At 31.4% G+C, this 144,179-nt stretch overlaps 8 protein-coding genes and 1 non-coding gene across 16 annotated transcripts; 6 read left to right on the plus strand and 3 right to left on the minus strand.

Annotated features, from left to right (window-relative positions):
• Positions 1 to 11,622: 11,622 nt before the first annotated feature.
• Positions 11,623 to 14,991, plus strand: LOC120082200 (IAA-amino acid hydrolase ILR1-like 4). The gene is made up of 5 exons (XM_039037472.1): positions 11,623 to 12,255; positions 12,993 to 13,118; positions 13,252 to 13,566; positions 13,710 to 13,838; positions 13,917 to 14,991. Exons 1-5 carry the CDS (start codon positions 11,878 to 11,880, stop codon positions 14,307 to 14,309), a joined length of 1,341 nt encoding a protein of 446 aa, XP_038893400.1. The 5' UTR covers positions 11,623 to 11,877; the 3' UTR covers positions 14,310 to 14,991.
• Positions 14,992 to 15,345: 354 nt separating this feature from the next.
• Positions 15,346 to 15,418, plus strand: TRNAR-ACG. The gene has a single exon. It is a non-coding gene; the product is annotated as a tRNA-Arg (tRNA).
• A 1,884-nt stretch (positions 15,419 to 17,302) lies between these two features.
• LOC120081533 (DEAD-box ATP-dependent RNA helicase 22) lies at positions 17,303 to 22,293 on the minus strand. Its single transcript, XM_039036496.1, has 8 exons — positions 21,823 to 22,293; positions 21,092 to 21,379; positions 20,869 to 20,982; positions 20,313 to 20,782; positions 18,532 to 18,856; positions 18,067 to 18,219; positions 17,754 to 17,805; positions 17,303 to 17,625 (listed from the first exon to the last, which is right to left on the minus strand). The coding sequence occupies exons 1-8, from the start codon at positions 22,147 to 22,149 to the stop codon at positions 17,597 to 17,599; spliced, it is 1,758 nt and encodes a 585-aa protein (XP_038892424.1). The 5' UTR covers positions 22,150 to 22,293; the 3' UTR covers positions 17,303 to 17,596.
• Positions 22,294 to 22,457: 164 nt separating this feature from the next.
• Positions 22,458 to 27,032, plus strand: LOC120081534 (DNA polymerase lambda). Of its 3 annotated transcripts, none has more exons than XM_039036498.1 (14): positions 22,458 to 22,634; positions 22,725 to 22,862; positions 23,101 to 23,394; positions 23,579 to 23,657; positions 23,742 to 23,872; positions 24,322 to 24,384; positions 24,881 to 25,060; positions 25,153 to 25,206; positions 25,366 to 25,454; positions 25,856 to 25,946; positions 26,044 to 26,124; positions 26,433 to 26,500; positions 26,599 to 26,683; positions 26,771 to 27,032. In XM_039036498.1, the coding sequence occupies exons 1-14, from the start codon at positions 22,524 to 22,526 to the stop codon at positions 26,867 to 26,869; spliced, it is 1,563 nt and encodes a 520-aa protein (XP_038892426.1). In that variant the 5' UTR covers positions 22,458 to 22,523; the 3' UTR covers positions 26,870 to 27,032. The 3 variants fall into 3 exon arrangements, with proteins under 3 accessions (XP_038892426.1, XP_038892427.1, XP_038892425.1); XM_039036499.1 differs by having other exon boundaries at positions 22,460 to 22,634; positions 23,098 to 23,394; positions 25,159 to 25,206; positions 26,771 to 27,031; XM_039036497.1 differs by having other exon boundaries at positions 22,464 to 22,634; positions 23,098 to 23,394; positions 26,771 to 27,030.
• A 25,818-nt stretch (positions 27,033 to 52,850) lies between these two features.
• LOC120081470 (probable xyloglucan endotransglucosylase/hydrolase protein 33) lies at positions 52,851 to 54,701 on the plus strand. 2 transcript variants are annotated; one of them, XM_039036358.1, is made up of 4 exons: positions 52,858 to 53,508; positions 53,593 to 53,693; positions 53,776 to 53,984; positions 54,099 to 54,701. In XM_039036358.1, the coding sequence occupies exons 1-4, from the start codon at positions 53,274 to 53,276 to the stop codon at positions 54,484 to 54,486; spliced, it is 933 nt and encodes a 310-aa protein (XP_038892286.1). In that variant the 5' UTR covers positions 52,858 to 53,273; the 3' UTR covers positions 54,487 to 54,701. The 2 variants fall into 2 exon arrangements, with proteins under 2 accessions (XP_038892285.1, XP_038892286.1); XM_039036357.1 differs by having other exon boundaries at positions 52,851 to 53,693.
• Positions 54,702 to 55,557: 856 nt separating this feature from the next.
• On the minus strand, positions 55,558 to 59,563 carry LOC120081469 (U4/U6 small nuclear ribonucleoprotein Prp31 homolog). 2 transcript variants are annotated; one of them, XM_039036355.1, is made up of 9 exons: positions 59,347 to 59,563; positions 59,167 to 59,241; positions 58,894 to 58,956; positions 58,642 to 58,779; positions 56,995 to 57,887; positions 56,820 to 56,890; positions 56,167 to 56,269; positions 55,966 to 56,041; positions 55,558 to 55,811 (listed from the first exon to the last, which is right to left on the minus strand). In XM_039036355.1, exons 2-9 carry the CDS (start codon positions 59,167 to 59,169, stop codon positions 55,704 to 55,706), a joined length of 1,455 nt encoding a protein of 484 aa, XP_038892283.1. In that variant the 5' UTR covers positions 59,170 to 59,241; positions 59,347 to 59,563; the 3' UTR covers positions 55,558 to 55,703. The 2 variants fall into 2 exon arrangements, with proteins under 2 accessions (XP_038892283.1, XP_038892284.1); XM_039036356.1 differs by having other exon boundaries at positions 58,642 to 58,796.
• Positions 59,564 to 88,631: 29,068 nt separating this feature from the next.
• Positions 88,632 to 91,718, plus strand: LOC120081952 (spermidine synthase). The gene is made up of 9 exons (XM_039037140.1): positions 88,632 to 88,870; positions 89,045 to 89,121; positions 89,225 to 89,347; positions 89,947 to 90,051; positions 90,200 to 90,272; positions 90,367 to 90,438; positions 90,526 to 90,721; positions 91,114 to 91,240; positions 91,348 to 91,718. Exons 1-9 carry the CDS (start codon positions 88,726 to 88,728, stop codon positions 91,405 to 91,407), a joined length of 978 nt encoding a protein of 325 aa, XP_038893068.1. The 5' UTR covers positions 88,632 to 88,725; the 3' UTR covers positions 91,408 to 91,718.
• Positions 91,719 to 94,988: 3,270 nt separating this feature from the next.
• On the minus strand, positions 94,989 to 100,113 carry LOC120081629 (serine/arginine-rich splicing factor RSZ21). Of its 2 annotated transcripts, XR_005482913.1 has the most exons (7): positions 99,953 to 100,113; positions 99,487 to 99,600; positions 98,225 to 98,313; positions 96,710 to 96,941; positions 96,457 to 96,582; positions 95,804 to 96,047; positions 94,989 to 95,660 (listed from the first exon to the last, which is right to left on the minus strand). XR_005482913.1 is itself a non-coding variant. In XM_039036665.1 (6 exons), the coding sequence occupies exons 2-6, from the start codon at positions 99,573 to 99,575 to the stop codon at positions 96,041 to 96,043; spliced, it is 543 nt and encodes a 180-aa protein (XP_038892593.1). In that variant the 5' UTR covers positions 99,576 to 99,600; positions 99,953 to 100,113; the 3' UTR covers positions 95,030 to 96,040. The 2 variants fall into 2 exon arrangements, 1 of the variants encoding a protein (XP_038892593.1); XM_039036665.1 differs by having other exon boundaries at positions 95,030 to 96,047.
• Positions 100,114 to 131,519: 31,406 nt separating this feature from the next.
• On the plus strand, positions 131,520 to 137,687 carry LOC120081942 (potassium transporter 6-like). 3 transcript variants are annotated; one of them, XM_039037128.1, is made up of 9 exons: positions 131,520 to 131,904; positions 132,376 to 132,619; positions 132,735 to 133,227; positions 133,333 to 133,386; positions 134,563 to 134,823; positions 134,920 to 134,972; positions 135,891 to 136,014; positions 136,110 to 136,364; positions 136,463 to 137,535. In XM_039037128.1, the coding sequence occupies exons 2-9, from the start codon at positions 132,581 to 132,583 to the stop codon at positions 137,533 to 137,535; spliced, it is 2,352 nt and encodes a 783-aa protein (XP_038893056.1). In that variant the 5' UTR covers positions 131,520 to 131,904; positions 132,376 to 132,580. The 3 variants fall into 3 exon arrangements, with proteins under 3 accessions (XP_038893056.1, XP_038893058.1, XP_038893057.1); XM_039037130.1 differs by having other exon boundaries at positions 131,520 to 132,619; positions 132,739 to 133,227; positions 136,463 to 137,687; XM_039037129.1 differs by having other exon boundaries at positions 131,524 to 132,619; positions 136,463 to 137,687.
• Positions 137,688 to 144,179: the final 6,492 nt, after the last annotated feature.

Genomic DNA, 144,179 nt, shown 5'->3' on the forward strand with positions numbered 1-144,179 from the left:
TCTACATGAATGACCGGGATCATATCATTTATAGAACTTTACAATAATTGTAACATCTACAAAACGGGCCGTATTCATAATGACACCAAGATAAGGTACCCAACTTTATCCATATACTACAGACCATTTAGATTATCACTTAAATATGATCCACCTATATGTCTCTACATACACGTTTAAGCTATAGAAGATAACCTTGGATGTTAGTTTATTGGTTTTGTGGGTTAATGCTATTAAATGTCAAATAAAATACCTCAGATTTGATCAAATAAATAAATTGTTTGTACAATACAATTATAAACTATAGAACCCATGAGATTTAGGGCATCAACCCTAACAATCTCTACATACATGTTTAAGCTTTAGAAGATAATCTTGGATGTTTGTTTATTAGTTTTGTGGGTTAATCCAATAAAATACCTCGGATTTTATTTAATAAACAAACTGTTTGTACAATACGATTACAAACTACATGACCCACTAGATTTAGGGCATCAACCTCAACACGAGTATAGAAAAGCGTTGGTTAAATATGATTTGTTCTGTCTCCTTTAATATATCCTTCTTTGATTTGGGATATGCATGTTGTGTTGCCTTTGTATAATATTGTTATAAGATTTTTATTAGAAGACAAACCACATGTTTCACGAATGTGCTGAGTCATTGATCCTATCCATACACATTCTCGACTAGCTTCATGAATTGCAAGAATTTTGACATGATTTGAGGAAGTGGCTATTTGATTTGTTTCACTGACCACCACGATACAATAGTTCCTCAACATGTGAATAGATAACCTGTTTGAGATCTAGTTTTGTGTGGATCAGATAAATATCCAGAATCTGCATAGCCAACTGTATCAAAATTTGATTTATTTGAATAAAACAAACCCATATCAATCGTTCTTCGGAGATAACGGGGTATATGCTTAATTCCGTTCCAATGTCTTTTTGTTGGAGAAGAATTATATCTTGCTAATAAATTTACTGAAAATGCAATATCTGGTCTTGTATTATTAGTAAGATACATAAGTGCCAAATTGCACTAAGATATGGTACTTTAAGACCAAGAAGTTTTTCTTTATCATCCTGAGGTCAAAATATATCTTTCTTCACATCTAGTGAATGAACTTCCATTGGAATGTTCAATGGATGTTCTTTGTCTATATAAAATATCTTCAAAACTTTTCCTGTATAAGTTGACTGATGAACAAATATTTCATCTGCTAAATGTTCAATTTGTAAACACAGACAAAATTTTGTTTTTCCAAGATCTTTCATCTCAAATTCTTTCTTAAGATATTTTATTACCTTTGAAAGCCGAGTTCCAATTATATTTAAATCATCAACATATAAATAGTTATAATAGCAAATCCTGATTTTGATTTCTTTATAAAAACACATGGACATATTGGATTGTTTTGATATCCTTCTTTCAACAAATATCTATTCAGGCAATTGTACCACATTCATCCTGATTGTTTCAATCCATATAGCGATCTCTGTAACTTTATTGAGTACAATTCCTGGGAATTTGATTTATATGTTTCAAGTACCTTAAATTCTTATGGGATTCTCATATAAATATCATTATCAAGAAATCTATAAAAATAAGCGGTGACTACATCCATAAGATGCATGTTTAGATTTTCATACATAGTTAGACCAATTAAATATCTTAATGTAATTGCATCACCACCGGAGAATACGTCTCCTCATAATCAATACCAGACTTTGTGAAAAACCTTGCGCAACGTCTTGCTTTATATCTTGTGACCTCATATTTTCATTTCTTTTTCTCATAAATACCGATTTGTATCCCACAGATTTGACACCTTCTGGTGTTCAGATTATTGGTCTAAAAATCTAACTTTTTGAAAGTGAGTTTAATTCTGCCTCGATTTCTTCTTTCCACTAAAACCGATCTTTTCTATATATGTCAACGTTTTTCAACAGATTTTGGTTCAAGATCCTCATTTTCGAATATAATATGAAACGCAACATTATACACAAAAATATTGTCAATAACTACATGAGTTTGGTTTTATCTTTTTCCTGTTATGACATAGTTTATTAAAATCTCATTATCTTTAGGTATTTCACCTTCCTCACTAGTTATGTCAATGATTTTTTTTATGGGTATTTACATCCTCAACCAAGTCTCTTTTACTATTAATTATTTTTCTTTTTTGAGGATTTCTATCTTTGGAATCCACTAACAACTTGTTGTGTTGGGATATCAATTTTCGATGGAACATTTGTAGCTGATATATGTGATGTAGTCACTTTCTTAGCATTTATAAATGCATATGGTAACTGATTTGCTATATTTGTAAATGAATTATTTTTTTATCTTCTCTAAATGAGACAATAACGATGCATTCCATGTAATTTCTTTTTCCAACTTCTTAATTCCTCCCCCTATTGTAGGAAAATTTGTCTCATTAAAATAATGATCAACAAATCGTGCATTAAATACGTCACTCGTCGGGGATTCAAGATATTCAATAATTGATGGGGAATCATATCCAATATATATTTCTAACATCCTTTAAGAACCCATCTTAAGTATGTAATGGTGGAGCAATTGAAACATATACTGCATATCCAAAAATTCTCAAATGAGAAATATTTTGCTCATGGCCATAAACTAATTGTAATGGTGAGTACTTATAATAAGATACTGGCCTAATGCGTACAAGTGATGCTGCATGCAAAATAACATGCCCCCATACAGATGTCGGAAGCTTAGCACTCATAAGTAATGGCCTAGCAATTAACTGCAAATGTTTTATGAATGATTCTACTAAACTATTTTGTGTATGAACATGAGCTACAGGATGTTCAACACTTATCCCAATTGACATACAATAATTATAAAAAACTTGGGATGTAAATTCACTAGCATCATCAAGACGAATGGTTTTAATTATATAATTAGAAAATTGTGCTCTCAACTTAATTATTTGAGCAAGAGTAAATGCAAGATTTCGACTTGATAATAAGCACACATGTGACCATCTGTTGGACGCGATTATTAATATCATAAAATATCTAAATTGTCTACTTGGTGGGTTTGTAGGTCCACATATATCACCATGAATTCATTCTAAAGATGTAGATGATTCAATTCTCACTTTGACTAGTGATGGTTTAATTATTAATTTGCCTTGTAAGCAAATATCACATGATAATTCATTAGACTGAAGAATCTTCTGGCTCTTCAGTGGATGTCCATTTGAATTCTCAATAATTTTCTCATCATTATAGATCCTAGATGACCTAATATGTCATGCCAAATTGTGAATATATCTGAATTCATAAACTTCAGGTTCGTTGTTGTATAGTTTCAATTACTCGTATATGAGTATAATATAATCTAGAAGATAAAGCAGACAACTCTTTCGATATACGTTTTTCATATGAGACAATAGATATGATATGAAGATACTCCATATTATTCTTTCTATCAGTCTCAATATGAAAATCATTACAACGTATATTTTTAAAACTAAGTAGATTTCTCTTTGATTTGTAAATTTTGTTCCACTACGCAAAATAATATTTTCATTTTCAAATCCTTCAATTAGGTTTGCAGAACCTGATATTGTATTGACTTTTGATTCCAGCATTGTTAGTTTGGAAAAATATTTTCTACTTATAATTATTGTATGTGATTGCATTGTCTTCTAGATATAAATCTTCTTTACTCATTTTTTAGTCACCTAACATATGAAAATGATCCAGGTTTCTTCATTAAGAGAAAATAATTATAATAAGAAAAACAACATTTGAAATATACAAAAGTTAATATCTACTAAGAGAAGAAAAAAAACATGGAAATGAATAAAAAAAACAACATTAAATCTAGATAATCTCAAAGTCAAAGGAAACACTTGATGTTTCATCAATTCTTCCGGTTTTCTCTTCAGGAGATTCAAAGAAGTCTGCCACATCCAAATTTGTCATGCAGGATGAGTTAAATATGTCATTATCTTGGTATGCAAAATTTGCTTGCACATTTTTTTTCCTTCAGCGATGCTTGATAGAGATCCACTAAGTGTTTTGACGTACGATATGTATGTGATCAATGCCCAGTCATTCCGCATCGGAAGCATTTATTTTTAAAACTTTTTGAACTCTTATCTTGTGGATTTTTTTTCTTTGTGATCATTAGTTTTTGTGATTCTTTTGAAATTTGAATGATTAGAATGACCACCACAAAAATAATAATGATTTCTTCCTCTGTCACGGTCACGGTCACGGCCTTGACCACGATTATTTTTAAAATTCACAACATTCACTTCAGGGAGTGTTGTTGTTCCAGTTGGTCGAGATTCATGATTTTTCATCCACAATTATTAAAATTTACAACATTCACTTCAGAGAATGTTGTTGCTCTAGTTGGCCGAGTTTCTTATTCTTTTCTAATCAATAACTCGTTATGTCATTAAAACGGATGCATTGAAGTATAAAAATGCTTGGGTTGTCCAGTGGTTATGGTATCTGCCTACTACTCAAATATGAATAAAATTATTTTTTTCTGTAAAAAAATTAAAATCACAACTCTACACGATTGTTTTCTTTGGGTAGAGGACACAACATCAATGGAAGAATAAGTTTTTAATCAAAATACAAATAGTTTATAATTAATGTGATTTTCTTATCAGTTTAAGAATATTTAAAAAAATATTTTAATTAAAGTGTGAGATGGGAAATCAAACCTTTAACCTCAAAATCGATAGTATAAGCACTATGTCAATTAAACTACGCTCTTGTTAGGTCATTTTCCCAAATTTTATCTCCTTTATATACAATTACTCACATACTATAGTGTCTGTTGATTTTTGTGGTTGAAGTGCTGCATTCACAAATTAGCAATTTGTCTTATCCTGAAAGATTAATACCTTGAACACCATAGAGGAAACAAAATTGTTTTATGAAATCAATGTGAATTTGTTAGGTTAAAATTAATTGATTTCATATTTTCTTTATTCTCATATAATACGTTCTTACAAAAGTGATATTATTTTCTTATATTTTGTTGATATGTTTATTTTATTTGTGATTAATAAGTGCCTTTAAAATATTGATATTGTTTTGTCAATATGATTTTTTTTAAAAAAAAAAAAACAGGATATAGTTTTATAATTATATATATTAGATGAAAAGTAATTGTAAGTATAATTTGAACTTATTTTTACAAGAATATAAAACAATGAAAGTCATCAAAAGTTTTTTTTTTTTAATTTTGTAGAAATAGAAGAAAGACACAATATCAAACATATATTTATATTTTTGTTTTTCAGTTTTTTAAAAAAATAAAAAATAATTATCAGAAATATATATATATATATATATATATATTTTAAACAAAAAACCAAAAACTATAACCATATATTAACGAAAAAAAAAAAACTAATTATCAAACGGAGCTCCAATAATTATAAGTGGGGCTAAGTTTTGAACAAATAAAAGATTCAAAATCAACAATTGAGTAACATGAATGTCAAAACCAAAATATATGTGAACTCTAGTTAATGTCACTATTCCTTAAAAAGTTAATCTATTTTGTGCCATATATATGTTTTATAAAATTCATTGAACACGTGACATATCTTTTTATATAATTCCATGAATAAATGTTTATGAGTAGATAAAAATTGCCACGCATACTCATATTTAAAAGGGAATTATTGTAAAACTAATTTAAATTTAAGTGTAAGTGGATGAAAATTAAAGCTAAAAAATAACAATTGACAATTGTCAAGTTTATATGTTATAATTTGGAATTTTCCCCCATTTAATTTAATTGTTGTTTTATACCTTGTACTAAATAGTACATTACATAGTCTAATCCACTTGGTCAGTATTTAAATTTAAGAATGTAACTAACATTTAACCTACTAGATTAATTTAATCCAATAGCCAAATTCTCTCATTTATTTAAAAATGAAAAAGAAGAAAGAAATTTCAAAAGCATGACCGATAATTTTCACCACTTTTTGGAAGGGGGGGAAAAATTAAGAAAAGCCTTTCACCACCTTTCAAATGTGGGTGCGGGGTGGGAATAATTATATATATTTTTTTTATCAAATTTTCTTTATTGATTTGAAAAATCTCAATTTCATCATTCTACTTTTTGTTATTAATAAACTTATTTATAAGTGCCAAGACATGTAATTCAGTAATTAAGACAACTACTATGATCTTTAATTTTCATACAAGAAATAGAATGAATATTTAAACCATTTTCCATCATAAACACTTTTCATTACTCAAAGCTAAAATTAAGCATAAATTAAGTGAATTAAATTAGTTTACTTAAAAAAGAAAAGTCTGAAACCCTCCTTTTTAGGTTTCAAGAATGGTAAAAAGTATCAAATATCATTGGTCATTTTTAACCATTGATAACAAAATAGCCATGATTAATAAATGGTGAATAAACATCCAAATCAATGACAACCACAACTTTATGTCAAGAGGGGCACAAATACACGTTTAGAATTTTAATCCATAAATTTCTAGATCCATGTCTTTATACAATGTTTAACTAGGTCACTGAATTATAAATTTTTGTGTTTAATAAAACTCGGAAATATCAATTTCATTTAAGTCTCTTACATTTTAAAAAATATTGAAGATTAAATGTCATATTAGGCATTAAATTTAATCCTTTATATATATATATAATATGAGATTTTGAAATTGAATCTATGATTTTGAAGTTGATAGTATATACTCAATGTCAGTTGAATTATGCTATTTTTTGAAACATTAATTTAGCCTTGTGCTTTACAAGTATGATTGGACATATTTTTATGGCTAAGGTTAGATTGACGATCCTCAAACCATCACTTTTGATTCTAATCCAAAAATCATATAAATATATTATTAGAATTTTTTTATATATATATTTAATGAAAAACAGTAAATCCATAGACGTCACCGTTTGAAGAAGAAAAGATCTACCCAAGAAAATAATAAAATGTTCACTGATGAAGACTAAAATTAAATTCCAAAAAAGGAAAAAAAAAAACATGTGGTCCGAATAGGTTGATGAGGCCTATTGGGCTTTTGAGTAGTGGGCCAGGGCCTGCAATTTGTGGGCCTCTTCACTAATTCGTAGGTTTCACGTGCCTACCCAAAACCTACGTATCGAAAACAAAAATGACCACGTAAAGTCAATGCCAAAAGAACCGACCAATTCTTTTCTCGTCCAATCAAATTCCGTATTCTCGCATCAAAATATCAATTCCAATATCCACCGTAGGTCCAAAAAATATTCTCTCACTATTTAGAACATTTCGACATGTGACAATTATTACGATCCAAATATACCTACGATGAAAAACACAATTTTTCGTTGTTTTTACCGTGCATTTTTTATAATCTATAAAAATAGAGTTGTTGTTACTTTTTAATTAGAATAATTATGAAAATTTAGTAAAAAAAATGTATTAATCTGAAAAGAAAATTATACAAAAAAGACCATCCTTATGTTTAGCATAGATAACATTAATCATCATGAAATATTACAATTCTAACATTAAAAAATGCAGGAATTGGATTAAAAAAAATCACAACTTGTCCTTATGCTAAAACATGTAATCGCATAAGAAGTCGGACAAATACAACCGTGCGATGAAAATAGAATAATGTGTTGAAAAGAAGTAAGTGGCAAGAAGATGACAAAGGCATAGGTGGTGATATGTCTAGTCAAAGCGTAAGTTTGAAATTAATTTGAAAGAGATGCGACAGAACCAATGAACTAATGACTTGAGAAAAAACGACGGAGCAAGATATGAAATTAAATGAAAAGTGAGTCAGGCAATCATTGGAGAGAGTACCGAGGAACGATCAATTAAAGCTATAAATAACGATAGTCTCACACACTAAGGGCTCTCTTCTTTTGGCTATTGGGAGAAATTCTTGAGCTTTCTAGTAAGTTATAAGAAGAGGAAACAAGGGAGAAATCCGTCTTTCATTCTCTAGCACAAGTGCAGTGAGCTAATCACGACAGCCAAAAGAAGCAGGAAACTGTGATCGGCGGCTTGACACCTTCATTTCTCCGATTGAATTTCTTTAATCCATTTTTATATTCTCTTTCAAATTTATATTAAGACATTGACACAATGTTTGTATTTTATTCTTAATATAAATCATAAGCTTTATCATCACTTATTCATCCATGTGCTTCCTTTTCCCCACAATGAATAAGTCTTTAATGGGTTAGGAAGTATAAATCAACATTCTAACGAGCTTTAATTTGCATAAGTAGAAGTTCATCTTGTTTAATGTGTACATAATTCTATTGCCTGAATCCACATGATCAATCTGTTCAAGTAGAAATAACTAACTATGTGCGAGAGTAAGTGGTTGTGAAAATCATTAAACAATCAAAGTAGTGGTTTTAAAAATAAAAACACTCATTTGTTTATTTAACTTAAACATGCATCTTAGAAATAAACTTAAACATTGAGAAGTGGTGACTTTACTTTGTTAAGTTAAAAACATGAATTGATCCTTATGCATAAACTCGAGCAAATGATGATGAACCTTCTCAATCCCTACATTGATCCATCAATTGTTCGTTAATTAAGACAAGCTTGCTAGACTTGTGTTGCATGTCCATCATTAACGCATATCCACTTCTATGATCAACGCATACCCATTTGCATCTTCAATGTATCTCAATCTAATCATCACTTTCTCCACTTAACCTTGTCTTTCCTTTCATTTGTCCATAGAAAGTCTTCCATTTTAATTAGTTTAAGCATTCAACGGAAAATTGATTAATCTTTTAGTGGAAAAATCATTAGGTGACCAACAATAATAAGTTGCCATAAAAGTCCCTGTATTCGGCCCTGATACTCATTAGGATACTCTAATCAAGTTTATACTTAGATTTGATTAGGAAAAACTTGTTTTTAATATAAGATTATCTGAACATGAATAGAAATAAAATAATCATTCTCAAAATCGAACAACAATTTACTAATAGATGAATGTGGTTTCTTTTTTGACATTTTGAACATAGTTTAGTGGATAAAAACATTAATTAGTTGTCATCGGTCTTTTATTTCAAAAGACCAGCATTTACAATTGAGAGAGTAACTTAAATTATAAGTAAAAGGCATTCTTCCACATGTTTTATGAGATTTTATTTTTATGTAGCACCACAAGTGAGGAGAAAATATCTAGATGCTAATTTACAAAGGAATATTAAAGTTCAACGTAGAAGAAAAATGAATAAAATAGATAAATAAATATGCCTTACCTTAAAAAGAGGCTCTGTGGTCTCCATAAAAAGCTGCATTTTCTGATGGCCACATGTTTTTCGTTTTAAATTGTGTTTTCTTCTGTCGATTTGGGAATATTTTAATTTACTTTTGAAATTCACTTAGTTTTCTTCTTAATTGGGTTAAAAATGTGAAAAAAAAATCTCACATTCGGAAAAAAAAAAAAGGTTCGTATATAAGTGAACCACAATATCTCAATTATTAAGAAACATTTTAGGTGAAATAAAAAAATATTAAAATTTTTATATTGATTAGAAAATGGGAATATTATCAATATATAATTGAGGAATAATATCTATATTAATACGAACATTTATGCCCAAGATAGACAAATAATCAACTGCCCTCGTTACCTAATTTATTTAGGTAAAGGTATATGGATTCGGATTTTTTGCCCTTAAAAAAATGAAAATTGCTCTAAGAATTAGAAAAATATCAATTTAAATCTTGAACTAATAATTGTATCATTTTAAACTATAAATTTTCGTAAATGTATCAATTTACATCCTCCACTTCATTATATTTGAATAAACATCATACATAACTTATAATTTTATCAATTAAACCCCTAAATTTTCATAGGTGAATTAATTTAGCATTTTTTTTGAAAAATTGTCCATTTTATTAATTTGACATTTAAAAAAGTCTACATACATGTAAGAACTGAATGCATTAACGATTTGTAAATATATAATTGAATGCATTAATGGTTTTTAAGTGTATTCTTAATAAATGATCTAAATTGATTCTCTTATGATAATTTAGAAATTTAATTGAAAAAATTATATGTTTCACACAATATTTTTCAAACTAAGGTCATGTTTAATCAGTCAATCGTAAGATGAAAAGTGAGCCCATTTAAATACGTTTCCAGATGACTAATAAACAATATTATGTGAATTATGAATAATAAAAAAAATCCATTATGATTGTAACAATTTGATTGTAGAGTAATAAACATGACCTAAATATGTAGGAAGCTATTAATTGATATACTTACAAAAGTTTAGAGTTTAAATTGATATAACCCTAAAATTTAGAGGTGCAAATTGAAAATTTTTCTAAATTTTACTTCTACCTTTGATTTTCTTTAAGAGATATTTTTAAATATAAAAAAATAAACTAAAATATTTACAAAATATAGCAAAAATTTTAGAACTATCAATGATAGACGTTGATTAGAGTCTATCATTGATAGTTATGAAATTTTATTATATCTTGTAAATATTTTCAATAGTTTTACTATTTGAAATAATGTTATCTACCAATGTTTTCAAAATCAATGTTAAATTTTGATTTTTTAAATTTACTAATAATTATAATATTTTTCTTTAAGGAAAACTAAAACTAAAACTAGAACTACATTAAAAAAGTGGTGTAAAAACAAGAAAAGCTAAATAGTTATTAAACTAGCGAATTTATTCGCTAGAATTATTCAACTATATAAATTGTTTTGAACTTAAATATAGCTTAGTTAAACAATACAAAATATTTATTATTGGTTAAAATACTATTTTCAAACTTTTAGTTTTAGTCATTGTGTTTTTAATAAATTTCAAATTCAGTTATTAATGCTCATTTATTGTTGACTTTCTAATTTTTTATCTATTAGCATTTCCAATATAATCTTGAATATATATTTACATATTATATTTTTTTCACGAAAAAAAATATTATTATTATTATTTATCCAATTTTGATTAAAAAATTTTTCGAGGAATTAAATTTAAAATTTATTGAAAATACATAAGTAAAATTAGACATTTAAAGGATTAAAATTGAACAAACTTATTGATGGAGAAATTAAAATAATATTGTAACCCTTATTACCCCTTTTATGGGTAATTGTAATGAGCTAATAATTAAGACTACATTTATATCGATTAAAAAGTAATTAATGTAAAAAATTGGTCTTACTTGATTACTTTTGTTGTTGTTTAACTGCTTTCCCTAATTATAATGAGATATGAGATCTGTCTTGAAATTTGCAATCAAATCGGGTAATCTCATTGAAGAATAAAAGATGTTTAATGTAATTGTGGTTGAAAATGATGTAAGATCCACTATTTTTATTGTTATGATTACAAATATTGTTATCATAATAGTATGAAAATTATTAATATGTCTTATTATTGATTAATTTTACCGATTATGATTGTCATTAGAGGCAAATTGTAATAGTAATAATAACAATAATAATAAAATGTGATAGATTAAACGCGATTAAGTTTGGAATAATGTTGCGGTGTATATTTCTCGGGTCTCTTTATTCAGAGAAGAAGCCAAGATTTAGGGGGTTTTGACATGGGGATCATCTCTTTCTAGATAGAGGAGTAGCGTTCTAGCGGTCTAGCGGTCTTCCCTTCTTATTTGAGTGATTTTCTTGGATTGTATCTCATGATGTAATTTCATTTATTTTGTTTGTTTTGTCTATTCCTTAAAGGAAAAAATAATAATATAATTTGAATCGAATCCGCCGAAGACACAAATGAGCACGAGGAGAAATTGTTCACCAATTGTGTACAAATAGAAGATTTGTTTCGGTTTACTGTAACGTCTTCCTCTTCCTCACCCATATGGAGTTTCTGTACATAATTATCACTTCCATTTTTCTGCCTTTAACCTTCTCTCTGAACTTTGAAGCTACTCTTCATGTAACCACCCCGATTTCCCTTCAAACCAATCATGATTCTTCACTCAGACACCAAATTCTGGACTTCGCCAATCATCCCACCACTGTAAATTGGATGAAGACCATAAGGAGAAAAATCCACGAGAACCCAGAACTTGCTTTTGAAGAATTTGAAACCAGTAGGCTTATTAGACATGAGCTTGACAATCTCCGCGTTTCTTATCGATGGCCGGTCGCCGGTACCGGCGTAGTGGCTTTTGTCGGTTCTGGTTCTCCTCCCTTTGTCGCTCTAAGAGCTGATATGGATGCTTTGCCTATTGAGGTTAGATTTTGGATAATTTCATATTTCTCATTCTTCTTCCATTAAATGCCATCCTCTGCTCGATGAAATGACCCAATGAACTTGATTGACAATTTTTCATCTCCATTATTGAATCCGGCTTATTAAAACTGGATTGTGAATTCACCCCTGGAAGACTATTTCATTCCTGATAAATTCAAAATCAAAGTCTAGAAAAGAACTAAATATGTCTAAAACATGACAGAGTTGTTAATTTAACAAACAGTTTATGGATCATCTGGCAGTGCGAAGAAAACAGCCAAGCTTTTTTTTCAAGGTTAAAATGCAAATTTGGTTCGATGGTTTAGAGAAAGATAGAATTTAGTCCTTATAGTTTGATTATACCTCATAAATAGTTTCTATGATTTGATAAAATTCTCATAAATAGTTATACGGTTTTATCAAACTACAAGGACTAAATTCTAATTATAAATTATAGAGACCAAGTTTGCAATTTAACCTTCTTTTAATTAGACAAGGATGGTGTCTGATGTACTAGAGTCTGTACAATAAGTAAGGACCAGCCATCGAGATTATAGATTATTTATTTAATTTAAAAAAAAATATATCTTTCTCATTTTACTGTGGAACTGGGCCATATATTGATGTACAATGTAATGCACCAAGAGAAAGAAGTTGTGAGGTTTTCATATATAAGCTGGGTGGAAATCTAAAATCAAGACAGTTTTGTTTTTAATTCTAACTTGATTTTGATATAGGAATTGGTGGAATGGGAGCATAAGAGCAAAGTTAAAGGGAAAATGCATGCTTGTAGTCACGATGCTCATGTTGCGATGCTCCTTGGCGCTGCTAAGATTCTGAATCAACTGCGACAGAAATTACAGGTTCTCAAAGTACATTGCAAGTACTCCCCATTTCCAATAACTTTCTGATTATTTTGTCCACAAAAGAAAATGATTATGACTCAATTGTGTATCCCTTTTCTTGTATTAATATGTACATTTCCCTTCCATGCAGGGCACTGTTGTTCTTATATTTCAGCCAGCGGAGGAGAGAGGAAGAGGAGCAAAAGACATGATAAAAGAAGGCGTCCTTGATGGTGTAGAAGCTATATTTGCGCTGCACCTTGTGCATAAATATCCAGTGGGGGTTGTCGCTTCACGCGCCGGTGAGTTTCTTGCAGGGTGTGGAAGCTTCAAAGTAAAGATAAAGGGGAAAGGGGGTCATGCAGCAATTCCACAGGATTCAATTGACCCTATTCTGGCAGCTTCAGCAGCAATTATTAGTTTGCAAAGCATAGTCTCAAGAGAGATAGACCCTTTAGATTCTCAGGTACTTTGTTTCAGATGAACATAATGAAAAAGTCTCAAATGGATTCAATTCAATTCAGCGTTTTGTAGCTCTCTGGCCTGATCTGATCATACAAACAAGTCCATCCGTTTCTTTTCATCTTAAACAAGAGTTGAAAGTTGCAGGTGGTTTCTGTGGCCATGGTTCAAGCAGGAACTGCACTCAATGTCATCCCGGACTCGGCGACAATTGCCGGTACCTTCAGAGCTTTCAGTAAGAAGAGCTTCAATGCTCTCAGAGATAGGATAGAAGAGGTAGTACGGGGTCTTCTACAGGACAGATGCATTGTCACTGCACTTTGTGACTGAACTTTTGTTCGTTTCTTGTGGCAGGTCATAAACGGGCAGGCAGCGGTGCATCGGTGCACGGCGGAGATTGATTTCCTAGGCAAAGAACACCCAACAATTCCTCCGACTATAAATGATGAAAAAATTTATGAACATGTTCGACGTGTCTCTATGGAAATTGTAGGAAAAGAAAAAATAGAAGAATCTCCAAGCTTAATGGGAAGTGAAGATTTTGCTTTCTTTTCTGACAAAGTGCCGGGATCTTTCTTATTTCTAGGCACATATAATGAGAGGATTGGAGCTATACATCCTCCACACAGCCCTCACTATAAAATTGATGAAAATGTGCTTCCTATTGGCGCAGCAATTCATGCAGCATTTGCATATTCTTATCTCTTGAATTCATCATCAACATCCCATTCTTTTTTCGACCACTGAATAATTCTCGGTGCATTATATAACTCAGTTTTTTTCCTCCTATTCTACAAACTTGAATGGGGAAGTTTCTTTAGCTCTAGTCCTATTGAAACTTCTCATTCAAGATTCAGTGGAGTTTAGTACAGTACGATTGGTTCTTACTTATCACTAGAGAGTTTTGCTTTCGGTTTCTTTTAGTTAATATCATTCCCATAAGTCGTTTGGATTGTGGAAGATTTTTATACATATATCACAAGGAAAACCAACAAAAGCCTGATTAAAAATCAGGTGAAGAGGAGAAGGATAGCAATATTTCGTGGAGATGAAACAACACCAAGTAGACAACAGATAAAAGAGAGAGCTTGGAATACATAACATCTCAGATTCTCTCAGTGACAATGAACATGGCAATCAGGATAAACAGAAGATCAATCGGCAACGATGGAACTGGTAAAGCTGTTGTTCGAGCTAGGGGATGTCGGTTTGGATGGTGTTTCATTTACAAATTTAACTTTCATATGTTAAATTTGTAATCTTTTTTTTTCATCTGAATGAGTTATGTTAGATTTTGGTCAAGTGATAACTCAATTGAACTAAAATGAAAAATGTTTCAATTTTGTATTTATTTGATTTAGAAAGTTGCTAAGTTGTTATTTTGTTTTTTCATTTGGATTATCTTATTCCAATTTAAAGATTTCTCTCATTTCTTTTCTTTTTTAATTTGATTTTAGCTGTTAGATCCGAATAGATTGAGGTTATGCTACTGGAATTAATCGTTGTATCATATTAAGACGATCACTATAATATGCTTGTAACCCATGTACAGTGAATAATTATCTTTAGGACAATGTCTATCAAAAGTATATCTCGATTACTTATTGACATTTCCACAAGATCTTGAAGTTCTCTTTTGGTTATTTTCGTTTACAAGCCTCATTATATAATTTGATTTATTTTTGCTTTTGAATATTATTATTGTATATAATGTGTGTACTATAATCAATTAACGTATAATCAGTAAGAGTTTAGTTATATTATTGGGAAATATTAGCATAACGACTCCATGGCCCAATGGATAAGGCGCTGGTCTACGGAACCAGAGATTCTGGGTTCGATCCCCAGTGGAGTCGTATTCTTTTTTCTCTTCCAAAGTATTTACACAATAATTCTTTCTGAATTCTTTGTCTGGAAGTTTGTTTTTAATTTCATTAATAAATTGAGTTGGTGAGATGATTAAAACTTCTGATTTTATGTATGAATACTATGTCAGAGTTACGTTTGATGTTAGTAAAATTTTTATTTTATTTTATTTTTATTTGGTATTAAATTTCTATAGATTTGTAAATTAAAAAAAAAACATTTTAAAATGTTTATTATCAATTTTTTATTTAACTTTTTTGTTTTTATAGTTTTTTCAGAAAACACTTATCAACATTAATATTATTGATATTTTCATTGCTATTTCTTTACATTTGAGACATCTATATTAAATATTGGTTGTTGCACTTTCTTTTACTTTTCTTTTTCATCTTGAAAAATAGTGCCCACAACTTTAGTAGGTTGTATGAAGCCCTAATACCTGGGAATGTGATGGATCATTCCCAATTAAATACAAAATGAATAAAGAAATAAATAAAAATAAACAATGAAATTATTTTATTCATAAACTTATCTAGCTGTGACAATTTTACTTTAGACTTTTTAATTTCATCAATGTAGACTCTAGACTTATATAAGTGCAACAATCACCATCCAATATTACTTGAAAAAATTTCTATAAATTTTCTAATTTCAATAATATCAAAGATATTTTTATTGACATTTATGTAGAATTTATATACGACATTTTCGTAGATAGTGACATTTTAAATGTTGGCTGCATATTTTTTTTCTTTTTCTTCTTAGAAAATGATGTCATAGCATTCACTAGTTGCATGGAGCCCACTATATAAAGTGGATCATTTATTTTAGAAGGATAATTTCCAATTGAGTACAAAATGAATAAATAAAACAAGGTATTTAATTAAAAAACTTGTCGAGTTGTATGGTATCAATTTTAATTCTAAAATCTAAACTTTTAATTTCATCTAATTAAACTTATATAAGTGTAGCAAGTTTAACCATCATTTTATTTTCATTAATTCATCTACTAATTTTAACCAAAAGTCATTATGAAAGTTTCTATAAACTTTCCACTTTTAATAATAACAAGAATATTTGAATAGACATTAATGCAAAATTGAAATCTCGAAATTTTCATCAATATCCATGTGTTTAAATTTGGGTTGTTGGGCTTTCTTTTTCTTTTAATTTTAATCTTAGAAAATGGTGCCCGCAAGTTTTGTAGGCAGCCCAGTGATTGAAATGGATCATTTCCAATAAAATACAAAAGGAACGAACGAATAAATAAAAATAAAAAAATTATTCCATTCACAAACTTCCAATTTCTATTCACCGTTCAACTTTTGTTAATTCATCAACTAATTTCAACAAAAAAGCAATGCAAAAGTTTCTATAAGTTCTCTCTACTTCTAATAATATTAAGTAAAATTAAAAGTTTTGGATGAAAATTAAATGCAACTTGACGAATTCAAGGGTAAAAATTGATTTTGTTTTCTCTAAAGAAAAGGTGACACTTTTACTTTTTTAGAAAATATCTATTTTTATATATGAACATATCTTAATTAATTAAAATATTATATCATTCAGGATAGAAGGTCAAATACCCAGATAAGCTCTTTTCAAATGTACCTAATTAATAGTACATAAATCTAAATTTCTTCCAAATTAAATTCCAAAAATACCCTGAACATTACCCTTTGTTTAAAAAATACTAGCATTTTTTCAGAAGTTTCACAATAATATTATCCTTAACTTTCCATAAATGTTTCAAAACTACCAATACAGTTAAAATCTCAATCAAAGTTGAGACATGAAAAAAAAGTGACATTGACCTAAACCTTGAACGATGTGACGTTTCAAGTCAATTTGTATTGTAGATCACCGCACACATGTATTTTGAACCTTTTTCTTTTCCTCCAAAAGGAGAAGCTAAGATTTAACCATGAAGTTCTACGGTCAGTGTCATTTCTCATCTAACAATTAATAGGAAATATTGATGTCACATTCTAAATCTATAAATAATTGAAGTCTTCTTCTTCTTGTTTTCCTGTTCTTCAATTGTACATTGGATGAACTAAAGATTTGATAAGCATTTCATGAAATATTTCTTTGATCAAGTGTGAAGCAATAGGAAATGTTCATTGTTTTCATCATTCTTCATCTATACAAAAAGAATTATCTTTTGTTCATGCCATAACGCTCTCTTTTGAAGAACCTGCAAAAATATGATGCATATATCAGTCTCAATAATCACTTTCTGGGAATTTATTGTCTTATAGTTTCAACCTTGTTCTTTCAACTATCATATTTTTCGGCTTTCAGCAAGTTAGAAATCAAATGTACCTTGTTTCTTAAGCTTGTTTCGGAAGCTTCGTTTCCTGCTGAATGCTGCCTCCTGCACCGGGAAAGAAAGCAAAAAAAGTTAAAATTCAACCACTGAAGAAAGATCGAGGAATTGATCCAATAAAGTGGTAGCTGCAGATGGGAGTGGTTAGCAAGTGAAGTTAATTCTAAACTGATTGGGAAGACTACATGATGTTAAGTGCTCTGGCTATATTGGCAAAGGTAAGTCGAATTGTAGCTCGATTCGAGCTGTTCAGAGGTAGAGGAAAGAGGGATTATCAAAGGGCGAGTTAGTAGTTGGTCTGACAATTACCACAGGTTGAGACAAGTTTTCTGCACGTCGAACTGCTGAAACGAGATCACAGTTAGCTTTAGTGTACAGGCTAGTGACAAGTCCATATTGACCAGCTCTACCAGTTCTACCAATCCTATGGAGAAAATCTACAGCAGAAGTAGCAAAGTCTGCCTGAAAAGGAGAAAAAACAGATATTCATCAGTCAACCTCCATATTAAAAAGTAAGGCCATTGGAATGAACATACAAAATGCTAATAGAATTATAAAAAGTGAATAAATCTTGGATATAATAATGCCCAAGATAATTTAAACAATGATGCAAACAATCATGAAGTAGTTTGTTATTTCATATGATGCAAAGACGCATGAACTACTCAATAATTATGATATTTTATGAACTCTTTGATTCATTCTAGAATCCTAAATATTGGATCGTCATATGATAGAGCCATCTGCTGAATACATTTATTAGATGAGAAGCACCTGAATAACATGGGATACGTTTGGAATATCCACTCCTCTGGCAGCAGCATCAGTGCAAACAAAAACACCACCTTTCTCTCGGAAATCAGCTAAAATCTTTGACCGCTCCTCTAAACTGCGGTCTTTGTGGTACCGAAAGCATTCTTTACCTGCCCCCTGCAATATATTGGCCACTGCTTCAACAGTTTCAACTGTGTTTGCAAACACCATGGTTCGGACGGCACTGCCATCAGAATTCCTCAGTTGAGATTTAGATTGATTCACAGCCTTGATGAGTTCATCCACCTGGTTATCAAGGGTCACTTCAACCCACCTCTGCTCCAATCTAAAGTAGAACACAGAGTGCAATTATTTAACTTAAAATGCAGCCAATCGCAAAAATGGCAAAAAGGAAGCTCAGAGTGAAGATTGCAAAAGGACACGAACAATTGCCCTTTTACTAAGGACATATTGTGAAACTTAAGGAAACAAAATTAGTAACTGATGTTGGTGTACAGAAGTCAAAGTGAATAGTGTTAGCAGAACCAAGGTAGTTACTAAAAACCAAATTTCCAGTACAGAGGTGTAAATTTGCAGAAACCCATATAATATCTACTGACCAATAAACAATGTTCCATTGTAGAGATAAGGTTAAATTTGCAGAAACTTGAAGAACCAATTGATGTTCCTTTCTTTTCATGAAAGAAAGTGATAATATCCAGTTTATTTATGTAAGAGAATGGTACAATCCAAGGGAGATCGGGGATTCCCTACCTCCACTTACCTCACTCAAAGGAATTTTTTTTTGAGGGGTCGTCACAATGTGACTAGTAGTTTTTGCACCATTTGATGTATGAGACAAACTATAAAAGTGTCTTGAATTTATATCAAGTAATTTAAGATTTTCAAATACACACTAGAGGGTTGTCATGAGACAATCACATTGAGCAAAGTACACAAGAATACGGTCAACATAATCCCCTCACGTACTATATCTTACCCAATATAGAAAAGCCACATACCAAACTAATCTTCCATGGGACCCACAATTAAAAGAAAAATAAACCCACATATAAACTCAGATAAAAAGTAACTAAGCAACATGCATATTCTCCACTTTCTTACGGTAACCCTTAACCTTTAACATGCAACTCAAAAACCTTTAACATGCAACTCAAAGCATTACAAGCTACCCCAATGTTCAAGAGTTCTGATCTCTCCCCCTACTAATGATTATCTTTATTCTCTATGCTATACACCACTTGCTAGCTAACTCATCCTCTCAGCTTGTTCGCTTATACATGTCTACGCTTATACCTCTAGTCTTCTATCTTCAAATAGATTTATTCTTAGTCTTTGTCAATCCTATTCCAACCCTTTCCTGCAAACTCACTTTATCCGCTAGCTCATCTTGCCTCCTTCCATGAGTATGAGAAGTGCACTGGAGGTTTAGCCTTATAATTATCAACATCCAACCCTAAGAAATGTCCTAAATACCTTGACCAATTACACACCAGAAAATTCTAATCTACCAAACATAAAACCACAAGAGAATTTTGGATCACGAAAACTGCCAGCTATAGACTGAAAACAGAAATGTATAGAAGCTCATAGAATGAAAATAATTTAAGTGGCCATTAGTTCCATAAACTGTTTTGAAACTTTTATAGGAAAAGTGGAACTTTAATTATTTGAGAAGAAGGGTCTGCTGGAGCACAAGAAATTTCAATCCACATAGTTATGTCCCTTTGAAAGAGTCTCCTGTGAATTTCACATTTGATTACGACCAACTTGGGCAATACCTGGGATTGTGGCAGTGTAGGTATTTCCCACTAACCCAACTAGCATCTGGGTACATTTTCCGCAGCACCGCACCAGCAGTCTTTTTCCCATTCACAGGAAGAGTTGCAGCAACAAAAATGTATTGTTTACTACGCTTATAACTTTTTCGTACTCTTCTCCAGTCATTAATTCTCCCAGACACACATTCAGTTTCCTCCTGTATGTTGTTAGAATCAACTTCGGTACAACTTTCTTCCCCATCCTCCTCCCCTTCCCCTTCCCCTTCCCCTTCAGGGATGGTTTCAGTTTGTAAGTCATTCTCATCCTGTACAATAAGCTGGGATAATGGGCCAGCTTCTAATTCCATGAGCCCCTCTGGAGATTCTCTTGAGCGAGACAGTAGCTTTTCTTCAAACCGGAGCAAGTTTATAAGACGGATGACCTTATTCTGGAAACTGCCAACAAGAAGCATATCGGCTTCATCAAAAACCTGCAGTAGTTTTAAATAGAACAGCTAAAATAAAACATTACATCATGTAAATTAAATTATTTTAACAAAGAGTGGGAGAAAAATACCACATGCTTCACAGCACGAAGAAACTCTGAACGCCGAATCCTATTTGGTTCAATATAATTAAGTAAAGCTGCTGGAGTTGATACAACAATATCCGGCTTGTGAATTGGCCAACCCTGCAGTTAGAGTTCTTAGTCAAAGTAGTATGATGCACATTCCATCATGTAAATAAATTAAGTTCAGCAAGAATTACAGTAATATATTATCTTGGACAACATTTTTTACCTGTCTTCCACAGACAGCTGTAACTCTGAGAAGTGATTTTCCATGTTCATCGCAAAGGGAATTGGCCATTTGAACCACTTGTTCACACAGCATTACATTTGGACAAAGAACAAGAGAAAGCTTATTAAATGAAGCCAAGTCTTGGTCGCCATCGGTCAACTTGTCCTCACCATGTTCACTGCATATCTTATTAATTAGAGGCACTAGGTAACCATGTGTTTTACCGCTACCAGTTTCAGCTGCAATGACCACATCGTTTCCTGACATTATAGAGGGAACGCAAGCAGCCTTAAACGCAAACAAGAATGCATCAGAAGTGATAAAAAGGTAGGGAACAACAAAGGCATCAACCAAGAAAAATTAAAAAAGGGCTGCAGAAGGCTTCTATTTACACATTATCAAGATCACCAAAAGCAGAATATGTAACCAAGATATTACATCTTACATTCATTTAAGAGACTAAGTCATGACTAAATCATTTTCTTCTACATTTCATTGATTTCCTATGCTTCTTTCTATGTTTTCAGCAAAACCAAAAAATCACAAGTGAAGGGTGAACAAGAGGGAGAACGGATTCAATCCTATAGAAACAAATTAAATTCTTACACAAATAAACATTGTTTCACTCCCTTACTATCTTTAAGCACCAAAATATAGTCACTACAGCGAACCCACTAAGCGAAAAGTTCTGATAAAATTCTAATGTTCTTGACAAGAAGATATCCGGGTACCTGAATCAAAGATGGTCTCTGCATTCCGGCACTAACGAGAGCTCGAGAAACATTATCAGAGACACCAAGTGACGTCCAAGAAACACCTTCTGCCGCATAAAAAGTATCCTTTCCAATTCCATCAGCAGCAGTTGATGCAGCAGAAGCAGCAACAGTTCCAACAGCCCTTGATTGCCTAGAGCATGGTTGTCTCAAACAAACCAACCCAATTCGGATAGAACATGAATTGGGGACCAATAGGTTATAATTTTTTAATGAGAAAAGCAACTTAGACGATAACGCTAATCTCTCTAAATGGAGCACAGAAGCAGAGCGATACAGAAGCATTGGCTCTGTAATCGGATTGAGCCTTGAAAAATGCTAACTTTCTGCTGTCTGTATTGAGTTACTGTTATCCCTATCTTCTTTATTCTGTGAAAAGCTAAAAGAAAGAAACCTTTGTTCTTTGGGTTTTAGGGTTTTAAGGAAAAATCCTTCTACAGCAATGATATTAAGCAGAAGGGTTCAACTCAATCTGATCAAACGGTCCACTGAATATGTAAGTGGACCCCATTTAGGACACTTGTCAAATTGATTGACGAATCAGCATCAAACTCTTGAACACGTGTCTTATCAAAGGTCAATCATAGTCCAAATACATATTTCGATTTTATTATACATGATACACAAAACCAGTCTCGTCTCGTGCAGAAGAAGCTTTAATGGCGCCAAAACGAAGGAAAAGCGAAAATCTTTCTGGGGATCCACATGGAATGTTTGAGGGGATGATTGTCTTCTTAGTGGAAAAGGGGGTGCAAGCCCGCCGGTTGCAGGTTTGACATTTCATTATCTTTCTCTGCAACTTCGTATTTCAATGAAGTAATTTAAAGATCATAATTTGGGTATTGGTTTTGTGGTTGAAGATATGGAAACAGAAGTTGGTTCAAATGGGTGCTAGTATTGAGGAGCGTTTATCGAAGATGGTCAGCCATATATTTGCTGCGAGCTCGGATGCTCTTCTGCAGAAAGTGAACGGTGCGCGTTTGGCGCGCTTTAAAGGAGTGAGTCCTGTTTTTTTTTTTTTTTTGGCTGAAGCATTCATTTATCCTAATTACACATGTATATTTTTATGTGGGTTCTGACAGTGATGAACTTTAGAGCGATCGTTTGAAAATGGTGATTGAAGTTTGAAGTGGGTTTTTTTTTTTTTTTTTTGAAATGCATATAAGCAAATCTTGCATTCCTTTCTGGGGGTTTGAAAATTTATGAATTGGGCTGATTTCTGCACATTTTTAGAAGGTTCTTTCGTACCAGTGGCTGGAAGACAGCTTAAGTTCAGGGGAGAAGGCGTCGGAGGATTTGTACACTGTAAAAGTGAGATTAGATGAAGATGTAAGAGATAAGCCCCAACTGTTTATTTCCAAAAAACTAAAATTGTCCCCCAACAATTCGGAAGCAGTAAGTTCTGAAAATGGTGGAGATTCAGATGCTTCAACTTTGGTAACAAAGACTGCCACAGGTCTTGAGGACTCCAAATTGAGCATTGATCAGACGGTAACTAGTCCAAGGACTTCTGATTCTAAAAATAGCAATGTAAGTTTCTTTGATCGCCAATTCAAAGCTTGATGTTGAAATTTGTTTGTCCTGTTTTAGTTGTGAATTTGGTCATCAGTTTATAAATTAGGAATGTTTCATTGTGCACTTGTGGCTTGACCATGGAATTTCTTAAAAAGTAACTTTCAGATTCAGTTGTTCTAATAAGGTGAAAGTTTTGCAGACATCTCTGTCATACAGTCCACCAGATATGAATAAGAACATAACTGAGATTTTTGGAAAACTTATCAACATATACAGAGGTGAGAACAACATCCTTCAATCTACTTGATTGTTCCTGTTTCCACACTGCAATTTCTGATGGCTTGTCTTCTTTATATTTCAAGCATTGGGTGATGAACGAAGGTCGTTTAGCTATTACAAGGCGATTCCAGTCATTGAGAAGCTACCTTTTAAAATTGAGAGCAGTGATCGGGTTAAACACCTGCCAGCCATAGGAAAGTCATTCCAGGATCATGTGAGTGATATGACTGTAGTTTACTCCAGTTCGCTTTTTATTTCTCTCTTGAGGCATTGCATTATGTTGAATATTGCTTTTATCCACTCCAGTTCGCTCTTTATTTCGGGTGGAATATGGTAATCTTTGTACGTATATAGTATATCGCCTCATGGGTTACCTGCAATCAATTTGCTTGTTCGTAATATCATTCCCATCAAACCACTTGTCAGGAGTTAGGACTGGCCTTTTTTTGCTAGGTTAATTGCAAAAACTCAGATACTTCAACCACTGCAGGACTTGTACGAAATCCATCTCGGCATGGGAGGATAGGACGTGTCCTTGGGTGAATAATATGGTTCTAAATGCTTTGCAAATTGTATATGAATTATAATGTTGGTACAAAAAACCGTGTACACTAAAATCTTCTATCTGAATGGATTGATTACAGAAGATTATTGTGCTTGCAGATTCAAGAGATAGTGTCAACTGGAAAGCTATCAAAATTGGAGCACTTTGAGGCAGACGAAAAGGTGTTTGCAGGTTTTTAAGAAAACCTCAGATCTTCCACTCTGATAAATATATATATTTTTATATTCATATACATGCTTGTTCTTCTAGGTTTCAATGATTGTGTAAGGCCCTTAGTATAGAAATAGTAGGACTTTTAGGAGAATATTGGTATTGGTATTAGTAAGAGTATAAGAGTAATTAGATAGGAAGTTAGTTCGTGAATATGGCTATAAATAAAAGGAGTGGGAGTGGTAGGAGGGTGTGAAGAATTTGGTGGGAATTTCCATTTGGGAATTTGGGAGAGACTAGCCCTCTCGAAAGGCTAGGGTTTATCTTATTAGTTTGTGAGTTTATAGCATATTTCAATACATTTTCCTATATTTCTATAATTGAATTGTCCTTTAGTTTTTCTATATCTTTTAGTACCGTTCTTGTTAGGAGGGTTCCTAACAGATTGATGCATGTATTTCCCTTTCTCCTTGTTTACATGTTATACTGTATTTTTAACCATTGTAGGTTCGGACAATCTCACTGTTTGGGGAAGTATGGGGTATTGGCCCAGCCACAGCTTTGCGATTGTATGAGAAAGGATACAGAACACTTGATGACTTGAAAAAGGAGGAATCGTTAACCCATGCACAGAAATTAGGGTTGAAATATTTTGATGATATTAAACAAAGAATACCCCGCAACGAGGTCGGCTGCTTTACTCTTGGGGATTTTGCAACAGTAACTGACCTTTTCAGTAAAAGTGTTCTTTGATTTCTGAAATCCATCTGATTTGATAGGTTCAGGACATGGAGAGCCTTCTAAAGAAGGCTGGGGAAGATGTTTTACCAGGGGTGAGAACTGAAACACCTTACTATCTGTATCTAAAAATATGGTTATTAGCTGTTATCGTCTTGGTGATTGTACTTTCACGTGTAAATGCTATTATAATCCATAACCTCGATGGTGCATCAGTTCTCATACTGACCTTTTTTTTCTCTTTTTCGCTTTAGGTTGATATTCTGTGTGGAGGATCATTTCGGCGAGGGAAGTCATCCTGTGGAGATATGGACATTGTAATCACACATCCTGATGGGAAAAGGTTTCAGAGATTGCCCCTTGCTTTATTCACTTTTAAATTACTGCTCTTAAATCTTCTCTGAGTTGAATGTCCTGCCTATGATTATGAAATGGAAAGGTAAAGCAGGTCAAATGAGTGCATGTCCTGGACTTGGAGCATCCAAGTTTGGATAAAGTAAATTGAATGGTATAAGCATGGTTTAAGGAGTTTATTTTCCGTTGCACCGTAACAAACTCGATTGCATATGAACTTGTATCACGAGCACAATTATGCCATTCCAGTTGAAAGCTTTGTGCTATTTTCTGTATCAATATAATGCTACTATCAGATTGAACCACTGTCCTGCAATTTGATTGTACATTTCTGATTTGATCCATTTTCTTTATAGTTCTTTGAGAGTGTTATTTTCTCTGTGATCTCAGCCATAGAGGTTTTCTACCAAAATACATAAAGCATTTAAAAGACATGAAGTTTTTAAGGGAGGATCTGATATTCAGCACGCACAGTGAGGAGGTCAAATTACGATTCCGCACTGTTTAAACTGTTCCAAGATGCCATGATATGCTTTCCTCAATCCCTTTGTTTATTTTCACTGTGGAACCATGAACAGGGAACTGACTCTGGTGTTGACACGTATTTCGGCCTTTGCACGTATCCTGGAAGAGAATTGCGGCACCGAATAGATCTCAAGGCATAAGTCCTCATATTTCTAATCTGTTCTTCTTTGGCCACTTCTTATTTAGAATAGAATATAAAGTTTTGTTACAAAAGTAGAGCTAACAGAACCTTATTCATGTTCAGCTAAGAACTAAAGTGGATAGTAAAAGAAACTCATGCCTGCTAATGAAATTTATCTGTTAGTTATGTTCATTCTTATTCTTTGGTGTTTAGGGTGGTTCCTTCATTCGAATGGTACCAACAATGACTTGGATATTTCGTGATATCATGATTTCTTAGACATTAGTTTATCTTATCCTCTTATATATAAAACCATTGTAGGTGTATCCAAGAGACATATATGCATTTGGATTGATAGCGTGGACTGGGAACGACGTACTAAACAGGAGGTATGCTCGTCTGTAGCTTAATCTATCTGTGTATTTCAAATAGATTTTGACTTTGATTTGGTTATGTGAATGATAAGTAATTGAGATTATGTTTACAGACTGAGATTACTAGCAGAATCAAAAGGATTTAGGCTGGATGATACTGGACTTTATCCATCTACCCAAGGATCTGGTGGTAAAAGGGTAATTGACTTTAAACTTGGTTAAGAAGGAACATGGCCTTCAAATACAGGCCTGTCCCTAACTCCTTCCTTGGTGGTTATGCTGCAGGGTGCTAGAGGAACCGCGACTTTGAAGTTTGATACTGAAAAAGAAATTTTCGAGTTCCTTGGATTTCCATGGCTGGAACCTCATGAAAGGAATCTATGATTCATGATTGTAAATATAAGTTATTATTTCTTTTTTTCTTTTTGTTCTTTCAATGTACATTGGAAAAGGATTAAAACCAGTGAACTCTTAAAAATAGTTTCTTTTTTAGGTACTCTTGAAAATGTTTGTTCATAATATTAAAATAATAATAGGTTATCTTAAAGTTCATGTGATACAGTTCACTCATTTTTCAACTTATGCCCCTTAGAATTTAAGGAAACACTTTTTTTTTTACTACGTACCAATTTTAATCTTTTAACAAATTGTACTTCAGAATAGTGGTTATAATTTTAACTTTCCAAAAGTTTTCATTTTAAAAATAGGTAAGCAAAAAAAAATCTCATGCATTTACTACCATTTTAAAATGACATTAAAATTTTTTTGGAGATGGTAGATGTGACCACATGCAAGTAGGGTATTCTATACAAAAAGTTTGTATAAGATCGGATTATGAGATAATTCATCTCGTTATATAACGCGGTTGATACTTGAGATTTACATCTTACCTAAACGATCATAGGTGACATGATTTTAATATTGAGTGTTTTGAGAACTCTTGCATTTGAGAGCGGTCTTTTGATTAGTATGAGTGAGAGTGGCCAAATTGTCAACTCAACAAGCTTACCTTTTTGGGATTTGTCTGATTGGGAGCTGGGAACTCAGTTACACAAGAAGAAATTCACTCCTTCCCCCAAAGCACGGGTGATTCTGGGTCTTGAACATAGTAGCCACAACTTCTCTTTGGAAGGGAGGATTCAGTTATAGTAGGACTATGACTTATGTTCATTACCTACTATGACTTATGTTCATTAGAGGAATTAGTGGTACGATGTAACTACAGGGGCAAAATGGTAGATTGGTTCACCTGTACTTATGAGCAATCTTTGAAGAGTTATCGTACTGTTGATTGGTTGATATTGATACAAAATATATATGTCGTAAGAAGAGTGCAACTGTCGGTCTTTAGTGGAGTGCTCGACAGTTAACAAATGGTGGATCCCGTGACTAAAGGGGGCCTTCTTCGCCTTCCACCTAAGCTACGCATGAAAGACCCAAAGCCAGTTATTCACGTACTGTTGGAGCTTCAAGCTACAAGTCCATAAGGTCCCCTTGGTAGCTCAATGGATTCAAGTTGAGAATAAGTTCTTGGGGTTGATTTAAAATGTTCAAATTGACAAGAGGAAATACGATTATATATGGTATAATCGGTGTGATGTATGAAATACATCAAGTGGAGGATTATGGTTTATATGTTTCATGACATGAAATATTAAAACTATAGGTTATAAATATAATATGGTAAGTTGGTTATCATATATATTTATAATAATATTAATTATTTGATAATTATATTTTTTTTCCTCTAATAACCAATTAAGTAGGAGGTTATTGGTGGTTTTATGGTAACCGTGAGATAAAAGAAAAATTGTTTTCCTAAATTTAAAGTTGCTACTTTCGAAAAGAAACTCACGGAAAGCTATCAAGTGAAATGTTTTCACTAAACGATAGCTCATAGAGAGACTAAACAATCGTCGAGTGTTGTTATACGATAGTTCACTTAGTTGGTGTAGCTAAACGATCGCAGGGCATTGTCTATACGATACGCTGCATCTTCTACACGATTGAGCATTCGTTATATGATAGACTGTGTCATTTCCCACTTGCTCAATCGTCTACACGATTGGTGTTCCTCCAATCTCTTCCTCTAACCAAGTTTATACATAGCTCAAAACTCTTGGATTCTCACACCGAGAATACCAAGGTAACCATTATGGTGGTGTCCTCACTCAACTCGATTGAGTTTGAGGTTTTGAAGGTCGTTCGTTGAGTTTGTGATCTTTGAGATCGTTGGGTTCGTGTTCGTTGTTGATCGTGCTATGTTGCGATCATTGTGTTCGAGCATTCGTGTATTGTTGTCTTGGACGCTTGGAGTGCGATCGAGGGAGTTTGGAGAATGATTCTGCAAAGGTATGTATAATTTATCCCTTGATTATCTTGTAAACATGCTATAATTTCTAGTTGTTGCATGATCTGTTAGTTTTTGTTTTGTACTATAATTATGTATATTCAATTTCGAATAGAATTTGGAACAATCATTCTGCTGCTCATAGAAATCCTAATGTAGGATTTCCTTCACACAATACTTGTAAACCTCTACAAAGCGGGTTGTATCTATAGTGTCACCAGGATAATGTATCCCTCCTTTAATCTTTATACTACAAACCTTTTTAGGTTATCACTTAAGGCATGATCCACTTGTATATCTCATATACATGCTTAAGTTTACATACCTTGGATATGCGTAAATGCAAAATAAAATAACTCTTATTTTATTCATAACAATGTGTAAATTGTTTACAAACTACGAGACTCTGGGAGAATTAGGACACCAATCCCAACAATCTCCCACTTGTCCTGATGCCTCGGGAGATTAATGTACAATACATAAAAAATACAAGTACAATATATAATAAATTAGGGCATATTCTATACCTTAGTATCATCTCCCACTTGCCCTAGACAAGATACCGCATGTCCCGTAGACCCAGACTCTCCAGATGACCCTCGAACACTTTAGCCGTGAGAGTCTTTGTAAACGGATTAGCAACGTTATGCTCCGACACGATCTTCGTGACAATCACATCACCGTGATGCACAATCTCCCTGATTAAATGATATTTCCGTTTGATATGCTTGCCTCTACGATGACTCCGAGGTTTTTTCGAATTTGCCACAGCCCCGCTATCATCACAATAGAGAGTGATCAGCAAAGATATATTTGGAACAACTTCCAAATCTGTAAGGAATTTCTTCATCCAAACAGCCTCCTTAGTTGCTTCACAAGCGGCTACGTATTCGACTTCCATAGTGGAGTCCGCAATGCATCCTTACTTGATGCTTCACCAAACTACAGCCTCTCCATTCAGAGTAAACACTGACCCTGATGTCGATTTACGAGAATCTCTATCAGTTTGAAAGTCAGAGTCTGCGTATCCTATAAGGATCAAATTCTTATCTCCATACACGAGCATGTAGTCCCTCATTCTTCGAAGATATTTGAGGATCGTTTTGACCGCCGTCTAGTGATCTAATCTTGGATTGGACTGATAACGACTGATAATCCCTACTGCATAGTAAATGTCAGGTCTGGTACATAACATTGCATACATTAAGCTTCCAACAGCTGAAGCATAGGGAATCCATCTCATCTCCTGAACTTCTTGAGATGTCTTAGGACACTGATCCTTAGACGATACGATTTTATGTCTGAAGGTTAATAAACTCCTATTGGAATCCTGCATTCTGTACCTGATCAAGATTTGATCGATGTACGATGCCTGAGACAAGGCTAACCTTTTGTTCTTATGATCCCAAATGATTTGGATCCCTAGAATATATTGTGCCTCACCCAAATCTTTCATTTGGAACTAGGCGGCTAGCCACTTCTTAATATCAGTCAGAAAGCCTATATCATTCCCAAGGAGTAGGATATCATCCACATACAGTACCAGAAAAGCTATTGAGCTGTTGATAATCTTTTTGTAAACATAAGGCTCATCAACGTTCTAATCAAAGCCAAACGCTTTGACCGCACTGTCAAATCTAATGTTCCATGATCTAGACACTTGTTTCAGCCCATAAATGGACCTTTTAACCTTGCAAACTCTTTGGTGTTGATCTGGAACAATGAACCTCTTTAATTGAGTCATGTAGATGGTCTCCTTAAGATTACCATTAAGAAAGGCAATCTTGACGTCCATTTTCCATATCTCATAATCATAAAATGTGGCTATGGACAGGAGTATCCTGATAGACTTTATCATGACAACAGGTCAGAAAGTTTCCTCATAGTCCACTCCCTCGACCTGAGTATAACATTTTGCCACGAGTCTAGCCTTAAAGGTTTGCACCTTTCCATCTACACCTCGATATCGGTTATAGATCCACTTATACCCTATAGCTTTTACCCCATCAGGCTGATCCACAAGTTCCCAGACGTTATTGAAGTACATAGACTCCATTTCCTGGTTCATGGCCTTAATCCACTCATCTTTTTCAACATCCTCCATTGCTTGCTTATAAGAAATCCTCGACCCCATCATCAGAAATGATGTACTGGGCTTCAATTAAATCCATGTAGCATTTCAGTGGGTTCACAACCCTCCTACTACGTCGATGCAGTCTCAACTCTTGAGATGGTTGGCTAGATGAACTGGCCTCAACAACCCTTGTTGATCTGTCAGTCTGTTCAACAACTCTTGTTGAACCTTCAGTAGTCTCACTAGAAGTCTCACGTAAAACTAGTTTACTTCGTGGTTTATGATCCCTGATGTGGTATTCTTCCAAGAAGATAGCATTTGTAAAAATAAACATTTTGTTCTCACTTAGATCATAGAAGTATCCACCTCTCGTTTCCTTGGGGTAGCCTACAAAGAGACAAACTTTCGAACACGGTTCCAACTTCTTCGGGTTAGTCACAAGCACGTGGGTCAAACACCCCCAAATCTAAAGTGGCGTAAACAACCTTTACATGGCCTCTCCACAACTCAAAAAGTGTTTCAGAAAAACTTTTCGAAAGAACATTGTTCAAAATGTAACATGTAGTATCCACAACAAATCCCCAAAATAAGTTTGGAAGATGAGCATAACTCATCATAGACCGAACCATGTCCAACTGGGTTCTGTTTCTCATTTCTGATACACCATTCTGCTGAGGGGTACTTGGGGCTGAGAGTTAGGACGAATTCCATGTTCTTAATATAGTTATGGAATTGAAGGTCCATATATTCTCCATCACGATCAGATTGTAGTGTTTTGATCTTCTTACCTAACAAGTTTTCAACTTCAGCTTTATACTCCTTGAACTTGTCAAGGGCTTCAGACTTACGAAAGAAGGGGATTCCAGAAAAGAAAAGACAGAGATAGCGAGGGGATTCCAGTCCACTCCTGCCATAGTTCCTCCCTTGAGGACACCATTGCCGGTGCTTTCTGCATATATTACTCGAAAAGACTGATTTTCTTTGACTGTGTGACTTTTGTTTTGTTTTAGTTGCCCAACTCTCTTGCAGACCCTTGCTTCGTACCTGTCTTCCATATACTATTCTATCCAATCAAGCACTGGCTTAATTACCGAATTCCGCCTAACATAACAGTATGACTGGTTGAGGCTCTTGTGCTGAGATTGACTTTGTGTTAAGGTTTGTTTTCAGGGTCCTGAAGGAATAAAAAAGGCGCTAAACTGCTTTTCATAGTCCCCATTGGATTGGTTAATTATGGGTGTCCCATCAGGTTTTCGAGAAAGATAATGAACCGGCTTTACTAGATATCGTACCTGCGCGAACAGCCACAAATCTCTCTCCTCATGTCGTCAACCGAATCTATTCGCCCCATCATTGTCGATCAAATTTGCTTGACCCATCGTGTCGATCGAATCTGCTCGCACCATTACCGTCAATTCACCACATGCCATCTGTATCGTCGATTCACAACATGCCATCCGTACCGTCAATTCGTCCCATGCCATTCATGTCGTATCATGTCGCATGGTCAATTCACCCAAAGCCGGTCATCTTTCTGAAGGAACTGTGAAGTTCCACAGCAAAATTGGGGATCGTCCCAAATTCTATTTTCACGGAATAATAAATTATAGTACATAAAATTATGCATTAATGAACAATTTTACAGCATGCAAAAGGAGAAGTAAAAGAGATTAGGGTTAGGGTTTCAAAAAACTTACCCATATAGATACCAAAACCTTCACGAACTCCTCTGTCCAAAAGGATCAAGAACAGTAAAACCAAGGGGCACCACCACAAGAATTACCTTTGTATTTTCTTGGGATGAGAATTTCTCAAGAGTGTGTGGGTTCTGATTTCTTTTGGGAAGAGGGAAGAAAAAATTTTAGAGCAGAAGAAGAAAATTCTTTCTGTGTGATCCCTGGAGAAAAAGGCAGAAAGCTACTTTGCTAAAAGGCAAGAGAGAAGAAGAAGCGTAACTTCCTCTCACATTACAATACACGTTTTATTGAGAGAAAAAATGGGGGAAGGAGTTACAACTCCCTCCCATATTTATTTTTTTTTAAAAAAATAAACTGAATTATTTAATAAAATTAGTTTAATAAAAAAATTAATATATATTTATATGATAACTACCTTATCANTATTTTTTTTTAAAAAAATAAACTGAATTATTTAATAAAATTAGTTTAATAAAAAAATTAATATATATTTATATGATAACTACCTTATCATATATCATATAATATATATTAAACTATAAGTTATATTGAATATAACACATAACCTATAGTTTTTAAATTGTATAAAATACAATATAACCTATAATTTGTTTCTCTCTCAATAAGCATGTCATTTAATATAAATCACATTTATACTAAATCTAATTATATGAATTTCATCCATATAATTAGTATTTAAATCATATTCAAATATTTAATTCCTCTCAAAATAAACTTTATATTATAATGTATCAAATACATTATCTCGATTATATCACATATATAATTAATTTAATTATATCGTATATAATTAATTTTCTCAATTAATTTGAACAATTTAAATTAATCTAAATTGATTCTCATTAATCTCTATTGAGCTACAGAGAGGACCTTATGGACCTATAGATTGAAGCTTCAATGGTACTTGAATAATTAATTAAACTTCTTTAATTAAATTATTCAACATCCATTAACTTTCAATCACTCCACTAAAGATCGTCAACTACACTCTTCGCACTACATATATATTTCTGTGTCCATTGGATATAACCAGTCAACAATGTGATAACCCTTCACTAATCACTCGTAAGTACATTGGGCCAAAATTACTATTTTGCCCCTATAGTTATATCTAACTCCTTAGGCACCATTAATCTCTCTAATGAATAATAAGTCATAGTCCAACTATAACTAAACCCTCTTTGGCCAAAAGAAGGTGTGGAGCCAAATTGTTCAAACCCCGAAATCAGCCTTAAGGGAGCAATTTTTCTACTTACCTCGACATTGGGAAATAAGTGAATTTCATCTTGTGTAACTGTGTTTCCAGCTCCCCAATTAGACGAATCCCCAAAATAGTAGGCTTATTGAGTCGGCATTCTAGCCACTCTCACCTATACAAATCAAAGGACCTCCTTCATAGGCAGGAGTTCACAGCTCACTCAGGATTTAGGTCATGTCACCTATGATCATCCTGGTGAAACGTAAGTCTCAATTATGATTGGCGTTATATAAAGATACTAGTCATTTTGTGGTCCGGTCTTATAAAAACTCTTTTGTATAGAATACTCCCGCTCACATGTCTTTACATGAATGATCAGGATCATATCATTTATAGCACTTTACAGCAATTGTAATATCTACAAAGCAGGTCGTATTTGTAGTGTCGCCAGAATAAGGTATCTAGTCTTATCCATCTACTACTGACCATTTAGTTTATCACTTAAACATAATCCATCTGTATGTCTCTACATACATGTTTAAGCTACAGATGATAACCTTTGATGTTAGTTGATTGGTTTGTGGGTTTAAAGCTACTAAATGTCAAATAAAACATATGTTTATACAATACAATTACAAACTATAGGACCCTACGACATTTAGGGCATCAACCCCAAAAATCTTCCGCTTGTCCTAAAGCTAGGATGTACATCATAAAAGTCATAATAATATATTAGTACATAAAGAAATAAACTAGGCCATAACACGCACCAAGTACAAAATCTTCCACTTGTCCTAGACTAAATTTGGCATGTCCCATAGACCCATACTCTGTAGGTGACCCTCAAACACCTTAGCTGTGATAGCCTTTGTAAATGGATCAACAATGTTGTGCTCCAGAGCTATCTGCGTGATGATCACATCCCCTCGATAAAAAATCTCTTGAATGAGATTATACTTTTGTTTTATGTACTTCTCGCGCTTGTGACTTATAGGCTCTCGGGAATTGCCATAGCACCACTATTATCACAATAAAGGGTGATGAACTTTGACATATCTTGAATCACTTCCAGATTAGTCAAAAATTTCCTAAGCCACACAGCTTTCTTAACAACTTCACAAGCCGCTACGTACTCAATCTTCATAGTGGAGTCAACAATGCACCCCTGCTTGGTGTTCCACCAGATTACTGCCCCTCTATTAAAAGTGAACACTGATCCTCATGTGGATTTCCTAGAATCCTTATCATTTTGGAAATCAGAGTCCGTGTATCCTGTAAGGATCAGATCCTTAGAACCATATACGAGCATGTAGTCCCTCTTTCTCCATAGATATTTTAGGATGTTCTTAATGGTGATCCAGTGATCAAATCCTAGATTAGACTGATATCTAGTGACTATCCCCACTACATAGCAGATATCAGGTCTAGTACATAACATCGCATACATCAGGCTACCAACAATCGAAACATAGAGGATCCGTCTCATTTCTTCAACTTCTTAAAGTGTCTTGGGAAACTTTTCCTTAGACAATATAGTTTCATGCCTGAAAGGGAGTAAACCTCTCTAGGAGTTTTGATAAGCATCTTGTCAATGTACGATGCATGAGACAGGGCTAGCATCTTATTCTTTCGATCTCTAAAGATCTGAATGCCCAGAACAAATTGTGTCTCTCCCAAATCTTTCATATTGAATTAGGTAGCTAGCCAATTCCTAATTTCAGCCAGTAGACCTACATCATTCCTAATGAGTAGGATATCGTTTACATACAGTACTAGAAAACTTACTAAACTGTTGATGATTCTCTTGTAAATACAAGGCTCATCAACATTCTCATCAAAGACATAAAATCTAATTGCAGTATCAAATCTTATATTCCAAGATCAAGAAGCTTTCTGCAATCTATAAATAGACCGATTAAGCTTACAAACCTTTTTCTCTTGACCTTGGGTTATGAATCCCTTAGGCTACTCCATATAAAGTCTCCTCAAAATTGTCATTCAGACAGGCAGTCTTGACGTCCATTTGTCAAATCTCATAGTCATAATATGAGACAATAGACAGAAGGATCCGGATAAATTTCAATATGGAAACTGGTGAGCAAGTCTCCTCATAATCGACTCCTTCAACTTGGGTATAACCTTTTGCCACAAATCTAGCCTTGAAGGTTTGCACCTCCCATCAGCACCCCATTTTCTCTTGTAGATTCACTTGCAACCTATAGGTTTAACCCCCCATCAGGTTGATCTACAAGATCCCAAACTGAATTGAAGTGCATAGACTTCATTTTGAGATTCATAGCTTTAATCCACTCATCTTTGTCAACATCCTCTATTGCCTTCTTGTAAGACAATAGATCCCCAACATCTCCATTGTCTATGATAGCTAGGGTTTCTGTTAAACCCATATAACGAATAGGCGGACTTGCAACCCTCCCACTACGTCGAGGCTCTTTCAACACTTGAGGTGGATTTGACCTACTGAATGATCTAACTTCAACAACTCTTGTTGAGGTATTGGGTTCTTCAACAACTCCTGTTAAAGGTTCAGTAGTTTCATTGGGAAGTTCACTCAACATAATCTTACTGTGGGGTTTATACTCCCTTATGTGGTCCTCTTCCAAAAAGGTGGCGTTTCCTTAGGATCGTAGAAGTAACCAACTCTCGTTCCTTTAGGGTAACCTACAAATACACACAACTTTGAACAAGATTCTAACTTAGTATTTTCCTCAAACACATATGCTGAGCAACCCCAGATCTTGAAATGGCGTAAACTATCTTTACAACCATTCCATAATTCAAAAGGTGTTCCAGTAACGCTTTTGGACGTAACATAGTTCAAAATGTAAGATGCAGTCTGTATTGCATAACCATAAAACGAGTCCGGTAGGGAAGCATAACTCATCATAGACTAAACCATGTCCAACAGGGTTTGATTTTTCCTTTCTGATATACCATTTTGCTGAGGTGTACCAGGTGCCAAGAGTTGTGATACAATTCCATGTTCTATCAAATAGTCTTTGAATTTTAGATCCAAATTGAAGGAACCTATGAAGGCTCTGAGCGGAAACATGGATCGATCCCAATTTCAATTATTTCACAGAACGCAAATTACATAATACATCATGCATACAAAAGTTAATTTACAGCATGCTGTTAATATATATATAGGATTCTATGAAACCCTTAACTTTGAAAAACAATCTTCTTCACGTGGAATGTCTCCTCTTGCAAATTAATCACGATCCAATTTGATCTCAAAATGACCACCACCACAAAAATTACCTCTGTATTATTTAGAATGATAAAAATTGTGGGCTCTTGGGAAAATTGGAAGAGAAGAAGAGATTAAGAAAAAAGAAAAAAAGAACTCTCTCACACCCTGAGAGATTTTTTTTTTTCTTTTTCTGTATAGAAGAAGACACACCCCACCACTAAAATAATAACCACTCTCACACGTAGTGAGTTGAGAGAGATTAGAAGAAAGAAGTTATTTCCCTCCCTATAATTTAAAATTAAATTAATAAATTAATTTTAATTTCATATAACCTATGGTTTAATATTGTATCATATACAATATAACCTATAGTTTTAATTCTCTCATTAATGGTATTTAATATAAATCTCATTTATATTAAATTCAATTATATAAATCCAATTCACATAATTAATATTTGAATCATTTTCAAATATCTATTTCCTCTTAAATAAACTTTATATTATAATGTATCATATACATTATAGTAATTATATCATATATAATTATGAAAAATTAATTATATCACATATAATTAATTACCTAAATTAATTTGAACAATTCAATTTAATTCAATCATTCTCATTTAATCCCTATTGAGCTACAGATGAGGCCTCATGGACCTATAGCTTGAAGCTCCAATGGTACTAGAATAATTAATTAAACTTCTTTCATTAAATTGTTCAACATCCATTAACGGTTCGGCACTCCACTAAAGACCAACAGTTGCACCCTTCATACTATAGATATATTTCTGTGTCCATTGGATATAATCAGTCAACAGTGATGACCCTTCACAAACTGCTCGTAAGTAAAGCTAGACCAAAATTATCGTTTTACCCATGTAGTTACATCTAACTTCTTAAGTACCACTGATCCCTCTAGTGAACAATAAGTCATAGTCTAACTATGACCAAACCCCTCTCTGGCCAAGAGCGGGTGTGGCACCACATTGTTCAAGCCCCGGAATCAGCTTTTAAAGAAGCAATTTATCTACTTACCCCAACATTGAGAAATGAGTGAATCTGGTCTTGTGTAGTTGTGTTCTCAGCTCCTCAATTAGACAAATCCCTAAAATGGTAGGCTTATTGAGTCAGCGATCTAGCCACTCTCAGCCATACAAATCAAAGGATCTCCTTCATAGGCAAGATTTCACAACTCACTCAGGATTCAGGTCATGTCACCTATAGTCATCCTGGTGAAATGTACGTCTCTATTATGAACGGAGTTATATAATGAAACTAGTCATTTCGTGGTCTGGTCTTATACAAACTCCTTTGTATAGAATACCCCGCTCATATGTCTCTACATGAATTATCATGATCAGATCATTTGTAGCACTTTATAACAATTGTAACATCTACAAAGCGGGTCGTATTCGTAAGGTCACCAGGATAAGGTATCCCCCACTCACTTAAACATGATCCACTTGTATGTCTCTACATACATGTTTAAGCTACATATGATAACCTTTGTTGTTAGTTTATTGGTTTGTGGGTTTAATGCTACTAAATGTCAAATAAATCATCTCATATTCTATTAAATAAATAAAATGTTTGAAAAATACAATTGCAAACTACATAACCTTATGAGATTTAGGACATCAACCCAACAATCTCTCGCTTGTCCTAAAGCTAGTGGCGTGTACATCATAAAAGTCATACTAATATACAAATACACAAAGTAATAAACTAGGACATAACACACGTCTAATACAAAATCTCTCACTTTCTCTAGACTAAATATGGTATGTCCCATAGACCCATACTCTACAGGTAACCCTCAAACACCTTAGTTGTAAGAGCATTTGTAAATGAATTAGCAGCATTTTGTTCCGAAGGCATTTGTGTGACGATCACATCCCCTCGATGCACAATCTTTTGAATGAGATGATATTTTCGCTCTATGTGCTTCACGCATTATTGACTTCTAGGCTTTTGGGAATTAGCCACGACACCACTATTACAATAATGGTTAATGTGCTTTGACATGTCTAGAACTACTTCCAGATTTGTTTCCTTTCCTGAGTCACACAGCTTCCTTAGCAGCTTTAAAAGCCGCCACGTACTCAATCTCCTTAGTGGAGTCAGAAATGCGCCCATGCTTAGTGCTCCTCCAGACTATTGCTCCTCCGTTTAGAGTGAACACTGATCCTGATGTGGATTTCCTAAAATCCTTATCAGTCTTGAAATCAGAGCCTATGTATTCGGTAAGGATCAAATCCTTAGAACCATACACGAGCATGTAGTCTCTCGTTCTCTGTAGATACTGGAGGATGTTCTGAACGGTGGTCCAATGATCAAATCTTGGATTAGACTAATATCTACTGACAATCCCCACCGCATAGCAGATGTCAGGTTTATTACATAACATCGCATACATTAGGCCTCCAACATCCGATGCATAGGGGATCCGTCTCATTTCCTCAACTTCTTGAGGTGTCTTAGGACACTATTCCTTAGACAATATAACTCCATGCCTGAAAGGGAGTAAACCTCTCTTGGAGTTTTGCATCAAAAACTTGACAAGCATCTTACCAATTTAGGATACCCGAGACATCACTAGTGTTCTATTCTTTCAATCTCTAAAGATCTGAATGCCCATAACAAATTGAATCTCTCCCAAATCTTTCATTTGGAATTAGGTCACTAGCAAAATATTAGAAATCAAGCATTACCTATTTGAAAAACCATTTAAATTTAGCAAAATAATTTAATGCACCCTATGTAATATCTATTTTGCAATGATGTTTCAGTGAGGCAGGGTAAAAACCATCATAGAGTGATCAGGTACCCATTCACTCAAATGAGACAATCTCAACCAATATATAGAACAACTCCTTGTTACTGTAAATATCAGTCACCATTGTTCAGCCCAGAAACTATTTTCTTATTTAATATTTTCTTGTAAGTGTAACCCCTCATTTTAAATTCTAGAGTTCCGCTCTAATCAGTCAACTGTAGGGAAAAACCAGTTGGGGCAAAAACTAAAGCAATCCTATCCATTCTTAGAGTTTGAGTAAAAAGTCATGAAAATGTCATCTATAGGGGAACATAAGCAAAGGTGCCTCGAGGCTGAGCATGAAAATTTATTACAAACTAATGAGAGAGACCGAAGGATGTGTTGACACATGTCTCGCTCCCACTTACTATAAACCCTCTCTCCATTCACCTTCGTATTGACCTATACAACACCACCCAAAGGGGGACTCAAGCAAAGGTGGCTCGAGGCCGAGTATAGATCTCACGGTATGAACTTATAGGGAGATATGTAAAAAACGAAAAAATTAAGTATCATATATCCCATTCTCCTCCCATTTAGTGTTTTACTTAGGATTAATTTAACTTTAAAAAATACAGCTAATTATTTTACTATGTGATTATTTAAAATTTGCCCAAAATTAACACTTACTTTGGATAGTTAAACAACTTTGATTAATGTTAATTAAAACACTTTAATAAACCTTAATCAATAATTGCATGCTTGTAACAAATCTATCTAATTCACCTTTCGAGGTCGGTTCCCAAGTAGGGGTATTCTTTTTCTATTAGTTTAAATACCCCAGCCTAAAGATCTAGCTTTAGATAAAAGGTCACATATAGATACATTTGCTACAAATTTAATCTTTAAATTAAAACCAATTTAATCCTATTAAACTTATTTTTGATCTCATTAGAAATGTGATCTTAGGTCTATGTGAATCATGTTTTAAAACTATTTTAAAAAATGATTTTAACCTAAGGTTTGTATGCAATTTCGAATTATAGATTTTAATTTCTAATTTCATTTAATTATAACTTTTATAAAAGAAATAAAATCAATTAAAATCAATTATTGCATGTTAAAGCATAATTAAGTAAATTATAACAATTATAAAATAACCTAAAGCAGTGACATGCTTTATACAATTCCATTTCATTACTTAACATGTATAACACTTAAATACTTAAGTAATGAAATAATTAATAAATCCAGACATCTATACATTCAACTATATATTATAACACTTATAATATAAATGATGCATGGCTATGTTATTCATGCATGCAAACATATATTGTAACATTTATATTATATTATGCATGAGCATACTATAAAATTAAATCATGCAACTATATATTATAACATTTGTAATATAAATGATGCATGAATAATTCATAACCTATGGTCGGATTTTACTATGTGACATACGTCATGACATATAAATATATAACTTAAATCATACATCATACGTATAATTTAAAATAATTATTGGAATGAGATTCGACTTCTAAATAATTAATTAAATTAGTATAACAATTATATTAATTTAATTAATTAAAAAACAACTAACTATTACCAAAAAAGCAAAAGAAAAAAAGTTAGCCAATCGGTTCAAAACAGGTGAATCAGGTCTTGAACCGCACAAACTAGATCATCTAGCACTCGAACCGCTCGAACAAAGAAAATCGAACGTGAACCAATTGCACCTCGAACCGAACCATGCGCAAATCGAAAAAAAATTTCATCTTGGAACGTTGCAATGTTGTGACCTAGCGTTGCAAGGCAACAGAAAATTCTTCCGTTCACCGTTCACAGCGTTGCAATACTACTATACAGTAGCCATAGTACAATTGCGAAATTTGTCGATCCTTCTCCGAATTTGGCCTCATTTTCTCGAGAAAACCATCGGAAAACTCACGAATGACTCAAGACTAAAGAATTACAAACTCTATCAATGCCCAAAAACAAAGGGCCTTTACAAACCAATTTGTAAAAATTAAAGCAATAAATCTAAAAGAGTCCAATTCTGAAATATCCAAAAAATTGAAACCATTCACATCCATTCATCATATGAAAAACAAATATAGAATGCAACCCACCAATAGATCTGTAAAATCAATTCTGGAACAATAAAAATTGGGACAAAAAAATCACCGCTCTGATACCAATCGAAGGAACTGTGAAGTTCTAAAGTAGAAGTGGGGATTGTCCCAAATTTTATTTTCATAAAATAATAAACTACAGTACATATAATTATGCATTAATGAACAATTTCACAACATGCAAAAGGATAAGGAAAAGAGATTAGGGTTAGGATTTCAAGAAACTTACCCTTGTAGATACTAAAAACTTCACGAACTCCCCTCTCCAAAAGGATCACGAACAATAAAATCAAGGGGCACTACCACAAGAATCACTTTTGTATTCTCTTAGGATGAGAAAGAAAAAATTTTAAAGGAGAAGAAGAAAATTCTTTCTGTGTGATCTCTTGGGAAAAAGCCAGAGAGCTACTCTACGTAAAAGGCAAGAGAGAAGAAGAAGCGTAACTTCCCCTCAAATTACACTACACGTCTTACTGGGAAAGAAAAAGGGGCCTCCCATATCAATTTCAAAAAAAATAAAATTATTTAATAAAAAATTAATACATATATTTATATGATAACTACCTTATCATATAATATCTATTAAACTATATGTTATATCAAATATAACACATAACCTATAGTTTTTATATTGTATCAAATACTATATAACCTATAGTTTGTTTCTCCCTCAATAATGCATAGCATTTAATATATATCATATTTATACTAAATTTAATTATATGAATCTCATCCATATAATAGTATTTGAATCATATTCAAATATTTAATTCCTCTCAAATAAATTTTATATTATAATGTATCAAATACATGATATTAATTATATCACATATATAATTAATTTAATTATATCACATATAATTAATTCTCTCGATTAATTTTAATAATTTAAATTAATCCAAAATTGATGTTATCAATCCCTGTTGAGCTACAGAAGAGACCTTATAGACCTGTAGATTGAAGCTCAAATGATATTTAAATAATTAATTAAACTATTTAACATCCATTAACTACCGGTCACCCCACTGAAGACTGTCAGCTACACTCTTCGCACTATAGAAATACTTCTGTGTCCATTGGATATAAGCAGTCAACAGTATGATGATCCTTCACTAATCGCTCGTAAGTACAATTGGGCCAAAATTACCATTTTGCCCCTGTAGTTACATCTAACTCTTTTAGTACCACTGATCCCTCTAATGAACAAGAAGTCATAGTCCAACTATGACCAAATCCTTCTCGAACCAAGAGATAGTGTGGTGTCACATTGTTCAAACTCCGAAATCAACCCTTAAAGGAGTAATTTATATACTTACCTAGATGTTAGGGAATAAGTGAATTCTATCTTGTGTAGTTGCTCAACTCCCTAATCAGATGAATCCCCAAAATGGTAGGCTTATTGAGTCGCCGATCTGGCCACTCTCATCCATCCAAATTAAAGGACTGCCTTCATAGACAGGAGTTCACAACTCACTCAAGATTCAGGTCATGTCACCTATGGTCATCCTGGTGAAATGTAATTCTCTATTATGAACGGTGTTATATAATGAGACTAGTCATTTCGGGTCCGGTTTTATACAAACCCCTTTATATAGAATACCCCCGTTCATATGTTTCCACATGAATGATCAAGATCAGATCATTTGTAGCACTTTACAACAATTGTAACACCTACAAATAAGTAGTATTCTTAGTGTCATTAGGATATGGTACCCAATCTTATATATGTATTATAGACCATTTAGGTTATCACTTAACCATGATCTACTTGTATGTTTCTACATACATGTTTAAGCTACAGAAGATAACCTTGGATGTTAGTTTATTGATTTGTGGGTTAATGCTACTAAATGTCGAATAAAACATCTCATATTTTATTAAATAAATAAAATATTTGTACATTACAATTATAAACTACAGGACCCACGAGATTTAGGTCATCAACCTCAACACTCTCGTCGTCAGATCTGGTCACCCCATGCCATCCATCTCCTGCCTACAACTCATACTGCCGAAAGGAGAAAACAGACAGAAGGGGAAGGAGAAAAGATAGAAATGAAGAAAAAATGGTCGTGAATCATGGGGAAGAAAGAATATATGAAATGTATTCATAGAGAGAGAGAAAATGCATGGGGGAGAGAATAATATATATATATATATATATATATATTTGCATGTAGGGCCAAGGATTAAATTGTAAATAACTGCTGACATTAGTGAAAAAACAAAGTTCAATAGGCCTTTTTTTGTAAAAAAAAAAAATGAAATGTTCAAGACATTAATGTAATATATGTTGGGTCTTATGCCCTAAAACTCGTAGATAGTGAATGTAATTAAATGACCGTCTTTAATGAATAGTTATTAATGTTTTTGTTAATAAGTGTTATTGATGTTTTATTTAATTTTGTCTTATTAATCCTAAAATCCTATAAACTAACATCCTAGGCTGTCTTATGAGTCTTGAACTGTATGTAGAGACATATAGGGATCAATGTTCATGATACAGATTAAATGGTCTATAGTATAGGGATAAGGTTGGGTACCTTATCCTAGTAACACTATAGATACGTCCCACTTTGTATTTGATACAAACACAGTGATCCAACGCGTTCGTATAGGAGACACGCGAGTAGGGGTATCTTGTGCAATGAGTTTGCACAAGACCAGCCCGCAAAATAGTAACCACTAGATGTAACTTCGTTGACTAGTTAGGTTTCTATTTCAATAGAATGACCTAGGCAACTTAGTCTTACTCTTGAGTATATCATGAACTCTTGTTCACGAGAGATTGTCCTTTGATCTATATGGGTGAGAGTGGCCAGTTCGTCGACTCAATATGCCTAGCATTTTGGGGATAAGTCCGAGTTGGTAGCTGGGAACATAATCATACAAGATAGATTTCACTTCTTCCCGACTTCAGGGTAAGTAGATGAGTGTTCCCTTAAGTGGTGTCTTCGGGACTTGAACAAAGGGCCCTATCCTCTCAATGACTCGATAGGATTTTTGTTTAATGGTTGGACTATAAATAGGTTGTTCAATAGAGAAGCACTAGTACTTAAGAATGTAGAGGTAATTCAGGGGTAAAATGGTAATTTGACCCAGCTTGTGTTACAAACATTCGTGGAGGACTAACTTATTGTTATTGGTCTATATCCATAGACACAGAAACATGTCTGTAGTGAGAAGAGTATAGTTGTGGATCTTTAGTGGAGTGTACCCACAATTAACGAATATTGATTAATTTAATTAATGAGTTTAGCCAATTAATCTCACATCATTGAACCTTCTAATCTGTAGGTCCATTAGGTCTCCTTCCTAGTTTGTAAAGAGTATTGAGGTAATTTGTCATTAAATTGAATTTGAAATGTTCAAATTCAGAATTGAGAATTTTATGTATGTTGATACATTTTAATATAAAGTTTAATTTTAGACTTTGTTATTAATTTTGGATATGATTCAAAATTAATAAATGAGAGAATGAAATGTTTGAAAGGAATTCAAATATTAATTTAATATGAATAAGATTCATATTGAAAACTATAGATTAAGAATAATGTGCATTGGATGCGCAATAAAACTATAGGTTAAATAAGAGAAATGTTTTTTTAATATGATTCAAATGGGAAATTAAATTAAATATGTGATATTTAATTAGATGTTTAATTAATTAAAGAATTAATTTTTTATTTTATTTTATTTTATTTACTTTAATTTAATTTAATTTTGAATTTAATTAAATTGGTTAAATCAAAACTATAGGTTAAAATTAATGTACATTAGATGCACATTAAAACTATAGGTTATGTGAGAGGAAATCATTTAAATATGATTTAAATTTTCTTTTAATTAAATATGATTAAATTAATAAATTTAATTTATTCAATTTAATTTAATTTAATTTAATTTAAACAAATTAAGTCTAGGAAGCTATGAGAAAACATGGGATCAATCTCATATTTTTCTCTCCCTCTCTCAACATCTGTCTCTCTAACAAGGGTTTTGTTTTTTAGGGAGATAAATGCTCTCAAGCTTTCTGTGTGTTTTCTTTTTCATGAGAAAATAAAGAAAAATCGTTATGTGATATTCCTAAATTCCAAAAGAGAGAATCCTACAATTCTACGTAGCTGTGTAAGAATAGGGAGGTTTCCACGTGTGGTGCCCAATCTCTACAGAATTGTCAAAAGCTTTGCAAGGTAGGGTTTCTTCTCCTGTATAATTATTATTATTATTATTTTGGAATTGCATGCTTAATCGATTATTTTTTTATTCCAATGCAAAATTGTTTTGTTTTAAAATGCCAATTTGGAAAAATGAAATGGTTATGTGTTTTGTACCTTATGGTTTTCATCCTTTCCCTTGGTATCAGAGTCGGGTTGTATTACCAATTTGGCCATTTAAATTTTTTTTGCATTGGTTTGGTGGGATTTACTGAATGTTATCGTTTGCAATTGAATGTTATCGTTTGCAATTGAATGTTATGGTTTGCAATTGAATGTTTCTAGTAATATTTGGCCTTAGATTTACAATTTTGATATGATCAATTTAAAGGACTCTGTGTTTTTTCGATATTATTGTTGTAAATCGTTCCAAGTCTATATCTAAAATAGGGTTCGTGTCATGAAATTGAGACCAATTTGGCCAAAAAATCACAATTGTGACATTCTACATTCTACACAATTATGTAGAGAATTAGGGTTAGTAAAGCGGGTCCTTGACTGTGGTTCAGTTGGTGGTCCAGTTTGGTCGGGTTGGCTTTGTTCGCAGGTTAGTGATTCGGTTCAGGCCGGTTCAGGTTGGTCTGGTTCAGTTCTAGAGCGGCAGAAGTTTTTTTAGGATAAAATTAGCTAAATTAGTGTAGTTTACTGCTTTGTTTTATTCTAGGGGTTAAAATTGCAGGTTCATTTGCTATTTAAATGTTTTGTGAATGTCATTTAAATAAATTCCACCTTAGGTTAAGCATGTTAATGAATTTTTTTATATATATTATAAGTGTTATAATGTATGGTATGAAATGCATAATTTATAATTTCAAGGTTTATTTAATGTATGTGATATATTAAATATATGAAATTGGAGAAGCATGTTGCATGATATTAATTAGAAAATATAATTAGTTATATTCATAATATTATATCAGTGTGATACTTAATTGAAAATTAATATGCATTGATCATGACACATCCAGAACTTAATATAATGGTTATATTAAAGTCATGAAATGCATGTAATATGGTTTAATTTTTTTAATTAGAATATAATTTTTAATTAATTAAAATCATATTGATCATGTTATAGGACTAATCATTAAAATTTGTAATAGTTATAAAAATGAATGATTAGCAACCATTAACCTATAACAAAGAGTTGTATGCAAACATAGGATTTTAAGAAAAATATATTAATTTTAAATTTTTTTAAAATTAATTAGACCTAAGATCACATTTCTAATAAGATTATAATAATTACTTAATTTCTTTTAAAATAGTTTTAAATTTGACTAAGTATGATAAATAGGATTAAGGTTATTCAACCGATACAATTCTGTCTAGACTGGACGTATTTAAGTTGACAATTTACGTAACACCTTCTAACTAGAAACTATATCAGAACCTGAGTTGAATTAACCGAGGTTCTATTAGCATGCAATGTCACTAGGTAAATTAAATGGTTTAATACACTAAAGCTTTAATATAAAGATCTTATTAGAAGAGTTATAATAAGCATAGACTTAGATAGATTCATTAGAACATTTTAGTAGGAGAAAATGGTATATAAGATATATCATTTTTACGCTCTCACGTCCCTAAGAGTTCACACCTGAGATCCATGCTCGACTTTGTGTCATCCTGGGTGCGGCCTCCCTTCGGAAAGTGTTTGCATGGGTCAATATCAAGGTGAATAAGGGAAATGTTCAGAGTAAGTGGGAGAAGGTCACGTGTCAACATATTCTATGGTCTCCTTCATTAGGTAGCACCGTGAGATTCTTATGATCCATCTGCGTGTCGTCCTAGAGCGACCATCCCTTCGGAGGGCCTGATCATAGTTTTCGGAACAACGCAAACTCCAAAAATGGATAAGATTTCTTAGATTAATTTTCAACTGTTGTCTTTCTTAACGGTAGCTTGGTGAAGCGTACCTCTGAAATTCAAAAATGAAAGGGTCACACCGGATGAATTAAACAAGTTAATGAATCATTGACCAAATTAATAGTAACTAAGAGCTGTAGGAATAAAAGTTATTATGGAATTAGTAATTAGCTGAGATAGTCCCAATTCAGGAGAGGGATAATTGATCACCCTTCGGTGGCTGTTGTCCTAAACCTCTAAAGTATTGTTGAAAAATCAAATCAATAATTTATTTAGGGTTCTATAATTTCCTTGTTTTGCTAAACTGATTGGATGTTCTATGTGATGGGTTAAGGCAAAGATAACTAAAACAGTCGTTTATTTGTTTGTTTTTTAGCATGTCTTCCTCAATTATCGCTTTACTTAAAAACGAGAAATTAACCAGCGAAAATTACACGACGTGGAAATCGAACTTGAATACGATTCTTGTTATCGATGATTTGTAGTTTGTCTTAACTGGGGAGTGTCCTCAGGTCTCCACTCGAAATGTACCTCTAAATGTTAGGGATGCATATGACCTTGGTTAATGACCGGTCGAAAGACACCCCTAAAGTAGATGAGTGGTCCGTTAAGCGGTGTCTCCAGTACTTGAACAAAGGGCCCTACCCTCTCACTGCTTCGAGACGAGTTTCTGTTTAATGGTTGGATCATAAACAGGTTGTTCATTAAAGGAGCACTGGTACATAAGGATGTAGAGGTAACCTAGGGGCAAAATGGTAATTTGACCCAGTAGGTAGACTAACTTGTTGTTATTGATCTATACCCATGGACACAGAAACATATCTGTAGTGAAAAGAGTACAGTTGTGGGTGTTTAGGGAGTGTACCCACAATTAACAAATATTGATTAATTTGGTCAATGAGTTTAGCCAATTAATCTCACATCTGTAGGTCCATTAGGTCCCCTTCCTAGCTTGTAAAGGGTATTGAGGTAATTTGTCATTAAATTGAATTTGAAATGTTCAAATTCATAAATGAGAATTTTTTTAATGTATGTTGATACATTTTAATATAAAGTTTAATTTTAGACTTTATTATTAATTTTGGATATGATTCAAAATTAATAAATGAGAGAACGAAATATTTGAAATGAGTTCAAATATTAATTTAATATGAATAAAATTCATATTGAAAACTATAGTTTAAAAATAATGTACATTTGATGCGCATTAAAACTATAGGTTAAATGAGAGAAATGGTTTTTAATATGATTCAAATAGAAAATTAAATTAAATATATAATATTTAATTAGATGATTAATTAATTATTTATTTTATTTAATTTTGAATTTAATTAAATTGGTTAAATCAAAACTATAGGTTAAAATTAATGTATATTAGATGCACATTAAAACTATAGGTTTTGTGAGAGGAAATCATCTAAATATGATTTAAATGATCATTTAATTAAATATGATTTACTTAATAAATTTATTTTATTTAAATTAAACAAATTAACTCTCCATTTTAAGGAACTACGAGAAAAAGTGGGATTCATCTCTCACCATCCGTCTCTCTAACAAAAGGGTTTTGTTTTTGCATAGGCATAGAAAGGCTCTTAAGCTCTCTGTGTGTTTTTCTTCTTCAAGAAAAAATTGTTTTGTGATATTCTCAAATCCCAAAAGAGAGAATCTCCCAATTCTCCATACCTCAATTCCCAACAAGAATAGGGAGGTTTCCCAGTGGTGATGTCCAATCCAAATTATTTTGTTTTAAAATGCCAATTTGGAAAAACAAAATGGCTTTCTATTTTGACTTCTGTGCCTTAGGTTTTCATTCATTCAATATAACCCTTATTTTTAGGTATTCTATGTAGAAACTTCTATTTATAAATCATAAAATTAGTTATCATTCACTAATATTTAGTTGACAATAAACTATTACTAATTTATTTTTAAAAAAATTATATAATTATATTTTGCCGTATTATATTATTTATAATACATTACATAATACATATTATATTTTTTAAAAAAACATGCATTGAGTTTATAGCCTAACATATTATATTTCTAAATATTTTTATTTTTGTTTAATATAATTCTTTATTTTGAAATTTAAAATGGATACAATAGAAACATATAAATGTTATTTTTAGAATTTGCATTGTTTGGATCACAAAACCCAAAAACAATTTTAAAAAACAGAATTCAAGTTACCTGGCAAACACATATTTGATAAATTTTAATGAATATGAAAATATAAAACAAAATATGGATTCTCTACCAAACATATCCTTATATATTCAATATTATTAGATATTTTTTAAAAATATTTAATGAAAAACAATATATGAACGTATAGAACGTAATTGTTTGAAGGGGCATGCCCAATTAGCCCCTTAATAGATTCTCCCCATTTTGGGTGGTCCAAAAAAAGCACACAAAGATTTATCTAAGATGAACAATTATAGGTTATGTTGTCACTATCAACTCTTTCTTCCTTTCTACTATACTTTAAACTATTAAATAAAATAAAACATGCACAAATTTCAAGAAGAGTTTGGTTCATACATTTATGTAGTTTAAAGTTAAAGAAGCCCTACCTAGTTTGCTTACCTAAGAATGCTTGCTACACATTAATTCTAAGTCGTAACAAGTTCATATGTTATTACACTTAATTAACCATAATAAACTCACATACCAGCCATCTTAAGGACTCATTCCATTGTGCTATAGTGTATAATTTTTAAGCTATTTATGTAAGTTTAAATATTATTTTATATAAAGTACAATTCACTGAGAGTCTAAACTTCTCCTAATATTTGAAAGATATCGAGAATTTTTTATATTAGATTCATTCAAAAATTCAAAACTTAGACCTCTAAATAAGTATGACCAAGAGACTCAAACCATTACCAACAAAACCACCCCTTGAGGGGGCGTTTGAATTAAAGGAATTGAGATGGGAATGGGTAAGGGATACACATCTCCTTATTTGGTATAAATTCTGAAGTTTTAGGTATGAGAATAAGCTATTTTCAAGCATTCTTAATATCCATCCAAAAGTGTGGGTTTTTTTTTTATGTCCACTTTCTTTCCTCTTTTAATATATGAATTTATTTTTTTATTTTATATATTATTAAAATTAATTAATATATGAATATTAAATTTATAATTTAGAAAATCATGTTAAATTTTAAATTGTAATATTTGAATTTAACTTCTCCATATTCGTAAACTAATTAATTAATTAATTATGATAAATTGTAAAGAATCGATGCATTAATACTAGTAATTCATTAATATATTATATATGTAGTTAATTAATTATCACTATGATTAAAACTTTACGATATTATTTTTTATGATTATAATTAGTTTATCATTGATTAGTTATAATTCATTAATTTTTAATCACAAAATGTTATATTCATCTTTTCAAATTAATTTTGATTATTTTATTAATTAATACATAATAATTATATAAATTCATCAAATTGATATATCAAATTATGTAATCAAGTAAATTTAATTATAAATAACTCACTTTACAAATACTTGTAATTAATATTATAATTTGTTTGTTAAATAAATTTCGCTTAAAAACTTTGAATCGAAGTTATTGTTCATCAATTAATCTATTAAAATTTCATCGAGGTATCCATGATTAATTTTTAAATTAAATACAAAGATGATTTATTACCATAAAATTCTGATAACATTATCATAACCAAATACGGCCATTATTGTTTTTCATTCATCTTATTTCTAGACTTTTTATTCCCAAGTATCCTTAATTTTTTAGTATCCTTAAAACCTTAAATGGCCCCTTAATTCTTGAGCATCTTTAAAGCCTTAAACAACCTGTGAGAATAGTTCAAATATTACTTTGGTCAGTGTACTTTTGAATTTAATCATTTTGGTCCCTTGAAAATATAAGAAAAGTAGAAATGAATAAATCAAAATAATCATTTTATGGTAGTACTTGAGCGAAAATGAAAGTAAAAGAGAGACCAAAGTAAATCAAAGTGGGAAATAAAAAGAATATTTAAACAATAATATGCGTACAAAAATGAGGAATGAATGTGAGAATCATACAAAACTATAGCGTCGTACTGTTGCAATTTGTAAATCCTTATAATATTACTTGTCAATGTCGTATTCAAATCACATCAAATTCTCTCTCAGATCCAGCTATGACTCTTCTGGCGAATGAAGAGACAGTGAAATGGCAAATTTCAGTCTCTTCTCCAAAAGTCACATCTTTTCTTTTTCTCTCTGTTTTTTTCTTACTTTTAATTTATCCAACACAATCTGTAACACAGTAACTAGAGATCTCAGGTGTTTGTCTTAACCCAGAAAGAAAAGGAATGGGTAAAAGTTAAATCAATCCAACGTACACAATCAGAGATTCCCTTAATTAATAAAGTTAAATTTAACTATACCCTTTGAATTTGATTAATAAAATGATTGGTCGATCGCACTTTCTTTCAACCTCCAAATCCCACAACTCACGATCCTTCCCAGCTACAAAATCAATGGCAAGGCACGTTATTATGTCTACCCAAAGTCTAACCACTTTCTTCCTACTGATCGCCTCCAATTTGACAATAATAAGATAAAAGAATTGGTGATTTTTTTCATCATGGCTTTTTGTAAGAGAGATTCCAAATGTCTCTTTTATATTTGTGGAAAATGGTCGGTTTACTTAATTGTGACCTATTAGAGTGTGTCCATAACTAAAGCTAGTAGTAAACTAATGAATGAATACACTTAAGTACATTCAGACTATACTCATATTTGTACATCTCATCAAATTGTCTGATCATAATTTGTCATGTGATAAATTCTTTTAGAATCTTTCTTAAAATATTTTGATTACTATTTTATGTGTACAATGAAAGTGAAATGGATGCATATTAAAATGCACCAAAATATTGCTCAATTCATGAACCGTTCCTTCTGTCAAGAAAGCAAATTAAAATAGATTAGTAAATGTCTTCCTCAGTCGCCCCACCTTGCAGACAGCCCCACAAGCAGTGCCAAATTTGTTGAAAATCAGCTGAACGTGACACTTTCGATCCTCTTTCCATACAATATACCTAAACTTTTTTATCCAAAAAGAGATACTAGGAAGGAAGAGAGGAGCCATCAGCCAGCTATTGAACAACTAAGAAAGATCCTTCTGTTACCTTTTGTCTTAAAAACTTCTAATATATAACGTTGAATTGTGGACATCCAAGCTCATCAAACTCTGTGATAAGGATGGGATTTTCCAGAGGAATAATGGAATTGCCCCTTTTGAGCTTCATCTTTTTGTGCATATTATTTGCAGTCCCTTCTTGTGCTAGATATTACACACCTCCGAGTGTTCCACGTTTGACGGATCTCGTTCCTCATGTCTCAATCGATCAATGCTTTGCTAAGATTTTTGGGGCCTCAAATATCCAGCTGAGGAATAATGGGTCCTCTGTCGATCTCACTCTTGACAAAGTTTCTGGTAAATTTTATCTTTTGATCTTGGCATTTATTTTTGGTCCAACTCTATTTTCATTCATAACTTTTTCTCTGCTCGTTTTTGGAGGTGCTGGTCTGGTCTCGAGAAACAAGTATCATTATGGATTCTTCAGTGCTTCAATTAAGCTTCCAGCGGGTCTCACTTCAGGGGTTGTAGTGGCCTTTTATGTAAGCTTTTTTGTTCCCCCTTACCATTCTCTGTTTGGCTTACCAAAAGGTGAATAACTAACGAGACAGGGGCCGCGTTCAGTTGTCTAATGCAGATGTTTATCCCCATTCTCATGACGAGATTGACATAGAGCTGCTAGGACATGACAAGAGAAAAGATTGGGTCATTCAAACAAATATCTATGCCAATGGAAGCGTTAAGACTGGAAGAGAAGAGAAATTCTACCTCTGGTTTGATCCCAGCGTGAAATACCATGATTACACCATCATTTGGAACAACTATCACACAGTGTAAGTGCATGAAATTCAATCAGTAAAATCAAACCAAAAGGCAGGATCATTGTTTTCAAAAACAGGTCTTTGGATTTCCCTAGTTTTCTAAAAGGTGCCTCGAAATGCAAGCAGGTTTCTGGTGGATAACATTCCAGTCAGAGAGCTACGAAATTCTGAAGCTTTTTATCCATCAAAACCCATGTCAGTTTTCGTCACGATATGGGATGGTTCAGAATGGGCAACTCATGGAGGAAAATACCCAGTTGACTACAAGCATGCACCATATGTAGCTTCTTTTGAAGAAATGGAGATTAATGGAAGTATATCAACACCAACGGCCACTGTTCCTTCAGGTTCCAAAACCAATGTCTCAAGCCCAGATACCGTGGAGGGTCCAGAATTTATCAAGCTATCACAGCAGCAAATAGATGCAATGGATTGGGCAAGGAGGAAGCTCATGTTCTACTCCTATTGTAAAGATACATCTAGATACAGAGTTCTACCACCGGAGTGCAAATAGATGTACTTTTCCTAATTTTTTACTTATTGCTAAGATTCTTTCATCGTGAATTCTAAGTTAGGAAGAAAATGGGTATCGTAGTCTGGTACAGCAGACGTTAGGGAACCTCCAAAGTAAGACACGGGATGGAAAGAGAAGGAAGATGTTTGTCTTTGTGCTTCTCTCTTGTTTTTTGTATTTTTCTTTTGTTTGAAAAAAAAATCTTTTTTCCTTTCCCTTTCCGTGTATGGGGAAACAAAGGCGCTGGCTTATTTGGTCTATGGGACAAGTAAAAAAACCACTGTCAGAGATACACGAACTGGATCCCACTTGACAGATCTAAGACAAGGCAAATAACTTTATCTAAAAAGATGTGCCAAAGACAAGAAACATCTCTCGTGGTGATGGCAATGCCATTTCGGTTTAGAGTTTTTGACATCAAAGACAAAGATGCTGGTCGATGACTGAAGGGAGAAGCAAACCTCCACGAAAGTTTCATCGGAGCCATAAAAAAGGAAGAATTTTCCAGCAAGGTCCTGGTAAGCTTTAAATTTGACTTCCTAGAATCTTCTCCAGGAACGCCAAGCTCTCAAGGGCTACTCCCGTGAGCTTACAAACTGCATGGAGATGGAAGATTAGTTTTTATAATACAGTAAGATTGAGTATTTTGTAAGTTACAGCACTACATGAACTATAAAGAAGTTAAATCAATGTGGCAACTACCAGATTCGCCTGGTCAAATAAAATTTAAAAGATATTAAATTACACAAGGCCAGAAGCATCTTCCATAGATGCAACAGAACCCACCTCCTTTTTAAACCACCCAAATCAATGTGATCTCAGATCTGACAGCTACGGAGAAATCAAAGCAGCCTGTCCTAGATGAAATGAGAAATACATTAAGAGACTGGGCATGGGGGCATATTATGGATGCTTGACGCACGTGATAGGCATGGAGGCAAATCATGGATGCTTGACGCGCGTGCGCTGCTAATCAAAGTGTAGTAATCTTGTTAACTAAGCTTTGTGCAAAATCAATGTTCTAAATAATAACTCAACTAAAGCCGAAAAACGATAAAGCATAATAAAAAATAAGGAGCAGAAAAGGAAGAGCTTTGCATTATAGAAACATAAATTCCTGTGGCTATCTTAGTACTGAATTACAAAGCATAATCATAGCCATATTCATGTATGCTTACAGCACAAGCACGAAACATAAAGCCTGATGGTCTAATGACTCAGTTTTTCCTAATCTTTGAAAATGTTCCTGTTTCGGAGAAGTAGGTGCTTTGGGTTCCACTGCCTAGCTGGTTCAAATGGGCCTGAGGATTTGACAGCTCAATTCCCTGAAAGAGAAAATAATGATGATGATGATGATAATAATTCTGTAATCTTGACATTAAGCACCCAGGCAGTGTCGTGACAAGAACAATTACTTCCGAGGAATTTAGATAACATAGGAGGAGATTAGGAGACCAGGAGGAAAGAAAAAATACTGACTTGTACAGGAGTAAATGCCAAACTTGAGGTCAGCCCGGATGTAGCACCACTGCTTCCATAGCGTTTTTCCTTGAACCTGAATGTAATTTAAGAAGATAAGTAAAAGAAAACAGAACGAAGCAAATGATAGGCTACAAATACCCATTCCCCCTTCTTTGTAATAATTATTATTATCAGGATCGGCTCAATGACTTGACTTACTTCTTAACAACTTTTGCAGCAAGCTTGCTTTGAGCAGCAGATACACGTAACTTGCCACTCCCAGCCTGACCAAGCATTCCATACCCTTCCCCCAATCCATCACCTGTTGTTGCATAGGGGAAAAGTGTGAAATATTTATTAAGAGTACTCTTATTCAGGAAATAAAATTAAGAGAGGATTTTTTTTTTAAAGATAGAACCAACTGCTTTCATTGAGGAGAAAATTGAAAGAATAGAAGGGCATACAAAAAACCACGCCTACAAAAACCCCATAGAGAAAGGGTTTCCAACTAAATAAGGTATTGCCCAGGGAATAATTACAAAAAGTCTTCTAAATCGAAACCCAAAGAGAAACATGAAACCTCGCTAGGACCTCTCACCACAAAAACCTTTATTCAGAATATTACTGCAGAATGCTTCAAACATTTTTTTTTTCCATTCAGAACAATTTTCAAAACACGGCTGATATTCAGAACATACTTTGGATATGAAACATTCCTGAAAAAGGACAAACTCAAGACTGACAACTTGACAACTCAAGCTTGTTCAACGGCAGAACATTGCATCTCATTCCAAAGTGTAACATGAAACGTAGCAGAATCAAGACACCAATCTGAACAATCCAGACTATTCAGAAATGAAAGAATGCTTTACCTAAAGAACTCTCTTCAGGCACCCCAAACTGCATTCTGTTAGCTAGCTTCCTCATCTCTGTTGTTGCATATCTGACAAGGAAAACAATATCAATCTATGAATGGGAAAAGTGCATGAGATCAAGGCTTCTACTATTAGGAAGAGGAGATGAAAGAAAAATGTAGCATAACAGTACCTTTCCTTCATCTTCCTTAATCGACGGCCACCTCTCTTCTTTTTGGGTTCGGAATCAGGGACCGGAAGTGGTTTTGGTTGTTTTGCAGGTGGAGGTTCTTGCCACTTCTCAATTTTCTTAAGGATCTCATCTTTGAAGGCTCTACCAGTCTTCCCAGTAGGATCCCCCCTGGTGGAGTCAACCCGTGCTGCGAGTGTTGACTTTGCAGATATGAGTCGACAAGCACGCATCTTCAAAGGAGGAGGTGTTGATTGGAATATCTCTGTTTGCTCAATATAACCTACTCGAAATTGTGAGGTCGCTGTGGAAAACCCAGCAAGATTTTTTTTCTTTGCACCAAGAAGCTGAACATTGCAAGCAGGCATCTTAGCTAAAGCAGCAAGACCACCAGCAGTTCCCATTAGTTTTGCTGCAACAGCACTTCCAACTATCGCTGAAAGATTTGGTGCAATAAATCCCATTCTACTTTCAACAAAATTAAGGACCATTTTCTTTGCCGAATCTAAAGCAAGAGCTCGATCACATGCATCAATTGTTTTCTGGAGAATTTCATCTGGAAGTGGCTTTCCACTTGTGGTAGATGCTGTAACAGAGACAACCATAATGACAGCAGAGGGTAAAAGCCCTTCTAAATCTACAAGAGTCAAATCCATTTCATTCCCAATCTTCTTAACAACTCGAGCATAATCGATTGGATGGTGAACAAGTGATTCGAGCTCTGGAAACTTCAGTCGATATTTATCACGTATAAAATTGTGAATAATAATAATTTCATTCTCAATATCCACAGACAAGGCGTTACACTCTACAATCAATTGGTACTCAGGATCATCTTCCAAAACGAATCCCTGATTTGAGATATTGGAATCTGTCCGCAATGCATCTTCCACTTTCTGTAAATTCAGATGCCAACAAATCCCATCAAAATTACTTCCGCACAGATGGGGGAAGGGGGAAGTATAGTGAACATCATTTATGAACACTAATAATATCAAACATCTAAATGAGAGGAGTTGTAGTTGTAAAAACATCATGACTTCCAATAGTAGAATAGAAAATGCATCATAACTTCCAAATATTTTCAAAAACCGCAAATTTAAATTTATTCAGGGGGAGATGAATTGCAAGAAATCCAATAATTATACAGTAACCCAGAACCTATCATTCACTGGGGTCGGGGCGCCAACGAGAAGTTGGTGGAGTGGTGTTATTATAGCCCACTCCATGTTTGGGGCACCAAATATAATAGTGATGTATACAACTATTTATAACCTATAATTAAGTATAGTAAATATTATTTCATAACCTTTTTTCCTACAGTATTAACTATTTGTCACTCATTTTCTATTTTCTTCTTTGCTACAATGTTTACTATTTTCTACCCAAACAAAAATAGTTTACACCTTAAATACAAACTATTATAACCCAAACTAAAATAGTCCGCACCCCAAACCCTAACTATTATAACCCACCAACTATAATATCTACGGACTATAATAACCAACTCAACACCCCAAACGCCCCCTCCCTAAAAGGTTAGAATAATAGACAACAAACCAAGGATCAAATGTGTTCATTGGCTCTCTTTTAACCCCTTTCTGTCCAAGCCAAACCGAGGCCAACAAGGAAACTTTCATGTGAACTAACCTGCATAATATCGTTGTATCTCTGTGTTTGCTGCAATTTTGATACGCTATCCAGATCATCATAATTTAGGCTTTCTAGGTCGGCAAGGTCCCCATCAATATCCTCTTCCATATTTTCGGCATCAGCATCTTCTTTAGCCTGTAAAAATCCAATAACTATTGCCTCAAAATATAAGATAGATGGATTCACACTACTACCAACCAACATAAATATGACTTCATTTCCACGGATAAGTAAAGAGCATTTACTAACCACAAAATTATCTTCATCAGAGAGTTCATCAAGATCTGCTAGAAAAGAATCAGCCAAAGTAGCCTACAAAACCCAAGAAAAGAAACTGAAAATTAATAAACAAGATAGATTCTGCACCGTACCAAGTTGAAAAGCCTAATGAAAGTATAAAATAAACAAGTCAGTTAGAGTTTACATTCAAAAACATAGCAACTAAACTTAACCGGCATACAAAAGAAAGTGCTGAAACCTAAACGTAACATGAATGCAAGCAAAAGAAAAAAAGTTACTGACCATTTTCTAAGCTTCGCTAGAAGATTTATAAAGCCTCCCTGGTCGTAATCAATTCAGCACCAAGTTGAAGAATAGCTGAATATCAATTTTTCAATTTGCAGGGTTAAGAGAACATACATATATAAACCTAAATGAATAAAACCACACTCAAATGCTTTTACACAAAAGGAAATCCCTAACCTCTGATCAAAATGTTCTCCAATTTCTTACAAAAAGGGAACCGAAGCACAGCAGATGAGATTTCACGGATGAACGAGAAGAAAGAACGCCAATGAAGTTACGAAAGAGCGGGAAAAGCTGGTGGTGGCTCGTGGTCGATGGAAATAGTGAACCACAGAGGAAGAGAGAACAATCGAATTGAACGCCCGTCTTTCTTCGCCGATCCAGCCACCAATCGACAGACGACAAGATAACCGATAGATTGGAGACTTGGAACTGTAGAGCCTGCAAGGCCCAGCCCAGAATCAATAATGAAGCCCAACTCACTGTTGAGTACGGGCCCATGAGGCCCCGGCCTATCGATTACATTTTGTTGGATATTGATTTTTGAGTTAATTTCCGTTAAGGGTATACATGGCCGGGTTGGAGGAATTTTGTGGACCAACTCGAAAATTCGAATTGGCTAATAATGAGTCCTATCGATTCATTTTTGAAGGCTCAACCCAAATTTTTTAGATTGGGTCACCGTTTCTTTTTTTTAATTATTTTGAATTTTGACTTTTTTTTGTTCGTTACTCCCTTTTCTATTGAACAGTTTGAACTAATTCTAAATATATTACATAATTAATAAAAATTTAATAATAAAAAACATGTAATGTATGCGAAATTTTAGCATTTACATTAAAATACAACCACCATAAATTGAATTTTTTTCAAATAATGTTTTTTTTAATAAATAATGACAAAAATAGGGTTGGGGGAAGTATTTTAAAAAATAAGTGTTTTGGGAAGTATTGACAGATTTATGATAGGTACACGATTTCCATGTGGCATACTCGTGTACCCGGTACACGAGTACCATTTAATCCAGTCAGTTGACTGGTTGACCGGTCAAGCGAACTCATGTACCCGGTACACAATTCGCTTATAATTTTTTTTTTCTTTTTTTTAAAATTAATTGTTAAAACTAAATTCCTTCGTTGTTGCTATAATTTTTTTTTAATTGTTAAACTTAATTATATATTTAATCTACAATGAAAACATCTTGCACTCATAATTAAAAAACAAAAAAACAAAAAAAAAACCATGATATTAAAGAATGTTTACAATTAGTTATTTTGAGATTTGCAATTTGAAAATGATACAGTGTGGGATTTAAAAACGACCTCCTGGCCCTTACTCCTCAGGTGGGTTGTCTTCATGTCCCTCTAAATTAGGTTCACCTCATTGTCACTGTCGTCTACGACGAATACGTCTTCGATCGATGTCAGCAACATTGAGTCGTCTTGTTTATTGAATAATACTTTCTACGTTGATCGATGTCTGCTGACACATTGAACCCAATTCTGGTAGTTTGTTCTGCACTGAATATTGTTGAACATCGCCGATCAAATTATTCAGTAGAATAAAAAAAATATTAAACAATATTCATATTATTATATATGAAAAATGTCTTATTTGAAATCTCTTACCATGCAGTAATAGTAAGCGCCGTCTGGTGAGATAAATCGTCTCGTGATCGAATTGTACCAGGGAAAGTAGTCGTCTGATACAGCTGGCCCATCTGTTAATTCTCCCTGTGCACAACGATCACGTCGTCCATGCCAATAGGATAAATACTCTGCATGGATTCAAAGCCAGTCTTGGTCGTGCTTACCTCTTAAATCGATCTGGTGTAGTTTTGGGAGTGTATAGGACAACGAAGGTATCGCTTGTCGCATACCGAACTGTCTCAGCACACGATCTTGATGATGCCACTCTACTATATGGAAGCATATAAAAGGGCTAACAGTCAACTAGATGTCTTCACCATCACGACAATAATCATATAAGAATGACCAAATATGTGAATATGGCGTCCAAATAACCTGACAAAAAATAATAATAATAATAATAAGTATACATATAAATTTTTTGAAATATTCATTTATATACATATTTACTACCTGATTGGGCGTCAGCATATCAAATGTTTTTCTGTACACGAGCAACATATTTGCTAACTGTTCAGAGGTAGCTAATACACCACTCCATCTAAAATTATAAAAAATACAATTAATTTATATTCTTACATAAAATGGTAATGAAATAAATGTATAAATAAAATAATACCTGACACTAAGCGAACAATGATCTGGATCCTGTAGTTGGACCTGTGGTGCTATAATTGAAAATCGATTATAAGCCCATACTTGTAATAGTATCAGTGGCCTCGCTATTTCCAATGCTTATGTATTGGAAACCCGACAAAGTTCTCTGTACAACCATGCAAGACATGCACCACTCCACGAGTACATACCAGCATGCTTGAAATCAAACAATAATGGGAGGAACATAAGATGCACCAGAGTATTTGACTTGTCGGCAAATAAAAATTCTCTAATAAGCTGCAGGATGTATGCTCGTGCGTACCTACGTACGCTGATGTTGTCGGCATCGGGAGGTAATTCGGGAAACTGGGACGCCAACCAAGGGATACTCAATCTTGATCCCTTCAGATCCTCTGGTAGAATGCCTAACAGCTCTTCACAAACGTTCTTCCAGTCATACTGTAGTGAGCCTGTCAATAGTTGCTCGTCCACTCTTAACCCAAATTGTACGGCAACATCCTGCAGCGTAATAGTGCATTCCCCACAGGGCAGGTGAAATATGTGGGTCTCTGGTCTCCAACGCTCAATTAGAGCAGTAATCAGGTGTCAATCAAGCTAGATGAAATCAATCTGTGCAACCCCAAGAAAACTTGCCTCCTGAACATATGGAATAATGCGATGATCAAATGGGATAGTACTTTGTACAGTCGCCTCCCTCATCCGACAGCTCAACACTATAGTGGAAGAACTATCCCATACTGTCTGTGAACGATGCGTGTTTTGTTGGTACAATTGTACAGGATTAGAAGGACTAGGCTCCATTACTTAAAAAATTCAAATTATATTATATAATAGAATCGACAACATAAAAGATACATAAAAAGTACATAAGAAAATACAATTACATAAAATAAGTTTATTAAATAAATTAATTTCATAAACTCATTATAAATATATAAAGAATACAAATACATGAAATATACAATTACACGAAAATTATAAATATATAAAGAATACAAATACATGAAATATACAATTATATGAAAATTATAAATACATGAAATATACAAGTAAAAAAAAAAAAAAAAAAAATCCTAATGACCCGAAAATGATGAAGCACCTAGTGTACAGTGTGGACAAGTGCGTCTGTTATGTTCTTCTCTTTTACAAATTGTACATCGCACTTTTTGGCTTGCTTCTCTCCAATCCATTTCATTATGAATTCGCGTACTTTTTGGCCGACCTTGTTCTCTGAGTAAATCCGCATTTAGACGAACTTCTGTAAATGATAATTCTGGCCAATAATCTGGGTGTTGAATTCGATGGAAGCGGCCTTCATAACAACGTTTGAAATTGGACAATTTGTAGCATTCATCAACAAGTGGTAGGTATGTCATATGCATGTAATTACAAACTACAATTAAATGAGAGCATGGAATCTTGAATGATTTCCATTTATTGTAAGAACATGTCTCTTCTTTCAAGCTTAAAACTTGGGTGTGTTGTCTTTGTAGGGAAAAATCATACTTATGCCAGTTTGTACTTTGAAAGTTTGACTTTCCCTGTCAATGGATGTCACCGTATGTTCCGATGCTCGTTTTTCTCACCTTTTTAGTTTCTTTAGGGCATATTCTGTATATATGTCCCCACAATCGAGTGCTTCACTGATTTCTTGTCTCCGACGTTCAAAATACAATATTGTGCGATAGAATGTTAGCCTAACCAAAGAAGTAATGGGTAACATTCTAGCACCTTTAAAAATGTCGTTCATGGATTCAGCTGCATTGCTGGTCATCCACACATAGCAGTACCCACCGTCATGTGACTGTGTCCATTTTTCTAAGTCAATGTCTGAAAAAAAATTCAAGACATTAAGGGTGCAATTGTTTCAATAATTTCATGCACCGACTGAACTTACACCTTTGGTGTTGATTTCTGGCCTTAAACACCAAATTTTTTAGTTGTTTCGATTTGTATGTTGTATTGAAATTACTGACAACATGGCGAAAACAATATCGGTGGTACGCTCTGGGTTCACTCCAACCAATTTCTTCATTATTAATTGCAGCAAGAATGCCCTTATGTCTGTTAGAAATCAAGCAAATAACCTCTCTTTGGGTAACATATTCACGCAATGCCCACTAAAACCATGACCAACTGGACGAATTCTCACCTTCTACGATAGCAAAAGTAAGGGGAAATATATGTCTATTTGCATCAACAGATAAGGCTGTCAATAATTTCCCCTTATACTTTCCGTATAGACGAGTTCCATCAATCTGGATTATGGCCTATAATGGTTGAACCCTTCTCAGACCAAAAGACCAAAAAACCCGTCCAAAAATAGTCGTACCTGGCACATCAGAGGGAAGGAAATACCAGTCTATTCGTATTCCTGGGTTGTAATGAATAACAACACTCAGCTAATACAGAAACTCTGAATATGATTTCTCCCAATCGCCAAACACAGCAATTATAGCCATATCGTCTTTTAATGGCTTTTTGAAGTAGGGCCACAGGTACTCCAAGATTAGCTCTAACTAAATTCTGAATTTCGATACTCATGAAATTTGAATCCAACTGTGAATGATCCCGTGTCAACTCTGAAAACAAACATGAGTGTTCTCCTTTAAGTTTTATGATTTCAAACATCCCATAAGTTTTGTGCCAACATGCTCGTAGCCTCCAAGCACAACCATCACTCCAGAATTTACATTTAACATACCAAAGATCTTGATTTGATTCTACTACGAAAATTTCGTATTGTTATGTCACACAATATTTTTTTACTGCAAGCTGTAAATCTTCTTTGGTATTAAACAACATTCCCTTTTGTATTAAACTACAGTTATCTACTCCTACATTCCTTTCTTCCAAAGTAGATTCTAGTTTACACATTGAATTTGTCATTTCTCAATCTATTTGATTGAACATTTCCGATGGTACCAACTCAAGATCTTGTTCACCACTACCGTCGTTTCCAAATAATTCATCCACTTCAACGTCAATGTCACTATCTCCATCATTTCCAGGTTCAAGAATTACTAAATCTTCAAGATGCATCGACATATTTATTATGTTTTTTTCAACTGTTATAGTTGACAAAAAATATGTTAATATGTCAACTCAACAAACTCTAATTTCTAAGTGCTCTAAGTTTTCTAAGTATAAATCAATCATACATAAACTAAATCATACATAAGCTATACATATAAGATTTCTATGTTTAAATCAATACAAACAAATAAAAAAAAATGTAAGATCAGCCCAAAAACATACATAAACTAAATCATACATCAACTATACATAAACTAAATCACACAAACTATATATAAACTAAATCATACACAAAACTATACAACATAAACTTTACATAAACTATATAATACACTATACATAAACTATATATAAACTATACGTACATAAACTATATATAAACTATACATACATAAACTAAACAAAAATGTAGAAATATACCAAGCAAAATTCGGCCCAAAAACATGCAAAAACATACATATAAATACATATCAGCCCAATTGGAGAAAGAAATATACCGAGCAAAATTCGACAGCAAAAAATGTAGGAAAATCGAGCAACACGACCGCTAAAATGGAGGATTCGGTGAGGATCAAATGGAGGATTAAAAGTCGAGTAAAATCAAAATTTTGGAAGATTTCGGTGAATAGAGGTTTCGGTGAGGAAAATCAACAAGATTTTGGTAGGTAGAAAGGAGGAATCAATGGTTTCGGTGAGGGAAAACGATTATAAGCGGTAGTGAGGAAAAACAATAGCGTTTCGGTGAGAAAGAAGAAGGGTTCGGGGTGAGCTTTTAAGGCGTGGAAGTCGTGTACCCGGTACACGACTTAGGGTAATCGTGTACCCGGTACACGATTTAAACACCTATTTTTTGAAATACTTTCCCCCCAACTCTATTTTTGTCATTATTTATTAAAAAAACATTATTTTAAAAAAAAATTCCATAAATTCAATATAAACTTCAAAATAAACAAACTTAAATAATTCAAATGTTCAAGTTCAAATACTCAAAATATTCAAAGTCTATATTCAAAATCATTTAAAATAGAAACAAAAAGTCCAAGTTTAATAATAACTATTAGCCTATTACATAAAATTCAAAGTCAATAAAATCATTCAAAAGCACCATGAGGTATGATGAATGACTTGAGTGGGTTTTCTTCTTCGTCTTTGGTCTTTTCACTTCTCAATGCCTGAGAAAATTACATAATAATATTTGATCTTATGATAATAAAACTTACTATTAAAATCATCATTATGCTGCAAATCCAATTCCTTATTTCAAAACAGGAGAGGATGATAGACCCTCTACAAAACAAATCATGCAAAATTAAGTATATTAATTATTTGAGCATAATACATATTAGATATGTACAATAAAAAATTCATTTAATTACCTGACTTAATATTTTCACAAGCCTCTAATTCTTCAAGTTGTGGATTGAGATGTAGTAACACCGAGCCACCACGAATCCAATTTTATGTATATATCAAGGCCTTCACTGTTTTTGGAATCAAAGGACTTCGAAAGAATCAAGAATCCTCGTATATTCAAAAGCGACTATAGATATCAGAAGTGCCAAAACATCTCGAACATTTTTTTTATATAAAATGGCATATGTGTAGCCATTCATTTTTCACCAATACAATATCTCAAAATCATCTTTATCTTCTATATCATCGTAAGACAAATAAGAAGTCAAATCATTAACTTTCTTCTCTCTCAATCTCTTAAAAGTTATCCACGGATCATCTATTTCTTCGTCTACCCCATGATCATCTTCATTTATAGTAACAGTATTTGATTGTTAAAATCATTAATACTATGACTATCTCGAGGTGAAGTGTTATGTGATTTGTAAAAGTCATATAGATGATACAAATATAATTTTACACTCTCAACCATATCCTTAACCACATCACTGTCATAAACATTGGAAAGACAATAATTCAAGTACTCTAACTTGTACCGAGGATCAATCACCATAGCCACAAACATCAATTTATTCATTTTTTCAAGTGAACCCCAATCCTTATCAAACTTTGTCTTCATATTCATAGCCACCATACTTAGAATAGAGTTGGTATTGTTGCTCCATTTGTTGAAAGCAAACTAAATTTTATTAATTTCCTTATAACCAACATTAGAAGTCACATATGAAGATCTACTTATCGTTGTGGTGGTTTCATAAGACATTTTTAAAAACTTAATAAACACACCTACAGTAAACCAATCAGATGTACTTGGGGGCCCAATTCATCTTCTTTGAAGTAATCAACAAAATCTGAGTCCTCATTCCCCTCCTCTAAAGTTCTAAAAGCTTTCTCAAATTTAATTGCATGTTCAAGGATTAAATAAGTAGAATTCCACCTAGTTACCATGTCTAAACAAACAAGAGCCTTACACTGAATTTTTTGTTTCACATAAGCTTTAAATTTTTCCATTCTCCTAGGTGATGATTGAACATATCTCACGGCATTACGAATACTGGCAACAGAATCGTACATATCTGTAAGTCCATCATTCACAATAAGATTAATAATGTGGGTACAACACCTCGTGTATAATAGATCTCCATCTAAAATAACCGATTTCCAACTTTTGAGTCTTCTTTAACATAAGAAATAGCTACATCATTAGAACTTGCATTATCAACGGTGATGGAAAAAAATTTTAAATCCCTCATTCCAACAAACAACTCTCAATCACCTTCCGAATAGTCTCCTCCTTATGATTAGCAACTTGACAAAAACTCAAAATCCTCTTATGCAAAACCCATTCAGAATCAATAAAATGTGTTGTGATGACCATGTAGTTCACATTTTGTAGCGAATTCCATATGTCGGTGGTAAGACAAACTCTTTGAGAGCTTTTAACGAAAAATGATTTCAATTTTTTTTTTCTCCTCAAGATAAAATTGATATACATCTCTAACGATTGTGACTCTCGATGGAACATCGAACTTAGGACATGAAACACAACAAAAGTGTCTAAAACCCTCTGTCTCAACAAATTTGAACGACAACTCATTTATAACTATCATCTTAGCGCATGCTAGTCTACACGTTTCTTGGCCAAACAATGTCATCACAAAATTACTAACATTGACTGCTTTCCCATCATTTGAAGGTATGAGAGTTAGAGTGGTCTGTCATTTTCTTCTTCTTTATATAGGTGCTTTTTACATTTATTTCTTAACTGCTTCCATAAAGTACTAGTTCCACAAGTGTTACTATCATATGCGTAATCTTTACAACAATAGTTACACTTGCACCTAGCTCCATCATTAACACTAGCTTCCATTTTTGTGAAATGATCCCACACAGATGAAGTTGGTTTATTAGGTCTCTTTCAATTGGACTTGAGAGGTAGGGGTGGTATATTTTTAGGAGTTTGGCTAACATTAAGAGGGGGAGGAGGAGAAGGAGGAGGCATTTCATTATTACCGGGTTCACTTGCATTACCACTACTGCTGTTCATCTATAAAAATAAATGAAATTAGTAAACAACTAATTACACCTACCTATACAATAAAAAATAAAAAATAAACACTAGCTTCTCAATTAACTCAGAACAACTCATGTATAAAGATCAATCATCAATCACACATAAACAATATATGTACACAATAAAAAATAAATTATTTTACTCACTATGAAGTTTGAAAATGGTGATTTGGTCGTGTCTGATTTCGTGTCTGTTGTGACGGCTTTGAAGAATCTAACTATTCTCGAGACACTACGAGGTTGAACAAAAATTAATGTATTAATCAATCTATGTTTGAATGGAATAGCGATTTGTTCGATTAAGGCAAACTGCTAAAATGCTAATACGTGTGAAATGTTAATCCTTTAGCAATAGCATGTTCAAACAAACTTCATAACACCTCAATAAAAAAATAAATAAATAAATAAAAACTTAGACGGCAAAACAAATGAAACCTCTAATTATTTAGAATTCAAAACTCTCAACATTTTGTGGACAACATAATCATTTGTACAAATGTCTAAGAAAGCAGAAGTTTAACATTGCCAAAAGTTTTCCAAATCTTGTCACAATACAATAATCTGTACTCCAAATGTCTAAGCAAATTTTAACAGTTTTAACTTCTTTTTTCTAGAATTACCATTTTCTTTACAAAGCAAAGGAATATAAAGACACGAGATCTAAGAAAGCTGAAGATTGTTGGACAAAAGAAAATGCATACTTTCATTGGAATAAATAGAATCACAAATTCTAAATAAAACCCCCAAAATTAAATAGAGAAGCAAAAGTACCCAAAAGAGAGGAAAAGTACCCAAAAGATTACAGATTACAGAGAGGAAAAGGGAAAATTAAGTGATATTGTGAAGTTAATTTTTTATTTCAAAAGTACCCAAAAGAGAATAAGTCAATGAAAAGCAAAAACTTCATACCAACGGGAGGTCAAAAATTTTTGATTTCACGTTTGCGTCTGAGCCATAAATTTTTTATTTCACGTTTGCATCTGAGTCGGAAACATGAGGCGTGAGGCCGGATCGACGAGGGGACTAAGGGGAGGTCGGACCTGAAACGTGAGGCGTTGGTCGGATCGATGAGGGGACTAAGGGGAGGTCAGATCGGAAGTGTGAAGCGAGAGACCGGATAGACAAGAGGACTCAGGGGAGGGACGAACGAACGAGGTTTTTAGCGGCAAGGGGAGGATGGACGAGTTGTAGGGGAGGGTTCGGACGAGTGCGACGACTGCGAGTCTTGCGAGTGTGATGCAAGAGTTTCACGCTTTTCAGCTTTCTTTGTTATAATATATATATATATTCGATTCGGGTCGAGTCAACCCAACCTTAAAGAGAGTAACCCGAGACCTTACCCGAAATTTAAAATTTTAATAATTTGTAACCGAACCCAACCCAAAATAAAATCTAACCCAACCTAACCCTTACGGTTTGGTGGGTAGTCCGGGTGGTCAGGTTATCGGTTTTTTGAACACCCCTAATTTTCATTGCTATTAAATCATTTTTTTCTTGTGTAAAATGGAACAAACCTCAAACTGTTGTGAATTTGAGGAGCATAACGGCGCATAACGAGAACATAGATATGAAGAAAATATAATATAATATAATAATAATATATAATAAAAATAATATTAAAATAGAATATAATGTGGGGAAATAATTTCAAATGATAAAACTATTGAAAATATTTACAAGATATAGCAAAATTTTAGAACTATCAATGATAGACACTGATAGACTTCAATCAGTGTCTATCAATATCACTGATAAATACTGATAGAAGTCTATCAGTGTCTATCAGCGTCTATCATTGATAGTTTTATAATTTTGCTATATTTTGTAAATATTTTATTTTATTTTTCTATATTTAAAACAGCCCTATAATATAATATATAAATAAATAAATAAATAAAAAGTAAATAAAATAACAAAGAATGGATTTATCCACTTTCTCCAATCTTTTTGGATTGATTACCAATATGTGTATGTCATTGAAAACCCACGTCACTATTTATAGGCAATTTGACAAATAAGAGGTTAATTACATAGACACTAATAGTGTGTAATCTTGAGACATATGTAATGCACATAGGGTAATGGATAAATGATACATGGCCAACGGATACTAATAGATATCTACATTACACCTAATTTAACACATTTATAATACTCCCACTTAGATGTCCATTATATATGAAATATGCATCATTAAAAACATACTAGGAAAAAACCCACTGGGAAAAAATCCTAGTGAAGGAAAAATAGTACATATTTCATATAATCCGATACTCTTAAAAAGTATATTTACTCCCCTTCATGGAAACATCACTTTAGATCTCTGAGTGCTCGTGTGGAACCTTTTCTTTCTGGCGTAACTGCGGTGAAACGTAACAAAATCTTACGGTCGCAGCAGCATTCTAATGTTGTGCACTAGTTTTTCAAAGGTTGCGGTAGGTAATATCTTTTTAAATGAGTATGTCAGGTTATCTTCCAAACAAATTTGTTGTATAGTGGTGTCGCCATTTTCTTTAAGATAATGAGTATAGAAAAACTTCGGTGAAATATGTTTTGTTCTATCTCCTTTAATATATCCTCCTTTGATTTGGGATATGCATGTTGTGTTCTTTTTGTATAATATCATTGGAAGATTTTTACTAGAAAACAAACCACATGTTCCATGAATGTGTTTAGTCATTTATCTTAGCCACACACATTCTCGACTAGCCTCATGAATTGCAAGAATTTCAGCATGATTTGAGAAAGTGATTGTTATAGTCCGTTTCACTGATCGTCGTGATATAGTAGTTCTTTCACATGTGAACATATTGAAGGAACTCTTAAACAAGAGTATCCATGAGCGGAAGCGGATCTTTCCAATTTCATTGTGACAAAATTACCACACATACATTCTAACATACAAGTATGCATTGTAAACACTAATTACTAATATGCTTTAACAAATAAATACAAAAGACCGAGAAAACATACCAGTTGAAGACTTTCTTCAATCGAACTCGGTCCAGCAGAAGCGAACTCCTCACGCTTCTTATCATCCAACAAGCAATCGCCTAACAGCAGCACGGTCGTCTACACGATCAGTAGCGCACGAACAAATAACAACCAGGGACAACACCACCACTCGAAGCCCTCGGTATTCTTGGAGTGAAATTCTAAACGGTGGACTTTGATAGAATTGGTAGAGGGGAGAAGGAAAAACGATCGTGTAGAACAAACAAGCAAGTGGAAGAAAGGAGAAGACTATTGTATAATCAGGTGTTTTTCGTTTGGGTCGGGGTACACGATCATGTAGGTTTAGCTAAGCGATCGTCTATCAAAAGGTAAGCGATCTTTTAGTTCTGCTTGGCGTGCAAACATAAACGATCGTTTAGAAATTGTGGGCGATCGATTAATACGTGGGTGTGTGATCATTTAGGTAAATGGGCGCTATCGTATAGGCTCTCAACGTTAAGCGATCGTATACTTTCAACCGTGAGCGATTTTTCGAATATCTTTCGTGTATTGCAAAAATGAAAACAAATTTCATTTTATTCTTCAATTACAAGAACTGGATTCAAATTCGCACTTTCGCACGAATTCGGAGAAAAACTCGGTCAATTACTCATAACCGCCTAATTAATTAAATAATGACTATAATCATATTATATTCTTAACCTATAGTTTAATATCATATATCAACTATAGTGTTTTCTCCTCTAATTGATATAAATCATATTATATCTAATTCTCTCCAAAATAATGTATCTCATACATTTAGTCAATCATATCATATATAATTAACAAGTTAAATTATATTATATATAATCAAACTCCTTCTTGTCAATTTGAACATTTCAAACTGACCTAAAAACTTATTTAACTTTTATCCAAGATACCAAATGGACCTTATGGACCAATGGCTCGAAGCTCCAACGTACGTGAATAGCTGACTAAACTCCTTAGCCACGAGATCCATCATCCATTAACTGTCAGGCATTCCACTAAAAACTGAAAACTGAACTCTTCTTATCACAGATATATTTCTGTGTCCATTAGATATAACCAATCATGAGTACGATAACCCTTCACAGATGCTCGTAAGTACAGCTGGGCCAATTTACCATTTTGCCTCTGTAGTTACATCTCACTCATTAAGTACCACTAATCCTCTAATGAATAATACAACATAGTCCAACTATGTGTGAATACCTTTTGGATCAAAAGAAGGTGTGTGGTGCCACATCGTTCAAGTCTTGGAATTAGACTTTAAGGGAGTCATCTATCTACTTGCCCCTGTTTCGGGGAAGAAGTGAATTCCATCTTGTGTAACTGAGTTCCCAGCTCCCAAATCAGACGAATGCCCAAAGTGGTAGGTTTGAGTTGGCAGTCTGGCCACTCATAACTATAAAAATCAATGACCGCTCTCAATGGCAAAAGTTCACAACTCACTCAGGATTAATGTTATGTTACCTATGGTCATCCTAGTGAAGTGAAGTTTTTGTCATGAACGGTGTTATATAACGAGACGTTAACACTTTGTGGTCAGGTCTTATACAAACTCTTTGTATAAGACGCCCCCGCTCATATGTCCCCTACACAAATGATCAGGATCAGACCATCCATGACAAGTCACAATACTTGTAACTATTCCACAAAGCGGGCCCAATCCGTAGCGTTATCAGGATAAGGTTTCCCTCATTTATCCATGTACTACAAACCATTTTGGTTGTCACTTAAGACATGATTCACTTGTATGTCACCACATACATGCTTAGGTTACATAAATACAACGAGGGATTTTAGTTTATTGGTTTGTGGTAAAGCAAATAAAATATTCAACTGAGCAAAATCAAGAAGTGAAGTAAAATATCATATATTATACATCACAAGCATTCGTACAAAATGTTTATAAACTACAGGCCACGAGACTTTAGGGCATCAACCCCAACACATATAACCTGTTTGAGATATAGTTTTGTGTGGATTAGATAAATATCCAGAATCTGCACAATCAACTAGATCAAAATTTTATTTATTTGAATAAAACAAACTCATGTCGATCGTTCCTCAAAGATAATGGAGTATATGCTTAATTCTATTCCAATGTCTTTTTATTGGAGAATAACTATATATTGCTAATAAATTTACTGAAAATGCAATATCTGGTCTTGTATTATTAGCAAGGTACATAAATGCATCAATTACACTAAGATATGGTACTTTAGGACTAAGTAGTTCTTCATTATTATCTCGAGGTTGAAATATATCTTTCTTCACATCTAGTGAACAAACTTCCATTGGAATATTCAATGGATGTTTTTTGTCCATATAAAATCATTTTAAAACTTTTTCTGTATACAAATATCCCATATGTTAAATGCTCAATTTGCAAGCCAAGGCAAATTTTTGTTTTTATGAGATATTTCATCTCAAAATATTTCTTAAGATATTCTATTACCTTTGAAAGCTCTCCAGGAGTTCCAATTATATTTAAGTCATCAACATATACAATTATAATAGTAAATCTTAACTGTAATTTCTTTATAAAAACACATGGACATATTGGATTGTTTGATATCCTTCTTTCAGCAAATATCCACTCAAGTGGTTGTACCACCTTCGTCCCGATTGTTTCAATCCATATAACAATCTTTGTAACTTTATTGAATACAATTCCCAGGAATTTGATTTATATGTTTCAAGTACTTTAAATCTTTCTAGGATTCTTGTATAAATATCTTTATCAAGAGATCCATATAAATATGATGTGACTATATTCATAAGATGTATATCAAGACTTTCATACACAATCAAACCAATTAAATATCTTAGTGTAATTGCATCCACCACTGGAGAATACATCTTCTCATAATCAATACCAAGTCTTTGTGAAAAACTCTGTACAACTACTCTTGCTTTATATCTCGTGACCTCATTTTCATTTCTTTTCCTCACAAATATCCATTTGTATTCCACGGGTTTGACACCTTTTAATGTTAGGACTACTGGTCCAAGAACCTGACGTTTTGAAAGTGAGTTTAATTCTACTTCGATTGCTTCTTTCCGTTGAAGCCAAACTTTTCTATGTCAACATTCTTCAATAGACTTTGGCTCAGAATCCTCATTTTTAAATATAATATCAAAAGCAACATTCTACGCAAAAATGTTGTCAATAACTACATGAGTTCGGTTCCATCTTTTTCCTGTCATGACATAGTTTATTGAAATCTCATTATTATCTTTATGTATTCCACATTCCTTATTAGTCATGTTGTGAATTTCTTCATGGGTATTTATATCATCAACCAAGTCTTATTGACTATTAATTATTTTTCTATTTCGAGGATTTTTATCTTCGGAACTCACTGGTCTACCACGCTTCTGACGTATTCCAGACTCATTAGTGACAACTTGTCGTGTTAGGATATCAATTTTTTATGGAACATTTGCATGTGGTATATGTGACGTAGTTACTTTCTTTACATCTACAAATACATCTGGCGACTGATTTGCTATATTTTGCAAATGAATTATTTTTTGAACTTCAAGTTCACATTGGTCTGTATGGGGATCCAAATGAGACAATAACGATTCCATGTAATTTATTTTTTCAACTCCTTAATCCTTCACCCTAACGTTGTAAATTTTATCTAATTAAAATGACAATCAGCAAATCATGTAGTAAATACATCACCCGTCAGGGATTCAAGATATTTGATAATCGATGGAGAATCACATCCAATATATATTTCTAACCCCCTTGAAGTACCCAGTACGTTGTTGTGGAGCAATTGGAACATATACTGCACATCCAAAAATTATCAGATAGAAAATATCTGGCTCATGGCCATAAGCTAATTGTAATGGTGAGTACTTATGATAAGATACTGACCTAATGCATACAAGTGACACTGCATGCAAAATAGCATGTCCCCGTGACTACAACAAATATCACATACAATAGCATTAAAAAATGCTATCGTTGACTTTCTATAATATTTTTGGAATGCTGTCTTAGCACATGTTATTGAAAGTCTTTTACTTTCCATGGTGTTTTTTTAATGCTATAAAATATCAACTTTTGATAACATATATTTAATGTTATGAAAACTTTTCATAGCATTGGCAAAAAAAAAACACCATAAAATGTCTTTTATAGCGATAAAAAAACCCTAGATGTTTTAGTTACTCGTATATGAGTATAATATTTTTTTCAATAAACTCTTCTCATCATTATAGACCTTAGATGATCTAATCCGTCATGCCAAATTGTAAATATGTCTGGACTCATGAACTTCAGGTTCATTGTTGCATATGTTTTAGTTACTCGTATATGAGTATAATATAATCCAGAAGATAAAGCAGACAACTCTTCTAGTATACATTTTTCATATGAAACAGTAGATATGATATAAAGATACTCTGTATATTATTTCTATTAGTCTCGATATGATAACCATTGCAACGTATACCTTTAAAACTAAGTAGATTTCTCTTTGATTGACTAGAGAACAATGCATTGTCAATTGTAAATTTCGTTCCTCTAGGCAAAATAATAGTTGGTTTTTCAAACCCTTCAATTAGGTTTGAAAACCTGATATTGTATTGACTTTTGCTTCTAGCATTATCAGTTTGAAAAAAAATATTTTATACTTGTAAGTATTGTATGTGTAGTTGTACTGTCTGCTAGACATAGATCTTTTTTACTCATTTTTTAGTCACCCAACATATGAAAATGATTTAGGTTTTTCATTAAAATAAAATAATTACAATATGAAAAACAACACTTATAATATATAAAGATTAACATCTACTAAAAGGGAAAAAAATGGAGATGAACAAAAAAAAAAAAAAAAAAAACAACATTAAGTCTAGATATTTTCAAAGTCAAATGAAACACTTGATGTTCTATCAATTCTGCCGATTTTCTCTTCAGGAGATTCATAGAAGTCCATCACATCCAAAATTTTCATATGGGATGGGTCAAATATGTCATTATCCTGGTATGCAAAATTTGCTTTCACGTTTTTCTCTTTTTTCCTTCAAGAATGCTTGATAGAGATCAACTAAGTGTTTTGACGTTTGACAGATACGTGACCAATGGCCAGACATTCTGCATCGGAAGCATTTATTTTCAACACTTTTTGAACTCTTATATTGTGGAGTTTTTCCTTTGCAATCATCATTCTGTGTGGTTCTTTTAAAATTTGAATGATTAGAACGACCACCATGAAAATAATAATTATTTCTTTTTCTACCACGATCATAACCTCAACCACAATCACGATCTCGACCACGATTATTATTAAAATCTATAGTACTCACTTCAGGAAATGGTGTCATCCTAGTTGGTCGAGATTTATGATTTGTCATTAATAACTCGTTATTTTGTTCGACTATAAAAAGAAATGAAATTAGTTCAGATTATTGTTTAAAACATTTATCTCGATATTGCTGCTGCATGAGCATATTCGAGACATGAAATGTAAAAAATGTCTTCTTTAACATATCAGCATCAGTAATTTTCTCTCCGCATAGCAACAGTTTCGAACTAATTTTAAATAATGTGGAGTTGTAATCACCTACTCATTTGAAATCTTGTAGCCTCAAGTGCATCTATTCATAACAAGCTTTAGGAAGAATAATGGGTTTTTTTTATTATCATACCTCTTTTTCAAATTTGTTCACAAGATATAGAGATCTTTTATTGTAAGATACTCCATTTTCAATCCCTCGTGGAGATGACGATGAAGGAAAATCATTGTTTTTGTTTTTCCTAACTGGATATCGTATTTCCTTCTTTGATAGTCTTTCCAAGATTCATAGCATCCAGGTGGATTTCGGTATCAAGCACCCATGACAAATAATTGTTGCAATTAATTTTAAGGGCGACAAATTCTAACTTTGTGAGATTTGTCATGGCAACACTATAATAAAATATTGTATTTATATTAGAAATTTAATAGATATTAAATATGCAAAATAACGTTAAGTTTATGATTATAACAAAGAAGGAAAGACCGACATACCTTTAAGACCTACCTTTGGCGAGAAAAACGATAGGAACTTCTGCTGATAACATGTTGTGAATTTGAGGAGTACAACGGTGCACAACGAGAACACGAATATAAAGAAAATATAATATAATAATAATAATACATAATAAAAGAAATAAATATTAAAATAGATATAATATAATATATAAATATATAAAATAAATAAAATAACAAAGAATGGATTTCTTTACTTTCTCCAATTTTTTTGGATTGATCACCAATATCTTTGTGTCATTCAAAATCCACCAAATGTCATTATTTATAAGCAATTTGGCAAGTAGGAAGTGGATTACATAGACACTAATAGTGTGTAATATTGAGACACATGGACAACACATGGGGTAATAGATGAGTGACACATGATCAACGGAAACTAATAATGACATCTACATTACACCTAATTTAACATATTTATAATACAAACTATTTAATTGATGATATAAATATAATGCATTGTTATACTCAATTTTTGTTTTTTTTTCTTGAGTTCAACGATATATTGAATAGAGAGATTTTAACTTTTGACTTTTTAGTCAATATTATATGTTTTAGTTAGTTTAACTATACTTAAATTAGTTGCTAAGATCAAGTTGGTCAAGACTCGTAACTATTATATGATTAAAACATTATTACCCATTAAATAGATTCTATATGTTGTTTTATATGTAGTGTTGATGCCAAATCCCTAATAAGAAAATGCACCTTACCTTCACACAACTAAATTTATAGATTGGTGTGGTGTTTGCCACACAGGCTTCAATAAGTAGAGAGTTTGAGTATTAAAATTGACTTATCTTTCACAAGAGATATTATGATGTAAAAATTTTGAGTATTAGAATGCATTACCTCTCCTTAGAGCTATTATGATGTATTTATAGATATGGTTGAGAAAAAGTTGTGATAGTATATTTAAAGGTGTAGTTGACAGAGATCCTTCTTCACGGGGATTCAAAGTTGCATTGGGGTTATCCTTTGACTCACTCCATTGGGATATGTCACGTTTGGCATTTTGCTAGGGTCGATCTTAGAAAAAGCTGAGGTTGAACATCATCTATTTGTTATACTAATATATATATATATGTTGTTTAAAAAAAATGGAAAAAGAAAAAGAAGAATTTGGGTTTGGGCTGCTTGCATTAGACTTGAGAGAGAGCTAGTCAGCAAAGAACATTGACTAAGTTGGTTGGAAAATCAAAATGGGCTTGATATTGCACATATATTTGGAAAAGGAGTGTGTTATTCTCATTAGTTCTCCAAATGCAAACTATGATTGTTCTCATATACACAAAATTTCAAGTGAAATGGACAAAAAGTCAGATCAAAACATGAAATCTTGGACTTATTGAACCAAAAAAAGACTTCACTTGCTTTTTCCACAGCCCCGCCTGACCTCACAAATTCAACACTCTATTCTTCTAATAATGGAGACTGCTTTTTCTCTATATAAATATCTGCAGCCACAACTTTCCCATTTCCCCACTTTTTTTTCCCTCTTTCCTTCATTTATATTTTCCTAAAAGTTGGCAATTGGAGACCTTATAAATATAGAAATAATCTGAAACATTCATGTCTGATTCTATCATGTCATTTAATTTTGAAAGATGTTGAATACATTTATCAACTTTTAATTTTTTTTTTTGTCTAAAAATATTTTTGAACTTTTTTTTTCAATTTTTTTAAACTTTAAATTTATCTAACAAATTCGTCAAATTCTAATTTTGTGTGGGATAGTTCATTGACATATTTAAATTAGTTAGAATTAATTTATCTATTATATATAAAATTTCAACTATATACATCAAGTAGATTCCTAAATTTTAAAGAATGGTGAATAAGTCACATATTAGACACGGAATGGAACGTTAAGACTCCGTTTGATAACTATTTTATTTTTTATTTTTTATTTTTAAAATAAAGTCTATAAACACTACTTTTACCTTCAAATTTCTTCATTTATTGTCTATTCTTTACGAATGGTTTTAAAAATCCATCTAAATGTTGATTTTTTTAATAGTTTTTAAAATATTATTTTTTTTTGAAATTTGACTAAATATTTAATCCTTATTCTTAAAAAAAATATGTAAATCATCGTAAAAAATAAAGAGTAAATAAACTTCATTTTCAAAATCAAAAAATAAAAAAGAATGAGATCTTAATAATCTATGAGACATTTAATAAAAAAAATATGAGACTCTTCGCAACAGAATCCATTAAATATTTTTAAAATTCAGAATTTACGGTCGAAAACCAATGACTAATTTGTAATTTAACTTTTCTTATATTATTCTCGTATATATTCAATGTTATCAATAATATTTAATTGGGAATGATATGTGAAATCGATTAACGTGGAAACTAATCACTCATTGGACAACCAACTTAAATGGCTAAATCTAATCTAATTATTTAAAGACCCCTTTCGTAATCAATTTATTTTTTGTTTTTTTTTTTAAATTAAATCTATAAATACTATTTTCACCCCAAATTTCTTTATTTATTATCTATCTTTCACTGATAGTTTAAAAAATAAGCCAATTTTTTATAATTAAAAAAACTTTCAAAATATTTTTTTTATTTTGAAATTTGGTTAAGAATTCAACCATTTACCTAAAAAAGATGCAAAATATTATAAGAAATGCAGATGACATAAGTTTAATTATTAAAAATAAAAACAAAAAATCACATGATTATAAGGACTAAGATATTCTAAGTTTGATCCGATCCTTTAAGAATTTTTTATTTTTTATTTTTTATTTTTTTAAAAAAAGAAAAACCTTAAGATATTAAGGGATAGACTCGCCAAAGATGAGTGCTAGAAAATATTCTTAGCTTTAATTTAGGGTCAACTTTATGTCTTTTGCAGAATTTTTGGCTCCACTCATTATTAAAGGTTTTGGAAATTGAAAATGGCATTGACTGGAGTCTTATAAAGACAAATTATAATTAAAAAGTGATTAAATATCTCAAAAAATAAATAATTAGGGAGTGAACATATACTGAGAAAAGCAAATGAGATTGAGTTTTCATATCAAATCATTTGTTTTTTTTTTCTCTCTCTCTTTTACTTTTTAATATCAAATACAATCAACCCGCACATGATTAGTGGTTTCAAATAATTCGACAATTCGAATAATCGGATTATCCAACCAAAATTATAAATATTAGATTGGATTAGTTTTATTTTTGGGTTGGGTTGGGTCTAAGATTTAATTTAAAAAAAAATGGATTGATCCAACACAACCCGAATTACACACATATATATATATATTAATAAAAAGTAACATATTTCTTTTTAGAAATGATGAATTTTTAAATTCTTTATATTGTTCTTTTTAAAATTGTCTGTTTTTTATAAAGTTTATAATAGATATTATAAATATTTATTAGGTAAGAATTTAGTTTTATGAGATTTTAGTTATTTGATATGTGTTATAGATAATTTAAGTATTTTAAATTAAGAATTAAAAAAATACCAATAACCCGACAACCCAATTCAAATTTTGAAGGTTGGATTAAGTTGGTAACCATATTTATGTCATTTGAACTGTCAACTTGACAATTCAAATTGTTTTTGTTAGTCCAAAAAAATGCCACAACTTAACCCGATTCATGAAAAAATTAGACTATATAGAGAGAGATCATATACTCAACAAATCTCTGGGAGCCACTTGAAGAGAACAATATTTACAACCATAATTCCTTTAGCTTTTTTCAGCACAAAATATATGCTGATGTGATTAAAAGCATTTAAAAGCATTTCTTTTTATATTTAAGAATAGAAGAAGAATAATAGGAATAATGAGAATAAGAATAGCTTTTGTTTCTAAAAGGGAGAAGTTGAATGGGATGCACTTCTTGTAATTTTGACCTAAAGAATTATTATATTTATTAACAACAATTTGATGCTTATTAACTTCTTATGTTGTGACTCCAAATTAAATAACTCTATTTCTTACTCCAACGTCCCTCAATATCGAATAAGGTACGTAAATACCACAAACAAAGTTTGATAAGGAAAACAAATATCTTATCACATCAAAAGAAGATAAAAATAATTATGATAGATTAAAAAAGGAATACTCATGAACTTTATATCTCGTTTTGATAATAACGTGGAATTTTAAAAGTTTCATTAATAATTTTAATTTTTTGAGAAAAGTTCTAAAATACCTTTATCGTTAATATACGGACATATACCATTTTGTACCTTCTTTCAATAATACTTCCAAATTTTCAATAGTTGCATTAATACTCTTAGGGGCCGTTTGGATTGATGTTTTCTAAGAATGTCTAGGAGAATGGGAAACAATAATGACTATGTTTGGTTGTGTCTGAGAATAGTATGTGTGGGAATTAAAAATAACCATATTTGGTTGGATATGAAATGTTATCAACTTTTCATGGGAATAAGTAATACATGTGTTTTGTATTGCATGAGAATATTATTAGATTACCCAAGTAAATGTTATTTTTGTTTAAATTGTGTAATCACTTTCAAAATTTTATACAATTATAAAGCATATAACTAATAAAAAAACTTGCCTTAATTGATTTTAAATAATTAATTTGTGCAGTTTTATTTTTATTATACAATTATTAAAAATAACCTTAAGCCGCTGCACTCTATTTTATTACAAAAATTAAATATAACCAATATCAAAGTATAAATACTAAACATAGACAAAATAAGCATTTATATGGTGGTAGGAAGGGGAAGAAGAAGAGAAAATGGTGGTAGGAAGGGGAAAAAAAAGTGAAAATCCACACTTATTAATTCCTTTACTTGTGTGGCTAAAAGATGCATAGAAAATATATTTTCCAACATAAATAAACAAAACTCACAAACCAAACATGGGCTTTGTAAGCTCATTCCCATTCCCACCTCCAACCAAACAGCCCATTAATCTTTCACATAAAAATCAAGATGTATTTACTCTCTTCAATCTGTAACTTAACACTTCTTTAAAGTCAATCAAACCAAACTTCTAAGGTAATCGTGCAAACATACAAGCACAAATATAAAAAATATACAAACACAAATGCAGGATCATGCCTACCATTTAGTTTTAAGATTGCAGCTGCCAATCTAGTCTTCTATCAAACTCCATACAAAATTACAAATGATAAGAGCGTTTTTTAAAAGAAACATGATGAGCATGCATAAAATAATTTTCATCCACATACTAACAATCAATGACATTTTATTTTAATTTTTTACAAAAGGTTGAATGGTATTATTGAAACAAAGTATAAACAATTTTTATCCATATACCAATTAAAGTTTAGGGGTGTTAATGAGATTTTTTAAAGTTGAAAACTATTTTTGAAGTGAGGTACAAAATTTAGGTTAATTTCTATAACTTACCCATGTAATCAGTACATTATTTGATCATATGGTCAGAAAACGGTGCCGTATCACGTTGCTTGAGGCGGCTTCAATCAGTATGTACTATAAAAAGGGAATTTTGATACAGCCGTGGAAATTAATTTATTTTATTTCAAATTTGAAACTTGATTATATTTATGGTTCTGTTTTTGGTCCAATTTTGAAATATGCCACAGTATTCAACATTTTTTTAAGTACAAAAATTGATGGTAGGAAATTCGAACCATAAATTTCGTAATTATTAGCACATTCGAGCGTCAATTAAACTACATTTACATTGATAATACTCAATATATATATATATGAAGCCATCGATATCTTTTAGTAGTACTAGGAATCAATTTCATGTCAAAATCAAGTTTAATAGGCCTATCTCAACTATTGTTTTTTCAACACATACTTCGAAAGAAATATTTCAGTATTCAACTCTCACATCCATAATTGACATATCATCAAATGATATATTAATTAATTTTTAGTACCAACGATATGTTAATTTCAATTAATGAAGGTAATATAAACATTTAGACAAAATATCAATTATACATCTAAATTTGGGGGGAGGGAGCGGGGATTGTGATAATTTAAACCATAAACTAATAATTGTACCAATTTAGTTGTGAATTTTGAAAGTTGTATAAATTTAAACTTAAAACTAATAATTGTATTGATTTAAATCTCATACTTTCATAAATATATCAATTTAAACTCTTAACTTTCATAAGAATATACATCTACATTTTTCTTTATATTTAGTTTAAAAAAATATCGTGCAAAAACATTTAGAGAGAGAGGAAGATATAGGTAAATAGTTTTAAATGCCAATTATGGAATATAATTTAGGTAATCATTTGATTTTTTGTTTTTGTTTTTTAAAATTACACATATTTCATCCACATATTTTATCATGATTAGTATTTTTTAAGTACAATGATTGAATTTTTAGTCAAAAACAAAAACAAAACAACTTTTTGAAAGCTATTTTTTTTAATTATCAAATTTTGGCTTGATTTTTTAAATTATCAATGGAAAGTATATAATAAATGAAGAAATTTGAAGGTAAAAGTAGTGTTCTTAAACTTAATTTTTAAATATATATAAAAAAAATAAAATGATTATCAAATGGGACTTCAATGATTCATATATCTATGCATTTCTTAGAGTCGAATGATTGATTTCTTAAGTTACATTTGTTGAACTAATAAACAAATAAAATGTACCCTACAAAAATAATATATATGAAATTAAATCATAAGAGAGAAACTTTTTTTTTTGTTTTGTTTTTTTTTTTTTGTGTTTTTTTGAAGAACATAAAAGTAAAACTAAGGTTTTAACATTTTTTTTCTTAAACTGGATACTGAATTTATGTTGGAAAAATATAGGGGAATAATTGGGAGTTCCAATCAAATGTTTTATTTATTATTATTATTATTTTTTGAAGCAATCAAATGGGGTATTGTTCGTGCCAAACTATGGCTCTACGATTCAATAGGTGTCATTGTCATGGATTTTTTTTTTTTAAAAGGGCTGACGTGTTATTGCGTGTGTGGGTTATTATTATTATTTTGGATAAATATTGTGCGTACGAAATTCAAATTCAAATATAAATATCGGAAGTTTTTGGGTCCATGTGTAGATTTGTTTTTTTGGAGTACCAAAAAGCAAGCATGAGTGCATGACTAATCCGACCTACTTAAACATGACTTGATGATTTATAAAGTAGGACTTATACATAAATTATAGGGAAGGGAACTTTATGTAAACGGTGAGATGTGATTTTTTCTAGCAACAGCAAAAGGCAGTATATTATTTATATAATAATATGATGTTGTCTATTTTTTACCTAAATTTTTGTATTTTGGTTTTTGAAATTACCAAAAAATAACTTATACAAATTAAGATAATTAATCTTACTAATATAGCATAGATCTTTCTCTAAGATTTTGTACCTGACAAATTTCTCAATATTTTAATATTAATTATTGAATAATATGTGAATCTAATTGTTGAATGAGAAATTTTAGACCAATCACAATTTGCCACGTCATTTACTAAATTAATGGTGAAATTCTAAATCATTAAATTTAGGCTCAATCAGGAGTTGACATATGTCTTGAAGTTGAAGACAAATTTCGATGACGTCACGTGGTTTTATCATGACCGTTGAATCATATAAGATTAATTGGACCAAATTTGATATTATTATTTAGGTCGAAGTCCAAGTAAGTCCAAAAATAGGCTGAATTTGATCCGAATATCAAATCAGGCCTAAATCTGATTAATTGGGCCCAAAGGCCAACCCCATGGATCAACGAAACCCAAGTCCAACTAATTAGGCCCAAAGGTCAGGCCCATGGATCAACCAAGCCCAAACCCACATGTGAACTCTATAAATAGATAAGCTCTCCTCATTTGGAGGGGTCAATAATTCTATAGAGCTTATAGGGAATTCTCTATAACCAGAAGACTCCTTGACTCCTGAAGTTGATCACACCTGAAGACTGAAGTCTTTTGAAGATACAAGCATTTTGAAGACTGAAGTCCTTTGAAGATACAAGCATTCTGAAGACTGAAGTCCTTTGAAGATACAAGCATTCTGAAGACTGAAGTCCTTTGAAAATGTAAGCATTCTGAAGGCTGGAGTCCTTTGAAGATACAAGCATTCTGAAGACTGGAGTCCTTTGAAGATACAAGAAGACTGAAGTCATTTGAAGATACATGCATTTACTACATTCAGAGAGTCTAGAGAATTCATCAACAAGCAGAAGGCTTCCAAGACTCTACTCCTAGAAGACAGCAGACCCTTGAAGACACAAAGAAGACTCTTCCAAGACTTTTGCTTCAAGAACGTTCGGTGTTTTTCTTCTTCAGATCAAGCACATTCACCCAACTGAGAGAGAATCAGAGGATTAAGTATTAGAGATCGAACCACATCGCATCAAATCAACTTCAATATCAACAACAACTCAAGTTCAACTCCACGAAACAAGTTTCTCCGAAAGCCTCGTGTGAACACTAATCCTCCAATAACATCAACAAGCCCAAAGGCCGATCATCCAAGAAGATCATCAAGCCCAAAAGTCGATCATCCAAGAAGATCAACAAGCTCAAAGGCCGATCACCCAAGACGATCAATAAGCCGAAAGACCGATCACCCAAGAAGATCAACTAGCTTAAAGTTTATAGTTTATTTTGAAAGCATCAAAATACTGTGTATTAGAGATTGTACTCACTTTCCACAAAAATTAATACAAATACAAAGTTCAAGTTTCACGAAATAAATTTCTCTTGGAATCTCGTGTGAACATTAATTGTCCACATACAAGTTAAACACGATGTTATAATAAACAATATGACAAGTAGAGGAACAAGATAAAAAGTATAGACCTTGAAACATAAAGATTGGTAATCCAATTCGGTGTAAAATCACCTACTCTATGAGCAGTATACTCAATGGAAAGAAACTTCGCTAGTAAAAAAAAATTAAGCAATTACAACGAAATACTTATATGTTAGATTTCTTCTACAATGACTCATATACAACCAACTCCATATTTCATCTTAGACTCCCTATGAGTTTGAGATCTATTCACTTCCACAAATGCTCTTCACTCAAGCCATGTTTGAGAACTCCTCGAACTAACTTAAGTTTCCCTAAACATGAGCTCCCCTCATCTTCACGATGTAGCTTCTCTCAGACAAGTATTGGAAAACTATATAGGCTACCTTAAGTATAATATGAGGTTTGTTACACTCACCTATAAAATAACAAGTAAAAATAACAAGTAGATGCCCTACATTTCAGTCTAAATGACCATCAGCAACACACCTCAACAACAAAGCTAACACAACTACTCTAACAACACGTTAGATGAAACTACAACCCTCTTTCATACCGCATAACAGTAATAGTAATCATGATCGTTAACCCTAAATGAGAATCACATAAACAATATAACAATATATATAGAGAGAGATCAACTTTGAGAATCACTTCATTAAGTAAAAGAATCATCTACACAATATATAAGAAAAAGCGGCGCCAAACAAATATACAATAAATGAAAGTATTTCCAGACATATTAGCAAGATATGGAACAAGTTGCTTGATAAACAACAAGACAAGATGCAAAACATTGTGTCAGAAAAAAAATATAAATAAAGGAACTTTTCTCAATCGGTAGGTATTTGATTTTTCAAATTTGTGTTTATTATCAAGTATTCAATTTATAATAGACGATTGTACAAATTCATAAACCTGCCAAATACAAAATTGTATTTTGTGTCGGATGGTATTATGACATTTCAAATTTAGTTGTGTATTTTTTTTAATTGAACAAAATTAAGGGTGAATATTGAACATTTGACGTTTGGATTGAGGGTCTAATGTATTGACTTACTATATTGATGTTGACATTTTTTTTTAATAAGTCCATAGATTTTAACTTATAGCTTATCGAGAAAAAAAGTTATAAAAAAAGTTATAATTGAAAAATCAAGATATACTGCACTTTTTAAATTTCTAAATCTGTTTTAGGCTAAATTGAAAAGTTTATATTATTCATGTATTTTAAAGTTTGGCATTTCATTCATTTTCCATATTTAATCAAATATACTCCCAACCAACTTTCAATTTAATTGCTCAAAAGTGTTTATCAAAATTAAATAAATAGAAATAGTAATTATAGGTTAAAATAATATGTTGTGACATGAACTTTGAGACTAGTTCAATTTTAATGTGCAATTTTACTATACGTTTGAGAAATATGTTCAACTGATATAGTGTTGTATTATTAACCTTGTAGTTAGAGTTTCGATTCTCCTTCCCCATATATTGTTATATATGTGTTCACATATTGTATTTTTTGCATGAAACTTTTTATTATTATTTAATCAATTTCGATTAGAAAGATACTTCAATGGATTAAATTTATTGAAAGTAAAATTGAATAAACTCAAAATATAAATTACCAAATGATGTTTAAACCTAATTTTTATATAAGGAAAAAATGAATATATTTTCATAACATTCATACCAGGAATGTTGATGGATACTCGAATTTAATTTAGAAAAATGGTTAAAAAACACTTTTTGGTCCCTAAATTTTTATGAAAATAACAATTTAGTCCATAAACTTTGGAGTGTAACGATTTAATTCTTGTATTTTTAATTTTGTAACAATTTAATTCATGAACTATAATATGTAACAATTTAGTCCTTATACTTTCAAATTTGTAACAATTTAGTCTCTAATGTAAAAAAAAAATTATCAAAACTAAATGTCATTTTTTGGTATTTTACCATGTAGATTTTGCATTTCATTAAATATTGAGTCTCTTGTTAATTTGTCGGTTTATTTATGAAAAAAACTTCATAAAATCTTATTATTAATTTCTACAATCGAGACTAAATTGTTTTGAATTTTAAAGTACAAGAGCTAAATTATTACATAGTAAAGTTCAAAGATTAAATTATTATAAAATTAAAAATTTAAGAACTAAATCATTACAAACAAAAGTTCAGAGTTTAAATGGTTACTTTTACAAAAGTTTTCAGAGTTTAAATGGTTACTTTTACGAAAGTTTTTAACATAGAAAGACAAACAATAAACTTACGACATGGACTAAAAGACCAGCAACATGTACTACTTTAAAATATTTGAACAACAATAATACTTTAACCAAGATTATCTGTTTATTATTATTTTTTTCTTTGTTCATATTGATCCTATACCTTTCAAAAGTTCTTAAAATTGTAAGAAGCGATCACCTTGATCCTTGAAATAAAAGCATAAACCAATAGATCAAAATAATGACTTTTAAAAGTACAAAGATGAAAATGAATATTTTTAAAATATACTATTAGATAAGATGCAAGTACGAACATAAATAGAATTTCTAAAGGTATCTGAACCAAAAATATATTGAAGCCAAAAATACCAAAGTTAAATTATATACATATACAGATATACAGATAGTATATTATATGAGAATCAAATTATACTTTTTCATGGGTCAAAACTACAATATAGTATTTGGAAGTTTATGAAAATTTCGAACCTAAATTACATGGAAGAACGTGATGGGAAAAAAAAACATAAATCGAGGCCAGTAAAAAATTAAAAAAATTAAAAAAATTAAAAAAATTAAAAAAAAAAAAAAAAAAAGGAAATCGTAAATTTGCTTTTCATCCAAAGGCGAAGCCTTTCACGGAACTTTTGGAATTATATAAATGGAGGAATCATCGAGTCATTTTGCTCAGTGCTCACATCCAAACGGGTCATTCAGAAGCACTCCCCTCTAAGGGCCTGTATTGGGGTTAGGGATTTTAGCGAAAGGTATTATGGCTGCGGAATATTCCGTCGGGTCAGCGGCCGATGTGGCGGCGAAGAAACCTGAGATTCAGAACGGGGTTTCCGCCTCACACCCCGATTCTATTTCCTCTGTAATTCCTGGATGGTTTTCTGAAATCAGCCCAATGTGGCCTGGTCAGATTTTCTTCTCTATTTCTCATATTTTCCACCATTTTGTTTGTGTTTGGCTCTGTTGAGATTTGCTAGATAATGATGATGAACAACATCAGGCAATCTAGTTTTTCTTTGAGTTTTTTTACACTCTTTTCGTTTTCCGTTGAGTTAATCTAATGATTTAATGTCATGCAGGAGAGGCTCACTCCTTGAAGGTGGAGAAGGTTTTGTTTCAAGGGAAGTCTGATTACCAGAACGTTTTGGTCTTTCAGGTATTTTTGTAAGAGGATCAACTTTATGATATATTGTTTTGTTGTGTGAAATTTTTGCCTTGTTGGGCTGATATATTGAAGTTGTGGTTTATGAACCCTGCAGTCATCAACTTACGGGAAGGTTCTGGTTTTGGATGGGGTGATTCAGCTTACAGAGAGAGATGAATGTGCTTACCAAGAGATGATCACCCACCTTCCACTTTGCTCAATTCCAAACCCCAAAAAGGTTTTTATATTACTGCAGTATTTTGAAGATGTTTTAGAATTTTTATCTGGAGTCATAAGTTTTGTCATGCTATGGATGTTGTAAAGTATGATAACTTTGGTTCTTAAGAAACTAAATGAGAAGCAGGGCATGTCAGTGGTCTTTTTTTGTTGACATTTCATCATATATTTTAAGTTTCAGTCTTTGTTATATATATGTATTTTAAGTTTCAGTCTTTGTTATATATATGTATTTTAAGTTTCAGTCTTTGTTATATATATGTTTTTTAATAATTTTTCCTCACATGTGAGTATGGAATGGGGATTCAAACCTACAGCCTGATGGGTGTAATGATGGCTTAACCGTTGAGTTTTAAAGTTGTTTTATACAACGTTTACGACTATCAGTTATCACTGCTCTGCCATCTTTACTTGTTCGAGCTTATGGTATATTTTCTTGTGAAAGTGAACTTTTGCTCGAATTTGCTCCAAATGCTCTCACAGACGCTTAGGGTTTCCTTTTTCACAAGTTTAAGTGAATTTAGAGTATCATATTGGTTGGTGATAGTTTGTTTATTTGTGTTCTGTTTCAATTTTTTCTCACTCAATTAATGACATTAGGTTCTAGTTATTGGTGGAGGAGATGGCGGTGTCTTGCGAGAGGTGGCTCGTCATTCATCTGTTGAGCAGATAGATATCTGTGAAATTGACAAGATGGTAGTTGATGTAAGTAAATCATTCCAGGGTTATCAGTTATTTTGCTCTTTTGAATACAAAGTTGATATGATTAATACTATAGGTGTTCATATGCTTAAAATGTGAGGAACCTCTCTGAATTTTGATTGAATACTATTGCCTACATCTTCCTTTGCAGGTTTCCAAAGAATTTTTCCCTCGTGTAGCTGTTGGGTATGAGGATCCTCGCGTCACCCTTCATGTTGGTGATGGTATATGATCGATCATTTTCTCTTCAACTCTCACTTAACCCGCACTTTTTGATTAATATCTCAATTGTGTATATCGGTGTGCTTTGTGTTGCAGGCGTGGCTTTTCTGAAGGCTGTTCCTGAAGGCACTTATGATGCAATTATAGTGGATTCTTCTGATCCTATTGGTAATTATCTCTCTGTCTCGTTTCAAGAGGAACATGGAACTATATGTTAGATTCTTTAGAAAATGAGCACCATTTGTCATCTTACAGGTCCTGCACAAGAGCTTTTTGAGAAGCCATTTTTTGCTTCAGTTGCCAAAGCTCTTCGACCAGGAGGTGTTGTGTGTACTCAGGCAGAGAGCATCTGGCTTCACATGCATATCATTGAAGACATTGTAACAAACTGCCGCCAGATATTCAAAGGCTCTGTCAACTATGCATGGACTACAGTTCCTACATATCCAAGGTACACACATGACACCTAACAATTTGTCATTCCTTCCTTGGGCCTATGGGGCATCAAGTGTGATATGCAGTTGCTCCATCTTAAATCACCGATTGACCCAAAAATTTAACCAGATGGGTGAAGCCAAATTTTATATTATAGCATTTAACACTCTACTTCATTTGTGGGCTTGAAATCCGTAGAAGACCTAACAAGTGGAAATCAATTTGAATCTATATACCGATTGACTCAAAAACTTAAGCTGATGGGTGAAACAAATTTAATATTTTATTATCTCACACTAATAGATCATTTTATATTTCTACCATGTTGCCAATCTTTTGAAATTTCCTTTGCCTATATTCTCCATCTTGAATGTTGCTAACTAAACATCAATCTGATCCATGTTTCAGCGGAGTGATTGGGTTTATGCTCTGCTCAACTGAGGGGCCTCCTGTCGATTTCAAGCATCCAGTCAACCCAGTAGAGGTGAATGGCATCGACAGCGCGAAGAGTCCACTCAAGTTTTACAACTCCGAGGTGGGATCTGTTGTTAGCCTTCAATTTTTGCTTATATCGCTTTGATGTGTACTTCCATTGGACTTGGACTGAAGCATCTCTTTCACTGTTTTGTTGAAAATCTTCAGATTCATTCAGCAGCTTTCTGTTTGCCTTCTTTTGCGAAGAAGATTATTGATTCAAAATGAATATGAGAACATTGCCCACAGCATTGAAGAATGAAGAAGCAGAAGTTTGCTGTGTTGGAGCGCCATCTTTCATCCTCTCAACCATGTATGTAATAAGTCGGAGACTTAAGATTAGAGTCCAAATGGTCGGTTTTATTGTGATCAGGGTCATAAAGTTTCTTGAGGTTTTATTAGTAGTAGAAATAGCTTTTGTTTTACCCAACAATTTTCCCCATCTTTTTTCGTTGTAATGTGACCTCTGAAGTTCTAGGTTGAATAATTAGGCTAATAAATATTTAGCCCCCCTACGTTTGGCTTGGTCTTTCCTCCTATCTTCTCCAGTTGTTTCAACTTTCAATTATATTCTTGGGATCGTTTTATATAAAATATTCACGACGTGCGAATTTAATAACTATATCCATAACTGAGGGATTGATTACTTTTATATATATATTTTTTTTTAAAAAAAACCTTTTTTATTTAATGGATGACTCTCCCATTTGTCCAAATATATTACTTAAAAAGGTGTTTGGCTCATCAACATGAGTTGAATTGAGTTGGTATTTAACTCATCAATTTTAAATCGGTGGAGTTGAATTGGATATTTTCCCAATTTATCCCCACTCTCCATTCTTCCAATATTTTCAATGGCTCCACCATTGGCAATTGCTCTCACACTCTGAACCAATCTCATATTCTGACAACCACCTTCAATGACAATTATGACAATCAATTTTGGGCTCTTGCAATCACTTTGACAACTCCAACGATCAACTTCGACGATCAATTCTAGGCTCCAACAACCACTTATGATATCGGTAACTCAACTTTAACGACTACCTTTGCGCGACCAACTTCGAAGACCGGGTTTCGACAACCACCTCCAACAACAAAATTCTTTGACCAACCCCACAACCATCTTCGTAAGCTCCAACTACAAACTTTGACAAAAATCACCTTCAATGACCACCTTTGAGCAAGCAACTTTGACAACCGACTCAAGCTTCGACAACCACCTCTGACATCCAACAATGAATTCTAATACCACCTTCATGCGAGCAATTTTGAGCTCTGACACCCACCTCTGACTATGAACTCCGACGAAAATCATCTTCAATAATCAACTTCAACGACCACCTCCAACTACGAACTCCAACAAAAATCATCTTTGATAACTTTGACAACCACCTTCAATTATTATAACATCAATAACGGTTAAAGTATGTTGTAGGGTGGTTGATTATATAAATAATAGTATTTTGTCTATATTAAATGCAATATTTATGCATAGAAATTTATAAAAAAAAAAAATTTATTTAATTGAATTTATATATTAAATGAGTGTATAATATCTGAAAAAGTATGTATGTAGTTGAATAATATACAACACATAACAAAAAAAAAAAAATCATAAGATGGAGATCTTTTTGGAACATTTTTTAGCAAAAAATAATGAAAAATGGAAATTTCTTCTCTGATGAACATCTAAATTCGGAGGAATTGAATGTGAAATTGTTGAAGAAATGTGGTGACATTCCATTGGTTACTAAAGATGATAGGATATTCAATTAAAAGAAATTCATGACAGTGTAAAAATGAAATTCATGGAGAAAAATTAGGAATTAAAAGTTTTTTTTTTATTTCTCTTTGATTTCGTATTTTATTTAATTATACTCCTACAAGAAATTTAGTGGGTTACTTGTTCATTACTCAAGAAAGAAAGAAATAAATAAATACTTTAAAAATTAAAAGAAAAATTGCATTTCATATTTTATTCAACGCAAAGAAGGATAGAATTATTAAATAAAAAATTTCAAAACAAAAATAATCATCATAAAACCAGATTATTTAGGCTCCGTCTGATAACCATTTGATTTGTTGTTTTCGTTTTTGAAAATTAAGCATATTTGATTCATATTTCTCATAATAATTTGCATTTTCTTAAGTACGATGGTTGAATTCTTGGTCAAATTTAAATAATAAAAATAATTTTTTGAAAATTACTTTTTTAGTTCTCAAAATTTGACTTGGTTTTTTAAACCATCGGTGAAAAGTAGAGAACAAAAGAAAAATTTTGGAGGTGGAAGTAATGTCCATAGTCTTAGTTTTAAAAAACAAAAACAAAAAATAAAATGATTATCCAACAGGACATTAGAGCTCAAAAAACTGCACCAGATATCCCAAACATACAAACTCAACGTTAGAAAAAAAAAAAATCAGATACTTCATATCACATATAATACATGTATTTGAATGTATCCGTATCTGATACATATCTTATATCGATTTTCTACATAATTAGAAGTATAGGCTAATATGTAGAAAATAATTTATTCAATTACTTTTACATACTAAATTTATATTAACAAATCAATTTCAATTCGAGAATTCTCTCTTTTTTTTATTAAAAAAAAAAAATCAATTTTCATTTTGTGTATGTATCTAGAACTCTGTAATGACCTATGTGATACTCTAGGTGTCTTCTAGCTAAGTAAGCTAGGTTGAATTGCTCGACATTGGTTTGGAGTTATTTCTTTACCGAATGGGTTAGCAAATTGTCTGAGTCACTTTATTCACCACTAGCCCTTCTGCCGTTATAAAAGGTTGTGTTTTATCACATGTTTTAGGATAAATTATCTAAAAAATCATGAAATTAAGTAAAAGTATCATTCATTATATATATATTGAAAGTAAGAAAAAAAAGCGTATTTTAAAAAATTAATAATAAGTGATCCAAAAACCAACTCAACCTATAAATTTTCATTTATTTGAATGCAATCCAATCCATAACCATATAAGATTAAGACTATAGATCAGATTGATCGTGATTTTTGAACACCTCTAATTTAGGAAACTCCTTAGAAGGATGAAGCTTCTAAATACCTGCCTCTGCAAGGACTTTGGTTATATTTGAAAAAGAAAAAAAAAAATCCCTATTTTAAGCTGAATTGTTACTTAAAAAAGCAACTTAAAAGAAAGTACTTTTCGTAATTCAACTAAGATTTTAGTGCTAAACTTAGATTAATGAGCAAATTGCTAGCTAGCTCCACTACCACTAGTAAACTTTCTGTTTCCCAACAGAATGGAGTCCTCTCATTTAATCAAATTTTCTCTCTCTAACTCATGAATTCCAAAATTCGATGAGTAAAAAAATCCTTTTAAAAATTAAGCCTATATACACCTATTCCACCTATAATCTTCTTGATTTGTTACCTAACTTTAAAAAATAAAGCCAAATTTTTAAAACAAGAAAAAATTAAAACTAATATTTAACTTTTTGAAATTTGGTTAAGAATTCAATAATAGACTTAATTTTCAAAAATAAAAAACAAAAATTCAAATAATTACCAAATGAGACTTTAATGATTGACCTAAAAGTTGTTCCTAGTATCTTATGATTTTTATCATCTTAAATCACCAATTAATCCAAAAGCTTAATCTGATGGGTAAAAAAAGACGAATTTAATTATATATCATCTATCACATCTCTCGGAAAGAAAAAGGTACCAGCACCAAATAAAGGAAAGTCTGTTGAGCAAATGAAGTGGGTCGACCTCTTTTGAGCATAGAGCTGGGAAACACTCCCAATAGAAGTCATCAAATTGAAAACATACATATACAAATATTTAAAACCAGGTCAAAAAGATCCAAAGGCTGAAAAGCTGCCTCTACATTATTTGTGAGAACCGTCAATTAAAGAAGATAACCTCACAAATAAGATCAATTAATGAGGATTCTTTAATTGAAAATGGGGTCTTAAATGTATATCTCTATGCAAAGAACAAACAAGAAACAGTCAATATAACCACCACAAACTAATGAGAAGAAGATAACAGTTGTGGTGGTCTCAAACTTAAGGGGGAAGTGCTATTGAAGGAGGATGCATAACAATGGAAGGTAGGTTGGTGGAGCAAGGCAGAATTTGGGGAGAGCAATAAACAAGTTGAAGCTCACAAAGATGCCGATGCTATAAAATGAGTAGAAGAATCTCTCACGATAGTTTCGTGCATGTAATAGAAGAAGCTCGTAAAACGTTGATAGGCGAGAGAAGATGATGAGCAGAAAATCACATAAAAACAGCTTCATCTTCTTCAACCACCTAAAAAGGATTTAACAATATAGGCAGCCTTCTTGCAGAAGAGTGCAATACAAACACCATGCAACCAGTTGTAGTAACAAGAAGATGATTGAGGAGCAGAGCAGATATTGAGAAGCGTGATGCACTAAGATGCAGTTAGCTGAGTAACGATGCCATATATAGCCGAAAATCACACCTCAAAAGAACAAGAAAGGAAAAAAACAGCCAACAGATAAATCTTTAGGGGCGTCCAATGAAAAAGAAATATTAACAAATAGATAGAAAGGTATATATAAAACTCTAGGTAGAAGATATAATTTTGAAAGCAAGAAAGAAAACCTCCGAGTTTCAGCAGGGTGGAAGAGAGCCAACACAAAATGGTGCCAGACAGAACCCCATTTCGTGGCTTAAACCACTTCGTAGATACCCATCCAAATCCAGGTTTCAAAGAGAACCAATTGTCAGATGAACTTAACTACACGATTCCGGTTCACTCCACAATTCCTATTAGAACTACAGTATAGCAGAAATACCATCTAAGTTCTACCAGCACAGCATCCAGCCTTGATTCCAGCATCAATCTCTGCAGTAATGTTTAACATGCAACTCTCAGATCAATGTATTTGTATCAAGTTATGGAATATATTGCTCAATCGAAGACAAGAATTTGTAGTAGAGAATCATTTATTGCTCCATTTGTAGAATCGTTTATGCCTACAATAATGAGAACATAGGCCAGGAGGGGTAAAACGAAACTGTGCCTAGTTAGTTAAGGGAGAGAATATTAGTGATGGCCTGGAATTAGATTTCAAAAGCACCAGTGGCAGTGCCGTTCAAGATAGCCTTGCTCTACTGCACTAATTCCCAATGATTACCCAAGGCCCATCAACCATGTACACAAAACAACCTACGTCAACTAAGTTCTCTCGGTCTCACCTCACACTAACTAAATAGTTTGGGAATAGTTCTCACGACTTTGAAGAAAGGCATACCCATTAGCATAAGGTGAAGCACGACGAGCATGGCGGTATGGAGGAGATCTGCTGTAGCTTCGACCACGCTTAGGAGGTGTAATGCTGCGACGTCGTGGGGATCTTTTACCACGAGGACTGTTGCTCCTACACAAGAAAAGTGGGGAAAAAATGATAGAATATCAAGAACTAAACTATATATAAAACCAAACCACCTGTTGATTTGACATCAGTTAGATAGGTGCGCTAAAAAAAACACACAGCTTTAACACACCTGCGGCCATATCTTTCATAGCTTGGACTCCGGCGGCGTCGAGGAGAAGGACTACGACGCAAACCACCTACACCTCGTGAGCCCCCACGTGAACGACACTCACGAGCAAAATGACCAGGTTCACCACATTCATAACATTTCAAATCATCACCACCACCACGGCCACGACGACCACCACCTCCTCCACCGCCTTTAGAGTTATGAGATAGCTCCACACGCCAACCATTCTTCCCTATAAAAGGAGATCAATAAAATCACGCATAAAAGATGAGATAAAAAAACAGGAAAATAAGGAATCACCATATAAGCCCTAGGATGTTACAGAAAAGAATCCCAATTGGCTTGGAATAAGGATAGACTATAATTGCAATGAAAAAATATTTGATCTAGTGTGTCATAGATAAGAAAAGTTTAACAAGGTTCAAAAAGACCTCCATTGTAGAGAAAGCATCTTGAAAATTCATTTGATTTCTCTCAAACCATGCTTCATAATGGCAATATCAGAAGTATTCCAAAGCACTTTATCTTCACCATTGAAAGGATGATTACCAAGGAGTTGAAAGACTAAACTATCAACATGTGACACTTGTGGAAGCACCAAGAGATGCCAAAAACAATGAACGGCATACAAAAAATAATAATAATAATTGAGAAAATGAAACCGACAATCTGGTAGAGATTAATGATTCACTTCATCGTGCCTGAGGCTAGGATTCAGGAAGCACTTTTAAATCTTATTCCACATGTTTCGCCTATTATAGAATAAAGTCCACATGAAGACTTAAACTGTTAGCCTTCTTAGGCACTATAACCTTCCACACCAAAGAACTTACGTGCTGGTTCATGATAGAATTAATATCAAAGACAAAACTAAATTATGATTTAGAAGAATGGCTTTCATAACCTCAAGTTTCTGTCTTAGAATCAGGATAATTCCCAAAATCACACAGCTTTCTTAGGCACTATAACCTTCCACACCAAAGAACTTACATGCTGGTTCATGATAGAATTAATATCAAAGACAAAACTAAATTATGATTTAGAAGAATGGCTTTCATAACCTCAAGTTTCTCTGTCTTAGAATCAGGATAATTCCCAAAATCACACTTTGAAGCATATTGGAGAGACCAGTCCATTCATTACACTCTTTTTAAATAAGGTGCTTTCTAAGAAGAAAGAAACTTTTAAAGAATCCACAAAGTTTCCATGATTTAGTTCAGTTTTGTGGATAAAAGTTGATATTAGACTAGATCAATAATAAATTTCTAATTCATTGCGGTAATGAGACTAGATGACAGAAAGCTGAGGAAAAACCCTTACTGATAGTGATAGTTGATTGATCATTCATATTTTCACTAGTAGTTGAGAAAAGTGCGCACGAGCGAATACACACATTACACACACATATAAAGAAGTAAATATCATTTGATAGAATGAATGAAATGCACAATTTGATATTTACAAGGAAAAAAGAAAAACAAAACAAAAAACAAATTTTTTTTATCTAAAACTGACCATCCAATGCTTGTATTGCATCTAGAGCATCCCTGCGATCATCAAACTCGATAAATGCATATCCCGGAGGCCTTCTAGCAACCCAAACACTGTATTATTTTAATAGAAACAATTACTTCAGAATGCACTTCAATACAAAGGAACAAGCAGTGTTTTAAAAAGCCCTCTTGGGCGCGCGCCTAGGCCCAAGATGCATGTCTGGAGCCTTGCCTTGGAAAGGCGAGGCTCACAAAATAAGGCGCGCCTTTTGTGAAGCCCCAAGGCTCGGGCCTTGAGGCTTTTTTATTATTTTTAAAAAATAGTAATATTTAAGGGGTACCATTTTTTATTAACTAAAAGAATCAAGTTAACTAAGCCTAAATGCAAAATTTCTTATGTTTTGGATCTTTTTTTCTCCCCATATTTCTACTTCACATATGCTCTCTTTATAATGTAATATATTTTTTTATATAGTGCGCCTCACAAAAAAAAAGCCCGCCCTTTTTGTGCACCCAGAGCCTAAGCTCCAGAGGGCCATTGTGCCTTAGTGCACCTTGGGAATTTAAAAACACTGGGAACAAGGAAACAGAAACATTGTTTCAAATTATAGCAAGTGGAGAATACATGTAAACTATCTCATCTTAATAACTTATATGCAATTAAGGCATAAACATCCTTGAAGCAAAATCTTGACAACAGAAATACAACTCTGGCATTCGGCTGAGTTGATCCCACCAATATCAAGGATAGCCATCAGCAAACTTCAATAGGACATATCTCAGAGAGTCTGTGTCTCAGGTTCTCAAACAAATATGAATAACTAATGAGAAGGGAGATATTGATCTTATACATAAAGCAGAGTCCAACCAAATCTCCCGTTGCTTACAGGCCGAAACCAGCCAGACTTCAACAGTACTCAGATTTAAAACAGACGTATTGCTATTCAAAGAGACAAAGTAAGGCTTTTTTCTGCGCTATTTCTCTTCCCCTGCAGAGTGCTGAAATGTCTAGGTTTGGCCAGGTATAAACGCCATGAATAGATAGTAAACTGCCGCCAAAAATGTGAGGCTAATACTGAAAGAACCCATGTATACAATCTCAAAACATTTAGCTAAAAAGAAAGTAAATGTATAATATAAATCACAAGACTCCCAACAGACTGCCGATGACGGAATCCAAAGACTAAAAATTGGACATTTTAAAATATATTGCGTCTAAAAGATGCTAATTTAAGAAATACATGTAAAGAATGCCTCGATACAAAAATTTCAAATAGAAATCACCTCCTAAGAACGCCGAACATTCGAAATTCATCTTCAAGGTCCCTCTCTGTAACGCGTGGATCCAGGTTACCAATGTAAACTCGAGTCATTGTAGCGAAGGAGCCAAAGAACCGGCTGAAAATAGTAAGAGTAAGCAATCCGTGGAAAATATGCTAGTTTGAGAAAGCGAAACATACCAAAAATTAACAAGAAAACAACGGAGAGGAGTTAGAGCTTAATCTAAACAACAAATTGGGATGGGAATAATACAACCCAGCAAACCCCAGGATGCGAAAGCTGCGACACCAAATAAGTCTACATGAGGTAAAGATGCACACAAAAAAGGTTCACGTACGAAGCATTTGCAAGGGATGATAATAAATGGAGGAAGAAAAACAAAATCGAAGCGCTGGTTCAATGATTCATCGTTCAGAAAAAGAGGAAGAATTAGGGTTATGCTCAAATTGATAGCGAAGCTGAAGCATACCAAGATAAAGATCTCGCGGAATCGTCAAAGGGTACGAAGAGATCAGCCGGATATAAGGTAGAAAAACGGCGCTCCCCGTAGTCGCAGAGCTCCGATGCTCGGAAGTCTGCAAAAGCTATCAGTCAAGTGATGAGCAAGTTTTGGTTTTCTTGTTGTTGATGATGGCAGCCATATTGGGCCGATCTGTTCTTACCAATCTGGGCCCGGTAGATCTTCATGCGTCAGTGGGCCGAATATTCTTTTTGGATAATTTATGTATGACTTAAAAAAAATTTGGGATTTCTATTACCTAAAGAATAAGCGTATATTACCTTAATCTCTTAACATTTCATTTTTTTACCAAAAAAATTTATTGGTCTCTCTATCCTCCATACATACTCCCCGCATATTCTCTATCACACAATTCACACGCATTTCTTCCTCTTTTTTCTTTTTCCTTCTTCTCCCTCCCTTTTTTTTCTCCTCCCGGCGGTTGCAGGCGGTAGACAATGGTGTGGGCGAATTGATGGCTCGACATGAGATGACACGAATGACTTGGGACGAATCATTAGTACGGACAATGCGGGGCGAATCGACGCAGTGTAGGCGAATTGATGGCTCAGCATGAGATGACACGAATGACTTAGGACAAATCAATAGTGCGAACAACGTAGGGCGAATCAATGGTCACGAGTTGAGCAAATTTGATCGACAACACAACGGGACAAGCAAATTCAATCGACGCCGTCGTCGGGGAGAGATCTGTGGCGGCCATGGCTAAAGAAAAAGATATGAAGATGGAGTGTTATGTATTATAAACCCCATATGAATATGGACTTCATTTTTTCCCCTATTTTTTATATATAATGTGATATGTATCTACTTTCTCTTTTAGCTTTGGTAGGAAATTTGATATATACTGTGGTATACTTATTCTTTTATTTGATATAAACGAGTGTTTTTATTAGACTTATTATATTGTGATGTAAATGAAATTTATGAGGATTCATATACAATATTTCAGATATTGGTTTATATTGTGATTTATGTCAAGCATTGAATCGATATTTAATTTATGAACGGTGGTATATTTCATATATTGGTTAAAATATTTTCAAAAACCTAACAAAATGTTTTAAGGTATATTTAAAATAATCATGAATCCGTCAAAATATTTAAAGGTATATTTAAAATAACCATTAATCCGTAAAAAAAAATCAATAAATTAATTTGTGAAAACCAACGTAAATAGAAAATAAAATTTCATTAAATGCATTTATTTTTTTCCAAATTGAAAAATAGAAAAAATTAAAATAAATGCATTTTCTCTCATAAATGAGAACAACCATATTAAATGTCTTTTAACAACTTCGAAAATAGGAAAATATAAAAAAGGTAAACGTGTCAAAAAAAAATGAACCAAAATATAGCAAATTTTCAGTTTCTACCAATGATAGGTTCTAATTTTACTATATTTATAAATATTTCAGTAAATTTTAGGTTAAACTCCATTTTGTTGTTGAATTCCATTCATTTAGTTTCAATATATCTTAAATTAGGCTTAGTTGGGATTTGATTTTCTAAGTAGGTTGTTAAGATTTTCTCACAATCACTAAATGTATACGCAACCATGAAACGAGCCTTGGTCTCTTTCATAAAAGAAATATATTTTAAAGTACATTAAATGATTATGTTCCCAAATTTTATAATGAAAAGACTCGTAGATAATAACTTTTTTTTAGAGAGATCAATAATAAATTAGAAATTGCATCTAAATTTAAGATTTATTGAAAAATATATAAACTAAAATTGAACAAGTTTCGAGGTACATTAACCAAATGGTATTTTACCTAATAAGTATGTTTTTTCTTTTTAAATTCTAGAAAAACAATAACTTGGAAAATTATTGGCGAAGATTACATATAAGATTGTCGTTATATTTATAGAATAAAAAAATGTAACTTGTATTTATGTTTATTGGTTATTGGTGGACGTAAAGGTGAATTTCACAGTTATTGGGAGATAGTCATATTGTGACAATCTCATTCAATAAATTTTTACAACTTTACAAAATATATCTATTCTTACGTCATTTTTAAACTTTCTTAAATTATACATGAAAGTTGAAACTTGGATAAATACTACGCTTTCTTTTTTAGTCTTATAGACGAAAACATGTCATAATTGTGACATTTAAAGAAAAAATTATCCCACGTGTCTATGAATTATAAAACATATCTCTCCTATGAAATTTATAGAATTTTATCAATTTATGTTTTAATTACAGTGGATTATATTTAATTTGTTGTCTCAGTAAAGTTTCATGCAACTAATTAAAGTATTGACAATTTATTTTTCGAATGGCTTGATTTCAAAGTAACTTTTGTGTTACTTATACATATATTTTAAGACTTTAAAGTACCCTCATGGACCGAAATTAGAAAACTCAAATTAAATTATGTTTTGGTTCTCACTTTTCCAGTTGTTTTACCTTCTAGTTCTGGTCGATTGACTTTCATAACCATTTAATTTGTCAGTAGTTTGTAAAATTTAGGTTGTGTTTAGTTTAGGAAGATAAAAAAATAAATTTGGTATTTTTCTTATAATTTTCAAGTGGGTCTAACCTGTCTTTTGAGATAGAATACGACACATTGAAAGTGATTAATCTCCTTAATAGAAAGGATTCTTCTTTATTGGAAATTGGGGTTGTTATTGAGGATATTATTTTCGTGGGAAATTTTGTGTATGCTATTATTTTTTGTCATATTTCTAGAGAGGAGAACAAATTTGTCCATGCTTTAGCAGCTTTGGCCTCCTCTCCTGGGTGTTCGTTCTTTGATCCAAAAAAAATGTTTTTTTTTAAAAAAAAAATAGCACTCTCTCCCTCCTTCGTGATGAGGAGGTGAGGGAGCTCGGTTGAGTAATGTTTCTTTGTTTTATCCTTCATGCCTAAAAAAAACTATTTTAAACTTGATCTCAAATAATTTTAAACTAACATCATTAAAATAATATATTGACATCATATCTCCATGATTTGACAACATGAACATATATCATAATTAACCTATTATGAAAAAACATAGATATATTTCATAAGGCGATAGGTATACAAATTGTTTCTATAGCTTTAATATGATATAATGTATCGATTATTTTATTTTAATAAGTAAAAGTAAAGATGATTTTAACTTATCAATTTGATCATAACTAAATAGCTAAGACATTTATACATCTATTCAAAAGTCGAATATTCAGACTCATCGTATACTTATATTATGAGAAGTTTTGACCTCAATCTTAAATCATTAGTGAAGAACTCACGAACAAAAAAAAATGGTCTATAATTAAATGATTAATCTTAGACAAATTATTTGTATTGGATTATGAAAAAAACAAGAAACTAAATATAACGGACAAATGATTATTAAAGAAGACCTAACCAAAGAGGCGTGATATTAATTTGTGAATAAAAAAACGAGGTAATAGTTAGCCTAATATGAAATAACAAAATAACAAAATAGAAGAAGAAGAAGAAGGTGGTACACCACACTTTCTTGTTGACTCCCACACAATCCTTAGGAAATGTGTAACCTTACAAATTTAATTCAAAATGATGTGTTTTATTTTATTTTATAGAATTTGATTAAGAAGATTCGAATCTCTAATATGAATTTAATAATGCAAGTTTAATATCACATTTTAACTTTAATTTTACTTATGAAATATCTATCGATACGTCAATATATTCTTATAGATATTAAAGATTAATCGATATCTCTTATATCGTTTATAAATACACATGAAACATAATAAATTACCATCTATAAATTTAAATGCTTTTATTACTTGGTTTGGAAGTAAAAACAACTCAAATATTAATTTAAATATTTATTCTATAAGTTTCTTTTATTTACATAAATTATTTAAAAAATATCGATTGATATTAATATTTTATCGATATATCCGTGAATATGATAATTTGATGGATGTGTTTATGAATCGGGGAACAATAAAAGGAAAATGGGATAATTTAAAATGACCAAAAATAAAATCGAAACTGGAAGGAAATTCCAAAACCAACAATGCCCCTCGCCATGTTCTGCTTCTATCAAACTTTATTTATTGTTTGCTTTTGCCATATCCAACTTTACGTCATTTTCTCTCTAATTACACGGTTTTGGACGGCTGTTTTAAATTATTTTAATTCTTAAACAAATGGTTTTACGACATCTTTATAGGTTTTTTAAAGATGACCAGAGAAATGGCCAAAACAAAATGATATTTTTGAAAAATGTCCAAACTATTTTTCTTTTTCTTTCTAAAAATGGTTGAATAATCAAATCTCATACTACCTCAAATTTAATAATTGACAAAAATTCCCTGTAACAAATCCCTAAAATTATAGTCTATTTAAAAAATAAATCTAATAACTTAAAACAAAATCTAATAATTTAAACCACATGCCCAAATAAAAACACAAAATCGTCTAAATTTTTAATAATAAATAATAGAATACAATATTTTTCATTATATATATATATATATGTATAATATATTAAAAAAACGAGTTTATTTTTTATCATATCCAAAAAATTACAAACATGTTTCAAACATTGTTTGTCAATTATAAACATCATAAGTAAATACATGATATTTTTATGTAAATAGAGTGTGTATATAGAATACACAATGACTAACATTCTTTAAATATGATAGATTTTAATGATCCGACTTCCTAGGACTTATAGGAGGCCCAAGCCTGTTACTATATGCAAACATAAATATCAAAATGAATCTCTCGTAATTTTTAACTAATATATATATATAGTTTTTGTAAAATCTAAATAACTGAAAATCCTTGATCGGGATCCCTAAAATATAAGTTCAAAGTAAATTCAATGAAGCATTATAAATTAAAAATTTTAAACAACGGAACACTAAGTTCAAACATCAAGATTGAAATTTAAAACATTAAAACATGAAAACATGAGCAGAAACATCTCTTTGGTCTCAATGGCACGATCACATATTTCTTCTATTATTCACCGGTATGTCATCGCTTTTACCTAAAAACATAACATAAGAAATGATGAGTATAAAATACTCAGTAAGTAACCCCACTACTCGGGTCAGGCTAAACATTTATTGAATGGATCAAATCCCACCGCGGAAGCATTGTGAATGTCTTACATCCCGCAATTCGTTTTTTATAGAAACGAATTCACTATATTGAAACAAAATATAAACATGTAATATAGTATATTTCAGGGAAAAATACTATAACCACTCTTACCTTTACCTTTGTAGATTCCCACGCTTCATGAACAATCCTTTTAAGTTCCAACAAACGGCTTCTCTAACGATCTTGATCACGAACGATTTCTTGAACAATCTCGAACAATACCACGAGAGTAACCTCGTCATTCTCTAGGATTCCAATAGAGGAATAGGCGGTATCCAACTATTGGGAAAGGGAGAGGAGAGAAGGGTTTCAAAGGGTAGAGAGGATTCCATTTGTGGCTATAGGAAAATTTTTTACTATAACATTTGTGTGTTGTATATTATCAGTCATAGAGAAGGTCAAACCCTTTTCCTAATCATTTTCATATTTCTTTTTTCCACAATCAATTAATTAAATAACACTTATTTAATTAATTAGCACAATCAAATAACACTTATTTAATTCAATTTGCACTTAATTAAATAAGTATTTATACATTCAATCTAATTTAATGTATATATATTTAATTATCATAAACATCGTATGTATGTGTAGTACCTCTCTATTAATTAATTCTTTATGAATCTAATTCACTTGAATTAATTAATTGAATCTTATTCAAATATTACTCTCTAATTTAATTTGAATTATAGATCATATCGATAATCAATTATATATTAATCACATTAATATGTGGCAAATTAATTTGAACAATTCAAATCATATCTCTTAAATATCCTCTAGCTAACTAACAATAGGACCGGGTGGACTTGTAGATCATGAGATTAATTGGCTAAACTCATTAAATTAATCGATATTCGTTAACTGTGGATACACCCGACTAAAGACCCATAGCTACACTATTCTCACTACAGAAAATTAGTCCTTCACGACGGTTGTTTTAGGCATCGAGAGAGTCTTTTTTCTTTTTTTTTTTTGGTAGTGAGAACATAACTTATACTTTTATATCATTATGTAGATATTTGAAGAATCTTGAAGATTGGTTAGTGTTGCTTTATATGTTAACATGGGTATCAAAAAAATAATAATCGCATTAAAATTAATGGAATATTGTCTACTTTTTTTTTTTATGTCATTTTGTAGATACTTCATGAATCTTCTAGATTAGATAGTGTTGCTTTATATGTTAATCTTAGTAAATAAATAAATAAAATAAAATAAAATAAATCGCATACAACTAATAGACGTCCGATTGCATGTAATTTAACTCAGGCTACGTTTGCTATGTCAAAAAGTCATTTAGAAAAAATCTTAACCGTTTTTTGAGTTTGGTAAAATAGATTTAAAATAAATATGTTAAAATCACTTTTAAAAACACACAATACCTTTTAGATTATCATAGAATTTTTAATTAATATTTATTTTATAGAATTTTTAATTAATATTTATTTTATATTTTTATACTTTAAAAAAATTGTAAGGAAATTAATGCAAGTTTTGAAAGTTCATGAATATTTTTTAGACAAGATAATAACATGTCCTTACATATACTAANATATTTATTTTATATTTTTATACTTTAAAAAAATTGTTTTATATATTTATATATTTCTCACCAATCAAATCTATTTTTTTTTTTATGAGTTAAATGCATCATTTAAAAAAGTATACCATATTGATATTTTTTCAAATAAAGTTATTTTTCTTAATATTTAAAAATTAGTCTATAACAAACAAAATTTATCATACTAAACAATTATTTAAGATTTTAAATTACAAAAAAAAAAAAAATCAAAAATTTATTATAAGTCAAATTTAGTTATGATATCTAAAATAAGATGTTTTATATTTATTTTATACCTTTTCAAGTTTAAGCTGAAATTTACCAAACACTATTTTACTCTTTTAATCATCGATCTTTCTAAAAGCACAACTGCAACTGCAATTACTTTAAAAACTATAACAATCTCAAACGGAGCCTCAATTTAAATTATAAAAGTAAATAAGTCTGTTCCTCATTTAGTAATCTTGAATTGATTCTTTTTCATCATTAAAAAAAGGAAGAAAACAATAATAATCACAGGGAATGGGCTTCTTCCCCTAAAATGTGGTCTCATAGAAAAATCCAAAACTCAATGAATTTCACTTAAAAAAAGGATTCCCTCAAACAAGAATACATCAAAATTTCCATTTGTTCTCTTCTTTCATATAAAGCATAAAAAATTTCCCAACTTGAGCAAAACTCAAGGAACTGATCAGATATATTTTATCAGCATTATTCTCCTTAATATTTTCCATCTCAAAAAGACTTTCCCTCTTTCAATTTTCTTCATTGCTTATTCTTGAACAGTTGCTTGAAAACTTTGACTTAGATTTCTATTTCTACATCTCTCCTAGTTTTTCCCCTTTTTTAATGGAAATTTTTGCCACAATAACATCTTAAACAACAAAACCCTTGAATTAAAAAGGTGTTATTGATCACCTAATAGCCTTTTAACCCTTTTCATTAGTCAAAGTTGTGATTTTTAATTTTCATTTCAAATCAAATCATAACTGTTCTTCTCGTGGGGGAGAAGAATGAATATCCACGCAGTCCTAATCGGTGGTTGGGAATTTGGCTTGGTTATATGCAGCACTTCTGAGGACGTATCTCAGAGTCTGTTGAGTATTAAACTCAAATTGTCAGGTTTTTGGATGGTATTTAGTAGGAATTTGGAAGGTCAAACAAGGTCCAAATTAAATGTGTGATCTACGAATTTTGATGACCCGGATGGGTATTTTCTGATGGTTCAAGTCTCAAGTCGTTTGGTATTTTCTATGAAGAGTTATGGTAGTTTGAGTAACGAATGGTAAAAAATCTGCAACTTTTGAAATTTTGTCATAATTATTGTAATATTTTTCATTCGCTTTTATTAGTGATTTATTGAAGTAATTTAGGGAGACACTTTGTGAGACTATATATAGTGGTATTGTAATTTTTGCCAAGACAAGGTTGAGAAAGAAATCAATAGGAGATTGAGTATTAATGTTCATACTTTATTATTCTCAAATAATTTTGTTTTTTTTTTTCAATTGGGTATAGAGCGATATCGAACCATGGGAGCACAGTGTTGGGACAGATGCAGTTATCACGACTCACCGACTCACCAAGATAAACTATGACAAATGGAGTATTCAAATGCGTGCCTTGCTCGGTGCTCAAGACGCATGGGAAGTAGTCCAAGAAGGTCTCAAACCAATTGAGGGTGATAAAAGAGATGCGTATGAAAGACAAAACCGCTCTCTATCTCATGTTCCAAGTTGTGGATGAGTCAGGTTTGGAGAAAATTGTAGGTGCAAAGACATCGAAGGAAGCGTGAGACACACTGGAGAAGGTTTTCAAAGGTGCTGATCAAGTCAAATAAGTGCGGCTCCAAACTCTTTGAGACGAATTGAAAACCATGAAAATGAAAGAGTCAGAAGGAGTATCTTAAAGTTCGTGTCTCAGGTTCTCAAACAAATATGAATAACTAAGGAGAAGGGATATATTGATCTTATGCATAAAACAGAGTCCAACCAGTGACCTATCGTTGCTTACAGGCCGAGACCAGCCATACTTCAATAGTATTCAGATTTAAAACAGACGTACTGCCATTCAAAGAGACAAAGTAAACTGCCGCAATAAAATTAAGGCTAATACTGGAACAACCCATGAATACAATCTCAAAACATTAAGTGAAAAAGAAAGTAAATGTATAATATAAATCCCAAGACTCCCAACAGACTGCTGATGAAAGAATCCCAGGACAAAAAAATGGCACATTTTTAAATATATTGTGTCTAAAAGATGCTAATTTAAGAAATACATGTAAAGAATGTCTCGATACCAAAACTTGAAACAAAAATCACCTCCCAACAACACCGAACATTCGAAATGATAGGACCCAAACAAAATGACCCAAACAAAATATAACAACGACCCACTAGGATCTCTTCCAAAACAATCAACCAAATAATTGTTCTCCAAAACACCACAAATGAATCACCAAATAATTACAAGCAATCAACCAACAATAGACAACAATAAACCACAAAATTCTAGAAGACTAAAAGCAAAGAGCATACATGAATTATATGTGGAAAACCCTTTCAATGTGAAGAGTAGAAATCACGAGACTTGTGAAGAATATACACTTGTCAACTTCTCTTATCATGATAAAATTGAGGGGAAAAGAACTCAAATCAGTCATACAAATGTTCACTACCTACCAATATTTTCATACATAAGATAACACTTGGAAGATAAAAAGAATGAAAATCACCCAGTTGTGCTGATTCTATTTGGTAGCGATTATGAACAAACCAAAGCTCCAAATGATGATTTAATCTTTCAAAACGAGAATCTATGTGTCTCGAACAGGCTGACCAAATTTCAACACGATCCAATGGTTTAAACTCTGGCAATCGACAACTTTGTGGAAGCTGACGCTAAAAAACCGAACTATCGTCTTTCTCTCCGATTTTCTGCTTCTTTTTCACTCTTTTTTTTTCCATAAAATAAAACTTTAGGGGGTTTCAAGATGGGCCAACCCAAAATATTAGTCCCAATTGGCTCACAAAATACCAGTGTAAAATAAATTCTTTCTTATGCAACAAGTGGGCTGGACACCCACAATACGAAATTCATCTTCAAGGTCCCTTTTTGTAACGCTTGAATCTATATTATCAATGTAAACTCGAGTCATCGTAGCGATGGAGCCAAAGAATCGCCTGAAAATAGTAAGAATAAGCAATCCGTAAAAATTATGCTAGTTTGAGAAAACGAATCATCCAAAAATAAAGAAGAAAACAACGGAGAAGTGCTAAAGTTTAATCTAAACAATAAATTGGGATGGGAATAATACAACCTACTCAACCCTAGGATGCGAAGCTGCGACAACCAAAAAAGTCTACATGAGGTAAAATTATACACAAAAAAAGTTTACGTATGAAGAGATAATAACAAATGGAGAATGAAAAACAAAAGGGAAAAAATACTTTTTTAGTCCCGAGTTTTCAATAACGTGTGCATTTGGTTCCTATGGTTTCAATTTGACCATTTTAATCTCTCCTTTTTGTAAATTAATTAATATTTTTTATATTCTTTTAAATTTTAATATAACATTTTTAAATAAAGAATATATTTTCTCTCTCCTCTTTTCCATCCCCTCTCCACTCTTTTCTTCCATCATCGTTCCCACTTCCCGGATCCATCTCTTCTCTCCCTTCTCTAATGGACACGTTGCCTTTGGCCTCTCATTTTCTTTTATTCTTCACTTTTTAACTTTTTAAATTTTTATGAGATAGACCATGTTATCAAGTAAAGAAAGATTAAACTTCTAATAACTTTTAAGTTTCATGAAAATGTTTGTGCCCATATTAATTATTTCAACAAGTGATCATTTCAACTGTCAGATTTATACTCTATAATTTAAAAATGAGCAAATGATACAAATGAAAATTATGAAATTGTACAAATTCTTTGAAATGTTCATATAAAAACTTGTGATTTTACATTTTTTCTGTCCATGCCAATGGAACTGAATAAAAAACAAGTTCTCCCCAAATTGATGTTGTTGAATTCAACCGTGGTGATTCATGTTCCTTCCTTCTAGATCAACTTTCGACATAAATGCTCTTCTAATGAACAAAATGGATCACTAAAGAAGGAAGATTAGTGAAGGGAAGGGAAAAGGGAGAGAAAGAGAGAAGAATCGTGGAGAGGGGAGGAGAGAGAAGAGTAAGAAAGGTGAGTGAATGGAAAGAGAGAGGAGAGAGAAATTTTATTTTTATTTAAAAATATCATATCAAAATTTAAAAGAATGTAAAAAAATATCTACGATCAAACTTATTTTGTAAAGTTTGTGGATTAAAATGGCCAAGCACAAAATGTAGTTCAAGGATTCATCGTTCAAAAAAAGAGGAAGAGTTAGGGTTATGCTCATATTGATAGCAAAGCTGAAGGCTACCAAGATAAAGATCTCGTAGAATCGTCAAAGAGTACGAAGTGATCAACCAAAGATAAGGTAGAAAAACGGCGCTGCCCGTAGTCGCAGGGCTTCGATGCTCGGAAGTCTACAGAAGCTATCAGTCGAGTGATGAGTGAGTTTGGTTCTCTTGCTATCGATGAAGGCACATATATTGGGCCGATCTGTTCTTACCAATCTGGGCCCAATAGATTTTCATGGGTCTGTGGGCCGGATTTTCTTTTAGGATAATTTGTGGATGACTGAAATTAAAAAATCATTCAAAGTTTAAATTTGATCAACTTTACTAACACCCTTTCGATTAATCTTTTGTTGTTTAAAAAATTAAATTTTATTAAATAGCTATAATAATTTTCATACTGAAAGTATACTATAAGGAAATGTTCCCAAAATTTATATTTATAGTGAAAGATTCGATAAAAATATATATATATATATATATATATATTTAAAAAGTCAACAATAAATTAATAATGATACTTGCTTTTAAGATTTATTCAAATACATAAATTAGAATTCAACAAATTGGTATTTTAACGTGAATTTTAAATTGTACTTGTAAATAGCCTCCATAGTTAATGGGAAATAGTCATGTCATGTAACCTCGTTCAAACATTTTTCACAACTTAACTAAATATTTCAATTTTTACCATAATTTTTAATTTCCTTAAATTATACATGAAAGTTGGAACTTGATAAGTACTACGTTTTAGTCTTATAGATGAAAACGTGTTATAATTGTGACATTTGAAGAAAAATAGGCTCCCACATATGTCTATTAATTATAAAACATATCTGCCCTACGAAATTCATAGATTTTTTAATAAGTATCTCTATTTTTTTAAAAAAAAAGTATAGTGGATTATATTTAATTTGCTGTCTCAATAAAGTCAATAACTTCTTTTATGACCTATTAAGAACCTCGTGATTTTGAGAATTTCAATTCATAATTGATTTTAAATTAATTCCATTGTTTAATACGATAGGAAATATAATGGTCTTAAAATTCGAAGTGGTTTCAAATCCCTTTTTATTTAAAAGAAAGAAAAAAACTTTTACTAACTAAAATACTTAGATTTTACCGGATTTGATAGAATTTGAAAGTAAATTACATAATTAACCTTATCAAATTTTAATTTTCAATCAACACATCACAGTTAAAAAGCCTATATTAGTAAATTATTGACTTTCTTTTCTTTTTCGGTTTACCATTCAAACACAAAATTTTAAAGACATTCATTTCAAATCTTTCTCATTTCAAACAAAGTAATTAATTTAAAATTATTTTTCGGATTTCATTTCTTAAACTTTATTAAATCCAAATGGGAGATTAAAGTAGATAGATTCAAATTTTTATTGTATTCAATTTTTAATACCAATAAAGAACCAACATTCACTTAATTTCAAACTTTTTTTTTTAATGACTTAATTTCAAACTAATTGAAATTTACTCGTCTTTTATAGAATTGTATTCAGTCAAAAATAACTTTTGTGTTACTATATATATACATATATTTCAAGACTTCAAACTGCCCATATAGACCGAAATCAGAAAACTCTTGAATTAAATTATGTGTTGGTTATCACTTTTCAAGTTGTTTTTCCTTGTAGTCCTGGTCATTGACTTTCATAACCATTTAATTTGACCGTTTGTAAAATTTAGGCTATGTTTGGTTTAGGAGGATGGAACAAGATTTTTTGTATTTTCTTCTCATTTTTAAATGTTTCAAATAGTTTTAAACTAATATAATTAAATACAATGATTCTTTTTAAATATAAAAAAATAAATCAAAATATTCACTAATATAACAAAATTTCACTGTCTATCTTGGATAGATCGTAACATATTTCTTAATCAACCAAAAATGAATATATTTCATAATTAAGGCATCTATATTTCGTAAGGTCATGGGTATATAAATTGTTTTCCTATCATGAACATGATACAATATCTCAATTATTTTATTTTAATAAGTAAAAGTAGTGACGAATTTAATTTATAGTTCGAGCATAACTGAATAGTTAAAACATTTATATATTTACTCAAAAGTTGAATGTTCAAACTCATCGTATACTTATGTCATAAAAAGCTTTGACCTTAAATCTTAAATCATCAGTTAAGAATTCGCCGTAAAACTTGCGGTTAACCTTAGATAAATTGTTTTATATATATTGGATTATGAAAAAATAAACGAGAAATTAAATATAACATACAAATGGTTATAAGGAACCTAATATTAATCTGTGAATTAAAAAAAAAAACGAAATAATCAGTCAACCTAATGTGAAATAACAAAATAGGTAGAAAAATGGTGTGCGTGGATTTCTTCCACCCCACACACAAAAAACAAAAACAAAACAAAAACAAAACAACAACAAAAAAAAAAAAAAAGAAGAAGAAGAAGAAGAAGGTGGTACACCACACTTTCTTGTTGACTCCCACACAATCCTTAGGAAATGTGTAACCTTACAAATTTAATTCAAAATGATGTGTTTTATTTTATTTTATAGAATTTGATTACGAAGATTCGAATCTCTAATATGAAGTAATAATGCAAGTTTAATATCACATTTTAACTTTAATTTTACTTATGAAATATCTATCGATACGTCAATATATTCTTATAAATATTAAAGATTAATCGATATCTCTTATATCGTTTATAAATATACATGAAACATAATAAATTACCATCTATAAATTTAAATGCTTTTATTACTTGGTTTGGAAGTAAAAACAACTCAAATATTAATTTAAATATTTATTCTATAAGTTTCTTTTATTTACATAAATTATTTAAAAAATATCGATTGATATTAATATTTTATCGATATATCCGTGAATATGATAATTTGATGGATGTGTTTATGAATCGGGGAACAATAAAAGGAAAATGGGATAATTTAAAATGACCAAAAATAAAATCGAAACTGGAAGGAAATTCCAAAACCAACAATGCCCCTCGCCATGTTCTGCTTCTATCAAACTTTATTTATTGTTTGCTTTTGCCATATCCAACTTTACGTCATTTTCTCTCTAATTACACGGTTTTGGACGGCTGTTTTAAATTATTTTAATCCTTGAACAAATAGTTTTAAGACATTTTTATAATTTTTTAAACCATCATAAGCTCAAATCTCCACCTCCAATTCCTCTAGGATCGTAAAATTTTAAAAATAAAACTTCTCTTACATTAGAAGTTAATTCTTTTAGATTGATTTGAGAAAAAAATATTTTTCAAAAAATTCATTTTTATCTAAACATTTTTATATAAATGATTGAAAATACACTTCAAAATATATTTTGTGTGATTGTCAAACACTCCAATTCTTTTCATAATAACTTATTTTTTAAATTAAACACTTGAAAATATATTCTAAATACACTCTAAATCTTTTAGGGGTTTTTGACTCCAAATTTAAGTGAATGGAGTGTTTGAGTCGGTTCCAATCAATTATAATAGTTAGTGTTTTCAACTATTATAATTAACTATATCCTTACCATTTCAAATATTTATTTGTTATAGAACTATTTCATACCCAGGCTAAATTAATTTGCATACCAAACACAAACTATTTAACCTACAAAGATTATAACCTACAAACTATTATAATACATAAATTGTAATAACTTCGGACTATAATAACCAACTCAACGTCTCATATACTTCTAATTTTATTGAACAGATGAGTAACAAATTTAATACTTCTTTAAAATTAAAGTTAAAAATACTTGAACATAAATAATAATTGATTAACCATAAAAAAAAAAAAAAAAATAGTAGCATAATACTCCTAAAAAAAATACTAAAGTTATTTGTTGGAAGCTATCAAAGAGGAGTGGGAACCTCTTGCTATTTTTTGGAATTTGACACTATCTTCGACATAGTGGAGAATGTATATGGTTCGAAGAGTAACCATGAATTAACTGACAATATAAATTGAATTAGTAATATATCTTGGACGGATCATTGTTAAATAAATAGGACTGCCTAAAAGTTGTCAATATAAAATGGGATTCTCGAGAAGAACAACATCAAAATGAGCTAAGTGAACATTCATTCTAGAGGTGTTGGTGACGTGTCAAAATCAGTAATATTAGATCAAGCCAAAAGATTAGAAAAATATTTGGCTTTCATTATTTCTAAGTGAAGAAGATTTTTTTTTTTCTTGCTTACCAAGATATAAAATAATGAGGCCTCAATCCAAAGGGAAGAATAAATTTAGTAATTAATGATCTATACTTTATTACAAGGATATGAAAATAGTGTGTTACGTGGAACACAAAGGTTCACAATACTCCATTAATCATCACCAATAAAATAATTACTAGAAAGCTACGAATTTCTTCATAAATCCAGTTGGGTGTTTTTTGTTATTTATTTTCTTTATAATTATTATTTATCTCTTCCGGAACCAACCACGCCCTTCATTTAATGTTCCCCATGTTTGACTGCAAAACACAAATTTTGGCGGAAAATAAAATTGGAAATGCAATTCACCAAATTTAGTTAAATAGTCTTTTTTAATATAATAATTATTGGAATAGAGAATCCAACTTCTAATTTCAAAAAACGAGTACGGTCAAATTAAGTGATCACTTTGATTAATACAGTTAAATAGTTAGAACATAAATATTATTTCTTTTAATTTACAGATCAATAAACTTTTTTCGATCATTATGTTGTTTGTTAAAAAAATAATAATAATAAACGTAGTTGCAAATATAATAATAAGGTTCAAAGTAATAATAAATACAACACAATGTGAAATAAGTTGCAAATATAATATAATCTATATCCAACTCATGGAGAATGTCCAAAATGCCTAATCGAAATCTATCAGGCCGTTTGGTTGGTACGTTTTCTGCATGGGAATTGGCATAGGTATTAAATTCTCGTGTTTATTAAGTTTTCACCCTTTTGCATGAAATAAGCTATTCCCAAGCATTCTCATTTCCCACATATAGAGATTTTCTATTCCCTTCCAAAATTATATTTTTCCCTCTTTACCTATTTTTCATTTTACATATAATTTCACTTTAAATATAGTTAACTAATTAATTGATTAATTACTATTAATTTAACAAAAATGTATAAATACTTATTTAAATAAATCAATAACAATATATTAAAATATTTATTTGACTTATTTTTATAATAAAAGTTTATTAAATAAATGAAATTTACATAAATTATTAATTTATTAACTAATAATATCTTAAATATATTTAATTAGTAAACTAGGATTAGCTAAATTTAGTTAGTATTAAACTTCATGTTCAATAATAGTAATTTATTATTTTATTGTTTTTTAATAATCAAATAATTTATGGAGATTAATTTTAATTTGATCATTCATTATGAACATATAATTATCATTAGTTATTCGTAAAAAGTTAATTATTTATCGTGATTATTTTTTATTACTCCGTTGATTATTAACCTATCATATTTACAAAATACTTTTTAGTATTATTTATTAATATATCATATTTTTATCTCATTTTCTTCACCTTTTATATAATATATTATCCATTCAAATAAATTTTCTTATATTATTTAATTAAAAGTAAAATTACTAATGTTGAGCTTAATTAATAATAAAAATGATTAAATGTTAGATTATAATTAGTATGACATTCATTAAATGCATTAATTGGTTAATTTTAATTATAAAATTATTAAAATATTTATAGTTATAATTAAAATATTGAATAATTATAATTATAAGTATAATCTTCAAATATTTATAATTAGAGTTATTATTGATCCATAATTAATTGATTTTTTTATATTGATATGTTGAATATTATTTATTCTTGAAATTATTAATCTATTACAATTATAATAATATTTTCATGTTTAATTTCATAAATTAAACACAAACACAATTTTTGTTCACAAAATTTTGATAACATTCTAATACACAACCAAACATAGTCATTTTTTATTCCCAACAATTTTATTTCTAGACATATAATTTTCAGGCATCCTTAATTCCTGGGCATTGAGAAAACCTCAATCCAAACGACCCTCAATAATATACTTCAGTAGTGATAAAAAAAATCTATCAATGATAGAAGTATTTCATTGATAATGTACCCATATCAACAATAGTGTCTATCACTAATATTTTATAATGATTATAAAGTATTATTTTTTCATGGGTATCAATGAAAGTATGAAGAATAGAATATCGAATAAATTGATAATGGAAAAGAAAAATATGACACAAAAGTACATGATAAATGAGTGAAGGCAGGAGTTTTTTTTTTAAAAAAAAAAAAAAAAAATTTATCGATGTCTATCATTATTTTGTAATATATAGGAGTCTATTAGTGATAATCACTAATAAAATTTTTATTTTTATATGAAATTCTATCTATGACTATCACTAATATACCTCTATTATTACATAATATGTCTATTAGTGGTAGTCAATAATAGACTTCTATTAGTTTTAAACATCTAGATCTTTTTATAGTACCTAATTGGATTGCAACATTTTTAAGTTGTTAAAGAAAAGGAAACTAAAATATTTAAATCTAAAATTGTTGCGGATAATATACAACTTAAAGTTTCTACTTATTAGTGATAGAAGCATCAATTGTATGAACATATATATCATTAAAATTATATTAGTAGTATGTTTTTATTATTATTAATAGAAATCTATCATTGATGACTATTAAAATTCTATATTATCGTACTTTTAGATAGATTTCTATCGATGATTAGAAGTTAGAATAATTTACGATCAAGAACAAAATCATGATTAACAATAATAAAGATTCAAAACCCAAAGCAAAATGCGAAGAAGAATCAAATAAAAAAACGTGAAGAATGATTATTCAATCACTGTGACTAATTTCAAAGAGAACAATCAAAGTCCAGAAGAATCGAAATCGAAAAATTAAGAATTTCAACGAGCAAGATGCGGATAATTTTCTATTAGATTATTATTATTATTAAGAACAGCAAAACCAAATTCTAAACCATAGAATCTTAGAAAATCATGAAAATATAAAAGAAGTTGTTAATTAATTTATCATCCCTTGTGATATCAGATTTCATATGAATGCACATACTATAAATAATAACAAATAATTAAAAATAATAATAATAATTGGTAAGAAAGTGAGTTAAATCAAAATTTCATAATTTAAAAAATTTATAAGCCAATGTATACAAATAATATGAATGTTCGTAAATTAAAATCACGTGGAGAGATTTATTTAAAGTTGTAATTTGCGCATAAGAGTGTAGTAAGAGTAAAAAGAAAATAAACCAAAAGATTTGAGAAAATTGCTATATTTATCATTATTTTAATATATTGCCATATACCTAATTATAAAGCTCTAAAGTGTGGCTTGTTGCAAGTATCCAAAAATACAATCAATTAAAAATTATTTTGAAATTTAATTATATTTAACTCCACGTGATAAAAATGTTAAGTTAGGAAAAATTATTTTAAACGCAAAGTTGCTAAAAATGTTTACAAATAATAGCAAAATATCACTGTTTATATGCGTTAGACCGGATAGACTACTATATCAGTTTATCATGAAATAGACACAAATAGTAGTCCATCATGATCGATAGACAGTAAAATTTTGCTATATCTATAAATAATTTTGTTCATGAAAACATACCATTAAATTAGTATGCAGTTAAAATAAAAAAACATACTTTAGACGATTCAATTAAATATAAATACTATTGAAATAAGAGTGATGATTGAGTGCCCCATAAACGTAGATTCAATTAGTCATTTATTCTAATGGTAGGATGTTCAAATCTTTATCCCACATTATTGGACTAAAATATTGGTTGATGACAGATTTATTTGTATTTAAAAAAAAATAGTAAAAGGCTATTTTCATATATGTAATGATTTTTTTTAATGTGCTAGGTATATTTACATACACGTATTTCTTGTTAATTAAAACGGTCTAAATTACTTTTCTAAAAAAAAAATAAAAAAAAGTCTAAATTACAACTTAGCATAAGTCTTAAATATAAGACAAATTCTTATTTTTATCTTAATTGTTAGGTAGGAAAAATAAATTTCATGTAACCATTAAAGTTTTAGTTCATTTTTAATAATATTCGTCTCACAAATACATAAATCCAAAACTTAAATAAAATAAATAAAAGACTATTAACTAATTTGGCTTATTTTAATCACAAAAGGATTTGGTATATATATTAATCATCCACGCGTATTTTTCTAAATAAATGGACTTTAAAAATTGTAATTAATAAATAAATAACAGATATCACAAAAGATTATTTATTAAAATTTCAATACATGAAAGAGAAAAATGTCGTAGTCAATCTCTGTTGAATTAAAACTACTTTCATGAAAGAACTAAAGTTAATTATATATTTGAGTGTGACTTTATTTCCTTTTTTTTTCTAGAAATTCTGTTTGGATTTGGGGGCATTAATTCACTAAAAAAAAAATTTTAAAAAGAATTTGGTGTTTAAAAAATATTTTAAAAAATAACATTGCGAGACATGTGCTTAGCAAAAAAAAATTAAAGAAAGATGGGAATCTCTCATTGAATGGTGACATCAACTTTGGTTTGTTAAACTCATAAATTTGATTTAATGAAACCAAACGCGGGTTTAGTTTGGAAACAAAAAGGCTTTTATTATTATTATTATTATTTATTTTTTTTTTAAAAAAGAAAGTTGGTTATGGTTGGCAGCTTTAATGTGCAAAAAGGAAGTTGTTTAATATTGACCAATTCTGATAACCTATCAGCCACTACCTGATGTGGGCATCCTTGTTTACTTTTGAAAGAAATTTCCAGTTCATTAAAAAATACATTTAAACTATGGGTTTGGTTTTAATTTTTTTAATTCTTAAAAGACTTTTCATCGTTCAATTTATGGACGAAAAAATTTACCTAGCTTTACTTGTTCCTTCAGTTAACAAATTTAAACACTTAATAGAAGTAATTTTGGGATTTAGGATTAGCTATAAAATCATAAATAAAATAATAAAAAATTGGAGGTTGGAAATGGTTTTTTGAGCTTAGGCCCATAAAAAAACTAAAGGAGAGTAAAGTTTTGTCCCACTTAGATAGCTTTAGAACTGCTTATAGGGTATAAATACTAAGGCATTCTAGATGAGAATCTAAAGTAAGTTGATAATGGAAGTATAACTTTTTCACCACACGTGCACGCTACGCTTGCATGAAAAAGAATTAAATTTTTATTACTTATCCTTTTATTTTTGTTTAATGTTGACCTTTTGATCGTCAGAATTCTAGACCTTTGAGTTTCTGATCGTTGGTTTCCGTCCGTTAATGGACCTTTCCGTTTCCACCCGTTCCATTCCATTCGTTGGTGTCCTCTCCTCTGTATAATCTTGTTCAGATTTGTGAAGAGGATGCACAACAAATTTATTCTTCCTTCTCCACTTCGTTTCTATTGTTCTGAGCAACATTTCCTCCAATTCTAGTCATTTTTCTGGCGAGTACACATCTGAATTTGGAGGCTGCGTTAACCTTGGAGAGCAACTAGTTTAAGCAATTAGCACCGAGGTTGCACCGTATTTGCTTTCAGGGAAGTGGTTCTTCCACAGTGCAGCAACATTCATGACATCTGATTCAACATTGGAGTCCTATGATTCAAAATAAGATAAATACAATAGATACGATTCACATATATGTCATATGTATCTGCATATTTTATTGGGAATTTATAATTGGTGATAAATCCAAAAAGTACAATTAGGGACAAGGCTGGAGCATATGAAAAAAATGTAGATATGACAAAATTCTCAAATTAAATTTTTTGTTTATTTCGTATTATGATTTTGCCCTTTTAACAGACCGAAGTTTTTTTTTTTATATATCAATCAACTAATATGCCACATTTAAATTATATTAGTTGTGTATTTTTTTCATTGATCTGTATACTTTTTGTTTGCAGCAATATGAATTATTATTCAATTTAATTTTTATATCTGCTACATTTTTTTATCCATTTTGTAGTTTTTTTTTTTCTTTTTAAATGATGTTGTTTCTTTCATTTTTAAATATAAAGGTACAATAGATCAGGAAATTCAACCTAAAGCTCGTTAACACTCGTTTAATATATTCATTTTGAAAATTTGGTCGTGTTTGGAATAACTAAAGAAAAAGTGTTTTTCAAAAAAATCATTTTTATGATTTTTTTTTTAAAACACTTCAATAACTAGTCATTTTCAACATTGTATCAATAGTATATCAAGTGTGCATCAACACTATAACAAGGGTATTAGGCGTATACTAGTAGTGTATCAAATGTATCACGTGGGTTGAGCTTGTTTTTTGCTATTTTTGCAAAAATAAAAAGTCTGGATTAGGGACCTAATTTTTTAAACTTATTTTGCCAAATCTACAAGAAGTCCTATTTTATTTATATATGTGTGTTTAGATTTGTTCACATAGATCAAAATTACAAAATTTTCGTATATAAATTTAAAGTTTAAGAAGGTAGTTTTGAAGAAGCTTTAACCTATAAATGGTTAGAATGAAATTTTTCTAAATTTAGGAGTATAATTGAAACCAACTACAAAGTTCAAAGGTATCTAATTATCGAATCCTTATAGAATTATCATTTATTAAAAAATTTAGACTATGTTTTAATATTTTAGCCAGTAAATACTGACAACACCGGTGATTCTTTGGCATTACTAGCTATTTTTTAAAATGTTTTAAAATATAAACCAAAATAGAGTCTACAAAAAATTAGTTTTAGGACTTCATTCATTCCATAATTATTTGATTTATTTAAAATTTGACTTTGTTTTTTCACCATTTTTCAAAACTTGATTTAGATTTTGCATGCACTCTTAAAATGTAAACCAAAAAATAAAAAATAAAAAAATCCACGGTGTTTATTTCTTTATTTTCAACAACCAAAAGTGATGATAAATGAAGTCTAAAAAAGTTTGTTTTTGTTTTTTGTTTTAAAATTTGACTAGAATTTTGTTCACTAGGATGAAGAAAAATATATTTTAAAAAGTAGGCATAATTTTCTAGAACAAAATAGTTATTATATAGGGTGTTTAATGTTTTTATTTTAAATTTTTGTTTCAATTTGACTTCTTAATATATTTTTAGTTTAACATCAAGTGCGGATGAAAATTTAAGTCTCTAACGTTTAGATCGATAATATAAAGATTAGACTTGTCAAATATCTTTGACTCAAGTTTGACAATTATTTATAGATTAATCAAACTTCATGTCCTTATTACATATTACAATTTTGACATTAAAGGAGCTCATATTTTTCTATTCGGTTAATTGCATCATGGTTTAAAGGCTAAATAAAAATAATAATAATAGAAAAAAAAAATGATGTGGATATTTCAAGAGAACAATACGCGAAGATTAACCAAACCATATAAGATCAAATTGAAAACTTATAAATCATAGATACTAAATAATAATTGTTATTATGTTTATAAATATGAGAGATGTTAAGTGATATAGTGCTTATACTATCCCACATTTTAGTTATAATACCTTTAAAAAAAAAAGCTTTGCAAAGTATATATAGATGTTACATATTGGTAGTTTGAAGTAGTCGATTAAATACAAAAAAGAAAGAAAAAAAGAAAAAAAGGAGTCTTAGGAATAATATTGTCTTTCTATCATTTTCATAAAACATTGTTGAATAAAGATGACTTTAATTACAATATTATAATGTCACAAAAACGATGACCTTTAAGTAGAGATACAAATTATGTAGCTAAATTTTTCACGAAATGTTATAAAAGAAAAGTTTGCTATGTGTTGATTAGTTTACTTATTATAATGGTCTTGTTAATATGTTTTTAATTTTTTTCCCTTTTTTTTAAAACTATGTTTTGAAAGTTCTTTAAACTTTGTACAAAAGTTTCAAACAAGTTAAGTCTATTTTAGGGTATAAATTTCTTTTTTGATTTATGCGTTCTTTAAGTATTTGTTTGAACAAAAAATTCAGAACAAGGTTTTAAAAAATGTTGAAAATTGAAGAAATAATTGGAATATAACTTCCTTCCTTCAAACAAAATAGTTATAAAAATGGAATATTTCACTTTTAAGTTCGACGTTATGTAAATGGGCATCACCTAATGTCTAGCTCTAACCTCATGGTGGTATTTCATCCACAAATAGGTTCAAGATTTTTTTAAAGATAATAATAAACTATACAGCATTGACTTTGCTTAATTGTGGTTGAGAGATTAATACAAATGGTTCTAAGAATAGATAAATGAAATTAAATTGTAAACCTAGTCAACAAACTTTGAGTATTAAAAAAAAATACCTTTTCTTTGAATTTTTAGATCGTTGTATTAAATCATTGATTTATCCAAAAATTAATGAGTTAAGATAAATTTAATTGGTTTAATTTACCCAAACCTAATCAACATACTGAGTGTTAGGAGTGTAATAAAAAAAAAATCGAAAAACCAAACTGAACAAAATCGATCCACTAGTTTGGTTTGGTTTTTTTAGTATAAAATTAGACATCTTGATTTTTATTTGGAGAAAACCAAAAATTATCGTTTGGGATTGAGGTTTGATTGAAAAAACCTAGTCAAAACAAAACCAAACCGAGGGTATATAGATACTCTTAAAACCAAACTTTAGCCTTGTAAAGCCCCGATTCGGACCAGGACTCTGTTGGGATTTATGTCCTAAATGTCGTAGTCTGTAATTTCTTGTAAACAAATTATTAATAAATAAAGTATTGTTACTTTTCAAATAAGTGTTATTTATTAATTTTATAACTCAAAATCCATTAAACTTAGATTCAAGGTTATTGGTTGACATACAAATGAATTATGTTTAAGTAATAACCTAAAAGGTCTATAGTATATGAATAAAGTTGGATGTCTTATCCTGATAACACTATGTATATGACCTACTTTGTAAATGTTGTAAGTGTTACAAACGATTTGATCCAAACCGTTCATGTCATATGTAATTGAAGGTATACTATACAATGAGTTTGTATAAGACCGGACCACAAAATATATAATCTCTCTCTACAGCATCGTTAAATGAAGAAATTGATATTTCAAACGATAACCATATAACTCGATTTTAATCTTAAATGTGTTATGAATTCCTATTCATAAGGGTCATTTTTTTATTTCTATAGGTGAGATTGGCCTTAGTTGTTGACTCAATATGTCTACCATTTTGGGGACGATACCCTAAGAAGCTGAAAACATAACTTTCACATGATGGAATTCACCCGTTCCTGACTTTAGGGTAAGTAGATAGGTCGTTCTCTTAAGTGTTGACTCCAGGATTTGAATGATGAGGTTTCAACCTCTCATTGGTCGGAGAGAGATTTAGTTTATGATTGGACCATAAACAGATTGTTCATTAGAGAATCAGTGATATTTAAGGAGTAAGAAGTAATTACAGGGGTAAAACGGTAGTTTGACCTAACTGTAATTACGAACAACTTGTGAAAAGTTGACTTACGTCAAATAGTTAATTTAATGGACACATAAACATTCTATAGTTAATAAGAGTGCAGTTATGGGTCTTTAGTGGTATGCCCCATAGTTAATGAAGGTTGATTAATATAATTAAAGAGTTTAATTAATTAATCTCAAATCATTTGAGCTTATAACTGTAGGTTCATAAAGTTCCTCTGCTAGCTCACCATGGATTAAACAAGGAAATTAAATGTTGAAAGAATTTGAAATGTTCAAATTGATTAAGTGAACTAATTGTATATGATACATTACAATATAGAGTTAATTTTGAATTAGATTCAAAATTAGAGCTTTATAATATGAGAGTATTAATATTTGAATAAGATTCAAATATCAAATTAATATGAATTGGATTCATATTAAAACTATAGGTTAAGAGAGAATATGTATATTAGAATATGATTCATATATACATTAAATTAAATATATGGTATATTATAAATAAAATTAATAAAATTATATTTAATTAATAAATAATTAAATTAGTTATATTTAAAGGATATTTTCAAAAATAGAAAATTAAGGGAAAATATTTATACAATATAGCAAAATTTAATCTTTTTTGATAAAGGCTTATAGAAGTTTATTAGTGTCTATCAGTAATTTTTTTTTGCTATTTTTGTAAATAGTCTAACATTTTTTCTATCTATGAAACAATTTATATATTTGACTAATACTTATATTTTTAAATTTGATTTATCTGATATGTTTATTTATTTATTAATTAAAATAAAAGAAAACAACTCCTCGGGAATGGTACCACTATCCTCACGTTGTTTTTCCTAAGGGGAGAAATCTCCCTGCTTTTAAGAAGGTAATTACATTTATCTAGAGAGCTTTCTTAAAAGATTTCTGACTCACCTTCTCTTTTTTTAAAAAAAAAAAAAAAAATTGCAAAAGGAAAAACAGAGGGCAAAATAGAGAAAATTTCTCTATGTTTTCTCCCAAACCTTTCACAAATGATCCCACAATTCCCCTTGTTCCAAAAGAACAGTGAAAAATACCATATTGGTGGTGTTTGAATCAAATTGGTTCATGTTGCTGTGTTTTCAATGTTGGGTAAAGTTTTGTAGAAGAGTTTTATAAAAGGTATTTCGATTTGTACTTTTACCTTTCTTGTCAAACTTGCTTAAACCTATGTTGATCCTTTGTTATGTGTAAAATTCTAGTGACAAAATCGGACAAAAACAACCACACACTTCCGCAAAAGGAATTCAATTTCTTCCGATTCGGCACATGATGACCCTAATATTCCTCTACATCCCTTGCGACCTAGCAAGTTCTATGTAAAATTCTTGTGACAAAATTGGACAAAGACAATCACACACTTCCACAAAAGGAATTCAATTTCTTCATATTCGGCACTTGTTGGCCCCGACATTTCTCGACATCCCCGCAACCTAGTAACGTCATCCTTCCTTGTCTTTATGCTCAACATGTTTTGTCCTCACTCACATGCATCCTAGGAAAATCCCCAGGAAGTTGCCCAACATAAAATTGCTCCAAGTTAAACATACTTAACTATGGAGTTTCTATGATTGAGCCACCAAAAAGGAATGTGCACATTGTTGGTATAAGTAGTAACTTCCAATTCAAGCCTCTCTTAACCATACTTTCATGTCTTCAGGATCCCTTTTATTTTGATGTGATCTCAGTTCCTTCGTGTTCCCCTCCTAAACTCGGGGTTTTACACGGGTATGTGGGGACAACTTTCACTCTTAGAAGCATCAAAACAAGGAAGGATGACGTTGTCAGATCGCAGAGGATGTAGGAGAATGTCATGGCCATCAGGTGCTTAATCTGAATTCTGAATCCTAGTCCAAATCTTGAGTCTAGAGCGTTATAAACCTGAGGTCCCTTTTAATATTTTAATTATTCTAATGCATGTATATTTGTTGGTTTTTTTAATTAAAAAAATCAATTATTACAATACATGTATGTTTGTTATTTAGAAAAATACAAAAAAAAAAAAAAAAAGAAACAAAAAAGTCTGATTTCAATTTTACAAAAGAAATACACCCAATTTAAATTTGAAAGTTAGCAAAAAAGATCAATTCAAAATAAAAGCGAAAATAAAAATTAAAAAAGGCTGAAAACCAAATCAAATAAAAACCAATCAATTGAATTTGTTTGTATTGGACATCAATTTTTGGATTCATTCTTTATAAAATCAGTCGATTTAGTTTGGTTATCGGTTAACTCTAAAATTGAAAATCAACTTTCACCCATTATGTGTAATATATATATATAATTCACAACGTTTTATAATTTGATAGAAGATGAATCCAATAAAAAAAAGAGAGAGAGAGATTTCATTTTGATTAAACAAGTATAAATGCTTAATAATTCGACACTCTTATTATTATTTTTTAAAAAAAAATGGATATGGGAAGAAGAATTGAAACCTTTAACATCAAAATTTGTACCATGTTTATGATGGTCAAAAAGCAAGATCGGTTGTCCATACGTAGAATTGGCGTTACTATTTGGGTATTTATTTTTCAACCCTCAAACTTTGTTGAAATCAAAGATATACCCAATTAAATTCAATGCATATATGGAAGCAAAGAAAGGAGGTTGAAATTTACAAGTCAAATAGAGGGGACCCCGCTCCATACGCACCCTCTCCTCCCACCAACTTAACACCAAACCATCCAATTTACCTTTTAAGTTTTACCACTTCAAAGACTTATTTTTTTCCATTCATTTTATTCATTTACCTACTCTCTACAACCCAACAACTCTGTACCTCATTATAAATTCTTTCCACATATTTTTCTTCCAAATTACATCTCTTTTCATAATCATTTAGATTTTTTTTTTTACTTTTTAAAAATTAAATCAATTTCCTCTCAATTCCTTATAATGCCGTACATCTTGAATATAATAATCGAATTCTTAGTCAATTTTTAAAAACAAAAACAAGTTATCAAAAACTATTTTTTTTATTTTTAAATTTTGACTCAGATTTTTAATTTGAAGGTATAAATAATATCTATATGTCTAATTTTTAAAAAACAAATGATTATCCAATAAGATGTTGTTTTTAGGAAAAAGAAAAGTCTTTCACCACATTTGTAGGATTTCAAATAAAAAATTATGTTTTCAATTTTAACTCCAAGTTTATCTTTTAAATTTACTCCCAAGGTAAGTTTATCTCAGTAGTTTCTTTAAATTTTACGTCATCCAATTAAATTCAGATTCAAAATTGATACTTTCCTACATTGTTGTCATTCTGAGTCATGAGTGACCTTGTCCATTTTTTTTTTTTTAAGATATATAAACTTTTTAAGCCACCAAAACTACAGTTGGTTTTCTTTTTTCTTTTTTTTTGTGTTCTTCATCATCTTAACAAAAATATATTTTTAAATTTAGTGTTATTCTAAGATATATGAGAATAAATCAAAATATTTATAAATATAGCAAAATGTGAAATTTATTAGTATCTATTATCGATAGAATGTGACATTTTGTTATATTTAAAAATATTTTAAGCAGTTTTATCATTGAAAATATATATTTTTTTAATTTTATTTATCGTTTGATATGTTTTCTAAAATTTCGATTCATTGATTCAATGCATTTATTTTCCTAAATTATGTTATATGTATTCTTAGTTCAATGTTTTTATTTAGATCGATCAAACGTTTATTTGATAATATGTTTTTTTTAAATAAAAAAAAGACATCTTTTCTTTTCCTAAGTGTTGCTGGGAAAGAATTTAGGATTTAGGGTGTTTGAAGTTTTATTTTCCCATGCGTTGTTGGGAAATATCTTCCATTACTACTAATAAATAAAAGGATAATAGAGATTAAAATAAAATAATAAATTTGGGAATATAAAAATGTGAAAAAATTTCAAACCAAATGGAAAACCAAATACCATAAAAATTCTACAATATGAAAAATTATTATAATTACAAGAAATCTGTGACATTGATCACAAGAACACTCTCTCGAAATATTATACCACTCATATATTAGAGCTAATATTTAAAACTTAAGTGGAATTATTAAAAACCAAAGAGATATGCTCTTTCTATAATATTTGGAACTCATTATTTTCATAAAACCTTTCAAACGTGGGACAACAACTATTATATTATTTTGTCAAAAGTTCAACGATTGTTCCTATATAAATTAAAATAATCTAATGAAAACAAAAAACAAATAATTAAACCCTTGTAATATGAAAAAAAAAATGAGATGGATTATGTTTTCATTTTCTTAAGCTTTTATATTGCGAATATACCCATCAAATTTTAGTATTAGTAAATATAGCACAATACAAAAAAATGTATACATATAGTAGAATTTAAACTCGGCTCTCAGAGTCTATCAATAGTCTATAGGAGTGGTCATTCAAACCGCAAGAATCGAATCGTTTCTAAAAACTGAACCAAATCGAACCGAAAACTCAGTGAAACAAAAAAAGCGCAATTCGATCCGATTTGAAGAAAATTTGAAATTGAATTAATTCGATTCGGTTCGGTTTCAATTTCGAAAATCAAATTTTGAAACCAAACCGAACCGTTTTAAACTAATATATATATGATTTAAAGAACAAAACTGAATTTAAGATCAAATCGTTTTTTAATTGAGAAATATAACATAGATTTTTTAAAAGTACCAAAACTAAATTTAATATGCAGTTCGGTCGATTTCACATATTAGAAAATTCGATTCGATTCGATTCAATTTGAATCGAATGGAACCGTTTCCATCCCTAATAGATTATATTAGGGATAGATTTTATTATATTTATAGTTGATTAGTGTAAAGCGGTGCTGATTGCAATTACCATAATTCAAAATCATTTCTATCTAATTCCTTAATACCGAATAGAGCATTACGGTATCAACCACATGAATTTGCTTGGCTCGTATAACAAATTTATTAATTTAATTAATCGCCTAAAAGGCCTAAACCTACTTGGGAGACGTGAAGATAGTGTGGTATGAAAGATGTTGATTTGATGTTTTTAGGTAAATTTAATATTAAACTAATGAGACTTAGCTCTATAGTGGAACAATAACTTATGTAAAAATGTAATAAATTATTTAAAACACCCCACTGGTCATTGCTTTTAAGATGGAAAAAAAAGATGTGTACCTACTTAAAAGGTCATTTGGAGAATACGACTACATATTTTAACATATAGTTTAGTAATTCTAGGATATTATTGATTTAAAACATGATGCTTTGACATTTTTTTAGTACAAAGTTAACATAAAAAAAAAAGAAACAAAACTAAAAAATGGAAGAATTTCTATTCTGTCGAAATCGTCTAGAAACTTTTGATCTTCGACCATGAGGGGTAAGTTCACGCTCTAATGCATTTCATTTGGCATAAAAAGAAGATTTAATTATAAATTTACTCTATATATGATTTGATAATAACTGAGAAATCCTTATAATTTTAAAAGTTAGAATTCACTCCTTGTGATTTGATAAAACTCCATGAATAGTTTTTACGGTTTGATAAATTTCTCATACACGATTTAGAGACTATTTATGAGGGTTCTTATCATATCATATGTACTCAGTTTTAACTTTCTTAAAACTCTTGGAACCATGTTTACAATTTAACCTAACAAGAACCGAGAACAATTTTACATTTTTATTTTTCACAAATTGAATCAACCAATAACTGTATTTTGTTCATGATTTTATGTCAACAAGTTTCAAAGGACGAGGAAGACAACGTTTGCTCATGATGAAAAAAGACGATCATCAAAGGCTTTGATATACCTTTTTTAATAGCTGCCACTTAACCAAGCTCCACAGATTTGATGGGTTTTTTTAACATCTTAGGCTATTGCATAATTTCTCTTTGACAATTCTCAATAATGGATAATGTTCCCATGACATTCTATTTAGTCTAACACAATACTTTGGATGGAACAATTTAAACTTTTATCTTAACCAATTGAGTTATGAATGTTGAATATTATAATTCGTTTATGAATTCGATACCATTTGTTTTGGAGTTACGAGTTGTTAAAAAAAATTGGCACAAAAGGGAGAGAGACAGTTTGTTTAGAAAAAGAAACTTTTATTAATAATTTACGAGCACAAACATTTTTTTTAGAGAATACTCTCTAAAAATTCACCCATTCACTTTCATGGCTCACATATGGGGTCATACCTCCTATATGAGATCCTTGAAGTCCAAGTAAAAAGATCTATCTATGTATTTCTTGAATTCTAAAAATATTATAGATATTTATTAGATTATCCTTATCTAAAAGAATTTTTGGAATTCTTTAAATTTTCTGAACCTAAAAAAAGTCTAGGATACTTCAAGATTCTTACTTTGGTCACTTTTATGTTATTTTGGAGATACTTCAAGAATTTTTTAGATCAGTTAGTGTTGCTTTATATGTTAATATGAGTATAAAAAAAATTCCCCTTAAAATTAATAGATGCCCGATTGCATGTAATTCAACCAAATTTAAGTTGTAAAAGTAAATCCTCATTTGGTAATTCAAATTGATTTTTTTTCATCATTAAAAAAAAAAAAAACAATAATAATCATAGGGAATGGGCTTCTTCCCCTAAAATGTGGACTCATCTAAAATCCAAAACTCAATGAATTTCACTTAAAAAAGGATTCCCTCAAACAAGAATACATCCAAATTTCCCTTTGTTCTTTCATATAAAGCATCCAAAATTTCCCAACTTGAGCAAAACTCAAAGAACTGATCAGATATATTTTATCAGCATTATTATCCTTAACATTTTCCTTCTCAAAAAGACTTTCCCTCTTTCAATTTTCTTCATTTCTTATTCATGAACAATTGCTTGGAAACTTTGACTTGGTTTCTATTTCTAGATCTCTTCTAGTTTTTCCCTTTTTTTAATGGAATTTTTTGTCACATTAACATCTTAAACAACAAAACCCTCGAATTAAAAAAGTGTTATTGATCATCTAATAGCCTTTTAACCCTTTTCATTAGTCAAAGTTTTGATTTTTAATTTTCATTTCAAATCAAATCATAACTGTTCTTCTCGTGGGGGAGAAGAATGAATATCCACGCAGTCTTAATCGGTGGTTGGGAATTTGGCTTGGTTATGTGCAGCACTTCCATGTCAGTAACGTCATCACCATGTTGAGTCAACTCGGCCCCAAATTCACCGAGTTCGATTTTTTTCTGGTAAACAAACAGGACTAATTGCAAATTTTCAATGCCATCTGTCCTTCAAAATCAGACAAAAAGGAATGTACTAATTCTTTATCTTCTTCTTCTTCGCAAAATTGCTCAAGAAGTGTCGTAGAAAATAGCGGTTGGTTTCTCTTCTCTCTTCTTCCTTCTTCCTTCTTCTTCCACTTTGACTCTCAGAAACTTAAGTGGGTTTTATTGCTCGACACTGGAAATTTCATTTTCTTACATAAAGTAGAGCTTAAGATTAACCCCCGTTGAAATCTTCATTTCTTAGTCCCTTTCTGAATGATTACGAAAAATATTCTCTCTGATTTTCAAAGGTTTTTTTTTTTTTTTTCTTTCTGTGGCTTTTCGTGTTCGTTCTCCACACATCCCTTTCTTTCTCTATAAAGACACGTATATTTAGTATATATGTGTTTTGTGTATTTTTGTTCTTTTTTTCTCATTTTAGTGTTGCAGAGACTTTTGGGTTGTTAGTATATTCCTGTATTTTCTCTAAACTAGTAAAGGGTGTTTTGCATTTTCGTTTTCGTTGAGTTTTTGTTGAAATTGTTTATTGAATTCTGAGAAATAAAAAAATGGGTTTCTTCAGTATCTGGCATTCGTAGGCAACTCATCGTGGATCTGGGATTTTAAAATACTCTTTGTTTCGCTATCCGTCTTCTTCTTTCGCTCTCTCTAAAAGCTGTTTGAGGAGGGTGTTTTATATCATATAAAGTTTCCCCCAAATAGAGATTTGAGTTGTTGAGTAGAAAATGCTTCTGCTCAACTTTTGAAAACTTGACCCTTCTGTGGTTATGGATCTGGAAAGTGGAGTTAGTGAAAAGGATGCCAAGGTAAGTTCTGTATATTCCATTACATGCATTTTTTAACTTCTCCCCTTTATTTCAATTCGTTTTTTGAGCGTTTTCGCTTGAAACCCATGTCGATTTCACTGTTTTTGTTATGTAGAAAGATTCATGGAAGACGATTTTGATGATGGCTTATCAGAGTCTTGGGGTTGTTTATGGAGAGTTGGGCACTTCGCCTCTTTATGTCTATAAGAACACTTTTGCTGAAGAGGATATCAATCATACCAAGAGCAACGACGAGATTTATGGGGTCCTGTCCTTTGTTTTCTGGACTCTCACCATTGTTCCTTTGCTCAAATATATATTTATTGTTCTTAAAGCCGATGATAATGGGGAGGGAGGGACATTTGCTCTGTATTCGTTACTGTGTCGACATGCCCGAGTTAGCTCATTGCCTAATACCCAGTTGGCTGATTCTGAACTCACTGAGTACAAGATGAATGTCCTTGGTCCACCATCTCAACAAAGTTTTGGATTCAAACTCAAATCAGCATTAGAAAAGCGTCGGGTTTTGCAAAAATTCTTGCTCGTTCTTGCTTTAATTGGGACTTGCATGGTGATAGGGGATGGCATCTTAACACCAGCTATTTCTGGTAATCATCTCTAACTTTCAGTATCACTGTTTCAATTTTTTTGTTTTGGGTTTCTTAAATTGGATGTTTGTTTGTCATTCATTTCTTATTTTAACTTCCTGTCAGTTCTTTCGGCGGTTTCTGGCCTTGAGCATACCATGGATAAAGAGCATCACCAATGTAAGAATGTACACTTGCTCATATTTAATTGGATTTTTACTTGTTTGTTTCTGAGGACTGGAAGTAGAAAAATCCAGAGAGGTGAGGGAGAGTGGGGAAAGTAAGAAGTGAATTTCCAATAACTGAAATCTACCAATTTTTGTCCTAACTGTTGGATATTGTTTAGAAATCTTGTTTTTGAGCATTCAACTTCACTTGTCTTCTTATGAATGAGAGGTCACTGTCCATAGCTTTAATATGTTATGCAATCATCACAAACAGTTGTCAACTATATTGATTGCTATGCTATACTTGGGAGACCATCTTGACAAGTCCTATCCCAAGTTGCAATCTATTGTATTGAATTGTTTACTGTGTGGGATAGGACTTAACATCCCACTACTTATATAACTGTTGGAGGGTAGTGTTTGAGAAGAGGGGAGCACTGTGGAGAAGGCTTAACTTTGGAAGTATGATTATTCTCTTTGAATAAGGAGTAGGGAAAAACCTTTATTGATGAAGGGAAAAAAAGTTTAGAAACTTGCAGTATAGGAATGAGGTTGAAAAATTAAGTACCGGTAGTACTATGCGAGCAACCTGGAGCTATTTGGGCTCTCTCTTTTGCTTAAAGGAGTTTTTGGCCTTTCTTGATGTGCCCATGGAAGACTAGAAAGAATGGCTTAATCCCTTTTAAGTATGCACCTTAGTTATAACTATAAGCATGGAAATCAAATTAGAAATCACTATTTTTGAGCCTATGTTATGATTATAGAAATAATAACATTTAATAATTATTTGATCCTGCAACCTGCTTTTATGATTTATGGTGGATGAGTATTCATTTTCTGTGGTACCTTATTTGCTGTCACAATAGTCTATTACTAACTACTTCCATAACTTCCAGAATCACACCCAGCTTCCACTCCATTATCCAAATGTACGGCATACGTAATGTCATTGCAAGTTATAATTAGTTGGGATACTAGGTTTTGTTTCTATTATGAGGAAAGATGCTAATCTATTGGACTATTGTTGAAAAGAGGGGGGGGGGGAGGTGTGGGAAGATGGCCCTTTGAATTTGCTCGACTATTTTGTTACTTTCTTATTTAACCAGTAACCCATCCCTTCAGTTTTGTATTATAATTACAAATATTAGATGCTGTCAGACTCGTCTCATGTTAATTGATGTTCCTGCAGATATAGTAATCCCGATTGCATGCATTGTGCTGATATGCTTGTTTGCTCTTCAACACTACGGAACGCACAGGATCGGCTTCTTGTTTGCTCCAATAGTGATAGTTTGGCTATTGTGTATTAGTGCCATTGGCCTGTACAATATTATTCACTGGAATCCGCGTGTTTATAGAGCAATTTCTCCTCGTTACATGTTCCAATTTCTTAAGAAAACCCAAAAAGGAGGTTGGATGTCACTTGGTGGAATCATGTTGTGCATTACTGGTAAATTTCACACATTTTATTTGGTTTATCATGTTGTGCCATTGCAAGCAAAGTCATTCACTCGTTAATCACACATGTTTATTTATATTTTTCTAGGTTCAGAGGCGATGTTTGCTGACCTTGGGCATTTTTCTCAGTTGTCAATTAAGGTACAATTTTGAATATTGGTCAATCTCTACTACTAGTTGGGACTTTTCTTATAAACCATACAATAATTCTTTCAGATAGTGTCTTTGATTTGATGACCCACTTTTGATTATGTGCTCTATTCTTCTTCTTGTTCACTGCATCAGTGATCAAGCTTGACTGATGGCGCCCTTGTACCCTTCTCAATTATATAGTGTGCCTCCATTATGTCTTGTATTGTTGGATAGTCCATAGGAGGATGTTTTGCCACCATTCTTGCTTTAAACTAGACAGTTCTCTCTTATGGTAGAGCATAAGTTCAAGGCAAATATGTCTAATTTCTCCAAATCCTTTCTTCTTTAAATATCTATCTCATGCATCCCATTGTTAACTTGCTTGTTCGGTCAATGTGTTGATTGGTGAGAGGGAGAAGTTCCTCCAATCACCTTTCTTTATCTGTTTAATGAATTCCTTTCATACGTGTTATTCATGTAACTGTTCCGTATTTATTTATCACATTTGCAAATTGTTACCTACTGCATTTCAGCCCATTTGTCTTAATTTCTGTGTTTAAAGCAATTCTCTCGGGTGGACTTGCTCCCATAAATCGGAGAGATGCTTCTTACAAGAGCTTTCCCTATATTAAGACACATGCAGTTTTTCCTGGTCATACATTTTATGCATCTTCCTTTTTGAATTCTATAACATGAAATCTTGTTCTTCTGACTGAGATTAGTGATAACCCATCATTTACTAACATCCTTTATAATACCCTGCATATTTGAAAATTGATGTTTGACATTGACTTCGATAATTTGTGCTTGCTAAAGTCGGTATAGTGTCACTAATCTTAGTGTTCGTGTTCTGGTTTTCTGAAGTGTTCCTTGTTCATCTCTATTCTCAACTATTTTCTAACTTCTGTCATCTTAAAACCCTTGCAGATTGCTTTCACTTTTATGGTTTATCCGTCTCTCCTCCTAGCATACATGGGGCAAGCTGCCTATCTGTCTCAACATCATCCCTCTCCAAATGAACATCCAATAGGGTTTTATGTCTCTGTTCCTGGTAGGTCTTAAGAATGGTTTCCACGAGAAGGTTATCTCAGATATATTAATGATTTGGAGATAGTTGGCTGATTGAATGTTGTTTTCTATTTCCAGATATATTGAAGTGGCCTGTCCTTATAATTGCTGTGCTTGCAGCAGTAGTAGGAAGCCAGGCTATAATCACTGGAACTTTCTCGATTATAAAGCAGTGCTCTGCCTTGGGTTGCTTTCCTCGAGTCAAAATTATTCATACGTCCTCGAAAGTTCACGGTCAGATCTATATCCCAGAGGTCAATTGGATCTTGATGCTGTTGTGCTTGGCTGTTACCTTGGGTTTCAGAGACACAAAGCGGTTGGGCCATGCCTCAGGTATGATTCTATTTCTGGTTATAGACCTGTTAAAGGAATCAGCTGTACTGCATACAAAACGTCGAGCTAAAACTCTTCTTTCAAAACGTTGTCTTCAGGTTTGGCAGTGATAACTGTTATGCTTGTTACTACATGCTTGATGTCGCTCGTTATTGTCCTGTGCTGGCACCGAAGTGTATTTCTTGCAATAGGCTTCATCTTCTTCTTTGGCACCATTGAATCTCTCTACTTCTCAGCTTCTCTTATAAAATTTCTTGAAGGAGCGTGGGTTCCCATCGCAATTTCTTTTGTATTCCTGATTGTTATGTATGTCTGGCACTATGGTACTCTTAAGAAGTTTGAATTTGACATCCAAAACAAGGTTACTATTAATTGGCTACTTAGTTTGGGTCGCAGCCTAGGCATTGTAAGAGTCCGTGGGATTGGCGTCATACAGACGGAGCTTGTTTCCGGAATCCCGGGTATCTTCACCCACTTTGTCACCAATATTCCCGCCTTCCATCAAGTTCTTGTTTTCCTTTGCATCAAATATGTCCCAGTGCCACATGTTAGACCGGAGGAACGGTTTCTAATTGGTCGTATTGGTACAAGTGAATACAGACTCTATCGGTGCATTGTGCGATATGGGTATCGAGATGTTCACAAAGACGATGTAGAGTTTGAGAATGATCTTATATGCAGCATAGCAGAGTTTATAAGATCAGGGACTGCAGAGTCTGGTGATTCTAAACAGGATTTTGATAAAGATGGTGAAAAGATGTCAGTCGTTGGGACATCTTCTACCCATGAAGATAGGATGATTCAGATGGCCGAGACCGATAACGATGAAGACTCTGAAGAACTGTACAGAGCTTCAGATACAAGGGAAATAAGGTCACCTGCTCCAATTCAATTGAGAAAAAGAGTACGCTTCATCGTACCTGAGAGCCCGAAAATCAACACTGATGCGATGGAAGAATTACGAGAGTTAATGGAAGCAAGAGAAGGAGGAGTAGCTTACATAGTAGGACGATCGCACATGAAAGCAAAACAAGGATCGAGCACGCTGAAAAGGGTGTCGATCAACTTCATTTATGAGTTCTTGAGGAAGAACAGCAGAGAAGCCGACTTCCCAGTAGGTTTATCACATTCATCATCAACCCTTGAGGTGGGTATGATGTATCTTGTTTAGTTTTGACCATAATACCAGATCTCTATGTACATAGATATGGGTATAGAAAGCTGTAATATCTGTAAAATAATGAAAAGGAAAAAAAAAATGCATAGAAAATTCAAGTGTGGATTTGAGAAAAATGAGAAAAATTGATCCTTTTGTTAATGAAATTTTTGTACTAACATAACTCAATTAACTGAATTTGTCTTTGATAAAGATGAGTATTAGTTACATTTATGTGTGTCAATTGTAACTAATGCTAGTCATTTCTTAATTAGAGTTGGGATTCAGAATTATTTGTTCTTTTTTTAGTAATCCAGCGATTTATTTGATTTAAAACATACTAATTGGCTAATTATTTCCCTCGTGCTTTCCACCAAATAGATTCTTCATTTGACTTGTTGTCTGGTCACAATTGAGAGAGTCAATGAGACGTTCTAACAACTAGGTTCGGTTTGATTTCGGGACTTATTAATTTAAGGGAATTTTATCACCACCATATTATTGTTATATCATTTTATAAATGGATATAATTAAATCTAGCTTATTCATTATTAGTCGTTCTAATGTCACTTTGGATGTCTACACTATATTGACACAAAATATATATGTTCCATTATATCTTAATTTAATGTTTTTATGTTCTACCCTGTTCTATTTATAGTCAATTATTATATGACAGCTTCACCTCAAAACATGTGCTTTAAGTTTCTGTGCAAATTTTAGAAACGAAGAATCTAGAACCCATTTTGATAATGTTTTTTTTTTTTCTTTCTAATTCTTTTTTAATTTTTAATTTTATGTTTTAAAAGAAATCGAGTTGTATTTTATGTATGTATGTATGTTTAACGAAAATGAGTAATAGATAATATCACATAATTAATCTTTTCCTCTTTGCCTTTTCCTTATTCAATTTTTGTTTTTTTTGAAAATAAATCTTATTCAGGTTGTTTTAAATCTTAACTTCTATTCCATACGAGTTAAAAACTCCCTCTTTTTTTTCTTATCTATGTTAGATGATATGATATTAAATTAGCCTTCACTTTTTGGATAAATCGACGATTTAAGATGATTATCGGATCAGGTGGTCTAAGGAGATTTTGTGTTCAAACACCCTGATATATCAATTTTAAATTAAACAAAAATATGTAAGGGGTTGTCTTGAAGTGATTAAGTAGAAAGTTAAAATCATTTTTGTGATTTTTTAAATTACAATGAATCCATCAATTTTTAATAATTCAAAACTAATTTTGATAAAATGAAAATTGTATTTAAAAATGTAAAATTAAATTTTGAACTTGGATATTTAAAATTAAAAAAAAAAAAGAAAAAAAAGAGGAAGAAGAAGAAGAAGAAGAATATAGTTTATAAAGCTGGTGCCTGGTTGGTCACCATCCCGGTGGCTGGCCCATATTAGAGGTGGCGGACCGGCGGCCATACTTAAAATAATAATAATAATAGTAGATAAAAAAATAAAAAGATAAAAATAAAAATAATGCAATGAGCCAATTCAATTTAATTCATCTTGTTTCAGAAATAAATAAATAGACATCTAAATTATGCTTGTCCCTTCTCAATTGTACCCTTCATTCTTTTGCATCCTCACATTCTTTATTGCTTAAAATCAATACTTTTTCTGAGACACTGATTTTTTTAAGCAGAAATTCCTCCGAGTTTTAATGTCTTCTCCGTTAAAATACGTTAAAGCTAAGTTCACTTTAATTATAACCGATATCCAAACTTAATAGTAATTTATATGCAATTTTTTTTTTCAATGTCAAAATTTTGATCTCTCATCCATGTATTTATTCAATTAAAAAAAATCAATTGAATCATGTAATTGAATGATGAAAAGAAAATCAAATTTTATGATATCTAAAGAAAAAAAAATTAATATCATGTAAGTATCGTACTTTTTTTTTATATGTATTATAAATTTGTCTTTATAAATATTGGTAAACAATAATATTGATGGACTGCATTCTAATTTTAAAAATATATTAATGTGGCAAACAATAAAAAAAAAAAAATGATAGTATTGTAAATTTTGCCATCTCCAAATCGTATGTGAGTTAGACTTGAATTTACTTATATAATTTTTACCTATTTTAGTTAGATATTAACCATTAATTGATAACTTAAAACGACCAAAATCTTCTAATCCTTCCAATGGACCATTGCTCAAATATCGACATCCGTTTTCTTTTTTAAAAAAGACAATAAATCATCCACTTATTCATTTTGTTTTATATATAAAATCAACCACTTGAGAGTTTATTAAAATTCTTAATAATTAATACCGTTTTCGTTTTAGAAAAATAAAAAAATCATCCACTTTAGAGCTTTTAAAATTCTTAATTGATGCCTTTTTTACAAAAAGAAACCTAATCATTATTTACATTATTTTTTTTAAAAAAAAATAAAATTAATTAATAGCACATATTCAGCGTACGTTATTGTTTTTTGGCAAGCAATTGCCATTTTTTTTTAATTAAAAAACAGTTACAACTTTTTTTAAAAAAACAATTCAATAATTACATAACTAATTTTTTTTAGTAATTGTGATGAAAACAGACGTTTTTTTTTTTAAATAATAATAATAATAAACTGTAATGTTTGTATATAAACGGGACTCATGGATAACACTTCAATATACAAATTTTCTTTTTCTTTTTTTCCCCAATGGTTTATGTATTCACGTGTCCGAGACGATGTGAGGGTTGACGACCTCAAAAAAAAAGTTAATTTTATAAAAAAAATAAAATAGGAATTGCTACCCATCTTTTTTATGATGTGATTGATCACTGAAATAAAAATAAACATTTTTTTAATTAAAATTGAATAAAAATGATATGCGAAAACTAGAGTTGAGTTCAGAAGTTGTTTGTGTATGAGAAAGGTGTTAGCACCCACAACCCCCTAGTTGAATTTTATATCTTTAAGAAATTATTTTTTTCTCGATAGATATATTAAAAAAAAAAAGTCCTATTTTACCCTATTACTCCGATATTTGAAGTAATGATCTCATAAAATAAGTCGGATAACAAAATCCATCAATTAGACTATTATAGAATTAAGTAAAAATTCCTTACTTCAAGAAATTGAGAAAATATTACCATTTCTTTAATCTTCCTAGGATAGCTTTTTTAATTAAGTAAGTTCTTTTTTTATTTTTAGAGAAACAACAATTAAATCCATTTTATCTTGAGTTCGAATTTTGGATTCTATGAACCCACACCACAAGAATCTATAAAAACAAGATTCCCACATGTTTCTAGATTCCATATTATGAATTTTTTTAAGGAAAATGGTCAATTAGAAAATTTTGATTAAGAAAAAACAATATATTAATTTTTTAAAGGTTAAAAAACACAAAAATGTAATCTAAATGAATTTGAAAGATTTTTAAAAGAAATATTTAAAAACTTAGAGAAATATTAATTAGAATCGAAATTAATTTCGATATGAACATTATATAAGCAAAAATATAATTAAAGAAACATAATAATGAATTAAATAAATATAACCGAGCATAGTAAAAATCTAATAAAAACGTATTGGAGATCGATCTCAGACTCCTAATGAATCGACTCCTCAGTTGAGAATTCTAGAAAATTAGACTCCTAAATTTTTTAGATTCCATCGTCAATTTTTTGTAAATGCAAATAAAGATTAAAGAGATGTTTGGGCAAGGACTATCCTAAGACTATAATAGCCATGTCTTGATATAGTAAATACTATTTCAAACTCCCAATTAGCTATCATCAACATTATTTTCAAAACCTCAATTTTCTACAATATTTACTATTTGCTACAATATTTACTATTTGCTACAGTTTTTACTATTTTACATTTATCATTTTAAAATTTGTTGCTACAGTGTGTACTATTTCCTCTCAAAACTAAAATAGTTTGTATCTCAAACACATACTATTATAATCCAGACTAAAATAATCTATACCCCAAACATAAACTATTATAACTTAATTATAATAACCTAGGATTATAATAACCAAGTTTATGACCCAAACGCCCCCTAAGAATATTATAACGATATCATTTAATTATAACATAAGCAATAGCATACTAAAATACTTCAAAAAATAAAATGATAAATATTACACCTAAAATAAGATAGATAAGTGTGTCTAAAAGAAATCAAGAAACATAGAATATAATATAAAAAGTAGACAATAATAATATTGGATTATTTTTAAATATAGCAAAACTTTAGATATTGATAAAATTGTATTCGTATATATATTATTGATAGTTCAAATTTTTTTTTATATCTTGTAAATATTTATAACAACATTTGAAATAATTTCTCAATAATATATATGATTATTATTATTTTTTTTAAAAAAAAGTGCTAACTGACGCAGACAACTCAAGTTTTTTTCAAAAAAAAGAATTAAACTTCCAACTAACCTTTTTATATATAATAATAATAATAAACAAATAAAATTAAACATATTTAATTGATCATTTTAAAGCTTTTATTTACCTATTTCTCTTTAAACTCTCTTTATTTTTTCCAATTTATTTTTTTTCTGTGCTTCTTCAACTCATATTATTTCTCCATTCTTTTTTAGCTTCAAACTTTCTCTTCTTTTCTTCAACAAGCTTCCTAAATTTTTTATCATAGCAAGAGCCCAACTTATTCTAAGATACGTTATTCTTCTTCTTCTTCTTCTTCTTCTTCTTCTTTTTTTGAAAACAAGAAGTTAAAAATGAAATATGTAATGAAGGAGATGATGAATAGAGAGGTAAAAAAAAACAATAAAGAAATGAATAAACCAAAAATAAAATAGATAATAATAGTAAATCTAACAAATGCATAAAGAAATAAGCATAGCATCATTAAAAAAAAATGTGATAGTTAGAAAATTTCTCTAATACCTTTTCTTTCAATCTATTTTTTAAGTCTCTAAGAAAGAAAAAGATGGCTAAAGGTTGAATCAAGAACATGAAAAGCCACCCCTTGTATGAGGTACGGATGGTTGAGACAATGCTCTATCAAATGCAATATCCAATTAAATTAGGGCTTTTGGTTCTTAGATTTTTTATTTTTTTGGGGAGATTTTTGGCTATATTTCGTGTGAACTCATTGATTTTACTCTCTATCTCTCTAGGGTTTTCTCTCTGTGTGGCTTTGTTTTTTTTTTCCTCCATGCTGTCTCTTAGGGTTTCTGTGTGGTTCCCCTCCTTTTGTTTTAAAAAAAATGGCTTTATAGCAAAAAATAATACTTCAAATGACTAAATCTTTTACGGGTTAATTTTAGCTTTGGGTACACCTCAAAAGTGTATGGAGCCTTTGGCAACCAAAGTAAAGTTCAAAAACTAACTCTTTTTAGTTTTTTTTTTCGATGAGCTTAGTTACTCTATCTAACTAATTTAGTTACTTTAAACAAATTTCACATAAAAAAAAAAAGTTAAAAAGTAATAAAACAAGTTTTTTTAAAGGTGGATAATCATAAAATTTAAAATTAGTAAAATTAAGACAATTAATCTAATAATTAAATTTATTTTAAATAAATTAGGACAAAGATAGGTGGCGACAATTTAGCCATTTGTCCGACGACATTTTTCAGAGTAAAAGTCTCACCTTTCCGTCGTTGAAATCCTATTCAAGAACAATTCATGTGCCAACGCCACCATCACAATTCACAAGCCAAGTGTGTTCATGGGAGTCGAGGTCCAAGAGATATTATTTCAGTACAGTGTGGGGATACCTTATGTCCAACATAGTAAATAGAGTTGCTATTTTTTTATTTTTTTTTATACATAAAATTGCAGAGATATTGCAATATTCTGTAGAGTGACAAATAGAAATATATCAAATAAATGGAGAGACCATGAACATGAAAAGAGAATATGAATCTCGTCAATACACAAAAAAGAGAAAAAAAAAATTATGTAAATAAGGAAGATGTTAGTGGTTTATCATTAGGTCTACAATCAAATCTCTTTTTGTACAAAATAGATTGTGTGACGACCCGACCTTTCGAGTACTTAAACAAGGGTCGTTACGACATAAAACACATTTCCATTCAAACATTTTAACCGTCTTGACCGTCATAACGTAAATACAGTGAAAACATAAATAACTATTGTAAAATGAAATATTAATTTAATAATAAATCCAAAAACCAAAACGTTTAGTTGAGATCCCACATTAAATTTTTAGTCCCAATTTATCAAAATAACGCTCAAATATTTCAAAATAATTTAATGAAAATTACCTGAAAATTTTGGAAAGTTACATTCTTCCCTCCTTAAGAAACTTTCGTCCTCGAAAGTTTTAAATCAAAACAAATATATACTAAATTCTTACCTTGACCTTTCGTCCCAACCATCTTCATCGACTGTGATAGAGAAGTTTCTCAATTTTCATGGCCCATGCATATTTCTTCTTTACACAAGCAATGCTTCCAAAATCACAAAGCTAAAACAACCATATCCTTCTTCAACTTGGGGCTGATTCCGCACATCCCCTAACCATATGAGATACGCTATCATATTCAATCCATAATAGTTGATACATAGTCGCATGAATCTATCTTTCTTTCTTAATGAACAAAACCAATGTGCTCCAAGGAAAAAATTAAAACACTTTGCTAAATGGTTCTTGTACCAGTGGCTTAGGCCATTTCAACTCT

Source organism: Benincasa hispida, chromosome 7, assembly GCF_009727055.1.
Source record: "Benincasa hispida cultivar B227 chromosome 7, ASM972705v1, whole genome shotgun sequence".
Lineage (NCBI taxonomy): Eukaryota > Viridiplantae > Streptophyta > Magnoliopsida > Cucurbitales > Cucurbitaceae > Benincasa > Benincasa hispida.

Coding starts and splice junctions, on each gene's coding strand:
- LOC120081942 (XM_039037128.1), top strand. CDS start 132,581: ATGGATCTGGAAAGTGGAGTTAGTGAAAAGGATGCCAAG. Junction 133,387..134,562: donor GGATAAAGAGCATCACCAAT/GTAAGAATGTAC, acceptor ATGTTCCTGCAG/ATATAGTAATCCCGATTGCA. Junction 136,365..136,462: donor GCGGTTGGGCCATGCCTCAG/GTATGATTCTAT, acceptor CGTTGTCTTCAG/GTTTGGCAGTGATAACTGTT.
- LOC120081629 (XM_039036665.1), bottom strand. CDS start 99,575: ATGACTCGAGTTTACATTGGTAACCTGGATCCACGCGTTACAGAGAGG. Junction 96,942..98,224: donor TGCAATACAAGCATTGGATG/GTCAGTTTTAGA, acceptor CTCCTTTTATAG/GGAAGAATGGTTGGCGTGTG. Junction 96,583..96,709: donor TATGAAAGATATGGCCGCAG/GTGTGTTAAAGC, acceptor TTTCTTGTGTAG/GAGCAACAGTCCTCGTGGTA.
- LOC120081534 (XM_039036497.1), top strand. CDS start 22,524: ATGGCGCCAAAACGAAGGAAAAGCGAAAATCTTTCTGGGGATCCACAT. Junction 23,873..24,321: donor GAAAGTCATTCCAGGATCAT/GTGAGTGATATG, acceptor TTGTGCTTGCAG/ATTCAAGAGATAGTGTCAAC. Junction 25,455..25,855: donor ACACATCCTGATGGGAAAAG/GTTTCAGAGATT, acceptor CTGTGATCTCAG/CCATAGAGGTTTTCTACCAA.
- LOC120082200 (XM_039037472.1), top strand. CDS start 11,878: ATGGAGTTTCTGTACATAATTATCACTTCCATTTTTCTGCCTTTAACC. Junction 12,256..12,992: donor TGGATGCTTTGCCTATTGAG/GTTAGATTTTGG, acceptor ATTTTGATATAG/GAATTGGTGGAATGGGAGCA. Junction 13,567..13,709: donor TAGACCCTTTAGATTCTCAG/GTACTTTGTTTC, acceptor TGAAAGTTGCAG/GTGGTTTCTGTGGCCATGGT.
- LOC120081469 (XM_039036355.1), bottom strand. Junction 58,780..58,893: donor CTGATGAAGATAATTTTGTG/GTTAGTAAATGC, acceptor GGATTTTTACAG/GCTAAAGAAGATGCTGATGC. Junction 57,888..58,641: donor GATACAACGATATTATGCAG/GTTAGTTCACAT, acceptor CTGAATTTACAG/AAAGTGGAAGATGCATTGCG.
- LOC120081470 (XM_039036357.1), top strand. CDS start 53,274: ATGGGATTTTCCAGAGGAATAATGGAATTGCCCCTTTTGAGCTTCATC. Junction 53,694..53,775: donor GGGTTGTAGTGGCCTTTTAT/GTAAGCTTTTTT, acceptor GGCCGCGTTCAG/TTGTCTAATGCAGATGTTTA. Junction 53,985..54,098: donor TGGAACAACTATCACACAGT/GTAAGTGCATGA, acceptor AAATGCAAGCAG/GTTTCTGGTGGATAACATTC.
- LOC120081533 (XM_039036496.1), bottom strand. CDS start 22,149: ATGCTTCTGTATCGCTCTGCTTCTGTGCTCCATTTAGAGAGATTAGCG. Junction 21,380..21,822: donor AGAGACCATCTTTGATTCAG/GTACCCGGATAT, acceptor TTTGCGTTTAAG/GCTGCTTGCGTTCCCTCTAT. Junction 18,220..18,531: donor ACGTATCCCATGTTATTCAG/GTGCTTCTCATC, acceptor TCTCCTTTTCAG/GCAGACTTTGCTACTTCTGC.
- LOC120081952 (XM_039037140.1), top strand. CDS start 88,726: ATGGCTGCGGAATATTCCGTCGGGTCAGCGGCCGATGTGGCGGCGAAG. Junction 88,871..89,044: donor AATCAGCCCAATGTGGCCTG/GTCAGATTTTCT, acceptor AATGTCATGCAG/GAGAGGCTCACTCCTTGAAG. Junction 90,722..91,113: donor ACAGTTCCTACATATCCAAG/GTACACACATGA, acceptor TCCATGTTTCAG/CGGAGTGATTGGGTTTATGC.